Here is a 109,074-nt window from a genome sequence, read left to right as displayed (position 1 = left end):
GTAAACCATGAATATTATTTTATTTTCAATTTTAGAAAGCAAACAAATGATGGCAAGATTACTGTATCGAAGAAGGGAAGAAATCCTGCCATAATTTTTTTTGCGTTTTGATGTTTTGAATAAATAATATTCAAAAAATTATTTTTAAAAAAATCATGATTTGAAGCTTTATGGTATATTCTTAGTTTATTTGAACTCATTTTCTTTCTATGCCTTAAATTCTGAGAAACTTTTCTTCCACGAAGTACCGTCTTTTTAAGAGTCCTGTTCGGCAGAAAAGAGACGACATTTCCTCTACTTTCCTCTTCTAAACTTCGAAAATTATATCAATATTATTTCCTAATTTTTTATATTTTACATATGATTTTTAAAATATAATCCTTAAAATACGTTCTACGAAACTTAATTACAATTTTTTAACTTTTAATTTGTAAGCAGTTTTTTAATTTCTAAAGTATACACTTAAGGAATACAACATCTAAATTTTAAATTTGAGTCTAGGTTCAAATCAGAACATATAAATGAATAAATTAAACAAAAAAACTTTCAACGAATGAGTTGGTTACTTAATATGGAAATATTGTTATAAAATTCGTCGTAAGTTTAAACACTAAGAATAAATTATGGTGAATTCTACCAGAAAATGGTAAAATTTATCGGTTTTCTGGCTCTTTAAGAACACTAAAAACTTCAGTAATTTTTACCGACTTACTTTTACTAAAATTATCATAAAAATATGATATTATAATATGTCATAAAATTAGGTCAATGTGATAAAATTTCGTTATTTTTTATGACACATTAGAGATCATAAAAACCATTTATTTAGTAAAAAATTAAGTTTTAGCTTCGTATCTTTTACTATGTGTGTGGAAATAAAAGCTATAATTTTGAAAACAAAAATTTCCAAAAATTTTTACGATATGATCGGAAAAATTAACAAATAAATTGCCTAAATATCATATATTTTGACTTTATTACCTGAATTATGACCTGAATAATGCCAAAACTATACAGTACGGTAATTTCATCTCAATTTTTTTCCTCTCCTATTCGAATTTTATTTGTCTAATAAACAACCTGAATTTTTTTCTGCTATGTATCATGAGATTTAATTAAATTAAATATATGTATCTCATTAGTGCAGTATTGCAGGCCATTGAATTGGCTGCAAAATGCATCTAATATTTCAAATGTAATGAAGTTTTCTATTTCCTTTTTTTTTTTTTTTTTGGAATTTGCTCCCTAGTTATTCATTCTGTTCGATTTTAGTGTCCTTTGTAATAATAAGGATGACTGGGAGAACCACAATTAGCCCTGAAACGCTTGCAAAAGAAAAAGTTGGTATATTTTTTTTCAATCTATGTATATATTAATTTATAGAATTTATTTGAATTGAATGAAGATGAGAATCTTTGCTCTTTGCTTCTATCCTCTGTGCTGCAAGAGAGAGTTCGGTTTGTATATTTATTTATCGAGTCAAAATTACTGTGTAGTTTTCTCCTTTTACTAAGTTTATTGTAATAAGAATAAAATGTTTGGAAAAAAAAGGAAACTTTTCTTAAATGAGAGACATTTTAAAGGCGTGTGAATTTATTAATGAAATGAATGTTCAATCTAATTTTGGAATAATGTTCTTTTTGTTTAAAATTTTAAAATATTATTTTAAACAGTAGCTTCTATAATAGAGGAATGCAATTTTGGATTTATAATTTATTTTAGTTCAAGGCAAGCACAGAAGAGGAAGCACAGCAAGCACACAGCAAGCAAAATAGCACAAAGCAAGCACAGAAGTTTTTAAATTTATTCCGTAAAAAAAAATTTAAAAAAATAAAACTTAAAATTTTAAAATATTATTTTGAACAATAGCATCATTAATGGAAAATACAAATGTTTGATTTGTAATTAATTTAAGTAAAAGCAAATAATTAATACAATTTAAATTTATTCTGTGAATTTTTCTAAAAAACGCGAATTTTATCGAAATGATAGTGGTATTTCTTTCTTAAATAAAACACACATTAATAATTTACGCATATACAATTTGTTTTATAGGATCTTAAAGTCCTTCAGAGCCACGCAAGTGATGCATTTAACAATAATAGTTTTACTAGAAGTGCAAAAAAAGTTTTGGCAGAATCATCAATACCAAGCGTAGTTGCTATATCCAGAGCCAACACATGGAAAGAAAAGCTATGGAAAATATTGATTGTGGTTCTATGTTCACTAGGATTCATTTACCAGGCATTGGAATACTTCAGCTATTATTTTCGCTATCCAACCACTATAGAGTTAAATGAATATTACCCTACTCATATAGTCTTACCAGCTGTAACATTCTGTAGCAATAACAGGTAAGTTAAACTTTAGCAAGTATTACATTTCCTTTAAAATTTATTTAATGGCCGTTTAAATTTAGGTAATGTCACTATAAAGTGAAAAAGAATTTAAAAATAGTAATAGAAGTTCTAAACTATTACTATGGCTCTACAAGGCAAAAACTGACAAAACTTTTCAAAATATGCTTCGAGCAAAAATTTCGCAAAAGTGACGAAAAAACTTTCCCTGCTTTTTCGAGGAAACGAATTTCATCAAAATCAGATAGAACAGAGAAATAAATTACACTTGACCCCGAAGCAGGATGTGAACTCCGCATCTTCGTCTTACGAGATGATTTCTTAACCATCACACAAGCTAGGCGACTAAGCGCTTCATTTTATTTTAGATTGTACAGTCTTTATTCTAGTTTCATCCTTCTAGTTAATATTCTTTCACAATGCACTACGAGGAGGTAACAAGTTAAGAAAACATTTTCGTCAGATATTTGAGAGTTCGCGTTCATAAAATGATTCTCAAAATTAACAAAATACTGCCCAAGGGCTGCTGATTCATCAAAAGTGAGTTTTACTTCAGAGAGGGTGCAGTTTTTTTTCCTGATTGCTCTATTAGCGTACCAGTTATCAAAATATAGTAAGTAGTCTAATGTTTTTTAGCAATAAAAATAGCTGAAAATTCGTTTTTGAACTTAACCTAGCCACGAAATGCCTGGTGTTCTTTCATGCAATATTAATTCATTTTCTCTTATTTTCCTTAATATATTTTTCTGCATTAAAATAGTAGAAACTTAAAAATAAATTTAATTTATAATTTGTGCATTTTATTACATTTTCCTCGGCATTTACATTATTGTATTCTTTAGGTTAAAGTGACGATTATTAAGTTACCCTTTTTCAAGAATAAAATAAACAGTCCAAAAACAGTCCAACTACATTATATCCAAGAAATTGGAGGAAGAGAGTGATTTAAATTATTGTTTTTGTTGAAGGATATGTAGAAGATTAAAATGATGGAAAGAAGATATCAGGCAACTCTGATCAATTTTATTTTTAATAGTGGCATTTTCATTAAAATAGGTGAAGTAAATATCAAACACAAAAAGTATTTTGAGGATTCTATTAAGTTAAAACAATAGCTAAAATGCTATTAGAAATGTCATTAATTATGTATGTTGTCTAAAATTGTTAATATGTGGCCAATCAGTAGAATATTTTCAAATGCTCTGCAACAGGACTTATTAATTTATTCAAATGTTCTGCAAGCATTTCACAACGAAAAAAAGTCAGCTTTACACTAAAATACTATATTTTCATTTATAAAAATACAGGATCATACACAGATACACTACATTATTTTTTAAAAAAAAGGCAAGCAGTTGATTTGCTACTTTTTCAATCACTTTCAAAGAACAAAATTTTGTTAATGACGATGATGATGATGAATTATTAATAAAATGCCTGTGATATGAAGATCCGAACATTAAAATAAGGGCTGCCTTAATCTTTCGAAGGGGCAAGGGCCCAGATAGTGCATCATTTTCAAACACAAACATTCGCTGGTTTGCTGTTCCAACAACTTCGTCATCTCCATCGAAAGCATTTGGTCTTTTAGAAACAATTCTGTCAATCGTGGATCCCCACGATTCACAAATTGCTTCTAAAATGGGAACTGAAAATATAAAATTCAAAAACTTCATGAAATTGGAAATCTCTGAATTTAACGAGTAAACAAAACGAGTAGAGTGGTTTATCAAAGATTAAGTCAAAAATCGAAACAAAAGAAAATTTGTCTAAAAATAGGGGGGTGGTGAATGAGGTGAGAGGAAATGTTCTGCAAGATTATGAGGGGAAGCTATTAAACCTTCAGGTCATTAAGGCCTACAGAATATATGAGATTAGGCATGGGGATTGTTCTGCAAGACTACTAAAGACAGGGGAAATGGTAGAACAGGCCACAGTGGCCCCAAAAAATTTCGCTAGGCACCCCATAACACCAGATAGGTATAAGTATAAGATACGCGTTTGTTGGTATAAGGTATCCTAGTTTCATCAAAAACCAAGAATATTTCAAACTATTTTCACTTATTATTTACATAGAAAAAAGGAAACTCAATTGCCAAATTAGTATATAATAAAGTTATAGAAAACTATCTCAAATTAAATGAATATTTTAAAGATATCGTGTTGTAGGACGACCATTTTCCTGTTAATTATGAATAATTATAATTGAAAAGTCATTGTTTCATTTATTCAATTATTTCCGTTAATTGAATTGGATAAAGTGTCATAGAGTTTCTTTTGACCGAGTCTCTGATATATTTCACATCATATTAATTGTGTATTTTAAAATTATGGAAGTCAAATTACAAACAAGGGCCAGACTGATTCCTTCAATATTTCTAGATGCCCTTCAATGTTCAGTCTTTCTAGTGATAATTTACTGTTCGTTATTATTTATGACAATTGCTTTCTGCTTCGTATTATTCTTGTACTTGATTAAAAATTACCTAAGAATTTAAACTCATTGTGTTATAATGCATGATTCTAGAATAAGCATGCACAAACTGTGTAAAAAGTATCATTGGTACTGCAAGCCTTATGAAGGCGAGGACTATTGTGAGAAGTATCCCCGCTACTGCTTTCCACCACATAAAACACTTAATAAAGTAAGTAAACATTGAACTTTCATTAGAATTTGAAAAATATTGAAAATGTTCAAAAAATTACAAAACATTTATCTATGAAAAGAAATTTATTAAAGATTCAAGAATAACTTACAGTAAAATAACAGCTTTTATTTAATGTCAAATGCGTAACATTTAAACTTAACTAACAGTAAAGATTTTACAGTCAGTATCTTTTTAATACAGTAAAAATAAAAAGTTTTTCAACGAGTTCAAGTGTGTTTTCGTGTCACTTTATTTTATTTTACAACCGTCATTGAACATCAGATTCAATTTCTGGTTTAGATATGTTCAACCCCGTAGCCTTTTAAATTTGAACCCGATCCAGAAGGCGAAGAAACTCACGGATATATCTCAACTCATATTGAGAGAAACTTGGCTTCGTGAAAGTCTTTTTGATGGAACTATCCCGCATTTGCGTCACACGGAGAAGGAAACCTCGAAAAATTCCCACGGTCAGCCTGACATCAAGGGGACTCTTATCAATGATCCATCTACATATATAGATATTAAACGTCAGCACTGTGATTGGTGGGTGCCGGGTAGTAAATTCGTATCGATCAGCCATCGCTGAGGTTTGAACCCGGATCACCTCATTGGGCGGCTGATGCTCTATCCCCTGTGACACCACCGCTCCTTTTAATAGCATTTTATATTTTATATTCTTCGTTAAACAGTCTACCCAATTTTGGCTTTACGGCTACTAATGATCAACTTCGTAGCCTTGTAATTTTGAACCAATCCAAAAAACAAGAAAAACTCCTGGATCAGTACCCCCAGTGGCTCTGGGAACATAGAGGACTTTGAGACCTGACCAATTTAAAGTGCATCAGCCACCATTTACTACATGAAGAGTCTTCGTCTGGTAGGGATCGACCCACGAACTTTTGGACATGGGCCCCGGGCCCTGCCAACTAAGCTATTCCAGCCCCCTTTAATAGCATTAAAAAAAAATTCAGATAAAACTGCAAACTTCGGTTGCTAAAAAATACAGTAGAAAAACGCTGTGACTAAGTTCGGTTCTTTAACGACTGTTATAAATATAAATTTAAATGAAGAATAATCAAAAGTTCTAATTATACATCGACAAATGCACATCACCTCCTTAACATTTTGCATTTTTATTCCTAATATACCAGCAAATGGTGGCACATTTATAAACAAATATTGATAACATGAAGTCAATGGAAGACACACATATTTAATGTTTTTTTTTTAAATATTAATCTCATTAAAAATTTTTGATAAATCGGGAAAAGAAAAAAGAAAAACATTTTTGTTTGAAATGTTCACGAAATCCAATTTCCAGCATTTCAAATTCTCGTTAAAGAGTTTTGGAACCATATAATGATAAGTAAAAATTATAAATTGCTTAAGCATTTATCAAAGGCGATTTTGGTGAAACACTTCCTGAGTTCCAATTAAGCAAAACAGAGTTCTGTGTAAAGGATTGGTAATACAATAATGGATTTGTAAAATCTTGATAAGCATTTATCTAACAATATTGAGTAAATATTCGCTGAAACTTCTGTAAAAAATGAAACCCTTATCACTACTTTGCTTCAAAATTTTAACTTATTACGCAAGCCATTCAGAGAACACCGTTACCAACTGAAATGCATTAAAAAAACTAAACTGGCATGTACTTGGAGGTGATAGTAGTTTAGTGAGATTCCTCTGAAACTTTTATGTACATAATTCTAAAGACAACTTGCATTGTAGCCCTTGCCATACATTTTCCTGTCGTTTAAGAAACCTTTAAGAATAAAGATAATTTCAGGTTAAAAATGAAGATACCGAAGATCGTTTAAAAACAATGAAGTTGTCATGGAATGAAACTTTTGAATTCTCATCTTCTTCGGATATAATTGACAAGTGTTTTAAAATTGTCGACCAGGTAACATTTAATTGCAGGTGAGTATATTTCGAGTCTTTTGACTTTTATTAAACATTTTAGAAATATATATATGTATTATATATATATATATATATATATATATATATATACATATACAGTGGTGGCCAAAAGTGTGGACACTTTTTGAAAGTTTCATGTTTTTCAACTTTGTGTGCTTGTAGAATATATTAATTTTCACTTAAATACAAACGTTTATATATCAAATTGAAGGCAATTTAATGTAGAATTTAATAATAAATACAGTATTACAATATCTGTATTACAAAAAAAGTTATGAAATTAATAGTAAGATCTATCTTAGATTTTCATTTTTTTAAAGTGATACTTACACAATCAATACTTAGTAGGATAACCCTTAATTTTCAAGACAGCTTCACAGCGTCTTTTCATCGAGTGAACGAGTGTTTGGAGTTCATCTTTCGTAATCACATGGTGCCAAGAACCAATTATAGTTTCACTTAGTTGTCTTTTATTAAATGGACGTTTTTTTCGTGCAAGAATTTTCAATCGTCGCCACAAATTTTCCATTAGACTGAGATCAGGGCTGTTTCCTGGCCATGGTAATACATCTATGCCTTTATTTTGAAACCATGCTTTGCATACTTTTGCTGTATGGCATGGAGCTGAATCCTGCTGAAAAATAAATTGTTCGTTGTTGGGGAAGAGATCCCTGATGGAAGGTATCAATTTTGGTTTCAGGACATTTTCGATGTATTTTTTGGCATTCAGGATGCCAAATCAGGCCGAAAAAAATGCACAAGTGCTACTACCGATAGAAAAATTAAATGGGTATGCCTTCAAGATAGAAAAATGTCATCAGATGTCATTAGATGTGAAATGAATGCAGCTGGAATTGCAGTAAGTTCAAGAACAATAAGAAGAAGCTTATCAGGATTTGGACTACAAGCTAGAATTCCAAGGAAAAAACCATATTTAAATCAAAAGCAACGCGAAAAACGAGTTAATTCGGCAAAAGAACACATTAAATGGTCAGAAAATTAATGGAAGCAAGTAATCTGGAATGATGAGAGTAAAATATTGCTCTTTGGAAGTGATGGTAGAAAATACGTGAGACGTAGAGTAGGTGAAGCGCTTCATCCCGATTGCATTGAAGCAACTACTAAAAATCCAACAAATGTCATGATTTGGGCATGTATATCTGCAGATGGTGTGGGCCGAATCCTGAATGCCAAAAAATACATCGAAACTGCCCTGAAACCAAAATTGATACCTCCCATCAGGGATCTCTTCTCCAACAGCGCACCATTTATTTTTCAGCAAGAATCAGCTCCATGCCACACAATAAAAGTATGCAAAGCATGGTTTCAAAATAAAGGCATAGATATATTACTATGGCCAGGAAACAGCTCTGATCTCAATCCAATTGAAAATTTGTGGCGACGCTTGAAAATTCTTGTACGAAAAAAACGTCCATCCAATAAAAGACAACTAAGTGAAGCTATAATTGATTCTTGGCACCATGTGATTACGAAAGATGAACTCCAAACACTCGTTCACTCGATGAAAAGACGTTGTGAAGCTGTCTTAAAAATTAAGGGTTATCCTACTAAGTATTGATTGTGTAAGCATCACTTTAAAAAAATGAAAATCTAAGATAGATCTTACTATTAATTGCCTAACTTTTTTTGTAATACAGATATTGTAATACTGTATTTATTAGTAAATTCTACATTAAATTACCTTCAATTTGATATATAAACGTTTGTATTTAAGTGAAAATTAATATATTCTACAAGCACACAAAGTTGAAAAACATGAAACTTTCAAAAAGTGTCCACACTTTTGGCCACCACTGTATATATATATATATATATATATATATATATATGGCAGGTGGCAGCACATTACAGTGGAGTATGTATAAAGGATTTCAATCGTTGGCGTAATCCAGAGACGTAGCTATTTATCCAACATCCAAAAGGGCATGATTATTGCCTTTCGGGCCAAGGGTGGAAGCATTTCGGAAACGGCTAATTTTGTGAACTGTTCGCGCGCCTCCGTGGTTAAAATATACTGTGCATGGCAAAATGGCACTATCCAAAATCAGCGGCATGGCACATGTGGTGCACAACGGAATATAGATAACAGAGGCGAACGAAGACTACGGAGATGCGATATGATAAATAAAAAAAACGATTTCAGAAATATTGTCACGTTTGAGATAAAGGTTATTTAAATATGGCCATTTTAAAAAAAAAATTTGGCTTGGGTAGAACAGTTTTTTAAAAAAAAGTTTTTTTTTTCTATCATAGATATAAGAACTAAATTTATATTGTTTATGTTGCGTTCGTTAAAAATGTTGTGTTCATTTTAAATGACTTGTGTTCGTAATAAATGTTGTGTTTGCTTCTAAATGAAAGGAAAGTATAATTTAGATTATTCTTTTTGTTCTATTTGAAAGCAATGACATTAAAGGAGTTCCAGTTACAACTGAAGAAAATTTCCCAGCTTACTGTTTTTCCGTTGGATCACAAATCGGAAATCCTGATTCTAGAGCTGGGTTTAATCCGAATTATTTAAGTAATTTTATATTTTTCTTACATCTAATTTTTTTAGCTTATTGGGATTTGTATACTTTGGGGCAACTATATGCCAAATTTCATGTATCAAAATTTTTATTTATAATGCAAAGAATAGCGTAAATTCAATTTTTTTCTTAATTTTTTTCCCACTCACAGTGAAAAATTCCCGATCTTTCTCTGTATTTTTCGCAAAAAAGTTTTGTCATGCAGTTTTGCTTACCGTAAGACAACTTTAACTTTTTCCGAATCATTTCACGATTATTATTTATACTTTCTCTAACTTTTCAAATATGATTTTATGGTTTCGAACATAGTATAAATAATTATAAATAATTACACGTACAACTATATTTAATGCACATAATTGTATATGATATTTGACTTTATTTTATAACCACCTCTGAACAGGCGACCAAATTTTTGGGTGTACGACTACTAATATTCTAATACGTAGCCTTCAAATTTTGAACCCAACCAAGAAGACAAGAGAACTCCTGGATCAATTACTGGAAGAAATTTGAATTCGTGGATGACTTTTTGAAGGAACTGACCCACATTTGCGATACATGGAGAGGAAGTCCTCAGGAACCTCAGACAGTTAGCCTAAGGGCAAGGGGACTCTAACCCATGATCTGTCTACCACTAAGGAAATTTCACGTCAGCACTGCAGTGGTGCAAGCCGGATGCGGATTTCGTATCAACCAACCATCGCCGGAATTCAAACCTGGTGCACCTCATTGGAAGGCAAGCGCTCTATCCCTTGAGGCACCGCAGCTCTTCATAAGAGATAATTAACCTACGATTTTTCCTGTTACAATTGATAAGTGTGTGTTCATTTGCTGATACAAACAATGTTTGAGCCTATTGGCTTGAGCTTAAAAATATTAGAAGAAACTCATAATAAATTTTATATGGTGCAAATACATATAACTTTTAATTAGAATAATATGGCTCAACTTACCACTCCTTAAAGGTGCAGATAATGTACATAATTTTATAATTGTACGTAAAATGAGCAAAAAATGGACTAGTTTGAAAGACTGCTAGATAGAATCTTCACATTCCAGGACTCCATTTTCATGACTCGTTTTAATGACCTAACTATGATAATTAACTAATTAATCGCGAACTATAATAATTAATTAATGCAAAATATAAATTAAGTTTTTAAGCTTCAAAATCAGACACAAAAGCATATTTTATTTGAATAATCATCCCTTTTTTTGACGGATTGACCCCATATTTCTGATCTTCGAAACATAAGGGATAGCAAAAATCTGTTAAATATGATACCAGTAGTTTGATCAGGAGAGCGGTCCAAAGTTTGGACCCTTAATACTAAGTATACTTTTTACTTATTTCGCCTATCTCGTGAACTTTTTGAGCGATTTGAAGTCTTTTTTTTCCACACAATTATAAAATTCTCTTATCCAAAGATAATTTAATACAAAACATAACTTTTAGTAAATATTTATTGCTTTATTTAATAATAGTCAAAATGCAGCTATATGTTTCTGAGTTTGATTTCGTAACTTAAAATATCGTCTCATCGACTAATTAATTATCATATTTGAGGTCGCTTCCTCGAACCATTAAGATAATGGTTCGAGGGTGAAGATCTGAGCGTGAAGATCTAGCTGAAGGTGAAGATCTAGAACGAGAAGATCTGAGTGGTTGTTTCTGTTTTCTGTCGTAATGTACATATATTCTAAAAATGTTGACTGCCCATATTTAACGCTATCTGCTAATATTTAACGACACCTTTTAAGCTTAACTTTGTAATGTAATTTCTGGTGTTTGAACATTTAGAATACCAATTCGTTTTGAGCACTTACCAAGAGGAATATTTCGATCTGAATGAACCTGTTCTAATTTATGTTGGCGTTCATGACAGCAAACAATTTTCTAATCCGTTGAACGGTGGAGCTGCTCTTCACGCGGGATTTAAATATAAAGCTTTTGTGTCTATGGTAAGTATGCTCTAAAATATATTAAACACCTATTGTATTTCGATTTTTCTAAATTGATTTTTATTTCTTTAACACAAATACAATTTATATATTTTGTAAATAATAAAATAAATCTTTGGCTAATGCTAGCTCGTAAAGTACAAGAAACATTACTCATTAATTAGAAGGGGAGTTTCTTTTTATTTTATTTTTTACAAATAGTTTTTTTAGTTGCGGAGTTATATATAATATTCATTCTGTCTATAGTAAAGTACTCATTAAGTTATAAATGATCACAAACTTCAATCTATATCTCGAATTTGTCGGAGGCAGATTTTAAGTGCCCTTCATAAGATAAGAACTTTCCAAAAGTTACAAATTCTTCTAAAATTCAGAAAAAATATTTAAAAAATTATAAATCATACATAGATCCCTGAGATAGAAGTCACCTATATGCCGTACTCTGTGAGTGATTTATGGTTTAAAATCAGCTGAGCAGCGGATCTTTTGCTTGTTTATCTTTTATCTGAAAAAAAAGTATCTTGAAAACCATAAAATTTGGGGAAAGTATTAAATCCTTGCCAAGCATAGTTTGTCTGTTCAGACACATGCTTTCTTAATTGCACTTAAATTCTATAAAATATTTATGTATTTCTTACAATATTATAGCTGATAGTAAGACAGCTCATCACAATTTTTAATCTCTGCAGAGGGAATGACACCCCCTCTTCGGTAGCCCCACAACGTTCGCGCAAAGTCAAGCTCATTACGGTGGAATAATTTAATGAAGACCAATACCGCAAACCCTCTGACCCATTACAGACTGATCCAGGTGGTCATCCACCCTCATACTAACCACAGTCAGTGATGCTTATCTTCGTTGATATGATGGGAATCGTATCATTATGATCAGACACCAGTGGGAAAAAATTTTTTATAGAAGTTGTATTGTTGACTAGGTAGGATGTGAGGACAAGAGTTTATGCGATGTTGGATAATTTTTTTCAAGAATTTTGGAGATCATAGATAATAAGCTAATAGGCCTGAAATTTCTGACCCATCGCACACTGATCCAAGTGATCAATCACCCGCTCATTGACAGCAGTCAATGATGCATGTCTTCAATGATCTGTCGGAATCATGTCTTAACGGCCATTCCAGTGCCGGATGTTTCTAACAGTGAAAATTTTTCTAATGTACAATGTACATCCCTAGATGTTATGAATTAGAATAGCTGCTGTTAGCTTTTTCTGAGAAAAAAATTTTGCAAATTTAATTTTATGCTAACAGAAGTGTTAAATGAAACTGTTAAACATAGCAAAATGACACAGAGTTAGCAATTTCCTTATTTTTTTTAACAGATAAATGACCATCAACTAATATAATGCATTAAGTTAGTGATTTATTTGAGTTTCCAAATAACCACATGACAAAAAAAATTGGACTCTGAAAGACAGATATAAAAAAGGCAGAGATAACATGGTTGGTAGGGAGCTAGACTCTCGCTCCTGGGAACAGGAGTTCGAATCCAGCGGGGTTATGAATCCCCGTGTAGTAAGTGGTGATCGGTACATATCTGCCGGATCACAAAGTCCTCTATGTTCTCATAACAAATTTTACTTCTGGAGGTACTGAATTGGAGATAGATCGTTCTCTGGTTAAAGTCAGAATTACGATCTGTGGATGAATGGATGTACGAAGTGGTCAGCCCTATAAACGGGAGTGACGTATGGTGTGCCAGAAGTTGAATTCTAGGTCGCAGATGGCGCCACTGGAAAATAAGAACAATCAAACCCCTTGCCTTAATGTCCTACGACAACAACAGCATAAAAAATATATTACAATGGATATATTATGAAAAGCAGCACATAAAAATGTCTAAAGAAGAAACTGAGCTCAATTTCCATTAACCAGTGTAATTGAGTATTTTGATTTTTCAAATAATGTATTTCAATTTGATGGACATATGAATAAATAAAAGAAAGGATAAACTTAGTTTTCTGTTTATTTTTAGACTGAAATTATAAGGCTAGCCAGTCCATATAACAGTAACTGTAGAGATTATATAAGTTTATGGAGAGAAAATAGTGGTAATGGACCTCTAACTAGATATGTAAGTAGAAATATTTTGTAAGGATTTCTATAAATTTATAATTTTTTTCTCCGACAACAACAGTCTATTTTTATATCATAAAACGATTTGAAACAATAGAGAAAGTGAATAAAAATTTTATAATTTTTAATTCACAATTAAAGCAAAGCAGGGGAAGTAATTTTTTAATTTTCAACTCTCGGGAGAAACCAAATGAGGAAGGAAAAAAAAAATTTTCAATTCTCGCGTAAAGCAAGACAGAGAAAACAAATGTTATAATTTTCAATTCTCGAGTAACGGAAAACAGAGAAAACAATTTTACTCAAGTTTTGACAGACCTAAATAAAATAAATTGTAGATTTCATTTTTTTTTCAAATGTACTAAAATATTAAACTATTGCTTGTACTAACTTCTTAGAATATTTGGGTTAACCTCTTTTAATCATTAGTTTTTTTTTTCTCTTTGAACGGACATGAGGAGAATTTCTTCTGATGAAAAAGGTTTATTAAGATATATCTTTCGTTTTTCGCTTTTGTCTGTAGAATGTATGTTTCGTATTTTATTCCCTATCTTAAAATTTGTTTGTAATAATTTATCAACATAGTTAGGCTTTACCTCCTTTAATCATTAAGGTTGCTTTTCCGTAGACTATGTAGTTATATAAAGTAATGCTTTTTAGCGAATAATTTGCAATTTTTTTAAACTGCTGTAAGGTTTTAACAGTTTTTTTACTGACTGTTAGGTCACTTTCTGCTTATCTTTAACCATCACTAATCATGCTAACTGTGAAAGTGGTACATAAAAACTTCATAGTTTGAAAATGAAAAACATTTCTGATCTAATCGGATAACATTTAAAAAAATTACTCCAACATTGCATTTTCTGGGCTCATAAGAAATTTATAATTGGTTATCGATTTTAATGTTTTTCATTTAAGTGGAAAAATCTTGCCAAACTGGCGACTTTAAGGAAACTAAAATAACATTTGAAATATTTTAGCTATCAGCCCGTTCTAAAGACAAGATACTTCTTTACGGAAAAATTGTATTAACGTAGTTCAAAGTTACAGTTTTGTCTGAAGTGAAAGGCTTTTGAACTGCAGTTTTTCTTTTTGCTTGGTGAAAATGCTGCGAAAAGCACTGTTAAAATTGTTGCTTTGTTGGTTCAAATTCGATCATTAGAGCAGAATTAGTTCCAAGTTCAATTTTCGATTTCCTTTAGAATAAAAATTTTCTTCATCAAAATAAGCTATTTAAACATATTTATTACAATTCTATTATTTACCTCTTTCTTACTGTTTTGTAAGAAACGCTGTTTAGGCTTTTTTCCTCATTTTTTTCTGTTTGAATTTTATATCATTTTGTATGTTTACAGGAATGTTTTGAGCGATGTAAGTTGATCTTATCCAAAAATGATGAAAACTGCATAGACCAGCATATAAACTATCCTCATACCTTAAGGTTGTGTGAATATAGTAAGTTATTTTGGTAGTCCTTTAAAAATGTAGCTTTATGACTTTTAAAAATGTAAAAGTACACATCACTTTCAACAAAAATTATTCCTCCCCTCAAAATGACTTTTATTCCAAGTCAATTAAACAAACTGTCTTAGAATTAAAGAATCACCTAAAGAGTGCATCAATAACTATTTGTATTACTTAGTAATGCTAATGATATCTGGTTTTAAAAGTTATCGTTCTTATTACCACTAATTAAGTAAAAATTACAAAAATGAAAACTAAATTTTACCAAATACGCTATTTTTATGCCATGCTCTAAGGTATCATGTTAAAATTATCAACTTTTGGCATATTTACAAAATTTTATTACACACTATAAGACATTATTTTTTTTTAATATTTTCAAAATCATTACAGAAGCGTTTCGGTAAAAATTACCGAGTTTTAAGTGCTCTCGTATCGATGAAGTTTCACTATTGCAACTCATGTAAAAACTTAATAAAAAAAAACTTAATTTAACCACAATAGATAGCAAGATAAATTTTCATATCCCTTAAGGATTTATAAAAATAATAGAAACATACTTTATATATAATGAACAAATTATGCAAACCTAGTACGCAAGCTACAAAGTGTAGACTTAATGTTAATTAAAGTTGCATTTTCTCACATATTCTGATGTATACATTCATGCAACGGGGCTATAGTGAGAGCATGGAGCTATAGAATTCAAACAGATTTTTTCTGCTATTTATCTATCATAAATTTTCAGTAAATTTTGTCAGAATTGTTATATTTTTTTAAATAGTTTCTAAACACAATATACTAGACTATTAAGCGCCAAATGAGAAAAAAACAAGGTATTTCTAAGGTACACAAGGTAACTTTTTAATTTATACTTCAATTGCAGCTTTAGCCGATTTTAATTCATCCTTTTTAATAATAGGAGCTATTATACTATGAATGAACATGCTTATTACATATTTTATTGCCACATCACATTTTATTTCACATATTTTTACTAAGCTACAATGAGTTTAAAGGAACTAATAACTCTTGGGAGACACATTAGTTTGGATATACTGTGAGTATGTCAATATTAACAGAGACTTTTAATGGTAGCAATTTAGGTTAAAACTAGCATGGATTTTCCTTTTTATAATACCACAATAACACCTAGAGTTCTGATAGAACACAATTCTTGTGCATATATATTTTCCTTACAAAATCATATATAGTTGTGTATAGAAAGCTATTAAATGATCGAACCTTGTTCCATTTTGGTTGCAACTGTTAGAAATTCCTAACATTCGATGCTTTAAAAGGGTTTTTGGTTAACTCAGAACTCAGATTGCGATAGAACTCGGATGCAATCAGATGCAATGCTCAGAACTCAGATGTAAGAAACTCAGATGCAATATTTACTTATTTACCGATACAAAAGCTGTTGATTCCAGAAATATTTAAAGTGGTGTTCAACCCGTAAGGTTAGCAATATTTGTTTAATCTTGATCAACATCTATTATTAATCTTCACAGCTCTATTATTAGGTTTCAAGTACTTGTTTTAATTGCTTATACATCGTGGTTGTCAAATGGATGTAATCAATTTTTTACATCAAAAATGAAAGAAAATAGCAAATAGTAATTTTTGCTACCACTTTAGCTACCACTTTCAAGTATATTTTCTCGGAACATGAAATTTTTCACATTAAATAGGTTTAAACATTAACTATTATAAAGAGTTTTAAGATTATTTACTAAGAAATGCACATTAAAATTCAAATTAGATTGATTTTGGTTTTATTCGATTTTTATAAGAATGAAGAGATTAAGTAAGAATAGCAAATAAAATTTTTATTGTTAGATACTAAAACTAAACTCAGTGGCACGAAAGCCCATAGAGGGCCAGGGCCTACTGTGTCTATCTCAAATTTCCTCACCTTGGGCTCTGGAATCGAGTAACAAATATTCCAGTTGGGTGATCAGCCGAACGCTGAACCCCCAGAGTTTAGTCTCCAAACATGCTTGGTTCTCATTTTATCGACCCATTGAAGGGTTGATGAGTCGCCCTTGCTCGACGCCAGGAACTATGACACGAGAGCGTGAAGTGCTACCACTCAGCCATCGGGTTTATTAGAAACGATAGATCTAAATTATCTTTTATATTCTACATAAAAGCTCAAATTTTATTGAGAAAATATACAAGATATTTTCAAAACAATGATTATTAACCTTTTTTAATCAAATGTATAAAAATTGTCAACTCTAACCCATCTACCTTATCTTTATCGATATATAGGAACTATTCTTTAATAATTTTCTTACATAAGTCATGTAAATTTTTTTTTTATAATCAACATTATTTATGTTTAAAAGTATCACTTTTCAATTTTTTTAAACTTATCGAAATGTACTTTTTATAAATATTTAAATTATGATGTAATAATAAAATCATACAAATAGTAAATAAACAGAAAATGTTTAGTAACAGCTCATAATAGTGATCTCAATTTTCAACGTAAAATAGTTTTTCTGAAATTTCATAGAAAAATATGTTTCAGACTATAGAGGTGAAGAATCGGTGACACCTGACGTTATTAACACTTGCAATCAAGAGTGCCCTCCTGCATGCTAGTAAGTATATTAATGTGTTTGTTGACGTATGCCATTTAGGCGGAAGGGGCGCGATTGTTCTTGTTTTTCAGTGGCGCCATCTATGGCGAATAATTCATTTTAATTCATCATACTTGTGAATATAGTGTTCCATAATGATAATCTGATATCTTTATAAGTATTATAAAAACATTAAACAAAGCACTTTGCAAGTTAAGTTCCCAAACTAATATTTTAGCTACTTAAACAATAAGAACGCGAATGAAGTGTATCGAAATAATTATGTGTAAAAAAGATTAAAAAAATGTCAAAACCAATTTGATTTCCTGATGAGTTATAAAAGTGCTTCTAAATTTATTTTTTATTTTTCTCTTCTGTGCCAATCCAGCTTGTTGTGATGCTTTTAATTCCGTCATTCACTTTACTGTTCATTAGGATTTGATATTATTGCCATTTTAAATGGTAATTTTTTACACAGTACTTCTTCGACAGCAATTTTAGAAGTATTTAAAACATATAAGTTAGACATAGTCGTTTGCAGATCATGTGTTTTGTAGATTGAAAACGAGTTCGAATTTTCTACAACCTTTCCTTGCAAACTGTTGGCACAACTTTTTTTTCAGATTACTGCACCCCTCTTATTGTTTTAAACATAAAAAATCAAAATCAATACAGAAAAAATTAGAGAAAGTTCTTTTTATTGCGTCCTAGAAAGTGTAACTCCTATCATTTGATCAAAAGTTATTCACTGTGTTCATTTTTTTAAATATCCTGCCCTAAACATTATTCTTAACAGTCTAAATCCTTTGAAAAGTTATAGCTCTTTCTTACTTCCTAATGCGTATATATTATTTCTCACATTTAATGTCATAAAAATGACTGTTAAAGTTATGGCGTATAATTCAATCAGAATTTACCATTTAATTATAATCATAAATCTTAAATAATTATATCATAAATGATTATAAATCTTACTCATTTTTAGTGAATCTACATATGAAGTTAAATATGTAAAAGTGGGTAAGCAGAAACTCAATGTAAGTATTTTGCTTAATTCCTTGCATTTTATTGGTTTTCAGACTTTAAAAGAATTTTAATCGATGTCAAATGAATATTTATTTTATAATTAGATGGCTACTTTTATTAGATTATAGACGCAAAGTGACTAAAAAGTTACATTAAAGATATTTTTCTCATGAAAATTGCTTAACATATAATTGGTGAAAAAAATACATTACAAAACATTTGCAATTTAAGTTTTGTAGTTTGCTTAGAATCGTTAGGAGCTTATAATTCATGAAGCTTTGTATTGTGAGTTACGTATATGTTTTTGTTTTGCGTTTGATAATTATAGAAACTGCAATGAATTACAAAATTAAAAATTTAATAACATTCTCGTGTTTGTTGTTTATAAGCAACATGTTTTTTTTTTCGTATACATTTACGACCAAATACTGTTTATTTACTAACAATAAATAACATTAAAATTTTATTCTTTTGCATTAATTTTATATCGGTTTATTTGATATTTTTTATTTGTTTTAAATTATGAACGAATAATTGTATGTCAGTACATACTTGAAGTTTATTTCTACATCTCATAACTATTTGTAAAGTTACGAACCTTTTATGATTTTAAAGTGCATAATTTAAAATTATTGATTTAGTACATGTTATTAATATGCATGAGTTGTATAGTAGATGTTATTAATATAAAATAAAAGAATGATAAAGAGAAAATGTTACTATTTTCACTGACTTTAACAGTTTTCTCTAAAATTATTATTTTTCCTTTAATAAGTCTGAAGATATTAAGAGATTTCGAACAGACTAAACAAATTTCTCTCATCTATTTTTAAAATGTTAATTGGAATTAAGAAATTTTTGTTATATAAATGCATTTATTTTTTTAAATGTTAATCTTGCATACTAAAAATACACAATTGCGATTTTTTTAAATAATTTTATCACTAAAAATCACAGTATAATTCTCAGGTAAAATTGAATGTTATACTTATAGTAATTCTACTTTTCAGTGTTACTTAATAGGGAACCAGCCAGGTTGTATGTAAGTAGTTCACTAACCGAATTCAACTTAATATCATTGTTTTCTTTCCTTTAATTCCTCATTTATTTAATACATATTATTAAATATCTTTTTGCAACTTGTTAAATATATTTAGTTTAAAAAATTTACAGTTTTAAAATAATTGAGTTATAAAGTTTAATAATAATAAAAATATAAATATTATAAAACTATAACTAATATGTAATTTATATAATTAAATAAGTTAAATAAATTTTTTAAGTTATAAAATTTAACTACATATCTAGCATAATGATAGTGTGGTCAGAGCTCAGGTATGCGCACAAGCTGCCTGTACATCTAGACAAACTAGTACGTGCCAATCTGGATGGGATTCAAATCACTGCAGAGAATGTGAGAATTTCAAATTATACAAGTAGTGTTAAAATATGGAATTATTGGTTAAACTTACCAAAATTTGCCACATTTACTACCAAACAGTAAGGTAATAATATCATATTTTATCGCAAATTTTATCAAAATTTGGATAAAAATACCATGCTTTTTGGTGTTTCCAAAGAGCTAGAAGCTTGATTACTTTTGCCATATTCTGATAGCTTTGACCATCCTTTTTTTTCGTTGTATGCTTTTGCCAACAGGGAACCATAAAACTATATATTTCAATAAATAACGTGTCGAAGAATCAGTGCTCGAAAATGTGGAAGCATAACTCAGAGTTGAAGTTTAGAGTCTTAAAAATAAACAAAAAAAAATTTTTTTGAACTCTTTATGAAGTATTTTTACAGCTAAGTGCTTTTTACGCAAAAATAGAAAATAATCGAAAATTGTTAAAATATTGCAATGCTAATAGATTTTTTTTCTATCATAAACCAATTGTTTCAGATAATCTGTAATCTGATGTCCAAAAATTCAATGAAGGAAGTTATTATAGTATTTTGAGTCAATTTCTCTAAATAAATCGATATTTAGTATAAAACGTATACTTTGTGCATATAATATAAGTACCAGTCAAATTTATACAAGCTCAGTTTAAAGCTTTTTCTCCAACTTCTTAAAAAGATAGGTTTTATATATCAGATATTCGCATTGATTCTAAATGATAATTTTCACACAATTTACTTCTTTTCATAACTATTTTTACACTCAATTACTTAGGGACAGGATGCTTAGTTATTAGCCATATCATATAAAATTTGAATCAGTAATCATAGACTTATTACTTTATTCTGTATCTGCAGCATATATAAAGCTCTTTTTTCAGCCAATTTCATACTTATGTTTAAGTTTGGGAATTGCAATTAGTGATCTTGAAATCAGTGCAAATTTCAGTTTCTTGATCCTTCGACGCCCATTTTAGGGTCACGCCAAATGTACTCAACACATATCTTGCTTTTTGGGCACTTCTCCCATGTATGTACTCTTTGGAATATTTATCTTTATGGTTCACTGCTAGATCAAGTCTGTTTTAGAGCTCAAAGTCTAAGAAAATTGCGTTATTTCAATTTTTCGAGTAATCAGATATTTTTAAGTAATTATTATTGATAGGTAAATTTTTTATTCATTAGGCTTCACACTATTGATTTGTCTATCTCATTTGAAAGATTTCAAGTAAAAAGGCACACTTATCAACCTAAACTGCAGGTATGTCATGAAAAATATTCTCTTTTTTTATCATTCACTTTTAAAGGTTTTTCTGAAAAATCATGCTTAATAATAGTCAGAATGAAATTTAAAATGCACTTTATATGTGTTTTATGATATATCTAACTGTAAATATGATTTGCTGAATTAAAACTTTAATAAATGATCTCTTAAGCATGTTGTGAGCGTTGTTGTAGTCGTAGGCTATGAAGGAAACGGATGTGATTGTTCTTGTTTTCCAGAAGCACCGTCTATGGCCAAGAATTCCAATTCTGCCACACTCATACGTCACACCCGTCCATAGAGTGGACACATTCAAATATCCATTCATTCATCAACATATCGTTATTTTATCCTGAACCAGAGAGCGATCAATTTCAAATTCATTACCTCCAGAGGTATTAATTTGTTATGGGAACATGGAAGACTTTTCGACCCGACAAATTTGAACCAGAGAGCGATAAATTTCAAATTCATTACCCCCAGAGGTATTAATTTGTAATGGAAGAAGGAAGACTTTTCGACCCGACAAATTTGAACCAGAGAGCGATCAATTTCAAATTCATTACCCCCAGAGGTATTAATTTGTAATGGAAGAAGGAAGACTTTTCGGCCCGACAAATTTGAACCAGAGAGCGATCAATTTCAAATTCATAACCCCCAGAGGTATTAATTTGTTATGAGAACATGGAAGACTTTTCGACCCGACGAATTTGAACCAGAGAGCGATCAATTTCAAATGCATTACCCCCAGAGATTTTAATTTGTTATGGGAACATGGAAGACTTTTCGACCCGACAAATTTGAACCAGAGAGCGATCAATTTCAAATTCATTACCCTCAGAGGTATTAATTTGTTATGGGAACATGGAAGACTTTTCGACCCGACAAATTTGAAACAGAGAGCGATCAATTTCAAATTCATTACCCCCAGAGGTATTAATTTGTTATGGGAACATGGAAGACTTTTCGACCCGACAAATTTGAAACAGAGAGCGATCAATTTCAAATTCATAACCCCCAGAGGTATTAATTTGTTATGGGAACAAGAAAGACTTTTCGACCCGACAAATTTGAACCAGAGAGCGATCAATTTCAAATTCATTACCCTCAGACGTATTAATTTGTTATGGGAACATGGAAGACTTTTCAACCCGACAAATTTGAACCAGAGAGCGATCAATTTCAAATTCATTACCCCCAGAGGTATTAATTTGTTATGGGAACATGGAAGACTTTTCGACCCGACAAATTTGAACCAGAGAGCGATCAATTTCAAATTCATTACCCCCAGAGGTATTAATTTGTTATGGGAACATGGAAAACTTTTCGACGCGACAAATTTAACGGGCACCAATCACCATTCTCTACACAGAGAGTCTTTCGCCGGTTGAATTGAAACACCCGCTCTCACGAACCCTGCACCCTGCTCGGGACCCTGTCAACCAAGCTATCCCGACTTATGGTATTAGCGTGTAATATATTTTTAAAGTTTGTGATAAACGCCCCTTATTTGCGCATATAAAGAGGTATGATATTTTGTAACTACAAAGTGTACCGTAATCACAGAACATTTATACATATTTTTTCATTTCTAGTCAAAATTAAATTCGAAATAGGTCTTAAACAATTTCCAATAGAAAAAAAATATTGAAACATCATCATAATTCGTACAGTAACGGATGAAGAAAGAGAAATAAAAAAAATACCAATTCAAGTTGAGGAGGAAAATTGATTTTAAAATCTTCTCATTAATTTCTTTCTGCTTTCTCTGGTAAATAACCATATTTTGATATTTTTCTGTCTTGTAATCTTTAATAATGATTCTTTACATCACATATGTCTATTGTTTCATTTGCTTAAAATAATAATTTATAATTTTTTAGCCCCTAACAGGCATAATTTTTAATGCAAATTTAAAAAGACTTCTCAAAACGTGAGTTGGAAATGGTAATTATGGAACACTGTCTTTACAATTTTATTTTTTTTATTAAATCTTAACATTATATGACAAAATTTTTATTGTTATTCAGGATTGGTAGTACTTGGTAATGTAGTTAATGTTCTTAAATATTTGGGTTCTATAGATTCAGTAAATTTAAAAAAAATATTAATAATTACGCTGGAACGTAATTTATTGGAAAATAAGTGGTAAATCTAATTTCACCTACACTTTTCCGTCACAATTCTACACTAATGCAAAAAAATGGTTTTATATGCCATGATCTAAGGTATCATGATAAAATTACCATATCTACCAAATTTTTACACAGATTGTGAGACAATGTTTTGTAGTTAATTTTACCAAACTTCTTAACAAGTGCTTAGGTAAAAATTAAAGTGTTTTTGTTGTTTCTATGGAGCTAGAAACATGGCAAATTTCAGCAATTTCTGGTTATTTTGATCATACTTTATTTTTTCAGTGTAGGTAGTCATATAAATCTACATACCTTGGAAATGTATCTCATTTAAGTTGGGTGTGTAATTTAAAATTATTTCCATCTTGGCTTTGCACACATCTTAGCTTGCATCCATATGCACTATTTTCACACAAGTATTTTCCGATAATAGTCATCAGCTTTGTTTTCTTTCATAGATGTCGGAAATGTTCATTTCATTATCAATTTGCTTGGTGATGTGGCTAGGAATGAGTTTAGTAACTGTCTTGGATGTATTCGAAACGATCATAAAACTAATTTATCATTTCTTAAGGTATCTTGCAAATAAGTGTTGCTGAGCAATACTTTCATGAACCACAAAAATTTGATGCCTCAGTTATCCAAAGAAACTATAGATTATATCATGTCATATAACTGAATGTATTGTGATTGTAAAAATAAAGAATTGTGTCATGTATGGAAAATTAGTCTCAGTATATCTTTTTTTCTTTTATTTTATGTATGATAGAAATACTCAGTTCCTTCTTAAAGGTCTTGGTGATGCGTTTAGGAATAAATATATTCAAATTCTTGTATCACAAAACCAATTTATCTTTTTTTAATGTATCTCACAGGGGGATATTATTAAGTTTTTTTTATGTAGTAAAGCTGAAAATGTGATACTTTGTTTATTTAAAGGAAATATAGATGCTGTTGTTCTTGTAAGCCTTTAAGGCAATGGATGCGATTGTTATTGTTTTCCAGTGGCTCCCTCTATGGTCAAGAATTTGACTTCTGCCACACCCAATCGTCACAACCGTACTAAGGGAGGATCCATTCACACAACCATATATTTTTCACAGATCATTATTTTGTCATGAACCAGAGAATTCTCATTCTCCACTTCAGTACCCGCAACCATATAATTTTTTGGGGACCATGGATGAGTTTGCGACCCGATAGATTTTACGTGCCCCAGTCACCATTTACTACACGGAGAGTCTTCGGCCGGCTGGATTCGAACTCCCGTTCTCATGAACTTAAGTCCAGCGCTCTGCCAAATGGACTATCCCGGCATAAAGAAGTATTGATCAATTCATGAAAAACAAATTAATAGATTTTAATTTTGTAAATAAAGAGTATTGTTTGATAAAAGGAAAAAATAATCCGAAATGAATTCAGTTCATTGTGAAGAAAATTACACTGCTCAGTTTTTGTTCAGATTTTAAAATATTCACAATTCTTTTTATTCAAACAAAGTTGTCCGGGTAGAATTAAATATAAATTTAAAAATACACTGTAAAAAAATTTGGTGTGTATAACTGTCACCATTTATGGTGATGAAGTAAAATATATTTTTAAGTACTGAACTGTTGCTATCATAGATAAAATATTGTAAAATTGGCAAAATAATCAGTGTTTGAAAGAATTCATTCGAATATATTACTTAAAAAGTTCTTGTTTTTTAAATGGAATATTTTTACAATGAAGTCATAAATTAATTCCATTGCGTATGAGAGTATGTGTTGTCAGTAAATAAACAAAACAAACGAATAAGTAAGAAAATAACTGTGAAAAAATAAATAAAAAATGTGACTTCATGCACTGTATAGATTTGTACTTTACTTTAAACAAACAATAGTGGCATGTATGTAACAAACATTTTTAAAGTGTGAGACGCAAACTATTCTATCAATTTTAACCAAATTTTTGTAAAATTATTTGATGGTATAAAACTCATTGCAGCTTTCAATTAAAAAAAAAATTGTTTTTTGTCACCAAATTAATTATCATTAGCACCGAAAAAATAAACAACATTTTTGTAATCAAACTATCTATATGAAGACTAGCTTTTAAAATGTGAAAGCCCGTCAATTAGATCAAAATTGCGACGTGTTAATTTTATATACAACTTTTAACATTTTTTTTAAATATATAGTACTCATTTTTATAATTTTTAAAATTAAAAGAAAATATTATTTAAAAAAAAAAAAGAAATATCGTGATTTTGATAATGATTAAAATTCATTTATATATTGTCAATATATATATATATATATATATATATATATATATATATATATATATATATATATATATATATATATATATATATATATATATATATATATATATATATATATATATATATATATATATATATATATATATATATTGTCAATATATATATATATGTCAATTTATATATTGTTCATTTATATATTCATTTATATATTGTCAATATTCATTTTTATATTGTCAGAAATTAATGAATCTATAAAAATTTCAATGAAATAATATGGTTTAGAATAAATACGTAACCAAGTTTGAGACTTAATTTGAAAATTTTACTTCCTATTCATTTTTATAATAGTAATCAAAAGCATCAACTGCATATTTAAAAATGGATTCTCTGCATAAACATGTTTAAATGTTTTCTTTTATTCCATAGTATATTTTATTGTTATAAAGAGTTTTATGGAAATTTTGAATTCGTTACTCATAAAATTCCTACGTATTTATCTTCATATATAAACAAAATCTATTTTTCATTTCATTTACATTTTTAAATGAGGTATTCAATTAAATGTAAAAGAATTTGATACGTTTAAAAGTATTTTTAACTATTAAAAAATTTCTCGAACTAAAACAGAAATCCACTGAATATTCGCATTAGTTATGTTAAACCCTCAAAACGTTTTATTTCAATGTTGACAATTCCACACTGCTACAATTTTCATTCTAAAATTATTTTAAAATAACTGGCAGCTGTCTGCCTATCCGCATAGCCGTAAAGTATACGGAAAAGAACATTTTTTTCCTTCATGGTTTTGAAACTATTTGCAAAAAGTATGGTTATAAAACCATGAATACAAAACTGCACGGTTTTTTAACCATTTACAACTAGCATTTTTCAAAGTAGTAAAAAAAAAATTATTATTAAACTAGACATAGGAGCTCGGCTTTTTGTAAGGTAATGGACATTGAAAAGTGCCGGACACTGGAAATTCTTCATGTGTTGCAGGGAATGCAGGAAATATTGGGGTGTCAACACTAGGACTCGAACTCCAGTTCTGCTTGGTTTTCATATATACGCAGTTGCAACGAAATAAGTAGCTTCATTACGTGGTTCTAATTGGTGCGATAAAATTCTGGTTGTTTAACCGTATTAGGTGAAAGCAGTTAATAAGCAGTTTGTCTCAAACTTAACAGTTTGATTACCATTTCATTTATGGTTATTTGACTGTTTTGATTAAATACGGTAAAGTAGCCATTCTATAGATTGTTATTTACCCATTTTTTTCGAAAAATTTCTAACAGAGCAGATTTTCCAATTACATTTATTTATAAAATCAGAATACAAAGCTATTTGATGGTATACAAAGCAAAACATCATTTGGGATTAGCTATTACAGGTCGCACTTTCCTCACCATCATTTATAGAAGTATTTGAACATTTTTATTTGTGTTTTAATTTTTTTTAAATAAAAAAATCGCGTTAAATGACCATAATGAGCCTAAAATTTGAATAATAATATATATTATAATAAACCCATATTTTATCAGTTAATAGGATATTTTTACGTACTTTTAATAAATACGTTTATTTATGGCATATATTATCATAAAAAAGTTTCCTCGATTTGAAGTATTTAAGTTATATTTTTATGTAAAATAACGGATGCCTGCAATTAATATGAAAACAAAATTTTCTAAGCAATACCAATATATGAAAATAATTTCTTTGTATAAATTCATTTATTTATATAAAAAATATCCTTCATTTTTATCTGAAAATGTTATTTTTAGAAACAAAAATATTAATTTCTTATAAATAATTTTAGGCACTTTTTTAATTGTACTAATATTATATTTCAGAAGTGCAGTCACCAATTAAAAAAAGGCAGCCTGATACATTTTTATTTATAATGAGATAATAACTTAACAGTTACAATAAGGAAAATACTTAATAGTTATAACAACGAAATCCCTCAATCATAATAATTATGAATATAAATTGTATAAAAAGAGCACATTGTAGATAATCAATAGCATATATCATTGCGCAAGATGTCATTAAATCTGAATTTATTATCGAAAAATCAATGTACAATTTAACAAAAAGACTTAGTATCAGTTGGTGGAGACAGGCACTACACTAAGTTACAAATGCCATTTTTTCTAAAAAGGTAAAATTAGAATTATCACTATTGATCACGAAATATTAACTGTTCCAAACACAAAGCAAACAGGATTTTGTAAAGACATGACATGTTTAATAGGATTCACTGCAATAATTATTTGACTGATTTGAGACGTAAGAAAAGTAAAATAAGGTATGTGAAATAAGAAATATTATTTTTTTAATATGAGGTAGCTCTGTATGTATGAAAATATCAACAGCTAACACTACTTACAAATACTTTGGATCAAGACAAAGGAAAATCGACATTAGTTTATATTTGTATATTTTATTCTTTTCTGAAAGAAGAATTAATTTATTTTAAATTTCAATATTTCAGTATTAAACTAAACTTCGTATTTTATTCCTCTGAAGTATAGACATTTAGTGCTTAACTAATTAACTTCTCATTAGTATACCAATAAATTAACTTCTCATTAATATACCACAAGACATAAAACTAATTATCCATGACTTTTTTATTAATTAAATTAAATATAAATAATTCAATTTTATAGTTAAACAAGTTTTAGAGAATAAAATAAGAAATGTTGGTTAGCATTTCCATCGCTTCTAGCATAGAGTTCCTGCATCTAACGTTGCTGGAGAGTTACAATGAGTGACATTAAAATGGACTTAAAAGAAGTATAGCAAAGTCGGATACCGCACTAGGCATACGGTGAAAAGAATTCTAGTACAATTACCCTTCTTTTGGGCAATGGCATTTCTGGTTAAAAAAATATGACTCTGGTAATAAAATCCAAAATATATGGTATTTAAAATATTCAAGTGATAATTTTTTCTTTGACATAGTAACGGTTTACTAGAAACTCTAGTTTTAAAAATTATAGTTCCCATTGCTACACACATGGTAAAAAATACGATAGAAATCCGAAAAGTAAAATATACCAAAAAAAAAGGTATATGCCATACTCTTTACGATAAAATTAATATATTTATCAAACTTTATCGTTTATTAAACAATCATATAGTTTGGTTAATTCATAAATACAAAAGCTCTTCTGAATAAATTACTTATCTTTTTGGTGTTTACATAGAGTCTGAAAATTTTACAACATTCTGGTAATTTTGACCATAATTTTTTTCTCACTATAAGGTATAAATCAAAATTTGCTTTCAATTAAGCTAAGTCAAACTTTTTACCAACTAAAAAAAAAGCCTCCCAAACTGAACTAAAAAAGTGTACATTTTTGAAAAACTGATCAAAATATTTTAGTTTAATAATATAACTTAATTTTTAGTGTAATTGAAAATTTCTCTTTTAGAGATAAGAATAAATCAAGATAGTAATTGTTTATTTAGAATGTATTAAAATAAGCTTAGCGGAACTGCTAATCATAATGATGATAAATTTCAAAATATAAATTATTTTTCAAACTTTATAAATAATTAACAACTAACTTAACCCTTAAGACTTAATTTTCCACCTACGTCACATATAGGTAATATAGGTTAGCAAGAGTAGCAACAGCTGTCTCGTTCCTTTCAAAACTATAATTATAGAAAAAGAAATCCTTCAAAAAAATGTCCCTGCATTAATAATTGCATGTCAATTCTATCACATGGGGATTAAAAAAAATTCATAGGAAAGCATTTAAACAGTAGAAAAAAATAACGTAAAATAAATCGGTTCAGTCATTCAAAAGTTATTAAAAACGTTTATATTTTCGTTTATCATTCATTTTTTCTTTCGTTTCTTCGGTACTGCGATCAAATGAAAAAACGGAGAATATTTTAGTAATTCGTAACATATCCATAGGATACATATAGCCTTCACTAAAAAAAATTTTTGAAAATATGTCTGGTGAATAAGTACTTGGTATAGAGCGTAAGGTACACAGGGAAGAGTATTCTTTTAATATTGATTAGTAGTTTATTTAAATTCAAATCTGGTTAACAAACATGTTCAATTTTAGCGTCGATATTTATATTTGAAAATGGTTGGGAAAACTAGCATTACCCCAGAAGCATTCATGAATGAAAAAGTAAGTATAGTTTTGTACTTCTTTAATATAGATCTTTGAAATCAATACATACTGTTAGAAGTTCTTAAGTAGATATCATAAACATACTTTGTTAAAGTTTTTAACATAACATTATTAACTTGATATAATTCTATTTTAAAATTAACAAATTGAAACTCACAAATCCAAACAAAGTTCATATCTAATCTAAGCTGATAAAATTAAAAAAGATTAAAAATAAAGAAAATAGCTCACAATTTTGATGATAATGTCAGAAAATGATCAATGTCTAAATCAATACTATCAATCAATTTACTGATATCATTATTAATATCAATACCAATTACTTATATAACAATGTCATTAACATCAAATTATTTAATTTATTTTCAATATTGATTGACAAATATCTATAATAGCTATCATAATATAATTATCAAAATGATTAAAATATATAGGGGAGAGCCGGGTAGCCCCGCCCACTTAAAGAGTATTGCTTATATTTCTGTATAATATTGAATAATAATCAATATTTTTGTTTCTATTGTTTTATCATCTAATTAAATAATGCAAAAAGAATAAACCATAAAAAGAATAGTTTAACTTAAAAGAATAGAAATTAAAAAAAACATGTTTTTCAGCTCTTTTCAAAATGTGTCTGGTTGCCCGCCCAGTTACAAAATTTATACTTTTTGACTGTTTTTCAGGTGTAAATGAAAATGACCAATGTATTGACAATAGATAAACCTCATCTATCATTTTTATCACATAATTATTTTATTTATTACATATTTATATACTTTAAGTGAATTCTATCATTTAATAACAACAAATGTCATTTAATAACAAAAATTATTATTAATGTATATTAATATATTACAATATTAATACCTATAACAATTAAATTTGAAGCAATAAAATAATAATCTTAGAAGCCCGTACATTTATCGACGAAATAAAATTGGGCGGTGACACCCGACATTCATATGAGCGTGGCTACCCGAAATCCAATTTTTTTGTAAATTTGTAATTACTCGAATAATTTTTCACATATAAACTTCTTTCCTTGAGCAAATTAAACTTAAGACTACATACTTTGATGTTGTATATATAGAAAAAAATTATTTTTTAGTATTAAAATGAAGTTTAATCGAAACATTCAATTAATTTTTCTTAATTTCATGACTACTGTATTCTACATATTTTCAGAACTATAATAAAATATAAATATAAAATACAAAATGCAAAAAATAAAAATATAATACGAAACAAAAATTATAAATATTTGTTTAATAATAACCACTTTCAATTTTTAAAATTCTAGTCAACTGTAAAGTAAAAAAATAGGCATGCTAAGGAATTGAAGTTAAAGAGAAATCTGAATCCAACGAAAAAAAAAGACATATTTATTTAAAGGAAGTACATTTTTGTCTCTGGCTTCGTTACTTAAAATATCATTTGCACTTACTAATTTGCATATTTGTGGTCATCCTTCCAAACCATTAAGATTCAGAGATTGAGTCGATGAAAATCCAATCAATAATTCTAACGTTTTTTGAAACATTGCATATTGTAGAAACAAAATTGATATTTGAAGTGATTACAAAATTAACGCGATGTTCATTTTTTTGTACAGTGGAGTTCATACTTAATATATCAATGAAACATTTAATTTTATCATTTTATTTAAAAATTCAACCTGTTGTGAAGTTTTTGTTAGGTGGAAATTCTCCACTGAGTTAAAAATTATAATTAATTAATTGTTAAACGCTCATTTTTTTAATTTATAACTCTTTAAAACTATGTTGTCTCTCCTCACAAAAATAAAATTTTTTTAAAAAAAAGCTTCAATGTGCTGAGCATAAATTGATAAAGTAATTCAGTTAAAATATTAAGATTTATCAAGTTTCCCCATTCCATATATCTCTGTATTTGTTGTTGTTCTTGCTGCCTTGCCGGCCATTAAGGTAGACAGGGAGCGATTTTTCTTGATTTCCAATGGCTCAATTAATGGCCAAGAATTCGACTTCTACTTCGGTCATTTTATAGGACGGATCCATTCGCACATCCATGCTTTCATCTATAAATCGTAGTTTAACTTCTACTTCGGTCGTTTTATAGGACGGATCCATTCGCACATCCATGCTTTCATCTATAAATCGTAGTTTAACTTCTACTTCGGTCGTTTTATAGGACGGATCCATTCGCACATCCATGCTTTCATCTATAAATCGTAGTTTAACTTCTACTTCGGTCGTTTTATAGGACGGATCCATTCGCACATCCATGCTTTCATCTATAAATCGTAGTTTAACTTCTACTTCGGTCGTTTTATAGGACGGATCCATTCGCACATCCATGCTTTCATCTATAAATCGTAGTTTAACTTCTACTTCGGTCGTTTTATAGGACGGATCCATTCGCACATCCATGCTTTCATCTATAAATCGTAGTTTAACTTCTACTTCGGTCGTTTTATAGGACGGATCCATTCGCACATCCATGCTTTCATCTATAAATCGTAGTTTAACTTCTACTTCGGTCGTTTTATAGGACGGATCCATTCGCACATCCATGCTTTCATCTATAAATCGTAGTTTAACTTCTACTTCGGTCGTTTTATAGGACGGATCCATTCGCACATCCATGCTTTCATCTATAAATCGTAGTTTAACTTCTACTTCGGTCGTTTTATAGGACGGATCCATTCGCACATCCATGCTTTCATCTATAAATCGTAGTTTAACTTCTACTTCGGTCGTTTTATAGGACGGATCCATTCGCACATCCATGCTTTCATCTATAAATCGTAGTTTAACTTCTACTTCGGTCGTTTTATAGGACGGATCCATTCGCACATCCATGCTTTCATCTATAAATCGTAGTTTAACTTCTACTTCGGTCGTTTTATAGGACGGATCCATTCGCACATCCATGCTTTCATCTATAAATCGTAGTTTAACTTCTACTTCGGTCGTTTTATAGGACGGATCCATTCGCACATCCATGCTTTCATCTATAAATCGTAGTTTAACTTCTACTTCGGTCGTTTTATAGGACGGATCCATTCGCACATCCATGCTTTCATCTATAAATCGTAGTTTAACTTCTACTTCGGTCGTTTTATAGGACGGATCCATTCGCACATCCATGCTTTCATCTATAAATCGTAGTTTAACTTCTACTTCGGTCGTTTTATAGGACGGATCCATTCGCACATCCATGCTTTCATCTATAAATCGTAGTTTAACTTCTACTTCGGTCGTTTTATAGGACGGATCCATTCGCACATCCATGCTTTCATCTATAAATCGTAGTTTAACTTCTACTTCGGTCGTTTTATAGGACGGATCCATTCGCACATCCATGCTTTCATCTATAAATCGTAGTTTAACTTCTACTTCGGTCGTTTTATAGGACGGATCCATTCGCACATCCATGCTTTCATCTATAAATCGTAGTTTCGACCTGAAAAAGAGAACGATCAATCTCCAATTCAATACCCACAGAGGTATAATTTGTTATGAGAATGTGGAGGACTATGCAACCCAACAAATTTAACGTACATCAGTCATTGTTTACTACACAGGGATTCTTCGTTTGGCTGCATTCGAACTCCCATTCTTACAAGCTTGATTCAGCACCCTGCCAACCAGGCCATCCCGCGATCCTTCATATACCCTAAAGATTAGTCTTACATAATTAATAACGCATGCTGTAAAATAAAATCGCAGAAATTATGATTAGTAAAAAATGAAGAAAGATAAATATTCAAAAAGCTGAAGAATGTATAAATTATAAATATGAAAGAAAATAAAAAAAATTTTAATTTATTTTATTCACTAAGTGAGAATTAAATTTATTCTTAAAAAACGCTTTTTTAAGGATAAACAATAAATAATAATAACAGTATATTTGTTTTTAAAATGAAAAATAATGATATTTAACAATCTTTCTCATTTTTTTTTGTAGAATCGTATAGTTTATCAGAAACAAACAAGTGATGCCCATCAAAATATTAGTTTCTCAAGATGCGCAAAAAAAGTTTTTATTAACTCATTAATACCAAGCGTAGCTGCTATATCCAGAGCAAATACATGGAAAGAAAAAATATGGAAAATATTGATGGTAATTTTCTGCTTACTAGGATTCCTTTACCAAGCGATGGATTTTTTCAGCTTTTATTTTAGCTATCCAACCACTGTTAAGAGTGACGAATTTAGTCCTAGTCATATAATTTTACCAGCTATAACATTCTGTAGCAACAACAGGTAAGCTCAGATTTATCAAGCGCAAACATTTTAGAAAACTTTATTAACTGAATTTTAACTGAAACTTTATTAACTTTATTAACTCATTGCAGTTCGGAAATTAGTTCTCAAATTAATTTCTGTTTGAAAAATAATATTTCAATTGTTTTTAATGAGACATATTTCTACGCGCCAATCTGAAACATTAGTTTTATTTATTCTTTTTGTGTTGTTTGTATAAATATTCAGTATTAATCCATTTTAATTTTTTTACACAGAGAAAAAATTATGGTAAAATAATCAGACAGTAAGATATTGACTTTTCTGGTAGAAAAAAAAATTCTTTCTCATAAAACCAAAATGTGTGGTAATGATTCATTTGCTAATTTTTCCGTTCATATGGTAAATGTTTACTGAAAATTCTGGTTCTCTAACTAATTAACATTTAGAGAAACATAAGAAACTTACAAGCTAATTTACCAAATTTGATCACATGTTATAAAACCGTTTTTAGTGTTAATTTTAAAATAACCGTTACCAAAGTCTTCGGAAAAATGACCAAATTTTTTATAGTGTCATGGAGCAAAAAAAACGGTAAAGTGTATCATATTCTGGTAGTTTTTACTATACCTCTTAATGTAATTAAATGTAAATTTTGTTAATTTTAGAGCAGTTTTTGAACTTGCCGGAACATAGGGTATTTGTTCGCTTTTGATATAATCATGTAGATGTTTTTTAAGCAGACAGAGATAAAATACGTATTGTAAAGAAATATTAAAAAAGAGATGTTAGGATAATAAGAATATTTAAGAATTTATTATTAAAACTGAATCAAAAAATGAAAAGTAGGTCAGTAGTTTGAAAAGTTAACGCATGGTTGTACTTTTATTTAACAATGATCATGATAATGCATCTTAAAATATTTTATTACTCATCTTCTCATCCATTCCGCCCTAATCGAAATTAATAGTAACTTAAATCAATATTGACTGTAAGGCTTAGCCTTATAAAACTTTTATCTTGGTGCGAAAAATAAGAAACAATTCAAAAAATTGATTTTGATTTAGTTTAAAATGCGGGTTTAAAATAAATTACATTTTCTTTGACATGTATAATTTTAGATTCAGTTTACAAAAAACTTGTGAAAAATTTGCAACTCAGTGTATATCCTATGATGCTGACGATTTCTGTGAGAAATATCCTCGATACTGCTTTCCAGAAGATAAAATACATAAAAAAGTAAGTAAAAACTTGAACTTTTTATTTAAGTTTTTCAAGCATTCAGATGATTAATAAAACAATGAAAAACATTTTTTTAATGAATACACAAAAAGTTCATGTGGAAACTACGTAATGAAAATGCTAAATAATTCAATTTTATTTTAAATCACTTTAAAATAATGCCCTAAAAAGAATTAGGATATATATTTCATGGTATAACAATCAGTATTGCAAGTTAATTTGCATTATTCTTGTAGTTTTCTACTTGATAAGAGTAAAAGGATTTTATTTCACATCACTTTAAAATAATACCCTAAAAAAAGAATTAGGATATATATTTCGTGGTATAACAACTGGTACTGCAAGTTATTTTTGCATTATTTTTGTATTTTTCTACTTGATAAGAGTAAAAGGCTTTTATTTCACATCACTTTAAAATAATGCCCTAAAAAAAGAACTGGGATATATATTTCGTGATATAACAACTAGTACTGCAAGTTAGTTTACATTATTTTTGTAGTTTTCTACTTGATAAGAGTAAAAGGATTTTATTTCACATCACTTTAAAATAATGCCCCGAAAAAAGAACTGGGATATATATTTCGTGATATAGCAACTTGTACTGCAAGTTAATTTGCATTATTTTTGTATTTCTCTACTTGATAAGAGTAAAAGGATTATATTTCACATCACTTTAAAATAATGCCCTGAAAAAAGAACTGGGATATAGATTTCGTGATATAACAACTAGTACTGCAAGTTAATTTGCATTATTTTTGTATTTTTCTACTTGATAAGAGTAAAAGGATTTTATTTCACATCACTTTAAAATAATGCCCCGAAAAAAGAACTGGAATATATATTTCGTGATATAACAACTAGTACTGCAAGTTAATTTACATTATTTTTGTATTTTTCTACTTGATAAGAGTAAAAGGATTTTATTTCACATCACTTTAAAATAATGCCCCGAAAAAAGAACTGGGATATATATTTCGTGATATAGCAACTAGTACTGCAAGTTAATTTACATTATTTTTGTATTTTCCTACTTGATAAGAGTAAAAGGATTTTATTTCACATCACTTTAAAATAATGCCCCGAAAAAAGAACTGGGATATAGATTTCGTGATATAACAACTAGTACTGCAAGTTAATTTGCATTATTTTTGTATTTTCCTACTTGATAAGAGTAAAAGGATTATATTTCACATCACTTTAAAATAATGCCCTGAAAAAAGAACTGGGATATAGATTTCGTGATATAACAACTAGTACTGCAAGTTAATTTGCATTATTTTTGTATTTTTCTACTTGATAAGAGTAAAAGGATTTTATTTCACATCACTTTAAAATAATGCCCCGAAAAAAGAACTGGAATATATATTTCGTGATATAACAACTAGTACTGCAAGTTAATTTACATTATTTTTGTATTTTTCTACTTGATAAGAGTAAAAGGATTTTATTTCACATCACTTTAAAATAATGCCCCGAAAAAAGAACTGGGATATATATTTCGTGATATAGCAACTAGTACTGCAAGTTAATTTACATTATTTTTGTATTTTCCTACTTGATAAGAGTAAAAGGATTTTATTTCACATCACTTTAAAATAATGCCCCGAAAAAAGAACTGGGATATAGATTTCGTGATATAACAACTAGTACTGCAAGTTAATTTGCATTATTTTTGTATTTTTCTACTTGATAAGAGTAAAAGGATTATATTTCACATCACTTTAAAATAATGCCCTGAAAAAAGAACTGGGATATAGATTTCGTGATATAACAACTAGTACTGCAAGTTAATTTGCATTATTCTTGTAGTTTTCTACTTGATAAGAGTAAAAGGATTTTATTTCACATCACTTTAAAATAATGCCCCGAAAAAAGAACTGGGATATAGATTTCGTGATATAACAACTAGTACTGCAAGTTAATTTGCATTATTTTTGTATTTTCCTACTTGATAAGAGTAAAAGGATTATATTTCACATCACTTTAAAATAATGCCCTGAAAAAAGAACTGGGATATAGATTTCGTGATATAACAACTAGTACTGCAAGTTAATTTGCATTATTTTTGTATTTTTCTACTTGATAAGAGTAAAAGGATTTTATTTCACATCACTTTAAAATAATGCCCCGAAAAAAGAACTGGAATATATATTTCGTGATATAACAACTAGTACTGCAAGTTAATTTACATTATTTTTGTATTTTTCTACTTGATAAGAGTAAAAGGATTTTATTTCACATCACTTTAAAATAATGCCCCGAAAAAAGAACTGGGATATATATTTCGTGATATAGCAACTAGTACTGCAAGTTAATTTACATTATTTTTGTATTTTCCTACTTGATAAGAGTAAAAGGATTTTATTTCACATCACTTTAAAATAATGCCCCGAAAAAAGAACTGGGATATATATTTCGTGATATAGCAACTAGTACTGCAAGTTAATTTACATTATTCTTGTAGTTTTCTACTTGATAAGAGTAAAAGGATTTTATTTCACATCACTTTAAACTAATACCCCGAAAAAAGAATTAGGATATATATTTCGTGGTATAACAACTGGTATTGCAAGTTATTTTTGCATTATTTTTGTATTTTTCTACTTGATAAGAGTAAAAGGCTTTTATTTCACATCACTTTAAAATATTGCCCTGAAAAAAGAACTAAGATATATATTTCGTGGTATAACAACTAGTATTGCAAGTTAATTTGCATTATTTTTGTAGTTTTCTACTTGATAAGAGTAAAAGGATTTTTTTTCGCATCACTTGAAAATAATTCCCTGAAAAAAGAACTAGGATATATATTTCGTGGTATAACAACTAGTATTGCAAGTTAATTTGCATTATTTTTTTAGTTTTCTACTTGATAAGAGTAAAAGGATTTATAGTATTACAAAAACTGGAATTAATAAAAAAATTAATTTAAGTTTAGATAAATAATTTTAATTCTAGTAAAAGGTGTTAATAAAGAATCATAAAGGATATACCGATTAGTGTGCATAATTTCAACATTACTTGTGTACTTATTCGTGGCAGCCTTCAGATGTTTAAAAACGGTGAGGTTGACGTGGAAGACAACGAACGCAGTGGAAGGCTGAAATTATACGAAGACAAGGAATTGGAAGAAGTATTCGAATAGGAATCGTTCCAAACTCGAAGAGAAATTGCTCTTACATTACAAATGACTCAGCAAACAATTTCTAATCCTTTAAAATCGTTGGGAATGATCCAAAAACAAGGAAGTTTGGTTCCACCCGAACTGAAGCCAAGAGACATTGAACATCAATTTTTCATGAGAATTAATTTTGCTATTTGGAAATACTTCAATGGGAAGTCATACCCCACCAGCCGTATTCACCAGATCTTGCCCCTTCAGATTATCCCCTATTCCGGTCGATGGCACATGCTCTGTATGATCAGAAATTTATTTCATTAGAAGAAACCAAGGAATGGGTCAATTCGTGGATATCCTTGGTAGACGTGGTATCCAAATAATCCCAGAAAGATGGGGGAAAAGTAGTATCTAGTATTGAAGAATACTTTGATTAAAACATTTTTTCTTAATAAACTGCCTGCTTGGTTTTGATAGAAAACGGCGGAAATTTATTTGTACTCCCATTATACACAGGGTTATTCATAATTTCCTCCGGGGTTTCGAATTGTTATAGTAAAAAAAACGAAGATGAATATGGCAAAAAAGAACACATGAAATTATTTCGAAAGTATTCAAGTTTTAATTTTAGCAGTTGCCGGTAGATGACAGTAACATGTACCACTGAAGCCAGTTGTAGAAGAGAAAAATGGCGTTTACAGGCTGAAGGAATTATGAATAACCCTGTATATTTACAAAACATATTCAGACAATATTTTTTTTCATCCATCTCACGTGGGCAAAGAAGTGAATTACAGTAGAACCTCGATTAACCGAGCTTCGATTAACCGAGGTTTCTGTTAACCGAGGTTTCTGTTAACCGAGGCAATAACGAAGTCTAAATTTTTTTTTCTCCTCTCCAAAATGAGCTTGGAAGAAATTATACACATATTAGTTCGTTGTCCGTGTTACAGGCACTTATTCCCCACAAAAGCACTCAACTTCCATGAAATATTACACCCTGAGAAGAAAACATCCATGAATGCTTTGTTAACAGTGGTCATGTAACTAGTAAGTTTAATCATGTAAATTTTAAAAATACAATATTTTCTTGAGATTTGTGTTATTTTTGAAAATTCGTCTTTCGATATTTAACTAAGTATAGTTAAAAAAAATTCCATTTTACTTTTCAAAATTTACTACTAGAGTTGATTTCCTTTTTAAGTCTTTTTAACTGTGAAACATAAGTTCATATATGTTTATTTTTATCATTTAAAAAACTTTCTATTGTTTTTTACTTTAAAAGTAGTTAAATTCGCTAGCACGGAAGGTTTTTATTTCCGATATCCGAGGTACTAGCGGTCCCAATTAGCTCGGATAATCGAGGTCTTACTGTACTTATTTTGTGGCATATATATATATATATAAATATATATTACTAATGACATTTTTTATGACGTTATTACATTATTTAGTTGTAATTTATTTCTACTAACAAGATTAAAATACAAAACAGACGTAAATACAAGGAACAATACAGAGAACAAACATAGACAGAAAAAAGCATATGGAACAAAAAAATTAGCTGTAGTCTATGAATCCAAAATCATCCCAGTAGTGGTTCAAAAGAAAACGTTTGATTCAAGGTCGACAAATGATGAAATGGCTATCATCCATGATCTGTCTTCACATAGGACTTGATGCGGTATATCTATTAAAGCATGCAAAATTTCTACAGAAATACAAATTTTAACGTTCTTACGAGGGTTGTCCATAAAATAAGGTTCCCAACAAATTTTCACAATGAAAAACATGTTTATTGGCATTAAATAATACATGTTTGGAAAGCTTAGACGTCCCTCTTTTTTTCGGCATAATCGCCGTTTAGATCAATGCATTTTTACATGCGGTGTACCATCTTCTTTATGCCTGAGTCGTAGAACTCTGCCACCGCTCCGCGAAGATAGCTTAAAACAGACAGAATTTGCTTAAACTTCTTCGGGTTTGGCGAGCCTGGATGCTTCCACTAACGGGATTGTTCTTTTGTTTCCGGTGTCATGTAGTGGACCCAGGTCTCGTCCCCACTGACAACAGAGTCCAAAATTTCATTGCCATCGGTTTCGTAGGCATGAAGAAATTCGCAGGCGGCTTCCATACCTTGCCGTTTGTTGTCATAGTCATCCGTCCGCATTTTCGGCACCCACCTTGCCCAAACCTAAGCGGTCTCTCAAAATGTTGTGAATGCAGGACTTACTGACAACAGGGATCATCTTGCTGAGATCCCAAACCGTCACCCTTCGATCTTTCAGCATTGCTTCTTCCACTTTCGCAATCGCTTCGTCCGAAAACGATGGCCGGCCAGAACGTTGTTCGTCATGGACGTCTGTAAGTCCGTCTTTGAATTCTCTGCACCATTTGCGCACATGTTGCACTCTCATACACTCTTCCCCGTACGCCTCAAAGAGTTGGGAATGAATGTCCACCGGAGGAACGTTTTTTCCACTCAAAAACAAATCACAGAGCGTAAATCGCACCTGGCTTGAGAAACAAATGGAAGCTCTATCTTTCACGGCTACCAAGACAACAATTATCGTTGTAGATACCTCGCCGGGTCGGGAACAGGGGAAAAGGGAGCCAAGTTACACGCCAGTCTCAACAAATCCCGCTTAACAGCGTTCCTAGCGTCCGCAGCTCCTTGGGAACCTTATTTTATGGACAACCCTCGTATTTATAGTTATTATATCTTACAGAATACATGATTTCTGACAAAAAAAAGATTTGAGTAAAGATCTCTAAAAATTCGATTATTCTAATGTTTTCATAATTAAAACTCTTAATAAAGAACAATGAAATACTTTTGACGATAAAATGACAAGTGTAAGTAGAATGTCTAAGTCCTTATAATATTGATTCCTTTTTTAAAAAAATTGAAAAATACTAGCATGATGAGTTCATTTTACTTAAAGTCCCGCTTGAATCCCATTATTCTTCGGTGATGACAGACATCATTTGGTATAAAATTTCATACCTCCATTGCGATTAAAAATATACACTGAATAAAATTCCAGATCAAATTACGGCAGTAAGTAGAGCTACGCGGAGTGCAACAGGAGTAAAATCTATTTTTAACGCAAAATTTTTTATCGTTAGATCTTATACCGTAACTTTTGCAGAAATATTTGTATAAATAATTAGAGTGATTCAGTAAATATTGTTGTAAAAAGTATGATGTATCAGATTTTTTAGTTCCATGAAATTTTAATCTAAAAATACAATAAAATGTACAGGCACTTAATGTGCCAACACTTTTCACATAGTTTTTTCTGAAATAATTTATAGTGAGTGATATTTGAAACTGAAGCTGATGTATAACGTTACAACTCAATCGCTTCATTTTTTTAAATAAAGAATCCCCTCTTTTCATAGCCAAAAAAGAAGTTAACCGTTTCTAGTAAATAAAACGTTATGTATTTTTATTTAGTAAAAAAGTATATGTTTCTTCTATTGTGGGTGTGAAAGAAGTAATCTTTCGAACTTTAAGAAAGAATGAAGATAATATTTATGTTTTGCCTATTATAAGTCGGTAAAGAATTAGCTTTTTGCGTCACAAAATTAAAGAAAGTCAAGCGTTGTTTATTTCAGATACCGCTGGAAAAAACCAATATGAATATTAGGACTCTCTCATGGAATTTAACAAGTGCCATTTCACCTTCTTCAGCTATTATTGAAAAATGTATTAAAATTGTCAACCAGACAAAATCTGAATGCAAGTAAGGAAAATATTTTGTGTAGACTGTTTTATGTAAACAAAGAAATGAAAATGGGGGAAGCAGTTTCCACTTTTTTCTCATATTAATATGCAAGAAAGCTGTGTAATGACACAGAGTTTTTATTTTTCTAAAAACAATTAAAGAACAAAATAACGTAATAAACTTAACGTCAGAAATCCCATAGACAAAATATTGTTTTCGTTAAATAAGATTGCTTTTTAAAGTATTCCCTTTTAAACTAAAGGTATTCCCTTTTACATATAGAAGAGCTTTCGGTAAAATTAGGTAAAAAAAAGTGAGGATTGCCGATTGAGAGGCTTTTGAGCTAGATTTTATGAGCGAGATCTCCTTTCGTAACGTTGGATAAGATAAATGAATACAAATGAACGCTTAAAGATAAGTCAGCCAAAATACATTGAACACCGATTTCCATTCTTGTAGATTACGCAGCAGATTGTTTCGAGTGAATTTTATTCAGTATAAGTAATGCCGTACCTCTTTGTGAAGTGTTTTTATGAAAAGCGGTGACTTGTTGCTTTGCCAAGAACTATGAACAGTCGTGCTTTTAGTCAAGTAACTATAGTAAAAAAGAAAGTCTTTCTTTGAAAAAATTAACGTCTAAAACAGGGCTCGAAAAACCGCCCGTCCTCGGCGGTAAAAAATTCCCCGCGGACAACGAATTTCTCGAATCCGACGTCCGCGCGGACAGTCATTTTCCCGTTATTGTTCTCTGTCTGGGAGTACTGCAGTGGTTGAAAGGGGCTTTTCAGCAATGAACTTAGAAAACAAAAAAAAAACACATTAAGTACTGGTCTTAAACAAGAAACGTTAAACGCAATTATGAATATCTACCTAGATAGAAAACCCCTTTTAGATTTCTGTGCAGAAACCTCTGTAAATCATTGACTTCATTGTGGAACTGGCAAACGTCATATTTCATTCATTTAAAAAACGCGTTACCCTCGGATAAATTGACATTCCAGATAACTTGACCTTTGTCACTTAAATTATTCCATAAAAGAAATAAATTATTTCGTAAAAGAAATACTAGGTTACTATTAGTAACCTAGTATTTCTTTTTTTACTGTATATTGTACTCCTTATTTGTAATCCTAGTAACTACTAATTCATTGTGCAATTTATATAAATATTTGTAATAAATAAGAGAAAATTATATTTTTATTTATTTAGAAGCTACGGGTTAGTTTCAAAGGAGGACGGGTGCATTGTTGGACAAGCCGTCCTCGGGGACGGGTAAAATTTCTGAGTTTTTTCGAACCCTGGTCTAAAATAGAAACTACAGAAAGCTTTATTATATTATTATAAATGATCCCAGAAAACTCATCAACTCTCCTATCCTTTTTTCTTTCAGGGATTCTTTCTCTGGCTTTCATAGGGTTGATTTAAGAAATAAAAAAGAATATATTTAAGACGGAATATATTTCACGTTGTATTTTTCACGCTGAGTCGAATGAGACCAATCTCGAGACTACCATACCAATAGTTTAGAAGTTATTAGCATTTTATCTATGTAACAAAAAGTACAAATATGCACTTGTACATATTTATAAATCATATATTGCAAACTAACCAGAAAAAAAATTGCTTCTATTCATTGTTTGCATTGCATTGAATAAGTCTATGCACAAGTAAATCGAATAAATAGATCAAAATCTTCATAAGTTTTTATATATAACTACACGTACTAATTTATTTACTTAATATCACTATCCAGGAACTACCTGAATATGTAGGGCATATTTTCCGATGTAACTTATACTGAATTGATTTAGACTAATCTTAAGAAAAACAGAATAATAGTTTAGAAGTTATAAGGGTTTTCTTCATAATAAGCACAATTCACAAATAATATTTTTTATACGAAAAACAGCTTTTTATTTTAGGAAATACCTTACTTAGAATACTTATACCTTATGTATCTGTATATCAATGTAAGAAGCGTAAATAAATGCAGAAACAATATTGTACTTTTTATAAATAAAACGCCTAGAACTTCTGAACTATTAGTTCAGTCGTCAAGATCAGACTACATACGTTCAGACTATTACCGGATATCCTAGATAGTAAAGTGCGAGTCAAATGTAGTGAGTTTAATTAATTCAAGAAAAATTCTTGTAACTTTTGAGCTACTTTTTCGATTCACTTGCGCATTTCCTCATTCAATTCAAGGTGAAAAAGTGGATAGCAGCAGCGTCTTACTTGCTTATGTAGCAATGTCAGATGATGTGTAACTAGGCATAAGGACAAATTTGTACTTTTTGTATACAAAACGTATATAACTTCAAAACTAGGAGAGAGTGGGGTCAATTGCAACATTTTTTACTTAACTACTTTTATCTAACAAAAAATCCAATATATTATTAGTATTAATTGACAGACGAGTAAAGTGGACTATCCTCTACTGGAAAAAAAATAAATACCTTATTTTAAATGTTATTATATTAGTTATTAACAATTTTTGACAGTCGTGCACTTGTTACAATTGTCCGCACCTCGGCCTCTTTGTTCGCCAAGGTCCCCACTTACGGGGTCAATTGTAACAGTCCATAAATTCAACTAAAACACAGTTAATTATACATATTATCATAGTTGTGATATATTTTTTTATTGAACAAAATAGTAGTGATATTTTAGGAGTAAAAATAATAATGAGCAGAGACCTAAAGGGTTAAACTTTTAACTTTAAGGGGTTAAAAATTTTAAATTATGCTGTGAAAGGTGACAAATAAAATAATGCACATGCAACATAATATAAGTGATAATGGAAACTATTGGTGGTTCTTAAAGAGTTAAGAAATGGTTTCTAAACTTAAGATTATTTATTTCCAGCTGTTATAATCGTCCCTTTACGTATTGTTACAATCATCCCCAAGACGCCATTTCAGCTTCGTTTGTTAAAAACAATGCTAGTTAATTAACAAAACTAATATTTTTTTGAAATGTTAATTAAGGTGTCCACTTACATATTCGGTTAATAATTTTTATTTGTTTAAACAAAATTACTTTGTTACAATATAATATTCTAATACCAAAAAAAAAAAAAAAAATACTTACGTAGCGTGAAAATATCTTTTGTGATGTAACTCTTTCAAAAGTACATAAAAATGGTAGTCAGCAGGGGTGTACATGTAGATTTATTAAATACACCTTGTGCGCCACCTAGGAACCAAATCTAGAACCCGACACTTGAAATTTTTGATCTGTTACAATCGTACCCTGTTACAATTGACCCCACTCTCCCATACTGTCTATCGTCTCGAGAATGCCTAATTAACTGAGTGAGACGAAATATATTGATATATGTCTCTTTCGCCTTTCTAGAAGAAATTCGATTATACTTCTCAAATCACCCCCGTTTTGCTGAAAGAAGTAGGAAGCGCGCAGTGGACAGAGCGAGTTTTTGGGTACCATTTATAGTTATATAACAAAGCTTTTGTTGAAAAAATTATCCGAGGTAATATCTTTTCAAAAGGAAATTTAAATTTTTTCTGAACTAGCTGGAATATTATTTTCTTTTCAAAAAAGAGGTTTCGCTGAAGCAACGCGTTGTTAAGCAGCACTATGGTGGTAGATGAATACATCGCTTCAGAACTGGCTCAATTGCTTAAATAGAACCAGAAATCACTGCATTTTAGGCTGTAAAAGACTGAGAGAAATTAGAATGAAGTTTCTGCATTTGGTGACCAAAAGCAAAAAACAAAAACACTTAACTGTAAACAAATGTTACAACAGATATTCTAACTGCTACATCATCATGACTTTTGTCTTAAAATCTAGTAAAACGAAAATATTTTAGCTTTCGGTATCATTCAAAGCATTAACTCTAGCACCTAAAGACTGTTTTACAGAAAAAACAAAGAAATTTCTTTGAAACTTAACTTTTACATAAATTTTCTTACTGGAACCTTTAAAATTTGATGTGCGTGAATTCACGGTGAATAGCGGTTAATTCGTATTTTTGATATTCTCAAAATAGGATTATCCGTATAATCAGAGAAAATGACAGTCTAGATAAAAACCATTTATAAAATCAACTAAAACAACTTAATTAAATAAAAATTTCAACATTAATTTCGGAGAAATATTAATTTACACATTTCAATTTCCCAAAGTAAACTTTAAATATTTCTAATAAAAATGTTTTTTTTTAACTAAAAACAAATATAACTAATATATTTCATGTTATTTTCTATTTTATTTAGAAAAAGTGACATTGCAGCAGTTCCAGTGGTAACTGATGAAAATCAACCTGCTATTTGTTACACAGTTGGCACACAAATAGGAAAACCTGACACTAGGCCTGAATTTTATCCAACTTATTTCAGTAAATTTATTTCCTATCACAAATTACTTTTTTTTTAATTTTAACTTGTGCTGGTGTTAAAAGAATTGAAATAAGTATTTTATAATAAGTTAAGATGCATACATAACACATGTGGTAAACACATTATTCTTGTATTTAAACAATCTGCATTAAAATTAATTGTTCTCTCAAAATGGGCTTTGCTGTAAATTTTAAGACAATAATTATGAAAAAAATTACAAGTAATAAGAAAAATATAAATGAAAAATTTATGAATTACTGTTTGCATTTGCACTTGTTTGGTAAATTTTTTGGATTTACTTTTTAAATATAGAGTACTTTTTATTAATGTGATTTTAGTTGGTAAGGAGAAGTTAATAAGTCATCAACTACAAATATTGATTTTCTAAAGCAAAATTAGGCTAAAACAATATAAATTTTTGTTGAGTTCACTAACCCTACTTCAATAACTCTTTTTTTAGGCGTGAATCGAAAGTTCAAAATTATTAAAAAGAGAATACTCAGTTCTAAACTCATTAGGGCACACATAATTCAAAACATGTTTATTCGTTCTGTACAATCAAAATTTAAAACTTTTTAAATATGTATCTGGAACATTTAAGTACAAATCAAGTTTTGTTTCTAATTCTCTCTAACTATTTTATCTTAATCACTTGGATTTACTAATATATTTTTTTTCTTCTATTCATTGGTGAACAGTCTATTCTATTCTATTATTATTCTATTCTATTCTATTAATCACTTGTTGCTTCAGTAAATTTTTCAAATCTTTACTTATTAGGCAATGATCTGTGGACCTATATCAGATTATTAAAAATGTCTGTCATGAATATTAATACTTAAACATTAAAAAAAAGAAGAAGCGGTGAATCTTTTAACCACAGTTAAACCAATTTATTGACTTCAAAATTCTTTGATTAATTCTAAGGAGCATTGGATTTTGAAGCACTCCTGAAGCGACGTGACATCACACATCATATTCTCCATTAATTGTTTTTATAATTATTTATTAACTTTAAGTTCGTTTTAACTACAACTTTAATTCCTACTTTTTAGAATTGCTTTTTATTGTTGTTCTATTATTATATATTTTCTTATTCGCATCTTAAATATTTGATGCCGCATTTAAACTAAACGAATTATGTATAAATTGTAAATAAATGTAAATATTAATTATTTAAAGTGTTTATTCTTCAAACCATTCATTACGCTTCACTCCCACTAAATTACATTACTCACAAGGATTCCAATAATACAGATACATTTATACATTTTGATAATCAAATATAGTTATTAATACGCACTTAATTTAAACTTATATTTTCAAAGTGCATGCAGCTCCACAACCATTGCCAAAGATACAACAGCTCATTCGGATAATAATATTTTTTGTAAAATATTACCATTATTATCACTTATTAATAGAATTATCACAGTTTGTCACCATTTATCGTCGTATTTATTTTGACCCAAACTTTTTTTATAAAAAAATTGCTTCAAAATCTGTAAACTATGTCCCTAAAGGCCTGGTTTCTTAGGAAACGTCGGCGTCAGCTTGAAACGAACGTTTACCTCTGATTGGTCAATTTATGAGTTTGACAGCATACGTCATCGAACGCTCAGCTTGAACGACAATTGCCGTCCAAATCAACTGCAGTTGGATTACAACGTGACGTTAACAACAGAAACAATGGCGGACAACAACCAACTACAGAGCATTGAAATCAGCCAAGATTTTAATTTTAACATTAAACATAGCTTCTTTTTCCTCTTCTTCTTCATTTAGCTAAGCTATAATGTGTTTCTTCTTGGACAACCTCATTATTTGTTCTTTAAAGCACTGGTCAACAATCACAAAATCAATACAAATTCAAAATAAATATTTGTTTACGTTATTAACGCATGCGCAATGCGAGATAATGTCTTTGTTGAACCGGCTGCTTACGCTGAGCTAACAAAACGGTATTTTTATGACGTCAAAATTATATAAACTTAACGCTGACGCCCAGTTAAAGGCCTGTTTACACGATTCAAGTTTTACGTTCAAGAAGCGTTCAAGATTGATTGATATTGATGGAAATCTGTTTTCATCGATGTTGTACCGTGTAAACGATTCGTTCAAGATCTTGGATCCACTTCTTGAATGTAGTAGCGCATGTTCTACAAGACATTCAATTTTTTCTTCTCCCAGCCAATCATCTTTTAGAATTTTGTGATGTCATAGGAAAACGTCATGAATAGCGGGAGGTATTTAATTTTTACGCATTCGCCGTTTTTTTTACTTTCTACGGGTCCTGTTCAATCGTTTTAAAAAATTTTCATCTGGTGTGTGCTTTTTCGTAAGTATTTATTTGTATTTTAAATTCATATTTCCTCCCTTAATTCTTACTTTTTTAATAAAAATGCCATTATTTGTACCTAGATATTTATAGAATGGAGTGGACTCAGGATCAAGTTTTTAAATTAATAGAAGAATACCGGGAAAGACCCCAATTATGGAATAGCAAATTCCCGGAGTATTCTGATAAAAATCTGCGCCAAAGGCATCTAGAAGAGTTGTCTTTCCTATTCGAAACTGATATAGAGACCATAAGAAATAAAATTTATGGGTTGAGAACTCAGTATCTTAGTGAACAGAAAAAGGTGTTAGATTCTCTAACAAGTGGAAGTGGTAATAAGTTGAATACTTTAATAATAAGAACTTATAATTTTTGCATAAATTTTTAATTCCGTGGCCTTCTTTTCTTTTAGTCTCTTATACATTTCTATATTTTTTTTCTAAAACCTCCATAAAAAGAATTTAAGTATAAAATATCCATAGTAAAATAAAGAATTGAAAAGTTCATAAATATTGACTGAGATTAAATCTGTCAGAATATTACTGAAAAAATTCATATATAATTAAAATTAGGGAATGTATTAGTATAGTAAGGGATGATAGAAAATCTATTTCGAGTTTCGGTATATGCGTGTATCTCTACCATTTGATGCCCTGGTCAGTAAGAAAACAATTAATATGAGCTTCTATATTTATTAATAAACTTAACAATGAAACAAATAATAATTAGACTGAAACAAAACAAAAATATATAAGAAATAGGAGCTTTCAAGAAATGCTCCTTCAGGCATGAGTGCATCGAGAACAACTGACAAAAAAAAATATAATTTGATTGGCGACGAATTGACGCCGCCAAAAAGAATTAATTCGTAACAAGGGATGTATGATTCATTTTATTGATGATGTCAATATCTGTAAATCTAGATTCTTTCAAGGGAGAAGAGTGGGACAAAGTCCCCCTCAACTTTTGAGAGAGAAATTATCCCTTTTTTGGTATCTTAAAGAAATTTGCAGAGTTAGTGCTACTCCATAAAACCTATATCATATGAAGATTGTTTATTATTGTCACTTTTTGTTTAAAAATACTTCATTTTAAATCTTAAGTACACTTTTATTATAATTTCAATAACTCAATGAAATTAAGTAATTTCGAAAAATGGTTTTGGTATTATGGTATATATTTATAGGTCAAGTTAACCTAGGTTCTACAAGTTTTATTTAAAATGAAATAAGTGACTACGGGATCAGATACTTCCAATTCCTTCATCAAGGCATAGTATGCCCCACAGGCTTTCCTCCTTTCGGGAGTTTTCCAGTCTTTTATCCAAGTTGATCTCTTTTTGTTTTTTTGTTTCAAAAGAGAAACCGCCGATAAAGTTAAAATTGACGAAGACAAAACAATAACATCATCAACATCCATGGTTCAAAAGCTTCGCTTTGGCCAAAAACTCAAAACTGCAATCTCTGTGCTGTCACTGTCAACAAAACGAAACGAAAAATAAACAGTCACGCATGCGCAGGTTTATACCTCTGGACAATCAGCGAGATTGCAGATCTTTTATCGTGTCAACGATTCATACGAGTTCTTGAAGCAGAAATATCAACTCAAGATCTCGAACGGTCTTGAATGGATATTCTTGAATCGTGTAAACAGGCCTTAAGACGCTTCTCCTAAGATACCAGGCCTTGAGCTAACAAACCAATATTTTGTTGGCTTCAGGGTAACGTCAACTTAACGCTGACGCCCAGATAAGGCGCTTGTCCTAAGAAACCAGGCCTTAAGAAAAACTTTTATTATCAGTATTCAGTGCGATTTGCGATTAAAACTAGAAATGCATAAACTATATAAGAAAAAGTAGCCATAATTTTTTTTTTTTAATTTTTTTTTTTCACCTGAAGAAAAATATTGGAAGAAAACATTATTTTTTCCATTACTTTTTTTTTTACTTCATTACATACTTTTCAGGATAAAAGCATTTTTTTTTCTTATCTAAATACAGGGTTCAAAGCACATGCTTATTTCACGTTGATTTTTTTTTCAGTCACGCTTGGGCAAGTCAAGCTTGTCTGCCATTGGCCTTTTGTGAATTAAGTGGCGAATGTGCCTTTCGTTTGACAAGAGAGCATCTGAAGGGGGCGAATACGTCTTAGCTCAGAACCTCACATACAGGTGGCAGCACCAGTCATTTGTGAGGCCACTTCCTTAATTTAGACATACATCTGAAGGGAAAGGAAATTTTCTCCAGATTTTTGTACCCATAGTAGGGGATAGTGGGGTCAATTGTAACAGGGTACGATTGTAACAGAGCAAAAATTTCGAGTTTTGGGTTCTAGATTTGGTTCCTAGGTGGCGCACAAGGTGTATTTAATAAGCCTACATGTACACCCCTGCTGGCAACCATTTTTATGTACTTTCGAAAGAGTTACATCACAAAAGATATTTTCACGCTACGCAAGTACTTTTTTTGGTATTAGAATATTATATTGCAACAAAGTAATTTTGTTTAAACAAATAAAAATTATTAACCGAATATGTAAGTGGACACCTTAATTAACATTTCAATAAAAAAAATTAGCTTTGTTAATTAATTAGCATTTTTTTTAAACAAATGAAGCTGAAATGGCGTCTTGGGGACGATTGTAACAATAAGTAAAGGGACGATTGTTACAACTGAAAATAAAAAATCTTATGTTTACAAACCATTACTTATCTCTTTAAGAACCACCAATAGTTTCCAATATCATTTATATTATGTTGCATGTGCATTATTTTATTTGTCACCTTTCACAGCATAAATTTAAATTTTTAACCCCTTAAAGTTAAAAGTTTAACCCTTTAGGTCTCTGCTCAATATTATTCTTACTCCTAAAATATCACTACTATTTTGGTCAATAAAAAATATATCACAACTATAATAATATGTATAATTAACTATGTTTTAGTTGAATTTATGAACTGTTACAATTGACCCCGTAAGTGGGGACAATTGTAACAAGTGCACGACTGTCAAAAATTGTTAATAATTAATATAATAACATTTAAAATAAGGTATTTATTTTTTTTCTAGTAGAGGATAGTCTACTTTAGTCGTCTGTCAATTAATACTAATAATATATTGGATTTTTTGTAAGTTAAAATTAGTTAAGTAAAAAATTTTACAATTGACCCCACTCTCCCCACTGCTTAGCGACCGACCACAGTACCTTCATTTTCACAGTGCAATGCATGTACTCGGTACTTATCACATACTATAGCTTAATAAAATTTAAAATAAATCGATTTTAAACATTATACAGCTCAACTTGTCTCCTATTTTAATTTCTGTAAACTTGGCATGATTTTATGGTTCAACATGCTCCAAATTTTCTATGGTGGATATTCCTCCGTAATTTAGCAATGCTCAAATATAAGTTGTAATTTGATTGTTGCTTTATAGTGATGTAATTTCTGATGTATAAACATTTAGATTACCAGTTTGTTTTGAATACCTTACAAGAAGAATACTTCTATCTTGATGATTCCGTTTTAATATATGTCGAAGTTCATGATAGCAAACAGGTGGCAAATCCGTTAAGAGACGGAATCGCTCTTCGAGGAGGAACTAAATATAGAGCTTTGGTGTCAATGGTAAGTATATTGGACTAAACACCAGTAATATTTCAAATATAATCATTTTCAATTACAAAACATGCGCTAACATTTCTTGTAGCTGTAATAATGGAATAATATAATTACTATAATGATATAAAATAATAATGGAAAAAAGGGACATCTCATTTCATGGCTGCGTAATTAGGCAGAAATTTGGCTATTAGTTATGCTTTATAAGCTCACATTTAAATGCGTGTATATTATTAGGCAGACACGTAAGTTATTTAAACAAAATTAAATTATTGCAGATTACACTTTGTTTGAGGTGTATTAGCTAATGCGATTTGGGAGTCAATTAGCAGAATCATTTGAGATATAATTGAAAATGTGATTTACTGTTCTAAAAATACAATTCTAAAAATATACTAATTTAAAATCCGCTTTTAAAATGCACCCAAAATAAATTTTCATCCTTCAAAACGAAAAGCCAATCTCGGTCTGTTCTAAAATAGTATGAAAAGAAAATAAACATATTACGTGACGTTTTTGATATTAACGAAGGGATTGTATTGTTTTCTGCAATGTTTATCTTGCTTTAATCCACATCGCTACATCTTATTCTTAAGAGTCCTGACATGATGTGTTTCGTTAATCTCATTAAAATACAATATTATGTTTACAATTCCCCACCACTAGAAATTATAAATTATTGAACGAAAAATATGTACCTCACAAGTTAAACTATAGTTTAAAGTGCTCTGATTTTTGTATGTAAATTAAAAACTATGACATAAAGATTTTTTTTTGTGACATTTTCTAAAAGTGGTGATCAAAATATAAACCAGAATTACATGACCAGGATAAGATAGACCAAATAAGACAAAAATAACAAAGACCAAATGTTCAACTTTAAGACTAAAATAACTTTCAAACTCGAGGAAACAGGTAGTCTTAAACTGTAAAATACTACAAAAATGAATTTAAGTGGAAAAGTAAATATTCATAAGACCTTTAAATGACATAAAGGTTATAAAAATTAACAGTATACTTGTTTTAGGATATAGTAGCATACCTTCCAACTCTCCCGGATTTTGCGGGAGATTTTATTTTCATATTTAAAGTGGTAGTAAATATATACTATTTTTTCTTTTATAAATTTAATTTTTAAATGATTTTGATCACCACTATTCTTTCAAAAATTAAGCTTATATATTAATATGCGTTACTATCATGGTTGTCAACTTCATTTTTTTCAAATACAACGTATTTGTTTGCTTAAAATTGAACTTTTAATTCCATTTTAATACCACTGGGAAACATGATAATGGAAGGGATTAAAAGTTGGCAGGTCTGTAGTAGTTAAACAAAAATAAAAACATTCATGTTTGAACTACTTTTTTTCAAATCATAACAAGGTTTCAAGAAGAAAAAGAAACGAATAACTTTTCATATCAGTAATAAGAGAGAATATTGTTTTTAATAGTAAGTTGTCGAGAAAGGAGGTCAGGGGGAATGATAGATATGTGGTCAACATGATGTGCATTCTTTTGAAGTGCCTGATATGATTTTAGAAATAGCTGTTTAACTTTTCTTTTGTTTTGAGGGAGATAACTTAGCTGATGGTTGCCCATACATTGCTTTAAAAAACCAATACTTGAAATCGCAGTATAATATTTTCATTTAATCATCAGAAAAATGTGTTTACTTAAAAACAATTGCCGTAATAGTGGAAGGCCAGTATATTTTTTAAATTGTTATAAGCATTCATTTTTTGTATTTTATCGTAAGATTTTTACCGTGTCTTAGTAGTAATAACAAATTTTTTCAAACAATCTTTTGGTTCAATAAAATGTAACATTGAAAAACGAAAAAAATAAATAAATATATAAATGAATAAAAATACATTAAATTTATGTTATGCGAAGCAAAGTCAGAAATGTTCTTCTTCACTATGTCTAAATTTAAAATAAGGTTGAATTTAACTTAGATTATTACTCTCTTTCTATATCTTCCGTCAGAGCCGTGGTGGCTCAGGGGATAGAGCATTCGCTTTCCAATGACGTGATCCGGGTTCGAATCCCAGTGACAACTGGTCTATACGAATCCCCATCCGGCTTACACCGACCACAGAGCTGACGTGAAATATCCTCGGATCATGGTAGACGGATCATGGGTTAGAGTCACTTTGCTGTCATGCTAACCGTTGGATGTTCTGGTGGTTTTCCTCTCCATGTAACGCAAATGCGGGTTACTTTCATTGAAAAGTCCTTCACGAAGTCAAATTTATCCCAATACTTGATCCAGGGGTTCCCTTGTCTTCTGGATCGGGTTCAAAATTGCAAGGCTACGGCATTGACATTTATAGAGCATTTATAGAACCCAAAAAAATGGGTTGACGGTTTTAGAAATAATAAAATATAAAGTATAAAATAAAAATCAATTTGATATACATCAATTGGTAGACTCGTTAATTGATAATTTAGAAAATGAAGTAAATAAGCATTGATACGCTTATTTTTAGACTGAAGCTCTAAGACTTCCCAGACCTTATGACACTAACTGTCAAGATTATATAAGCTTATGGAGAAGAAATGGTGGTTATGGACCTCTAAATAGACATGTAAGTAGAGATAGAACTAGAATTCTTGTAAAAACATAATTTTCTATATTTTATGTTTTAATTAAATTTATTATGCATTGTTTTTTGATATAAAACATAGTATGCCCGAGAAAGTGTTTTTATAATTATAAGAGAAGGCTTTGAGTCCCTGTAATTGAAATATGTTTCGTTTATGCTCCGGTTTTGCCTGTAATTGAAGCAATATATCTTTAGTCCTAACAAATAGACAATTTCCAAACAATTCATTACTATTTGAAAGCATTGTTTTCAACTTTGGCACGCATTAGAATCATAAGACTTAATGGTGATGCTTTTGTATTCAGAGCAAAATAGTGCCACTTATGTAGATTCTAAAGCGATTGACTATGTGAAATGATTGAATGATATTGACCTCATAGTTTTGCATATTAATAAATTTAAGTCCTGTCATCTAGGTTTCCATTAATTTTATACTTCAAAAATTTATTTATTAGTTTATTTCTCTTTTTGTGATTAATGATTTAATGACACTTCGGGCATTTACAGGAATGCGTTGAACAATGTAAGTTACTCAAAGTCAGAGCTGAAAGAAGATGCGTAGACCAACATGTTAACTATCCTCATTACGAAAGGCTTTGTACTGCAGGTAAGTTATAAAATTCATTGTTCAAAATTCTAATTACAAAACATGCAAATTTAAAACACTGGAGGTACGTTTCTTTATTTCAGTGGCGCCATCTATCGACAAGAATACTGTTTTTTGCTAGACATACGTTACAGGCCATTTAAATTTTGTCCTAAACCTAACCAGAGAACAATGAGTCTCTATTCATTGCCCCCAGAGGTGTTGATTTGTTATGAAAACTAGGAGGACTTTGTGACCCTGACCTATTTAAATGTCTTGAGCAGATATCTACTTCTGAATTCTTACTGCTATGTTGAATGAGCCGTTCAGTCAACAATGTAGAATTCAAAAATTCTACATGTTTTATTTACCTTTAACTTTTTAAATTTCTTTTATTTTTGGTAAACTTTATTATTTTTACTTGTAAGAGTTCAGTTTTTTTAGGTATTTAATTTAATTTAAATTTTAGACTAATAACTTTTTCTTTTTAAAAATTTATTTAACTGTTTCTTTGAATAATAGTGAACAAGTTTGTTTTTTTTAAAACATTTGTTCAGGTGGCAGCATCAATAATGACTTACTTTCAGTTTATTCAGTTTAAGTTTTTTTTTCTGCTGATTTAATTTATTTCTATTAATTTTTTTTAAGCTTTGTTAAATTGTTAAATTAATGAGATTTTTCACCAATATGCAAGCTATTTTTATTTTTTGATTATGGTTAAAACAATGATATTATTTTTCGAAAATTATTTCTCTTTGAGAGTTACGAAGTGTTGGCATTGGTGTTTTTGTTGAAATATGTATAAAAAGGAGTGCATGCTGTGGGCTAGAGATTCCCCTTGCCTGATTGCTAAACAACTGTACGTCGGAGCTCTCTTCGTTGTCGGCGTCTTCACGTGTGGATAGAAAAGCGATGTGGAAGCCGATTGATAGCGTGCCATGTGGGCACAGTATGTGTAATTCGCCATGTGTGGGAATAACGATGCCCAAGACCGTGTAACCAACCTGAAATACCATCCTGTCCGTGCCAGGAGGCACGTGGTATGATTGATTTCGCTTTTAATATTCCATAGAAATTCAGTTAACATGAACTATGAACAATTAATTTCCATCTCATATTTAACTAAATTATAAAGTCACCTTATTGTGTAATTACCAATGGCCAACCATTTGCATTTAATCATCTCTAAAAGAAATTTATACTTATAATATGTCAGCCTAAATTTTATTTACCATGCAATTTCAATCAACAATAAATGTCTTTATTCTTTCTTAATGCTTTGAGTCACTTTTTGATAAAATATTGGTTTTCCTTTTTTCCATTGTATTTAAACATGTTTTAGGTAATGAGGAGGGGGGGTAGTATTTTCTTTTCAGCATGTGTATTTTAAAGCTTTAGGTAAGTGATTTTTTTTTATAAATAAATCTTTTTTTTTGGCTCGAACCTTTTGGCAAATTTAGGTTAATTTTTTTTTTTCTTTTCTTTTGTGTACTAATGTTAATTTTGTTAAAACTATACGATCTTTATGTTTTTTAGTTGTTTTCGGCCTAAACTCTAACTAATTGTACCAAAATTTTTACTCACGGTACAACAAGTATTGGATTGACAGATTTTTGTTTCCAATTTTCTTTTGTTATTTATTTATTTATTTACTTATCATTTTTTTTAATTTTTTTTCCTTTTTTTTTTACATTTACATAGAGTATCATCTCTGAGGTGAGGCATTTAAATTTTCCTTGTATATACATATTGTTTAGGCCAAAGATTATTTACATAAACACTGAGAAAAAAGTTCAAGCAAATGAATTTTCATGCTGATTAAAAAAATTTAAAAAAATAAAGTTAAAAAAAAACTAGAATTTAGGTAAATAAATCAAAACTTTTAGTATTTAAATCATTTACTTTTAATTTTTCTTTTCATTATATTAATGGTTTATCAGAAACTCTTGTCTGCAAAATTAAAATCGATATTACCACACCTTCATACCATGCCATATTACCATACCATGTACCATACCTACCATATTACCATACCTATAGATATATATACACCCTTGTGCAAATTAATTGAAACAAACTTTTTTTTTCGTGTTTTTTAAAGAAAATGTTTTGGGGTTGTTTTGGTTACAGTAGGGTTGGACCTTTGCAGCCTATTGACGGTATGATGCGTTCTGAGCAGTACATTACTATTCTGGGTAAAAAAGTTGTTCCAGAGTTGAAGAAACGATACCCTGATGGAACAGGGATTTTTCAACAGGATTTAGCTTCTTGCCATACGTCCAAAATTGTCAAGAAATTCATGTCTGAGAATCAAATTGAGACATTGGAATGGCTAGGGAACTCTCCGGATATCAACCCAATTGAGAATCTCTGGGCCATATGCAAGAATCGCCTATTAAATATGGACTGTACAACTATGGAGAAGCTGATCACGGCGTTAATTCATGTGTGGTACAAGGACACAAATATTATAAATGACTGTAAAAAATTAGTGGAATCCATGCCGAATCGTGTCCAAATGTTAATAAAGTGTCGTGGAGATCATATTATGTACTAAAAATTTTTGAGTTTGTATAAATTTAAATAAAATAGCATTTTATCTTACTTTTCTGAATTTATTGAGTTTGTTTCAATTAATTTGCACAAGGGTGTATATACATATAAATATAACGTGAAGAATAAATTTAAGAGTGAAGAAAGACTCCTATGCCAAACTCTGAAGCATCACGATAAAATAACCAACTTTTCTTTAGAATATACCAATATTTTAGAATTTATTTGGTAATTTTAAGTGCTTGATGTTAGTATGTTTTAGGAAAAAGAATGACAATAAAGCTTATAACACGTTGACCGTGCTATCGTATATTGAAAATGACGAGTTCCTTTTTTTAAAAAAAATGCTTGATATTAGTTCAATGATGGTTTATATTTTCCTTTCCACAATTCCTTTCTCATTTAAAATAGGGAAATAAGGGACATATATTATGTTTTCAAATATGTAGTTAAAGTATTATAAATATATACTGGTTGGTAGAACGTTGGACTCGTCTGTTTGTGAGAACGGATGTTTTAATCCCGCCAGCCGAAAAATCCCGTGTATTTAGTGTTGTCAGGTACATGTTAAATCTGTAGGGGTCACTAAGTACTCCAAGTTCCAATAACAAAACAATACATCTAGGGATACTGAATTGGAGATTGAGCTGTCTCGTGTTTCGATCAAAATTACGATCTGTGGATAAATGAATGAATGTATAAATGAGTCCGCCCTATAAAACGGTCTATGACGTGTATGTCCGGCTGAATTCGTACACATGGCAAAAGATTGCACCACTGAAAAACAAATAACGCTCCCACTGCCTTAAATTTGCTTTATTTCCCAAGCAGGATTGCTGAAATGTAGGCAATAAAAACAACAACAACAAATACATACACAATTGTCATAGATCAATATCTGTTGTATATTTTAGGCGATTTTCATGGAGATACCGTCATGTGGGGCTACTTTGTGCATGATTTCACAGTTTTTGAACTTTGACACGTAAAAAAACTGTGTTAATTCAAACTTTAATAAAATTTATCGATATTATATTTTTAACTGGACTCAGACGAGTGAATTTGATCAATATTGGCATTATTTGTATGTATATTTATAAATAATAAATAAAAACATACCTTGCACAAAGTAGCCCCCAAGTGGGGCTACTTTGTGCAGCAATAGGAATTCAGTTTAATAATCATGTTTTTAGTAAAATATTAATATAAAATTGTTAAAAAAGTTAATTGTTGACATTTTTAATAACAAAAACATCATGATGTGTAAAGATATTAGTTTGAAAATAATTTTCAGCGTTAAAAAAACATTTTTTATAAGGAATTTTTTCTTAAAAAGAATGTTTATTTCAAAGCATTTGAGTTTAAACAAAAGGAAACCATATACATTTTTGAACATTGAAATGGATGAAATTTCAAAAATAATAATTATTACATATTCATTAACATTTATAATATTGATAAATTTGAACATAACATGCTTGAATGAACATGACAGAACTTGCTCTTCAGTTTCTGTCAAAATCATCTGTCATCCTATAAAATAAATTTTTATGTGTTAAATCGTTTGATTAATTCATTAGAAAAATTTCGTAGAAGAGAAATAATAGTTTACCAGCACGTTTCACGTTTTTCTTGTGAATTTTATTAGAGAAAGTATTTCTGTGGATTTTGTACTTCCGAGAAGCTTTTGCAATCGACATACCACCAGCAACTGCTTACAAACATTGTTGCAGCTCTTCTAAAGTGTAATCACGGTAGTTTCTCGTTCCAGGTATTTTTTATAACGTCTGACAATTTTTCTGGCGAAAAAAAAAATGAATGAAACTTTGCACAAAGTAGCCCCACAGTGCACTTTTTTTCATTTTCCGTTTATTTGCTATTAATTTTCAAATTTTTTTTTAACTCTAACATGATATAATTGTTTATTATTATATAAATAAAAAATTTTGCACCTACGACAATTGTTTTATCAACGTCTTTGCATTTCACAGCTTAAGTTTCCACGCACACTTTTCGACGTCCGACGTTCTCGGAAAGCTTTTGAAATGGGATAAACAAAATACACTCTGAGATTGTTTTAAAATTCGAAAATTTTTTTGTAGTAATAGAGGAGACTTCTTTCTTCAAATTCCACACATTTTTAACGTGAAAAAAACATAATACTGAATAGCAACACTTGAAAAGTGCCAAATTCGAATTTGCACAAAGTAGCCTCACATGACGGTAGTGAGATTTATTTACTTATTCACATAACTGAATTTTTTTAACAAAATGCAAGGAAGGGTACGTCAGTTATCTTATTTTTAAATATAATTTTTTGGCTGAGCTTAAATGATAATAAATGTTATACTTCTTAGGTGGAATATCAATAAACGACAAAATTATCGACAGTTGTACGATGGAATGTTCGCCGGCTTGTTAGTAAGTATATTTATTAGTCTTACCTAATGTATCTGCATAAAAAAAATTTTTAGCATGTTTTGCTTGACGTATTTTTTGGACTTAAAATTTTTTATTTAGAGCCGAAAAATATTGCTTCGTGTACATCTATAGACTTGCAAATTAATTGGACTGAAGAGTGTTTGTTTTTAATAAAATAACCTTTTTCTTTAAAAAAAATTTGAACGAATTTTATGATTTATAACTTATTATTTCCTTTTCGAAACTATTTAAAGGATAGCTATTTTCCATGTCATGATGAAGAAATGAACTATTAAAATTGCTGTTTTTTCCTAAATAACGCTTTTTTAATAACTATTTTTTTCTTAAATAACGCTAAGCACAGTTGTTAGTTGTGTAAATAGCTTTCTTTAAATATAGCTTTCTTTCTTAAACTATTATTATTATTATAGCTATTTATGATTTAATAATTCTTCTCAAAAATAATTTGTCTTAATATTTTATGTCTATTTTATGATATCTATTAGTTGGACTGAAGAGTGTTTGCTTTTAATAAAATAACCTTATTTATTTATTTATTTATTTATTTTTTAAGAATTTTGAACGAATTTCATGATTCATAACTTATTATTTCCTTTTAGAAACTATTTAAAGGATAACTATTTTCCATGTCATGATGAAGAAATGAACTATTAAAATTGCTGTTTTTTGCTAAATAACGCTTTTTTCTCTAAGTACTGTTGTTAGTTGTGTAAATAGATATAGCTTTCTCTAAACATAGCTTTCTTTCTTAAACTATTATTATTATAATAATTATTTACGATTTAATAATTCTTTTCAAAAATATTTTGTCTTAATATTGTTCTGTCTATGTTATGATATCTATTGTACTCAGAACTAATGCTTTATTTTTGATCATTTACATGCCAATGTTTCGAAAATGGAGCATGGACTTCATTAATTAAATTCCGAATAATATTATTTTCCATCAGACGTGCAAATTTAAATTATGAAGTTTTTTTTTTAAATTTAGTTTGCTTCTACTACAATTACCTTTGTAGAGTTATTCACCTTCTCTTTTGTCTTCTTAACGTAATTTTTAAATTTTATTTTATTATTCATCAAATTTAATGAATCGGAAATAATTATTCAATAATTTAATATCTTAATCATGGTTATTTTTAGTGAATCTTCCTATGAAGTTAAATACGTAGAAGTGGGAAAGCAGAATCTCAAAGTAAGCATTCCTTGAATTTTATGGATTGTTATATTCAAAACGGAATTTCGTTTTATATTATAGGAGAATATTCACTCGAGAATACAAGCTACGTAAATTAGATTAAATATATATTTAAAGTTATTATAAATAATATATAAATAGTAAATATATAAAGATTTTATATAAAAAAAAACATGTGAAAAAAAATATGAAGAAAACAGCAGAAGTACAAAATATCACAAAATTTTGTACTTCTTTGAGCAATGCTCTTACTAATGTTTAATTTTTTTTATTATGCTTGGTAGATTTGAAAAGATTTTTTTCTTTTTTGTTTCGTTTTAACCTAATGAAATTGTCATGACAATACACATTTATTGTTATTATTTAATTCTGAAATGTTTTTATATCATGCATAGCCTTACTAACCTGAAATAATCATTATCATTAGTTAATTTGTAAAATACATTTTGTAAGCTTAATTAAATCAAGACGGAACAGTCTTAAAGACCTTTTTTAATAGTTTTAGCGATTTTCGGATATATATCATTTTTCTTCAAAATTGTGTCAGCAAAAAATTACATTATATTCTTAATTATTTAAAATAAGATTGTGTTTGCTCAAAGAATTTAACAAGCTATAGTAAGCTTAGCAAATTCCCGTTTGATATTGAATCTCTTAATAATACTTTTAGAATGACTTTTAAAATCAGTGGATTCGGTATAACTATTAAAATGTCCTATTTAAAATATATATATTTCTAAAACTATACATTATTAATTAAAACCTTAAACATGTACTTGAAACTTTATGTGAGACTTAAAGTATTGCATTCGCTTATAGTAAGTTTTCTTTTCAGTGTCCTTCAAAAAATGAAGGTTGTATGTAAGTATATCAATAACTCAATTTCTAAAATTTCATCAAATTGTCTTATTAATACGCTAATGATAACTATGCAGTCTGCAATGCCCAGCACAACTTGCTGAATTATCGACATCGGGAAAGAAGTTGCAAAAATTAAATGCAAATTAACCCTAACAACAATAATTCTTTTTCTTCTTCTAAATTCTCTTTTTATAACATGTTTTCAGACAGGAATAACACCGTAACTGAAACACGTAGACAAAAATAACACTATCAAAAGTCACAAATTTGCAGCTTATGGATGAATAGTAGATGCAGAGTAATGTAGAGTAAATGTAGAGCCTTATAAATTCTGTACCCATCCCGGAAGACAAGCGAAAAATCAGAACAAACTTGTCTTCATAGATGAATTTTGAGTGAAACTAATCCACATTTATAGTGAATGAGAAATAAATAAATACGAAAAATACCACTATCTTCTCCAAAAATTATTAATGCGAAGAATAATTATTCCACCTAATATGAGTTCTTTCTCATTTTATTCACACAGAAACTCCTGTTTCATTTTTAGTCAATTCTTGAATATATTTGAAGAATAAAACTTGCACATTTGTGTTTTCATAACTTGATGTTTCTGTTTTGAATAACTTTAAACTGAGTCATGAAATGGATCCTGTTTCGTTCAAAACTTTCTTAGTGTTTGCTAGTACAGTATTGTCTTAGCTCATGAGCAATAATCTTAGCATTATTAACGCTATAAATAACATGTTCTTCAACTAGCACTTAGTAAAAGTAAAAAATCTAGCTACAGCCCGTTGGAGGCTTGTTCTCGGAGTTTGAGGCTTCACTAACTTCAAGTAACTAAAAGGGTCAGCACTGTTTGCTAAATACACAATGCCAACCAATTACCTATCCAGGAGCTCCTTCCTAAACAAGCTAGTACAAATTGGTGCAAAACTGGATAAGATTCAGGCTATCTCTGTGGATTGAACTTCTTATTTTACAGAGTGCCTTAATACTGGGTTATCATGGATTATCTGTGCCATACCTCCTGCTAAAATATAGTTCAGTTGAGATTCGAAATAGAGTATTTAATATGCATACCCATATAATTTCATCTACTAAATTCAGTTTATTATTTTGCAAACTGGATAAACTTGACATAAATTATATAAAAATAAATATTCATATGCAAATTATAAAATATGCAGTGTATCTTAAGTTAGCCAGTGTATCTTAAGCTGCCTTTCATATACACGAAAAAGTTAAATTTCTTAATTGCATTTAAGTGATTTTTTGATTATTAATTATTTTAAAGTGTAAATATTTTTTTATGTACTAGGTTGCAAAATATTGATTTAACTTTCTCATTCCAAAAATTCAAAGTAAAAAGGACCATGTATCATCCTGAGATACAGGTAAGTTACTCAAAAATGCTAAAAGCGTTTCCTTATTTTCCACTTATGAATGTAAAAGAATAGAGGCTGATTATGAAATAACTTTGTCTATATATGAACCTTTAAGAAAAATACCGCTTGAGTGAACGGAATAAAATTTTGTACATACATGACCAAGAATGATATCAAAAATGACTGGGTAGCTCTTACGATTACAGTTACAGTGTCAACATTTTGATCGAAACGTAATCATTGCATTAAAAAACCTGAAAAGGGGTTGGAACGATATTCTTAGCACATGAAATTGTGACACCTAGCTTGTTTTAAGTATCACGAATTTCGAAAAAGGTTTTTATCGAACTCTGTTTTTCTTAGGTCACGAAAAATGGTGACGCTTAGCAAAAGTTTAGTGTCACAGTTTTGTGTAGGTTTTTTAATGCAAGCATTAAGTTTTTCAATTAGCCTAGGTCATGATCATACCACCAATATATATATATATATATATATATATATATATATATATATATATATATATATATATATATATATATATATATATATATATATATATATATATATATATATATATATATATATATATATATATATATATATATATATATATATATATTATATATATATATATATATATATATTGAGGGGAATTAATTATCCAGTATGTCAGCCTTACGTTTGGAGGGTTAATGATTGATTCAACAGAAAACAAAAGTTAGGGAACAGATCAGAAAAGCTGAAGTAGAATTATAAAAAGTTGTGATTATGTTGTTATATTTTTTTTTGATTAACGTATTGAAGGAAGTGATGAATAATGCGTAAAACAAATCACAGAATATACAAGAATGGACTATATTTATAAAACAAATATCCCTAACTTTCGAGTAAAAAAAAATTTACAATTAAAAAAAGATGTTACCATCTCATACCTGCACACCATGAGGTTGTCAACGATAAAAAAAAAGTTTATGTATTTTCAAATGAATCTTAATAAAAAATAAAAAAAAACTTTATTGTCTAAAATATCTTTCTCGTTTCAATAATACAATAAAATTTATGCAATAAAATTCTAAAATTTCTTTATTATACACACCATGTGTGAGAGATACACTTCAGATCAAATTACGGTAAAATGTAATGGCATTTTGAATAAAAACAAATAAAATTCCTTTTTATCGTAAAATTCTATACCATAATTTTATAGGAATATGTATTAAATTACAGTAATTCAATGATTTTACAATAAATATCAGTGTGGAAATGTCGATATATAAAATATTTTGCCCTGTAAAATTTTACGGCAAAAATGAATTTTGCGGAAAAAAAGTACAGGCATCTTGAGTTTTGGTAAATTTCACTTTAATTTGGTCCTGAACTGTACTTCATCAAGAATCGCATGAAAAATTTTCTACTTTAAGAAAATTTATTACGATTGTTTAGTATAGTCATAAGTATTTCCTTATTAGCCTTTTTTTAGAAATTTGTAAAAAAAATTTTTCGTTTTGCAGGGATCTGAAATGCTCTCTTCAATGCTGAATTGTTTGGTGATGTGGCTAGGAATGAGTTTAATAGCAGTTTTGGATATAGTCGAAATGATCATAAAACTTATTTATCATTTCTTCACGTGTCTTACAAGGAAGTGTTGTTAGGCTTCTTTTATGTGCGAAACGAAATATAATGTATTATTTTGTTTATACCATGGAAATGTAGATAATACCGTTTCATAACTCTGAATGTATCTTAATTATAAAAATAAGGATTTCTGCTTGATAAATGAAAATTACTCTTCTTAAATTAATTGTTTTACATCTTAGAGAAAACTGCAAAACATGTATTTTCATAAACCTTTAAATATACACTAAATTCAAAGGTGATAAATTAGTTTAATAGATCCGGAGAAACAAACATTTCAAAATCGAACTTTTTAAAACGAAAGAAAATTTCTTCTGTTCATCGGTATGTAAATGAAAAATTAATTTCCTTTTTTTGTTTTACCACAAAGGAAAGTTTTGGTTTATACAACCGAAACTACAGTTCGTCCATTACTGCATCTTTATTTGGTATTTATTCAAATATAACACAGAACAACATAATACAATGCGTGACAAAAATTTAAAAATACAACTTTTTAAGAATAAAGAATATTTATCAGTTTCTGAACGAAAAATTAAAAAAAAAATAATTTTTTGTTTAAACAATCTGGGAGGGTTTTTTTTTCCTTCATAGAATTGAAACTACAATATGCCCATTTCTATATCTTTATTTGAGATTTATTCAAACATAACACAAAAGTATGCCCTAGTCTCTTTCGAATAGTTTCTTTTAGTTCGTAATTATTTTACCGGTTTGATGTAACGTTAATAAATAGAGGGAATATGGTATACAGTTTTATTTTTAAAAAAAATAACATACTTAAAAATTTCAAAAGAGAAGAAATGATCATTTTCCTTTTAAGATAAAAAATTCATTTGTCTCAATTTTGAAGGTCGGAAGACAATAAAACTTGCTACGTTAATACTTACTACAATAAAACTTGCTACAGACCATAAGAAAAACAAATATTATAAGAAAAACAAATCTGCAGTAAAAATACGCTGTTAAAATAAATTATGAGAATTAGCATATTTCATCGAATTTCGTGAAAAGAACTGAACTGAATGCACAACCACTCCTTCTAAACAAAAATGCAAATCTTGTACATCAAATACGCAAACGTCATGTGTGTGTAGGCGGAGCCAGTAGAGAAACAGGATTTTTATAAGTGCGCTTATGTTTATAAGCATTTCGTTCGTTAGTACACTTCGGAGAACTTCTTGGTGTTATTTTGCAGCAATATGTCAAATTCAAATTGAGCAAAATATATCAATACAATAGTGTGAAGGGCACTCAAAAAAATTTAAACGAATATAGAACACATGAAGTAAAAAATATATATGAATAAAAACATATCAAACTAAAAAAACAGAAATTACAGAAAAAAACACGAAATGAAATTTTTAAAGCGAGTAGTGAATTCAAATGAACTTACACGTACCGCAATCTTTCTAGAAGGATTTAAAATATTATCGTAATAACATTGCCAGATTACAAATACATATATATATATATATATATATATATATATATATATATATATATATATATATATATATATATATATATATATATATATATATATATATATATATATATATATATATATATATATATATATATATATATATATATATATATATATATATATATATATATATATATATATATATATAAAATAAATAAATACAAGAAAACACTAAGAAAGTTAAGAAAAACAATAAGTAACATTTATTGCGCTTAAGCTGCAAGTAAACAGCACTCATTAGATAAGTTCAAAATGAAGAATAAAACAAAGAAAAATTATAGACATATGAAAAAGAGGGGGTGGGAAATAATAAGTAAAAAAAAAAAAGAAAAAAAAAAAAAAGAAAAAAAATGAAATATTAATTAAAAAACCGGAAAAAAAGCCGGAAAAAAAAAGATATAATCTTTTCTTCAGCCCACACGATTATATCCGCAAAACAGAGTGCTTTCTGATATTGTATCAATAAAGCCAAAGCAAAATATATTAATACAATAGTGTGAGGAGCACTCAAAAAAAAAAATTTTTTATAAAATAACTACATAAAAATAGATCATTAGATCATAAAAAGTAAATATAACATGTAAAAACAGATAATAAAATAAAAGAAAAAGAAAAAATAAAAGAAAAAACATTAAAAAGGGGGGACTATAAAGCGAGTAGCAAAATCATAACAACTTACATGGACAGTTATTTTTCAAGAATGATTTAAAAATGTTTTCGCAGAAAGATTGCCAGATTACAAAATATGAAAACAAAAGAGCAAATTGAGTGTAACAAAAGGGTTCTAAAGTGTCGTTCTTACTGCACCGCTGAAGTGATTTGTTATTCTGAGTTTTGATTTGTTAGTTACCAAGGATGGGCCCGAAATGGATGTGCACAAGGTAATATTATACTGGATAATTTTAAAAATTGATCATAAATAGTTTTAGAAGATAGATGTTTATTTAAGAAAAAATATAAAATAGAAAAGAGAAACATAAATTGCCTGCTTTGCAAATAATTTTAGCCGCGGATTTGCACGATATGGATTAGCACATAGAAAAATTATTTAAATTATCAAAGAAAAATTTTTAATAGATAATTTTTAACACGGATTTGCCCGAAATGGATTTGCACATGGAATTGTATAAATTAATAAAGAAATTTTTAGCAGACAATTTATCCACGGATTTGCCCGAAATGGATTTGCACATGGAAAAACTGTATAGATTAACAAGGGAAATTATTTAGCAAAGGAATTTTTAGTAAATAATTCTAACCACGGATTTGCCCGAAATGGATTTGCACATGGAAAGATTAACAAAGAAAAAATTTTAGTACATAATTATAGCCATATATATACATAATTATATTCCCCTTTCTAAACTAAAAGATGTCCTTTTGAATTATTACCATGATTTTAAAAATATCCTTTGTTGCGATTTTGATTATTGGGAAATTCTGATTAATTTTTGTCTTTTTAGTAATTATCTTTACAATGGAAGGGATATCTTTCTTCAAATTAATGGAATACCACAGGGATCTAATTATTTATCTCTCTTAGCTAACTTATTTTTGCATTATTATGAAAAAAATTTTACTCTGAGTATTAAATTTGTTTTTAGATATATTGATGACTTAATTATCTTTAATTTCCAAGATTTTACTGTTTTATTGAGTGATATATACCCTGAGGAATTAATCTTACTTCGTAATCATGATGATAATATTAATTTCAATTTTTTGGATTTGGGTATTATGAAAGTTGAAAATATCTGCTTTGTTGATTTATACGATAAAAGAAATGATTTTAATTTTAATATTAATAAACTAGTTACTTGGAATTCTAATGTTTCTAGGAGCATCTATTTAAATACCACTTTTAATGAAATGAACAGAATTAAAAGAATATGTAGTAATATTTATTTATCCAAAATACAAATCGATAAACTCTTTCAAAATCTGATAAAAAACAATGGATACCCAACTAATGTAATAAAATTTTATATAAAATCATTGAATTAATCGTATATTTTGGTGGATATATTTTCTAAACATTTTTTTTGTTAATTTTTATGATTTTCCCATGTGCAAATCCATTTCAGGCCAAAATTCATTGCCAAAATTATTTACTAAATAATTTCTTTGTTAATTTATGTAATTTTTCCATGTGCAAATCCATTTCGGGCAAATCCGTGGCTATAATTATGTACTAAAATTTTTTCTTTGTTAATCTTTCCATGTGCAAATCCATTTCGGGCAAATCCGTGGTTAGAATTATTTACTAAAAATTCCTTTGCTAAATAATTTCCCTTGTTAATCTATACAGTTTTTCCATGTGCAAATCCATTTCGGGCAAATCCGGGGATAAATTGTCTGCTAAAAATTTCTTTATTAATTTATACAATTCCAGGTGCAAATCCATTTCGGGCAATTCCGTGGTTAAAATTATCTGCTAAAATTTTTTCTTTGTTAATTTTTCCATGTGCAAATTCATTTCGGGCAAATCCGTGTTAAAAATTATCTATTAAAAATTTTTCTTTGATAATTTAAATAATTTTTCTATGTGCTAATCCATATCGTGCAAATCCGCGGCTAAAATTATTTGCAAAGCAGGCAATTTATGTTTCTCTTTTCTATTTTATATTTTTTCTTAAATAAACATCTATCTTCTAAAACTATTTATGATCAATTTTTAAAATTATCCAGTATAATATTACCTTGTGCACATCCATTTCGGGCCCATCCTTGGTAACTAACAAATCAAAACTCAGAATAACAAATCACTTCAGCGGTGCAGTAAGAACGACACTTTAGAACCCTTTTGTTACACTCAATTTGCGCTTTTGTTTTCATATTTTGTAATCTGGCAATCTTTCTGCGAAAACATTTTTAAATCATTCTTGAAAAATAATTGTCCATGTAAGTTGTTATGATTTTGCTACTCGCTTTATAGTCCCCCCTTTTTAATGTTTTTTCTTTTATTTTTTCTTTTTATTTTATTTTATTATCTGTTTTTACATGTTATATTTACTTTTTATGATCTATTTTTATGTAGTTATTTTATAAAAAAAAATTTTTTTTGAGTGCTCCTCACACTATTGTATTAATATATTTTGCTTTGGCTTTATTGATACAATATCAGAAAGCACTCTGTTTTGCGGATATAATCGTGTGGGCTGAAGAAAAGATTATATCTTTTTTTTTCCGGCTTTTTTCCGGTTTTTTAATTAACATTTCACTTTTTTTTTCTTTTTTTTTTTACTTATTATTTCCCACCCCCTCTTTTTCATATGTCTATAATTTTTCTTTGTTTTATTCTTCATTTTTTGAAAATAAATATTTAAGTAATAAATTTGTCCATTTCAGTATGGTTTTATGCATTTTTTCAGAGTTTGAGTACGAAGAGCAAAATAAATAAATAAATGCCTAATAATATTTGGCAACCTTAATTATCTATTTAAAATGAATTATTTTACAAAACAATAACCTTTTACAAGTTATATGATTTAGTTAAATAAAAACCAAAAATTCAAATACAAGAACTGAATGATCAACCATAGTCAACGAATAATTAATAACCCAGAAGCAGAAAAATAAAAATAGAAAAACCTATAACGAAAAATTACTAAGAAAATAAGAACCTTGCCTCAGATAATCATTATTTTAATTTCTAAAGAAGGAAACATTTACTTGGCACCAAATCTGAGGGGTTGGCTCCAGACTTCCCGATCGAGAATTTCCAGAAATGCTTGAATTTTGCGAGTATTTTGAAGCCTGGCATTATCATGTTAAAACCCTTACTCAGCTTACAAGTTTGAACACAATAAACGAATAATTGATTGTGCATCCAAGCGATGCCATTTTTCTAGACGTCTCTTCATTTCAGTAGTTCTGATGCGCCTTAAACACTCACTATTCACACAGCAGCAGTCAGACAACTAGAGCCACCTGCTGCTGCTCTGGACAAATAATTCATCCCACAATATGCAATAAAATCTATTGAATATGATTTTTCTTATGATTGTATGCGCACAAAAATATCCTAAGTCTTTGCCATCGCGTACAGAGAAAAAACAATTCTAGTAAAATTGACGTAATGCATGGTAATGACATTTCTGGTAGAATAAAACCGTAATTCTGGTTTTAAAAACTAAAATATGGTATTAAAGCTTTAAGTAATTTTTTATTCATATGGTGCCATTTTTTTAAAAATTCTGTTTTTCAAACTATAGTTCTGATTACCTTACATTTAGCAAAAAATCTAAAACTCAGAACTAAATTTAACCTAATAAATGGTTTTTATGCCATGCTCTAAATCATCATGATAAAATTATAAAATTTTACTAAATTCACCAAATTTGATTCCATATTATAAAAATTATATTTTTATTGTTTATTTTGCCAAAATTATTGCCAGAGATTTGGTAAAAAATACAACTTGGTGTTCCCATAGAACCAGAAACACTATAAATTTTACCGAAGTTTGGTAGATTTGACCATTTAAATTTTCTTAGTATATTGAACTGAAACTAAATAATTCACTTAAATTTAGTATAAAAAACCAGGTTGCTACTTACATCGTCATACACACTTATTGTTTTTTTTTAATAAGAATCCATTGTTTTGAATTATAAATTGTTGAAATAAAGTTAGAAACAGTTGGAATAATTGAAGATTGTATCACCGCCATTTGAATGACTGGCTCATCTTTGTTCTTAGACTTGCTATCCAAATAACAGCAGTTAAATATTTAGAACCATGTGTCGCCAGTCCAGAGAAATAATTTGTTTCACAATAATTATTGAATATGAGTCTATTTTTAAGGATACATCCTCACAAATATCTTAAATATTTGCAATTATATGTTAGACATGAACTAAATTTCATTACTTTTGAATTCAGTAAGAAAATGTGAGTTATTTAGACCTTTATACTTCCTCCTACTTTTCTTCAGGAAAAATTCACTGTTTTGAATTATAAATATTTTTAAAAAATGGCGTCAACTGCCATTTTTCAAACATTTATAAATTTTATACTATTGTAGAAGTTAAGTTTACTAGAAGAAATTAAAAAGTAACGCTTCTCGAAAATACCAAATATTAAGACAACGAATATAACATATTTTATACTTTAAAATTAAGATATTTTGATTGAAATAATTCAAGAAATAAAACTCAATTCTCGTTTAGTTTTATTTTACAATTAAAACACTAATTTTTCTATCAATAAAACAAACAAAATATTATTTAGGTAACAAAACATCTGTTTATAGTAATCAAGCCTTTAAATTAGAAATAATAATAACACGCAAAATCTAAAGTTTACTAAAGGAAATTAAAAATTAAAGCTTCTCAAAAATACTATATATTTAAACAATGAATATGATATATGTTGCTTTAAAATTAAGATATTTTAATTGAAATAATATAAAAAATAAAATTCAACTCTTGTTTAGTTTTATTTTACAATTAAAACACTGATTTTTCTATCAATAAAGCAAACAAAATATTATTTAAGTAACAAAACATCTGTTTATAGTAATCAAACCTTTAAATTAAAAATAATAATAATAACACAAAAAGATATGTTTAACCTGTCAATGATGCTTTAATTAGTTACTGTTCTCATCTGTTATCTTCTCGTTCATTCAGAATCTTCTAATTTAATAACTTCATATTGTAAAATATTTTCAATAAGTCAATAATCTATAATGAACAAAGGCTTTCTTTTTCTCGCGTCTTCTCAATTACTCAGAGTCGTGTAATTCAATACCATTATATGTCAAAAGAATTTCAATACGTCAATAAATCTATATCGAATAATGTCTTTATTTTATGATGAAACTAATTTTTAATGTACAAATAATATTTACTTTGCGATCTATTTTTATATTGATCATTATTACTGAAAATTCATGTTCTCTTTTGACAAAGCAATTACTTATTGAATAAAATTTATTTTACTTTGTGACATTTGTTAGCGAGACTTGTTTACTGACTTGTTTACTGATGAAAATTTACTTTTTATAAATTAATTATTAAAACTATTATAAAAATCAAATAAAAGAATGTCATTTTTTTAAATACCTATATTATCAATGAAAATATAAAGAGTTATGAAAAAGGGTTAAATAGTTATTCTCTATTAGATTATTTCGGCCTTATAGCTTAGATTTCTTTATAATAATAGACTTCGATGATAGAGAAATTATTACAGATTGGTTCATTAAGTTAATACAATTCCAAAATACATTAGAAGAATTTAGAATTATCTTGTATCTGTCATAATTAACTGATCATTATGGCAAAGGATGTTTGGCACACTCGTAAGCGAAATTTATCTCTTAATAATCACGAATATAAAAATCAAGGAACTCAATTGAATTCGGTAAGTAAAATATTTATAAATGTACGCATGATTTAGTTAATCGAATAATTAGTTGTGAATAATTACTAGAATAATGGTTTAGTTAGTCGAATAATAATTTTTCAAGTAATATATTTTTTTCCTATCAAATTAGTTTGGAAGTTTTCAATTTCATTATTCTTCTCAGTAACGATCGTTAAATTTTGATAATGTTTTTGCTATGCTTAAATACTAATGTGTAACTCTAAAATTGTAAATTGATGTGTGTGTATATATATATATATATATATATATATATATATATATATATATATATATATATATATATATATATATATATATATATATATATATATATATATATATATATATATATATATATATATATATATATATATATATATAAAATTTTCAATTAAACTTCATTCAATTCCAAACTTCATAATAGTCCTATAATTATCTATAGATCAATATCTCCATTAATTGTGTACATGCAACAAAAATATCACTTAAAAATATCCAGCATTTGAAAGATCATGTGTTACAAAACTTTCAAAACTTCACTTCGCTGCACTTTTTATTGTTTATTTTTATTGTTTTTTTTTTTCTTCTTTATTTTTGCAATGATTGACCAATTTTAAGTTTTTGGTGTTTAAACTTTGATTGATTTCAATAGCATGCTAATTTGTTAACCACCACGATAGGTAAACATATCGTATGGCACTGTCAACTGGAGTTACTTAGCACTTTTAGTTGAAGTTAGTTTGTGGTCTTTAAATGATATATGCGTATAAAAACATGCATAATATTAATATTGCAAGATTTTGGCAAAAGGGTTTCCGTTTACTGACGGTTAATCAGTGTGGAAATTATTTATAAATTAGAAGCAATTTGAACTTCTTAGCATCGTTGATCCGTGAAACTCATATTAATAGTTAGACGCAATAATTCGTTTTGTGTCACATATATTTCTAGTAAAATATGACTAAGGATTTTATACAATCTGATTTTTTTTCGACATTGTTATCCTGTGATTAATAGTACAATTGGAGTTACTTTTTCCACCAGTCACGTGTAGTCACAAAGTATCAAAATGTATGTTAGCTGGTGGAACATGCTAAAGTAATGAGAAAAACTATTATTAAGTTTTGATGAAAAGCGACTAAAATAAAAGGAAACAAGTTTATGAAGAGTTTTATGTGGGGTACTTTGCAGTTGCCAAAAACGGCGCCAAAAGTATTTGCAGCATTGCTTGGCAAAAAATTTTAATATTTTAAACAATGACAACTCGGTGATTTTCTAACTGGGAACCAAAGATAAAATTAATGTTTACAATAGACGTTGTTGATGAATGCAGTATTTGATCCACTCTATATTTATGGAAACGAAAAGGTTTTATTTTTTGCCGAATATTTCTCAATAATTTTTTAAACAGCATAATCACTTCACTTAACTAAATAAATGTTCTTTTTTTTCATAAGTTTTTGCTAACAATTATTTGCGAACAACAAATTTTTGCTGACATTGAAATTATATAGCGAGATTATAATAATTTAACTAATATCTAGCATAAATAGGGTTTTTTTTTAAAAGGATATTTAACTACTAATTAATAATTTTTTCATCTGCTTCCAATTTTTTTAGCCTATTTTACAATCACACACTGGATATAAGTAGATATAAGTTGATATAAGTCGTTAAATATTTAAAGGGAACAGTTACTCTGATTGTATGGGTAACTTTGCAGAGCAAGTTTATGATCTTTTAGTGTAAAAGAAAGCAATAAAATGAATTAAAACATTGTAAAGCAACTCCATAAGTCTTCTCCAAATTTCAAAAATAATTTCCTTGTTCCAACTTATTGAGAAGTACACGAATATATTTCTATAAGTCCAAATCTAGACGACAAAACCTCAATTCCCAGTACAAGCGCATTTCCTCCTCTTGAGTATTTACTCACTGACACTGTTGGAATCATTAGTTGTTTATTTTTTTAATGAATATACTAATTTAAATGATACACTTAAGCACCACTTATTGCTAATATCTACTGTTAACAATGCATTCCGACCAGGCTGCAAGCATTACTGAAAAAAATAATTATTAAATAAACTACCTAAAGCTATACCAACTAGATATCCTGATTTCCATACGAAACGTTTTATTTTTTATTCATTTTTCTATGGCACAGTAGTTAGAATGCTGAGAATAACTGGGGTTGAAATCTCCCGTACTTTTTTGAGCCCCTTCTATTTTATAGACCGTTAAATACCAGCTAATGTAACAAATTAGGGATAGTAATGCGAATTGTTGGCCATTTTTTCACTGTCATGCTGTTGGTTTAAAAATTGAGGATCCAAACCACCTTTAACAGCAATATTAACCTTTTAACTTGCTTTTTAATATCAAAAGTTAAGTCTCTAGTTTAACTTAAGCTTTTTGTTGAATGCTAATTTAAAAATATTGTTTATAGAAACAAAAAGTTGGTTCTTTTAAAGAATATTTGAGATCAATCTTCAAGCGAGCTGTTGACGCAAGTTTACCTGAAATTTCAAGATCCAAGTCTTGTACAAAAGTGCTTTGGAAACCAATGATATTTCTTTGTTGTTTAGTGGGGTTCTGTTATCAAACCGGACGCTTTCTGGAATACTATTGGTCATTTCCTACAATTACGTTTGTCGAAAACAGTAATCCTTTCGATATAATTTTTCCTGCAATTACATTCTGTAGTAACAATCAGTAAGTATGTTTTTTTCCTATCTTTCTATACCTATTATTGTAACTAATTTCTATGTACTAAGTACGATCAATTAATAACGATCCAGAAACTATTTCATATAATTTATTTATTGAAACTCAAAAGGACTACCTACATTTGTTGATGTATTCACTGTTCAGCCTTTTTAAGATTTGACTGCAATTTTGTCTAGTTGCGCACACATATACACTTCGGCATTGTCGGCATCTTCACATCTGTTTGAAACCAATATTTATTCAGCACTTTTTGAGTTTATTTAAATTGTAGTTACTGTGAGACAGATCAGAAAAATAAAGAGGATGTCTCTAAACTTCCTACTTGAAGATCCACAGAATTTCCTATGTGGCCTTAGCTGTGTATGGACTATCACTGTTCTATAAAACGGAATGACCCCAAGAGAAAGTTTACTGGAATATTCTAATATCCCTGTAATCTAAGCTTCGTTAATGTTTTCCAATTTGTTGACTCAAGCCCCACAGCTAAGTAAACTTTTGAGATTTGTCTTTCTATTATTTCTCAACTGAAAAATTAACTGAGTGGACGAAGAGTTTCTTCATTGTTACATACATGAAAAGATCTAGGATCTTCTACCTCAGAACAGCAACCTGATTTCGGAAGAATCTACAATATACTAAACAACATAATTTTGTTTTAATGGCATTCCTAGATTGCATCTATTTTAAGGAATGAAATTCGCTTAGCGTTAGAACCTAGATCCTCATCAAAATTTAAAGACAACTCAATCGAAATATGACGTGTTTCCTCCTCTAAAATAAGCAAAAAAGTAAGAGCATGAAGTTTCAAAAGAGAAAATATTTGTGTTCAGGTATAAAAAAATATGTTGTTGAGTTATACATTTATTGTTTTGGTATGTATCATAATTAAGGATCATAAAGGGTATATATAGAATTTGCTGAAAAGTGAAGTTATTTATGTCATACTACTTCATAAGAACTTCAATAAAAACTCATAATTGAACCGGCAACCTCAGAATGGTGCTAAGAGGAGCCAAGAAGATGGAAACTTAACGTAGAATAATGGGTCACAAACTACTTTTAGAGTATGAAAATTGCTATTGCAGGCTTCGATATCACAATGGAAGCAACTACATTATATGCTACTAAACTTCTACCAACACAGCAATTTTTTTTGAAATTAATTATCTCAAAAGTTGTTCTAAGTCGCGTCTGTTGGTGGGTGACATTCCACAGTTTACAACGACGTAAAAACGATTCCTGGACACACCCGAAGATTCAAGGTTAGGATATGTTGTCTGCCAAATTAACTAGAAGCTGTGCTATGTATACCAGCAACAATGTCCCGGTATTTTGTTGCATACACCCTGTGTGTTTATATGTTTATATACAAAGCTCATATATGCGTTTTCGAAACTCTCATCGTGGTTTTCAATCCCATGGCCTATGCTAAATTTTCGTTTTATTAATAATTCATATCAACACTTTGTCTTTTGAATTTTTGAACACTCTTTGCACTATGCGAAAATCTTATTTTATTTAAATATATTGCGGGATTGAATTAATTTTCAAAAATTTCTACAAGCATGAGATTAGTAATTGATGCTGAAAATAATAACAAAGTTCAATAATAAAAAAAAAGTGGTTCAATTCTTGCACTTAAAAATTTTTTATTTCAAATTTTCTATATTCTAGGATAAGTCGCCAAGTTTATTGCAAGAAAAATGGTAGTTCTTGCCAATTTGAAGAAAACAGAAAACTCTTTTGTAAAAAATATCCAAGATATTGCTATATTCCTAATAAAATCTACACCGGGGTGAGTATTTATATTTATTAAGTCTATGGCAGCCGATAAGATTATAAACATTGGGGTCAGTGTTTCTAGAAAAAATTAAGAGAATTTTTCGGTGGTGATTAAAGTTTAGTACTAATCAGATGCTTCTTGCGTTTTTCATTTAAAGCCTAATAAAAAATAAGTTAGATCCTTGTTTTTAATATACTTGAAAAATGTAGTTTTCAAAAATTCTATTTTATTTCAGTTTATTTTTTCAAAACTTTTTTTGTCGCGATGATTTAGGTAATTTTTTCAATCAACTTGAGACAGGCTAAACTTAGAGTTTTTCACAGAATTAATTAAATTAATTTTCTAAAATGTTTTTGCCTGAATCCTCTACAATTGTAGAATTTTTAATTTCAAAAAGTTAGAATTTTCAAATTTAAAATTTAAGAAATTAAATTTTGTCGTATAAAGGAAATTAAAAATAATCCTGTAGTAATAATCTTGTTGTGTGTAGAAATCTTGTTATTATGTACTACATTTGTATATACGCGTTAATGTGTATTACATATTTACGGGGGAAGGTGTGTATGAGGTCCACATAGACCACAAACAATTTGCAAAGGAAATTTCTTGTATGCTAACAATCTTGACCTGTCCTTCTTATTAATAGTCAAATTTTATACATTAATGATTGAAGTTTTCTATGCATCAAAAAAAGGAAAATGCATTGTTTGCCTCCCTCGATTTTCAATTACATTCTATTTGTGACGATTTGTAGAGAGATAAAAAGGGGAAAAATGTAACGTTCTTTACTATCTATATAACAATTTATAACTATTCCATTGTATGAGTTACTTCTTTATCCAACATAACTTATCCAACATATTATTCAGTACACAACTGAAATGAGAGTCGACAATTATTACTGAAGGATATGACAGGTTTTTCGAAGGCTTTAAAACAATACAAATTTTAGAATGAGACTTAAGACACCACGAGCGTTTTCGTACTCATTCAAAGACAGTTTGCGAGAAGTATATAAAATAAAATAAGAAATTAAGAAAAAACTATCAAAAATAATTTACAGCTATGTAAAATAAGGAGACAAAATATTTAAAAATCATTTTTATATGCTTTTTTTCAAACATATTTTATTTAACACTCACACCTGAATTTATTCAAAATTTAAAACAAAATCAATATGTGTTCATGATATTTATGGAATCCTTTATATTTTGCAGCATTAAATATGAATTCAACGAGAATAAAAATCGGCTCTTAGGGTCATAATAATTGACCCAATATATTGTGAGAAGGATATACATGTGCATATTGTAACAAATATTGATTTCTTCTTAGGTTCCGTCTGATGAAGACATACATGAAAGGATGATCACCATTTCTTGGGAAGATGCTGTTGAAGGAACCTCTAACGAAAATTTGATAGATGATTGTTATAAAGAGGATGACGAAAATAAAACGATTTGCTCGTAAAAGAAATATTTTTTGAAACATTCAATTTTTTGTTTCTATATAGTGCTTTTATCTGCAGATTATGGTGCTGCTGTTGAAGTGCACCAGAGTGCACTTCAACAGCATTCAAGGAAATTACCATCGGACCGAAAGCGATTTAATTTGGCGTACCAACTAGAAGATTGGCATTAGAATATTCCACAACGAAACGTTCAAGCTGGATGAGCAATAAGCGGAATGGAATTTTTCGGATTAGCTAAGAGTCAGCCATTATTCTTAATTTAATTATGGGCGATTCAATTTTTAAATATTTTAAAGATGACATCAACGGTATTTGTTAGCCTATAGCTCTATTTGATAAAAAAAACATATTGCTCGACGATAATATTTAATTACTTGTTTTTCGCCATCTTATATGTCAATGTACAGCATTTACTTGGTAGCATCATGGACTACGTCACCAAACTAATATTTTTAAAGATATCTTTTATCATATGTTTATTTTGTTTATAGTTATTCTATTAAAATGTGTAATAATTTAAAATCAACGGTAATTAAAATTAAAAAATAGTTATATAATTAAAATCAAAATTATTAAAGAAATATATATATGTAAAATATTCTGCTTTTAATTTTTTTTTTTTTTCAGGATCCGCCGGTTCCCTCTAGTCTTGAAAGCCAACAATCCAAGCTTTTGTTTCACTGTTGATTCCCAAATGAATGAACCATATGCAACAGACGATATCTATCCTAATACCTTCGGTATGAAATTTTTAAAAATTACTGTATCTGTCACTGATTAATAATTTAATAAAAGACATCTAGAGGCTGAAAACCTACCATTTACGTGAAATAGTAGAACGAGTTGAAACCGTTTACGACGTAACAACGGTTTAGAGAACCGTTTAATTTCCAGAAATAAAGCAATACTAACAATAAAAAAATTAAAGATATAAATGTATGTTAAAAATATTTTAACAATGCATGCTAAAAAAATAATTTCTGTTTGCCATGACATCTGTTTCAAGTAACCCAAAAGTATGAGTAACTTCTGTTACTCCCTAAGGTACCATATTGCTATGTTTTCGTACCTCTTTTCAACTTTTTTTAGAACCTTTTAACTGCAAAATTTTATTAGTTTAAATTTTACTGTATCTTGTTTTGGTTATTTTAGCTTATTATATCCTAATGCGTACATACCCAGAAGATTACTTCTTTTATGATGATGAAGTTCTGATCTACGCTGCAGTCCACAATCGCAAGCATCTGGTTAATCCTTATACAGAAGGAGTTACACTCAAAGGCGGATATCGATACTCATTTTTTGTTTCGATGGTAAGAAACATTTTTTTACCATTCATATAATATCTAAACATTTTTCCAATTCCGTATATATAGACAAAATTATAGTTTTCTCCAAGCAAACAAGAGTTTTAACCCATGCAATCACTCTAGAAAATTTAATGGATCGCAACTGCAAGCTCATTTTTATATTTTTATGATAGCGGCTTTCCAAAATTGTTCTATTTGTATACATACGAGATTTGCTCTGTGATTCATGAAAAAAAGGTTCAAACTTATATTCTTTTCTAAGCCGACCAGTCTGAAAGGTGGTCTTATGACCACCTTTCAGACTGGTCGGCTGACCTCATCTCAAAAAGGTCTAGGGATCGAATCTCGCCGTTTCGGGTACGGATGTCATTTTTGTCTGTGCGTTCTGTCTGTCTTTCTTCTTCTGTAGGGGGGGACATTGATCCATCTATATGGTGCCCTGGAGAAAGGGATTAACAATACCGTCTGTTAAGTACCTCGATGGCATATAGTTTCGAAATGTAGTGGGCATTGGAAGTAATAAAATATTATTTTCGAACAAAGAGTAATTATACGAAACCGAATAAAGACTTCTGAAATAATCTACTACATGACTGGTGCTTACGGTAGTTTTCTACATTTTGGGAGCTATGGAACCCAGCAATACGCTCGGTGGCTGAGTGGTAGCGCTTTGCGCTCCCGTGGCACACGTCCTGAGTTCGATCCTCGGGCCGGGCAAGGTTGACTCAACCTTTCATACCTTCAGTGGGTCGATAAATGAGTACCAAGCCTGCTCTGGAACTAAACACTGGAGGTGCTATGTTCGGCTGACCACCTGACCGGAACATCTGCACTCCAGAGCCGGAGGTCAAGAAAACTGAGATTGTCACAGTAGGCCTTGGCCCTCTTTGGACGGTCGAGCCACTGAGTTTAGAGTTTTAGAATCCAGAAATCTTGCATATAACGTTTTGCCAATTGACGAAGAGTCTTGTGAACAAGAAAAGCAAAATTATTTTAGTCTGCGTCAAGTACAGGGTCGCTTAGGCAACACGTGTTTGGATTTTAATCCTCAAACCCAGTGATTCTCAACCTTTTCTTTGCGGCGGCACACTTTTAACGATTTCAAAATTTGACGGCACACAATGAAAAAAATTAGTTTAAAAGTTGTTTACTTAACTATAATGCACTGTGTTAAATAGTTTGTGATAGTAATTTTGAATGTGAAATAAAATAATATGTACTACAAAAGCACGTTTATTAAGGGATTAATTATTTCTTTCGACTAATTTTATAATAGTTAATAAGTTATTTATTTTTTTGCTAATTATTAATTGTTAGCTTGTTCTCGATTGTTATTAACTGTTAGTTTCTAACATTAATTATTATTTTTTTGTGATTTCTTGTTAATTAGTTTTATTGCTAATTATTAATTGTTAGCTTATTTTTTGTTAGTTATTCCTTGTTAATTTTATTTTAGAATTATAAATTGCATAGCTTACTTTAATGATTAGCATTTAATTCCGTTTGAAAGCTAATATTTAGCTTTGTTTCTTTTGTTAATTAATAATTTTAATTGTCATTAAGTTTTCTACTCATTTCAACATTTTTTGTCAAAGACAATTTAATCTCTTCCTTCTTATTTTAAGATTTTCAGAGACAAGACAATCACCGACAAAGATGTTCACGCGGTTAAAGCGTGGAAAAATTATAAAAGTATATAAAGAAAAGTGTATTTATATAATATTATATATATATACACTTTTCTTTAATTTAAACTTCACTCGCAGTATAAAAGAAAACATTATAATTTTCATTGTATCATTTCTAATATTTGGCGGCACATTTTAAGAATTTGGTGGCACACAAAAGTGCCGCGGCACAGTGGTTGAGAATCATTGCTCTAACCGTTAGCACTGGCATCCTCCATTCTTTTCAGTGCTGCAGTACTGAGAAGCAGAGGAATTTCTGTACAATTTATTTGAAGGTCTTTACGTTTGCAGGGTTAAAATGTCTCTATTTCACCTTAGACAAGGCCTTATCAAAACCTTTTATTTTCTTCGACATATTGGAGAATTATGAAATTTAGATAACATTTAAATTACCAGAATTGGAGAAAATTAAACAGTTTCAAAAGTACTTGAATTCCGATAAAAAAAAATTTAAAAATGTCCTACATATGCAGTATATGCAATATCAGTAGGATTTCATATAGTGTCATTTTTACAAGGTTAAATTGCATAATTCTTTGTTGACAAGAAATATTTTACAGAATATTTACGCAGAGAGGTTTCGAATTTTTTTCGTTGCAAAACATCACAAATTTATTAAAGAAAGAAACATTTTCCCATTTTGTAATTCAAGAATAAAGAATTGTTTTCATAAGTATTTCAATTATCATTTAGTATCATTAGGTTTTGTGAAATTCTGGCAATCATGTTATGAAAACAGTTATATCTTCCTCTCTCTCTCTCTCTCTCTCTCTCTCTCCCTCTCTCTCTCTCTCTCTCTATCTCTATCTCTATCTTCATCTCTCTCTCTCTCTCTCTGATTAAAATCGAAGACAAAATCTCAAAAAACAATTTCTTTAGTACAAAAACATGAGATTGAGAAATATTTATTTTATCATTTCGCAATCAAATGATTTTGTAATGTTATATTGTGCTTTAAGTGACTTTTCCTTAAATTATTGAAAATAGAAAGAGTTTGATGAAAGGCATTACTTAAGAAAAAGGCAAAAGAAAAGAAAAGAAAAAGAAAATCAAGCACAATACACAATTTTCTCACATAAATAATGATTTCTATTCCCGGCGTTTAAATTGTTATAATGTCATTGATATTAAAATGAGATAATTTAAAACAGAAAGATAATTTCGAAGCTTTACATTTTAAAATTTAAACGTTACATTACTTACTAGTTCCGATAGAAGCCCCCGTATCTTTGTTTTTTACCTATATTTCCCGTGCAATTCATTTTGAATGGAAAAAAAAGTCGGATGTCTTTACTCTAAAATTGAATGCATTAATTATTTTTTTATGTAAAAAAAAATTGAAAGACATCGCTCTGGAATTTAAAGTATTAATTATTTTTATGTACAAAAGAAAATTGAAAGACTTCTCTCTGGAATTGAACATATTAATTATTTCATATGATATTGAAATCAGGAATCTTCTCCCTGGAATTGAATGCATTAATTATTTTTATACGAAAAAGTAAAATTGGAGTTTTCTCCCTAGAATTGAATGAATTATTTTCACTGTAATTGAATTAAGATTTATTGATATTTTAAATTATTAAGTGGCAAATTTTATTTATTATTGTTACTTTAAATAATTGGGGTTTCTTGTTGTTGTTACTTCAAGATTTGGGTTTCTTTTTTTAATGTATAAAAAATGTAATCTGTAATGGAACAAATGCCTTTCAATTATTCAAGGAAAAGTCGCTTGGAGCACAATATAACATTACAAAATTATCTGTTTGCGAAATGATGCAATAAATATTTTAGTACTAAAGAAATAGTTTCTCGATATTTCGTTTTCGATTTTCATCAGATATAGGAACATAGAAAGATAGAACCGTTTTATAAAAATTGCTTACGGGATGTTTACAGAATTTTATGAATTGAATGATAGTTGAGATAATTATAAAAACAAAGCTTTAATTTTGAAAGACAAAATGTGAAAATATTTCTTTCTGTAATAAATCTGTAATGTTCTCCTGGTTTAAAACAAAAGAATTTGATACCCCTTCTCCGTAAATACTCTGGAAAAGAATACTTTTCTTCTAAGAATTATAGACGAAAAACTCCTGATTTTCTTTTCTATATCAAAATAATTAATAAATTTAATGACAGAGAAAATACTCCCAATTTTATTTTTAAATTAAAGTAATTAATACATTTAATTCCAGTGAAAGGACTTACGAATTTCATTAACTTATAAAAATATTTAATGCATTCAATTTCAGAGGGAAGACATCCGACTTCCTATTCCATATAAAACGAATTGCACTGATTATATCGGTTTATAGAGAAAAAACTCCCAATTTTATTTTCAAATTAAAGTAATTAATACATTCAATTCCAGTGAAAAGACTTACAAATTTCTTTAACTTATAAAAATATTTAATGCATTCAATTTCAGAGGGAAGACATCCGACTTCCTATTCCATATAAAACGAATTGCACTGATTATATCGGTTTATAGAGAAAAAATTCCCAATTTTATTTTCAAATTAAAGTAATTAATACATTCAATTCCAGTGAAAAGACTTACGAATTTCTTTAACTTATAAAAATATTTAATGCATTCAATTTCAGAGGGAAGACATCCGACTTCCTATTCCATATAAAACGAATTGCACTGATTATATCGGTTTGTAGAGAAAAAATTCCCAATTTTATTTTCAAATTAAAGTAATTAATACATTCAATTCCAGTGAAAAGACTTACGAATTTCTTTAACTTATAAAAATATTTAATGCATTCAATTTCAGAGGGAAGACATCCGACTTCCTATTCCATATAAAACGAATTGCACTGATTATATCGGTTTGTAGAGAAAAAATTCCCAATTTTATTTTCAAATTAAAGTAATTAATACATTCAATTCCAGTGAAAAGACTTACGAATTTCTTTAACTTATAAAAATATTTAATACATTCAATTTCAGAGGGAAGACATCCGACTTCCTATTCCATATAAAACGAATTGCACTGATTATATCGGTTTATAGAGAAAAAATTCCCAATTTTATTTTCAAATTAAAGTAATTAATATATTCAATTCCAGTGAAAAGACTTACGAATTTCTTTAACTTATAAAAATATTTAATGCATTCAATTTCAGAGGGAAGACATCCGACTTCCTATTCCAAATAAAACGAATTGCACTGATTATATCGGTTTATAGAGAAAAAATTCCCAATTTTATTTTCAAATTAAAGTAATTAATACATTCAATTCCAGTGAAAAGACTTACGAATTTCTTTAACTTATAAAAATATTTAATGCATTCAATTTCAGAGGGAAGACATCCGACTTCCTATTCCATATAAAACGAATTGCACTGATTATATCGGTTTGTAGAGAAAAAATTCCCAATTTTATTTTCAAATTAAAGTAATTAATACATTCAATTCCAGTGAAAAGACTTACGAATTTCTTTAACTTATAAAAATATTTAATGCATTCAATTTCAGAGGGAAGACATCCGACTTCCTATTCCATATAAAACGAATTGCACTGATTATATCGGTTTATAGAGAAAAAACTCCCAATTTTATTTTCAAATTAAAGTAATTAATACATTCAATTCCAGTGAAAAGACTTACAAATTTCTTTAACTTATAAAAATATTTAATGCATTCAATTTCAGAGGGAAGACATCCGACTTCCTATTCCATATAAAACGAATTGCACTGATTATATCGGTTTATAGAGAAAAAATTCCCAATTTTATTTTCAAATTAAAGTAATTAATACATTCAATTCCAGTGAAAAGACTTACGAATTTCTTTAACTTATAAAAATATTTAATGCATTCAATTTCAGAGGGAAGACATCCGACTTCCTATTCCATATAAAACGAATTGCACTGATTATATCGGTTTGTAGAGAAAAAATTCCCAATTTTATTTTCAAATTAAAGTAATTAATACATTCAATTCCAGTGAAAAGACTTACGAATTTCTTTAACTTATAAAAATATTTAATGCATTCAATTTCAGAGGGAAGACATCCGACTTCCTATTCCATATAAAACGAATTGCACTGATTATATCGGTTTGTAGAGAAAAAATTCCCAATTTTATTTTCAAATTAAAGTAATTAATACATTCAATTCCAGTGAAAAGACTTACGAATTTCTTTAACTTATAAAAATATTTAATACATTCAATTTCAGAGGGAAGACATCCGACTTCCTATTCCATATAAAACGAATTGCACTGATTATATCGGTTTATAGAGAAAAAATTCCCAATTTTATTTTCAAATTAAAGTAATTAATATATTCAATTCCAGTGAAAAGACTTACGAATTTCTTTAACTTATAAAAATATTTAATGCATTCAATTTCAGAGGGAAGACATCCGACTTCCTATTCCAAATAAAACGAATTGCACTGATTATATCGGTTTATAGAGAAAAAATTCCCAATTTTATTTTCAAATTAAAGTAATTAATACATTCAATTCCAGTGAAAAGACTTACGAATTTCTTTAACTTATAAAAATATTTAATGCATTCAATTTCAGAGGGAAGACATCCGACTTCCTATTCCATATAAAACGAATTGCACTGATTATATCGGTTTGTAGAGAAAAAATTCCCAATTTTATTTTCAAATTAAAGTAATTAATACATTCAATTCCAGTGAAAAGACTTACGAATTTCTTTAACTTATAAAAATATTTAATGCATTCAATTTCAGAGGGAAGACATCCGACTTCCTATTCCATATAAAACGAATTGCACTGATTATATCGGTTTATAGAGAAAAAATTCCCAATTTTATTTTCAAATTAAAGTAATTAATACATTCAATTCCAGTGAAAAGACTTACGAATTTCTTTAACTTATAAAAATATTTAATGCATTCAATTTCAGAGGGAAGACATCCGACTTCCTATTCCATATAAAACGAATTGCACTGATTATATCGGTTTGTAGAGAAAAAACTCCCAATTTAATTTTCAAATTAAAGTAATTAATACATTCAATTCCAGTGAAAAGACTTACGAATTTCATTAACTTATAAAAATATTTAATGCATTCAATTTCAGAGAGAAGACATCCGACTTCCTTTTCCATATAAAACGAATTGCACTGATTATATTGGTTTGTGGAGAAAAAACAAAGGTACGGGACCTCTATCGGAACAAGTAAGTAATGTAACATTCATATTTTAAAATGTAGAGCTGAAAAGCTACCTTTCTGGTTTTAAATACTCTCATATTTCAATATTAATGATATTATAACCATGTGAATGTCAGTAGTAAAAATTATTATTTGCCTGAGAAAATTGTGTAATGATTTTCTTTTTTTTTTCTTATTATTATTGAAAAATTAAAATAGGCTACTGAAACAGAAAATATTGTTAATAATGAATTAAACGTCAATTAGATATTTTTTGGTTAGCTGACGCAAGCAAAAAGTTGCCAAAAAAATTCTGACCTGTATCAACTATTTTTCTTTTTTATTATGTTTATTTTTTAAACACATAAGAATTAAATGAAATAAAAAACATTAAATTAAATAAAATAGTTAAATAAAATTTTAAAAAAGTATTAAAAAATACCTAAAATAAGCCCGATTTAAAATAAAGTACCATCAATTGGTTTCAAAAGTTCAACTTTCATTATAAATTCTGAAATTGTGTAACAAAATATTTGCTTCATTAATCAATTTTCTATCATTCTATTCAACTTTCTTTCATCAAGTAAGTGCCTCATGTATATATATATATATATATATATATATATATATATATATATTATTAAGAGATTATCCAGATATATTATCAAGAGATTATTTTAAAAATTAAAATTTTAGCTAAATACATGCTTCTAATAATCAAAATTTTTGATGATAAGAGACAACGAAAAGAAAATATTGCTGCCAAAGAAAATATTGCTACAAAAAAAAAGAAAATATTGCTCAAATAAACTTTGTAAAAATAAATTTCCTGTGATTCATTATATCTATTATTTAAAACTTAATTAAATTTCCATGAATTTAAAAGTCCATAATCGGTATTTTTTCAGGCATGCATTGAGTATTGTAAATTAAGAAAACTTAAATCGAATGACATGTGCATTGATGAGTTTACCTGGTACGCTCCTCATCAAGAAATGCTATGTAGTTTTGGTAAGTCAAGTTAGTATTTACATTTCACACTTAGATTGTATAGAGATATTAATAAGTCTTTGTGATTTGCATTCTGAAGGAACACTGTAAAAATCCCAAATAAAATTACGGTAAAAAGAACCTGGCCTGAAGGTTATTTTTAATGGTAAAATTCCTTTTTATCAAAACATGTGTTGAGAAACAAAAAATGTGATAAACCATAATTCTTACAGTAATGAAAATTACTGTGAAAATTACAGCATAATTCATTTATTTGGAAACTATATGGATAAATACGGACAGCTACCAAAAACAACATGTACCGAAATTAATTATCTCTAAAAAATGTACTTTTTGCCAACTTTAAATGACTTTCAAGGTTAGAAGGCATGGAGAAAAAAACAATTACAATCCAAGGCGTAACATCTAATCGTCAAAAATAAAACACCACCCCTAGACATTTTTTTCTGTTGGAGTATATGAGAAAAAATGTTGCTGTATATGAGAGTAGACGCTAACAGAATATTTATTAATAGACGACATGTCTACGACATTAATTTCAACCTTCTGTAATGAAAAAAAGTAAAATTGTGCCAAAGAACAACATTCTTTATATGCTATTTCCGAAGGTTTTTTAGGATGTTCTTATTACTGCACTCTTATGTTGCTACCTTTTTGAAGTAAAATATTTTATTTTGTTGAATTTCATTTTTTCAAAACTTATTGAGTAAAGATTATTAAAATATATGCTCGTATGTTACAAGATTTAATGAAAAGCTATAAGAAATAATATCTAACTAGGAGGCTCCGCCCCCTGCTCGCTAACGCTCGCCAACCCCCGAGAATTGCTACGCAATCCTATGTGGTACATGCCGTGAACCATGGCTCGCTGCGCTCGCTCGCCAATGAACACAATGTTCTAGCACAAAGACATAATATATAATCATCAAAGACATAGTATTTTATCATCAAAGACATAGTATTGTACATATGTAGAAGAATTCTACCAATGTTCTTATCGGCTTTTAAAAAAGTATATTAGCTATTTAGATTGTACATGGTGAAAAAATCAAAACATTAGCTAAATAAGAAACATATTAGCAAAATAAATTATCAAATATTGCTTCACTAATATTCTGCATTTTAAAGCGTGAAAATTCAATGCATAAATAAACGCGAAATATAAAAAAATTCAATGCATTCAATACAAACACTTAAACGTTTTTTAGACGTTTAGGTAGCTCCCAGTAGAAAAATATCAATTCAACAGCGGCCTTTTGAAGCATTCTCACTTCAATTAATTAATTAATTCCTAATTGAGTTTAAATTAAATATTGTCATGTTTTTAGTGCATGAATCTGAATTGAACAACCTGATAATGCTCACTCTGGTTATTGTTATCCGGTTGCTCACTACGTGCTCTTGCGCGCAGAAACCTAACAATTAAAAATGAAAACTGTTGCCAGCGCGAGAAAAGAAATATCATCGGTTTTATTGATACATACATACATACGTACGTATTAGCGTTTTATATAATATAGATAGATAGATACTCTGCGCTTGTTTGTCATACATAAAATTATTTACAATTGAGATAAACATAAGTAGCTCAAAAAAAAGGAGAATTCTGACTTCAAATAACTTTTAATGTTTCTGAAAGTGCCTGGAGCAGCACTTTGCATACTGTTTAAAAATGTTTACCGTCAAATAATGTAAAAATAAACTTTTCTGTCTCTTTTTTTTAAAATAAAATAATAGGTGATACGTCAGCAACGAATAAAATGATCAAAGACTGTCACCGAGAATGCCAACCAGCGTGCCTGTAAGTTTCATATTTAATAATCAACCTATTTATTTGCCACTACTTATGTAGATATTATGTCTTTTCAAGTTATTTATCATGCATTTATACAAGACAGTTATATATGAAGTTTCCTTCAGATCAACGAAGAGTAACGATTTGATTGATGGAATTTGATATTCCAATTATATACATTATATGGGCCCTGAGGATTAAACTAGGCTAGAATATGCATATTTCTTATTTCGAACATCAGAGAGAAGGGCTCTGTAAAACAACAAAAATTCGGATAGTATCGATGAAACTTACTTTAATTATAGCATAAGTTAAATGCACATTCTATCTCCTTCCAATGAGATGAACCGGCTTGGAATCTCATCTACGACTTGTCGATTCAAAATTCACTCCCGACTCGCACTAACCAGAATGCTGACGAAAAATACCCTCAGAGATGGACGGATCAGGGATTAGAGTCTCCTTGTTGTCAGGCAAACCATGGGAGGGTTTCGTGGTTTTTCTTTTTAATATAACGCAAATGCGGGCTAGTTCCATTAAAAACTCTTCTTCGAAAGCAAATTTCTCCCGATACTTGATCTAGGAGTTCACTTGTCTTCTGAATCGAGTTCAAAATTACAAAGCTACGGAGTTCAACATTGGTGTCTTGAACTCATCATTGGGTCGGCTCAAAATTGGAACGGCTGTTACAAAAAACATTATTCCGAGCTTCATGATGGCTCAGGGGATAGAGTGTTCTCTTTCCAATGTGGTGAACCGGATTCGAATCCCAGTGATGGCTGATCAATATGAATTCCGCATCCGGCTTGCGCCGACCACAGTGCTGACGTAAAATATCCGTAAAAATAAATAAATAACAAGCGTTAACCTCGCAGACCTTAATACCGGCTTAAAATATCCTAAGTGTAGACAGAGTGAGAGTTAGAGCGACGGCATTGTACTAGCACGACAGCAGGAACGCACTAAGAAATAGTATGTGTGGTGAAAACTACCAAATAATGGAAAATTTAATTTGTTTCATGCACTATGAGAGCACCATAAGATACATAATTTTAGTGTCTTGTCTAAATAAAATGTTTCCAGGCCGTAAAAAATTTTAAAAAATCTATAGAAACTTAACTGATAAATATTAAGGGAATTGAGACAGACTACAAACATTAAACCCTGTTTGATTGCCGTCGGAAGCAAAAAGCCACTATAAAAAATAAACTCTAAATGCCATCAGGCATTCTAACTGGTTTTTACATACTATTTTCCATCTTCTTTATTTGTGTTTTAACATAATTTAGTAATTTTTTTTTTGTTCTTTTAATAAAAATCCTACTAAGTACACTTTCTCTTACCTCATTTTTTAAAAAAAAAGTTATGACTATTCATTGAAATCGGTTATTACAAATCATCCTGATTAAATTGATCAAATACTTAAGACCCTGATTAAAACAAATACATTTTAAAAATCAGTATAAAAAGTTTCAACTATCTCTAGTTAAAACCAGTCACCACAAATCCATACATTTACTGATCTGAATAATTAAGTCCAAAGCGTAAAACTGCTGTTATTGATGAAACTCTCCGTATTTGTGGATTTCCTAATGGAAAAGACAATATTTTAAATTTTTTATGTCATTGCTGTTTTTTTTTATCATTTTGTTTATTTTAATAAAACTGTATACATTTTTTAAAGGGAACAGAAATATGAAGCTCAATATGAGGAAGTTGAATTTGGAAGCCGTTTGGTAACTGAAATTTTAATCACATTTTGCTTAAACATAAATTCGAATTAGTATACTTATAGGATTATAGGGTTTTATTATAGGATTATAGGACTTATAGGATTTCAGTTTCTACTTACCCGTAGGAGCTTACTCCACGCATTTTGATGGAGAACTGAAAGCCATTCAGGTGGCCCTTCAACAACTATCTTTGATACAGAACTCTTTCAAGAAAGCAGTTATCCTTTCAGATTTAACTTCAGCAATGCAGGCCATCTCCTCTTATCAAGAGTGTAAGAGCATGTTAGTCAAGCAGTGCCAGGAAGTCATAAAAGAACTTTCCCACAAGATATTCTTTCAATGGGTACCCTCACACTGCGGTATTTATGGAAAAGAGATGGCAGATATGCTTGCCAAAAGAGGAGTTGCGGTTCTACACAAGCCCAAAACTGAAGCAAGCCTCCATTCCATTAAACTGCTGACATCACTCATTTATCAAAAGACTTTTAGTAATTTTGCCACTCGGGCTTGCGATGGCAAGCCTTGGAGTGTTCTTTTAACAAATTCAGCTTTTATTCCTGACCACCCGCGATCACTTGCAGTTGCAGCTTTTAGACTATTAACGGGGCATGACTGCTTGCAGAATCATTTATTTCGCATTGGACTAGCCGATTCACTTTGTGTGTTACATGTGATAGTGGACGGCCAATGACGGCAGAACATTTGGACGAGTGCGAAGCACTGACAGATTTTTCTTGTATAATTTTTTCAACGCTATTGGCAAGGAAGAAGTTTAGTGGCCTAACGGCTAATGTAACTAGCATTTGACAAATAAATAAAATTAAGAAAATATATACTTGTAGATATCCTTATAATAGCTCTTACTTTGGTATTCTTCTAATATACAGGGTAACAAAAAAATATAGGGATCATTTTTGAATGTTTATATTTCCAAAATTTATTACATAAACTCAGCGATGCTTCTCAATATGTCGACCTCCGGCATAATAGATTTGCCTACAACGCTTTGGCCAGGATTTTAAAGCCCGCAAAATGATTTCCTGGGGGATTTTCTTCACCTCTTCTCTAATAGCTCTTTGAAGGCCTCTCAATGTAGAAATTCTTCGCTTATTCATTTTGTTTTTCAGATGTCCCCATAGGAAATAGTCGCATGGTGCAGCATCAGGACTGTTTGGAATCCATTGTTCTGGTCTCAGGAATTGCACTTGCTGATCTGTTAGGAATTTCTGGGTGACTTTAGATGCATGCGATGGGGCAGAGTCCTGATGGAACACAGCATCACCATTAGGGTACAATCTGCAGTAATCATCCTTAAGAAAGGGCTTTAATATCTTCTGTATAAAATACTCAGAATTTATTTTGGCCCCAGGTTTCAAAAACCGAGGTTTGGTCACACCATGGGCAGATATGCCCATCCAAACCATTACGTCTTTGGGATGAGGCACCGTGGTTGATGGTGTCAAGTCTCGCCGGTTCTGCCCGCGACTAAGATATTGAACTTCAGATTTAGCATTGGTATCAGATAAATAGATCCAAGCTTCATCAGTTGTAATGAACTTTCACCATCTGTCCTTACGGTGAAGCTTGTAGAGGAGCCATGAACGTTGCCTCCTAATCTGCACCGATCTCTCACTTAAATGATGACATTTAGGTTTTTTATGGCATTTTTTCTTCAACTTTTGTTTTAGTTGATAGCTTACAACTTGCTGATTCACGTTAAGAGCTTTAGCCATGCTTGCCTGTGTTGGTGGATCCGGTTTTGATGTCATCTTATCAAGCTTCTGCAAATCTGATTTCTTCAATTTGCTTGGCCGTCCACTTCTTTTTGGTTTTGCATTATTTTGCATCGATCCGAGTTTTGAATTCTTGATGAGACTGATATGGCTGAGTGAAATCGCAATACCTTTCTTTTTAAAATGGGTTTGTATAATCTTGTGGCTCCAGCGAAGTTCTAAAAATGCTTGTACTTGACCAATTAGCTTTTTGTCAAATTTCTTCAAAGGCATTTTTGTGATTTTATGAAATAGTATTGCAATTGAAAGTCTAATAGCAGAGCTTTAGATCAGTAAGCTATATATGTAAAAAGGTTTTAAAACTTTAGTGGTAGATAGCCACAAAAGTGATCCCTATACTTTTTTGTTACCCTGTATTCTAATATTATAAGAATACCTTGTTATTAATACAAGTATACAATTTTAAATATAATAGTACTTATTTTAGTTTAATTCTAAAGCCGGCCAGGAACGGCGGTGGTTGTCTCTGACTGCGAAGCCAATGGCGGCGGATCTGAATCCCGCTCAGAGCATTCCATTTCTCTGTGTGATGTCCTTTGTTGGGTGGTGTGTGTATGTAGTCCAGCCTATGAATTGGGTATCTGTGGCAGAGTGGCCGGGTAATACTGCTCGCCTCCGTGACTTTGGTTCACAAGTGCCCACCGTTACCCGGTGGGCACTTGTGATAAATGAGATTCACTTCCGGTATCTTCTAAGTCGAAGAATGATAGTTCATTACCCACCGTTTTGAAGGGAAAAAAAAGTTTTATTCTTACGTCATATATCATTTCCGGAAGAGAAACTACTGTTTCGATATAATGTGCAAGAAATTTTTAAAAAATTGCTCGTGATATTAAGATTTCTTTCGAAAAGATATTTTAAGTGGTTTAGAAAAAATTTAGGTTGAAAAATATAAATAAAATAGTTTATTTTTATAATACACTCTATAACAAAAAAATCGACGCACCAAGAAGGAGTTGTCCGATTAAAACGAAAATTGGTGGATAGGAAGACAATGTTCAGAATAGTAAATGATTAAAATTTCCGAACAAATGAATAATTTATTGCAGAGTTACAGTAGCAAGTTCAATAAAGTGTTGACCCGCCTCTAGCCTGGATACAAGCTGCCACACGGAGTGGCATAGACTGATAAAGCTCCCGGATGGTCTCTTGCGATATTTCTTGCCAAATTCGATCCAATTGTCGAACGAGGCCATCAACATTCCGTGCCATATGTAATCGCTTTCCCATCATATCTCAGACATGCTCGATGAGAGAGAGATCTGGTGATCTGGCAGGCCAAGGAAGAGTTTGACAAGCTTGCAGACAGTTCATAGCAACACGAGCCGCATGTGGTCTGGCATTGAAAAACCAGCCCAGGGGGCTGCAAATGGAATGGTAGCAAAACAGGTCTTAGGATGTCGTCGACGTACCGCTGTGCAGTAAGTGTGCCTCTAATGACGACCAAAGGGATCCGGCTGTCAAAGGAAATGGCACCTCAGACCATAATGCTTTGTTGAGTTCCGGTGTGACGTGCAATAGTGAAGGCAGGATCCCCCCTCTGCCCTGTGCGTCTACAAACACGTCTTCGATGATCGTCAGGATACAGTTGGAAGCGGGATTCGTCGCTAAAGACTATGCATCCCCAGTCGACATCATTCCAGCCTGATCGAGCGTCGATTTTGCGCGTCTTAGTGCGTTCTTGGTAAGTCGATTTTTTTGTTATAGGATGTATCTATGTGTCATTATAAAAATTGGGAATCAAAAAATAGAAAAATAACTATTTTATAAAACTGAAATTTTAATACTAAAACTGTTGCATAAGAGACCTACGAGCTGGTAACTGAGAGAGAAACCGATAATTGACTGCTTTCACCTAATACGGCTAAACAACTATAATTTTATCTCCCCAACTAGGCCAACCTAATGAAGCCATTTAGTTCCTTGCAGCTGGATATATATTATAGCCAAGAGGGCTAATATGTCAATTTAGCGACCGTCGAAACGAGATTTCAAGTCCTAGCGTTGTCACCACAGTATTTTCTTCCATTTCTTACGGCAGATGAAGAGTTCACAGTGTTCAACATTCCCTAATTTGTGGCCCTGGATTATTGGAATCCGATACTTTAGACAAATCTATTAGAATCCTCGTTTGCGCAAAAATGGCAGCATCATACAGCTGCTGGACTTTCTCCAATTTCCAATTAAATTTCTATTTTATGGTTTTGAAACCATGACGGTTGTAAATTTTTAAAACACCATAGAGTTTTATGTTCATGTTTTTTTCATTCATGCTAGTTGTAAGCGGTTTTACAACCGTAAAGCTAAAAAAAAATACTTTTTACCGTAAAATTTACGCTTAATTGGATAGACAGACTGATGCTGGTTATTTTACCATAATTTCGGAATGAAAATTCTAACAGTGAAACAATAATTGAAAAATCCCAATATTTTAAAACTTGAAAATAAACATAACTGTAGATTTATTAATTATTTTAGAATTTATAACAAATATGGCTTGATAAATTTTTTAAAAAAGTGTGTGAAAATAATTAAATATGTGTATCATGATTGGCAGAAACGTTTCTCGCTTTCTATTTTATAACTTGTCACAGTTTCAGTCATAATGCATTTACCATCAGTTATTACAACCAATGTTTAACTTTATTTTCTTTGCTTATTTTGTTTCAGTGTCGTAAACATGATGAGCCTTGTAAGTAAGTAAAAAAGTTTACGTATTTATTTCTAACTTTCTGTTCTTATAAGATATCTTAAATAAACGCAATGTTATAAACACAAGAGATTATTAGATATAAAATTTTGGAGAATTTTCAGCATTGCGGGAATAATTCAAAACAGGTTTTTCTTTATATAAAATGGTAGGAGTCATATTATCAGAAAAAAACTCATCATGTCTAAATATACATGTTTAAATTCATTAATTATTTTCCGAGCTAAGTAAACAAAGTCGGTCAAGAAAAGTTAAATCGCCGTACATGAAATATGATATTTTGGTCAATTTGAAAATATGTTTAATGTCTTCTTTCAATGTATCTATCACAAATACTTTATTTTGCATTTTTTATTATTTTTCAAGTAATTTTAAAATAGAATGCAAAGTTTTAATATTCATTTAAAACCAGTTATTTTTAAAATAAATTTTAAATAAATGCGCACGTTTTTGAAAATACATGTATTTGTCTATTAATGTTTATTGAAAATTAAAAGGTAACGCAACTAATAAGAGTATTAATTTTAATAGACTTATAACAGCTTATAAGACTATCACAATTAATCGTATCTGATGTACTAATAAGACTATAAGTCTATAATTTAATGGTCGAAAGACTTATTTTTTGGAACAATAACAGTGGACACCATCTGTGTTGATGTGCAACACTTTTGAAAATGGTCTATTAAGTAAATCTTTAAAAAGAAAAAGAAAATACATTGGTGGACAAAACTAAGAGATGGAAAGCATTTTAGCACATGCAAGATACCCGCACACCGCTCCATGTGTTTGACAATAATGGTCTGTGAATGCCCAGAGATACAGGCAGAAGGTCCTAGAGCCCTATGTGCGTCTTTTCAGGGACTCTGTTGGGCATGAGTTCATTTTTATGGACGATAATGCATGACCACATAGGGCTCTCATGGTTGATGAGTATCTGGAAAGCGAGGATATTCAACGAATGGATTGGCCAGCCAAATCCCCTGGCCTGAATCCTATTGAACATGCTTGGGATGCTCTTGGAAGAGCTATTGCGATGCGCCAACCTCCCCCCAGAACCATTCTGGAGTTAAAAATTTCTCTGGTGGAAGAATGGGAGGGTTTTCCACAAGTCCTCATTAACTCCCTTATTAACAGCATGCATACTCGTTGTGCATGCTGTATGTCTGTCAGGGGTGACCATACACCATACTAGAGGCAACACACACTGTACAAGCCTCACTTTTATTGTCATCTCTTATCCTTAAATTCAGACTACATTGGATTTATTGGCAACAGGTCTTGCCAGTGAATGGCACTTTCATTTTTGTTTTGCATACCTTATTATCCTGGAATAAGCTATACCCACACTAAATTTCATTTATTTATATTCAGTATTTTTTTAGACATTTGGGAAAATGTCCTCCATCTCTTAATTTTGTCTACCAGTATATGTGTGCCTGTTCTGCATGCATCAAGTATCTGATCTACTCTGGCAGTTTTTGGGTTTCGACTAGCTAGACCGTAGTAATTATTGATTGAAAAAATACAATTAAGCAGAATTTGAATATCTGGGTGCAACTTTTTAAAATTCTGTGATCTGCTGCGCATGCAGCGGCTTATAGTGAATTGAACTTGAGACATATAGTCGATAAGTCATGGCGCAATGCAAGAGGTTCAATTTAAATTAAATCACGTCATGGTGAGATTTTACGAGATTTCGTATTTGATTAGATCATTGAAAACAGCGCCACCGAGTGGCCAATAATATTTGCTACTGAATGATCGATGTGGTTTACAATAATATATGTGTAAAGGAATAAAATTTAAATTGTTTTTGAAAAAATATATAAATACATGTACAAATAAATGCAATGTTAGATATTTTATCGTTTAATAATAAATGAACGATTGTTAAACAAGTAAATCAGTTTCTTTAGCATTTTTGTAAAATTCCAAATGCTAGAATGACATTAAACTAACCTCATAGAACAGTACCCAAGGAACATCCAGTAAAAAAGCATTATGGTGCTCTTTTTTTTAATTCACGGAAAAGAATTTTAAATTAAGTTTATTAGTTGGATATGTGCAGTTAAGATTTACACCGCCAGCGAGAAAATCTGATGTAGTTCAGAAGGTTTTTCAAAAGGAGACGAGTTGTCCATTAAAATTATATACCCATGGTAGTGGCTTTAAAATGTGAGTGTTCAAACATAAATTTAAATATACTTTACTTATTACCATATACTTTATGTACTTTACTTATCTTTAATGCATTGCTTAAAAGTATATCATGCAAGACTTAGAAATAATGAACTAAATTTGGGCAAATTGAATTGAAATTCAATTCCACATTTAAATTTAGCAAGCCATTCAATAATAAACTTCCCTGGTGCAGAGATATCACAATGCTTGTCAAGCCATTCTTGTCTTTCATAGTATTTTTCTCATAAAAAACAATGTTTAATCAACTCGCAAAATTCTTTTTTGCACATTGTTGGATTTTTTTAACCCACTTGAATCATTATTAACCATTATAATTCGTAAACTACTACCATGGATATCAAGAAATATTAGCACTTATCGTTTGAGGGCTGGTATTATCAATAAACCATATAGGTCTGTCATCAGTGTTGTCATATATACACTCTATAACAAAAAAATCAACGCACCAAGAAGCAATCATCCGATTGCTTTGAAATTTCGTATGCGTGAATGTTTCGAATAGATATAGCTGGAATGATGCCGACTGGGGATGCATAGTCTTTAGCGACGAATCCCGCTTCCAACTGTATCCTGACGATCATCGAAGACGTGTTTGGAGACGCACAGGGCAGAGTGGGGGATCCTGCCTTCACTATTGCACGCCACACCGGCCCTCAACAAGGCATTATGGTCTGGGGTGCCATTTCCTTTGACAGACGGACCCCTTTGGTCGTCATTAGAGGTACACTTACTGCACAGCGGTACGCCGACGGCATCCTAAGACCTGTTTTGCTACCGTTCCTTTTGCAGCGCCCTGGGCAGGTTTTTCAGCAAGTTTTTCAGCAGCTGGTTTTACTTGGCCTGCCAGATCACCAGATATCTCTCCAATCGAGCATGTCTGGGATATGATGGGAAGGTGATTGCATCTGGCACGGAATGTTGATGACCTCGTTCGACAATTAGATCGCATTTGGCAGGAAATACCGCAAGAGACCATCCGGGAGCTTTATCGGTCTATGCCACGCCGTGTGGCAGCTTGTATCCAGTCTAGAGGCGGGTCAACCCCTTATTGAACCTGTTATTGTAACTCTGCAATAAAATATTCAATTGTTCTGAAATTTTAATCATTTACTATTCTGTACATTGTCTTTCTACCGCCAATTTTCGTTTCAATCGGACAACTCCTTCTCGGTGCGTCGACTTTTTTGTTATAGAGTGTATATATATATATCACAATGGAGACGTATTGAGTGATATAAATAGGAAACTATGACTCATTGTTTTTTTGTGCGTTTTTTACAGAGTTAGTTTCATTCATGTAAGAGTCTCTTTTCGAAGATTCCGATTATCAAGGCACACAGTTCAGCCTAAATATAAAGCAAGTATATGTTTTTGTACTTACATTATTGTTACCAATATAAAGTATCAATTATTTGTCTACGTTATTATTTTTAATATTATAAAATATTGCCTTCTGTTACTGTTAACGAAAAAATTTTAAACTTTGGTTAAAACTACTATATTTTATCTCAAGTTAATACTAAAAAAAACACTTCACATAATATACAATCCAGTTAAACTTTCACCATAAATTACTACAATTGTTTTTAGTTTATAAACTGCAAGTCAAGTTATTTGAGAAGAGATTCCATTGAAATAAAGAAATGATTACATAAAACTGAAATCAATAAATTGCTTATATCCATAAAAAAACATTCAAGCAATAAATTTAAAACAATTATGCTACAAACAACGAGTAACGTAAATGTAATATCATTTCATTGTGAAATCTTTATTTTCCTAAAATACAACAGATATACGGATAGTTCTTAAAATTGCTTCCGTTCCCAAAAATAAAACATATAGGAAGCAATGGAACCTATATTTGCCAACTTAACTGAAATAATTTAAAACAGCAATTATGGTAACAGAATGCAAAAAAATATTAAAATAACAATAAATTATTCGATTTTTCTCAAAAGTAAATTTAAAATTATATATTAAATAAGCTGAGCTGCTTACTAAATATAACGCAATTTTGACAACTAGATAAATTAAAATTATTTTCAATTGACAATTACAGTTAATAAGAGGTAAAGAAGACCGGAGCATAGCAATTTTTTTACATTTGACATACTTAAAATATATTACATAGATATTATTTTTTAAATATAAATTTCTATGTAACTACATTTACTAAAAAATTATATAGTAAATTAATTTGAAAGGTTTAAATGTTAGATGGAATTTTATTTAAGTAAATAAAACTACTTAAAATCGTGAGACATCAAAATTACAAGTTTTTTTTAAATTGATCCATATAATTTGAGCTGCCATTTTGACGTTATCATTTATTTTAACAATACCCAGATTATAAAATGTTTCTTGACCTTAACATTATTCAATTAAGTTTTCGAAGTTAATTTGATGCTTAAATCTTAAATGATTATAATTTTCATGGAATTAAACATATGAAATTTTCTCCCATTTCACTTTTTTGTTATTTTTTTTTAAATATTGCATCAGATGTGTTTGTTTTTAAAACCATTCTAAAACTATATTTTTTAGAGCATTGAAGTGTTCAGTTATATAGGAGGCTATATGGGGATGTGGCTTGGAATCAGTCTTCTGTCTATCTTTGATCTTTTAGAATCATGTTTTAACCTGTTACGTTATCCTTTGGAAAAGAAATACAAACTCAAGAAAGGCAAATATGTTAAAAGTCTTATAATTGTTTGAAAGCTGTTTACTTGAATGATTTCCATTAATAAACATATGCAAAATTCAAGTGTGAGTGTTTCATTTTTATTAAGAAATTTGATAGAAAATTCAGAATGCTCCATAACCACCACTTTTTAGGTGTATTTTTTGAATATTTGGTGACAATGAAGTAAAATAAACTCAAATATCCAAGGACGAAATGTGAGCAGTTGTAAAGGGAAAAAAGGTACACAGTACAAATTAATGTTTAAGTAGGTAAAAAAAGAACTACAAGCTTTTAGAGAAAAACTACAGAGGAAAGCATGGCTAAAAATCAGAAAATGACTGTTTTTAACAAATGACTGTAGAAAATGTGTTTTCTAATGTTTCAGAAAATGACTGTTTTAATGACTGTTTTTGCTAAAAAGCATAAAACTGATTCGTCTTTTTGGTTAGCCAAATGTTATAAAGTTAAATATTGTGTTTTTTTTTTTTTTTTTGAACACGAAGCAAAAAGGTTGCCCCTAACATAAAAAATAGTGCGTGGAGTCCCTCCACGCGGAAGAAGTTAAACTTCGCAACCTGCGACGTTAATTGTAGAAGAATCAGCAGTCGTAGTAGGATCACTAGTTCTATTCAACGACTCTTTCTCCTGCTCCGCTCGCTTCCGTGCTCTGTAATCACGGTAATATTATGCATTTTTCCCTCGTGGACCTCTTGAACCAGTGGAAGTGCTTGTGGTTGCCTCATCATCGTCTCGCCCTGGAAAATGTATTTGTATTAATAATGTATGTAAATGCGTCATAATGTAATTTCAGAAGAGAAAATCTAACTATCGATTGATATTCACAAGAGACGTACCTTGACATAACCTTAAATCCGTCGCATTGTCCGTGGGATTGTTTTCACTCATTTTTTACAATTGTTATGCACTAAATTTGAAAATAAAAAATACTACCCTATTAAATTGTATGTGTATCAAAACAAACTAAAAAAATATTTATAGAAACAATACTTTTATTATTTTTATGCTAGTGAGAACCAAAACAATATGGAAATGAATGAGGGAAAACTGGATCCTACCACGTGATTTCCCGACCAATAAAAATGTAGCGTCAAACGCTTAACACAACCTTGTTGGAAGTCGCATAAGACTTATGCGACTTTGAGATTAGTAGTAAAATATAGTTGATTTATTTGTGCCCTGTTGACTAAAATGTACCGACAAATTTCTTATGTATGACGTGTTTTTAGCTTCATAGTAAGATACGGGGTATATTTGCTACAATCTCAACAAAATATTAATGGAACCGTATTTCTGGTCAAGCTTACCCATAGTATAATTAAATTTAAGTTTACAAAGTACGGGGATATGGTTCGACTTATAAGCAACATATTAGGAACATAGTGATGTTGAACGATATTTATATGGTTAAGAAAGCTTCAAAATGTCTAATATTGTAAAGAGCTAAATCTTTACTATATTAACGCATGATAAATTAAACTTACACATTACTTTCATATAATATGTTAAATATTGAATAAACATTTAAAATAAATATTGCATAATACAGGCATTTGTTAAATATTGCCTGTTACGGGGATTTATTAAAAATTATTTTTTATATAGATATGACACTTGTCTAAATACGAAGTTGCTTTTACCCAAAGAGTCAAATCTTTAAGCAAATCACCGTTGCATGTTACTTAACAAGCAAAACTTAAGAAATTTATGGTTCGGCAATTTTAGTTTCTAAAGGTTTGTTTGTTGGATTTTCTAAAACAATTTTAGGAAAATGATCCTAGTTTCCTTTTAAAACCGTTAAAAACGAGTAAAAATAAGTATAAAGCTTTTCTAAGTTTTGCAAATTTAAACTTTATCCTCTTTTTTGGAAATAAAACGACTTATTTAATTAGCAAATGAAATTTGCTTAAAAATAAGCTGTCGTGTTTTGCTTAGTAATAAGCTGTTTGCTTGATTAATGAGCTGTCATGCATTAATAAATTGTGTTTTCATAACTCTTTGGCGCTGAATTTCCATTGAACATATTTTTCATACTTTTTTCATTATTTTGTAATAATTTAGGTCAAAATAAATGAAAAAGATAATTTTTAGCATTTTAATATTTTTTTGTTAGCATCGGACACCGATATCTTTTTGTGTTGAAGATTGAAGTTTTAAAACATGGCTTACTTCCCATTGAATTTTTTTTTCAAATTTATCACTTATTTCCAGTTCAGATCTAAGAAAAACAGTAATTCATCTACAAAATATCATTTATTAACAAAACAAATTCATGATAAATTTTTGAATATGAATGGAAAAAAGTCAAACTACTTTTTTTGGATTTGGACGAGAATCTGACAGATATTTTTTTATAAACTGCTAGCTAAATGCCCATTTTTCGCTCGGGGAGATTAAAATACAAGTAAAGAATCAATAAATCAATACTGAGAAACATTACATTTTCATGATAAAAACTGAAGGCATATACCGATACAATTATGGAGCTTGATGGAAGATACAGGTAAGTGAAATTTATAGGGAAATTAATGCACCAGATAAAATAACAAAAAATGATTGTATCATTATGAGCATGTTTAATGCAACAGAGCTGTTTTTGCGTTCACTTTAACCTTAGCATAACTAATCACATCAGTTTTTAGAATGCTTGATTGATTTTTATTTCAAATAAGACAGTGGTGAATAAAATAAAGAAAAGAATTATTTGACCCCCTTTCGAATAAATTGGTAATAAAATAGTTCGGATACAACATTTTTTCGTTCTAAAAATAACATTTGTCTTGTTTTTCCTAAAAGTTTTTCAATTAATATAGCTAAATTAATTTCAATTTTTTTATTTAATATTATTTGTAGCCTTTTCCGATGGCTTTGCATTATTGAAATAATCAAAACTCGTTTTTTGTAGTTTATTCTATTAGAATAACAATGAAATGTATTTAGCATCACTTAGCATGATGCTATTGCTCGCACAGCATCTCATAATAGTCAAAATTTACTTTGATCAAATAATTTTTTTTGGTACATATCCCTTTCGAGGGAACGTAAACCATTTATTTCCTAAGTATCGGTATTAAAATTGCTTAGTATTGGTGCAGTTTTAATAATCACCAAATGTATCGATCTAATATTTCAACCCTATATTAATATATTTGGCACGTACTCTTTTAAAATTTGGGTTTGTTTAAAAATAAATATTTAAATAAATATTTTTTAGAAACACGTTTTAAAAGAAATAATAAAAAAACACGTGGTATGAGACAACTTTAAAAATAAAAATTTTATGACGTAGACCACATAATGTTGTTCACTGAATTTATCTGACATACGTTTGTAAAGAACATACTTAGAGTACCTTGCAGACATAATCTTTAAAAAAAAAGGTATAAAGTATTCCAAATCAAATTGCTTTCTACTTGAAAAATACTTTAATTCACTTATTTAAGTTTGACAAGCAATATTTTTGTCAAAAATATGTGCTTTTCGAAATAATTATTTATTTAATATTATTAAACAGTTTTTGCACAAAATTTAAATTTTTTGTCATTTTTTTATGTATATAAAAATTATGTTTTATTTAACTGAAATATAGTGAGCATTAAAAAAAATTATAGAGTTTTGTTTTGTTTTTTATTTAGTATAAAAATAATTCTTCTTCTTTTTCAAATTTCAATTAATAAACATTATCATATTAGTAAATTTAAAAATCAAACTTTTGAGCTTAATTTTTAATGAATATATTCAATACGGCTTATCAATTAATTTGAAAAAAATTGTCCTCATTTAAAATTTTGAAATAAGTTATAGAATAGTTTCAACTGTTATAAAAACCAAATATAATATTTCATTTAATTTTTCAAGGGTTTTCTTGTATGTGAATACAATTTTTTTATTTACTTATTTCTTTAAAAAAATGCTTATCAAATTAGTTCAAAAATTTTATTTATTATTACAGTTTCAGTTTCTGATAGAAAAAACAAAATTTTAGGCCAGTTGGTATTTTTAAAGTTAGCATAAATTAAAACTCCCTTTTATATGCAAGTCTTGAATTTTGATTTTTGAATATTCTCAACGTAAGCTATTTCAAAGATCTTTGTAAAATTTTATACATGTTAAAACTTTATAAATTTTAATTAAAATTCAAAGTATTTAAAATTAAAAATCATATATGTTTCTTTTTAAATTTTTTAACAAAATTTCATGTTAAGTTGAATTTTTGTTTTTTTCGAAATATAATTTAAAACTATTACATTTTTGTTTAGTACTTGTAATTTTATGTGTACTTTTTACTCGTGAAAATAAAAGCCTTTCAATTTTTACTAGTTACTTTTTCTTAAAGTACTTGTATTTTTACTCGTTACATTTTAAAAGTTACGTTAACTAGTACGGGCACCGTTCTCCTCTAATTTCTAGTTTGAAAGTGTATTGATTTATGACCACCACTAAAATTAAATAGACTCAGTTTAAAATGTTTCACCCGATTTATGAGCTTAATCTTAATGTTATATATAAATATTTTAATTAATGTTTAATTACTTACGATAAAATATAATAATGTCACTACAATTTATTTTATTTTAAACTGCCTTTTGCATCCTCGGTAATTAAAATGATTATATTTATAATGTATAAATCAAAAGGAAGAGAGACTATCATAGTTAATTAAAATTCGTTATGATAAACATTATCTTTTGAATTCTGTATGTAGAAATACAGCAATTTTTTTGTTGTTAGAGAACCAATGTTTTGATACATTACATTTTATTTTTATTTTCATAGTCAACAGACAGAAAATAAAATAAAAACAACAATATTTAGAATATATAAATTAAAATGAAAAAAAATCAATATTATTAGTTAAAATTCATGAACAAACAGTATCTTCTGAAGTTCTGTAGTCTGAAATGCAACGACTTCATTGTTGCTGGATTCAATATTATGCTACAGTACATTTCGTTTTTCTTTTTTCAGCAAAGAGACACAAAAACTACTTCAAAGTGCAGCAAATTATTGAAGCACAGATTCAGCTATTTAAATATTAAAATGTTATTTTCTTTTCAGTTTGTTTACAAGATTTTTCAATGAAAATAATTTCTTAACAAGAAAATGAACTTCTTAACGAAAAATTAACAATTCATTTGGCGTATAATAACATAAATACCTTGATAAAAGTGATGCCTATAATTTTCAAAAGTTTTAAAATCTAATTATTCACAATATAAAGATTTTTTTCTAAAAAATTATATGTATGTAGATTGCACTCAGAAAAAAAGTATCATCAAAACTACCAGAAAATGGTAAAATTTACCGTATTTATGGATCAATGGGAACTCCAAAAAGCTCGGTATATTTTATCGAAGTAATTTGGTATTAATTAAGAATAAAATAAATTCATGAATTAATTTTGCAATATACGATAATTATGATTTTTATGGTAGATTTTGGTGAATTTTATCATAATACCTTAAGGCATGGGATAATTACTATTTATTCATTTTAATTTGCTTTTCAGTTTTGCATTTCTTCCTCCAGTCAATGAGGAAAAAAAATCAATATTCTTAGTTAAAATTCATGAATAAACAGTATCTTCCGAAGTTCTGTAGTCTGAAATACAGCGACTTCATTGTTGCTGGATTTTCAATATTATGCTACAGTACATTTCGTTTTTCTTTTCTCAGCAAAGAGACTCAAAAACTACTTCAAAGTGCAACAAAATATTGCAGCACTGATTCAGCTCTTTAAATATAAAAATGTAACTTTATTTACAAGATTTTTCACTGAAAATAATTTCTTAACAGGAAAATAAACTTCTTAACAAAAATTAACAATTTATTTGGCTTATAATAACATAAATACCTTGATAAAGGAGACGAGTATAACCATGAAAATTTATAAAATATAATTATTCACAATATAAAGATTTTTTTATGTAGATTGAACTCAGAGAAAAGTATCGTAAATTTTACCGTGTTCCTAGCTCTATGGGAACTTCAAAAAGGTCGGTACTTTTTATTGAAGTACTTTGGTAATAATCTATATACATAATAATAAAAGCGGCTGTGTGTGTGTGTGTGTAATCACAATATATCGCCCCAGAAGCCTCGCCCAGGCACGAAACTCGGCACATAATTGTGTTTTGACATAATGAAGAAGTATTTTTTTTCTTTTTCAAAAATTTGGATTCGCGATCGCAACGAACTATAGGGGGCGTTGTTGTATGAGACGCTTACCTGCGATTTCTATATGAACCGTCATTCAGTTACTCTGGAGACGTCGTTAATGTAGCGTGTAGCATTGCAACGTTCCTTCTTTAATGTGGCTTATCAAATTTAAAAAAGAAAAATGCTTGATCTTCTTTCTTGTACAACCGAAAACAAAATGGTATCTCTTTTTATTAGAGAAGGAACATCCAAAACACATCGGAAAAATATTTGTACATTAACAGAAAAAAATATGTATATTCTTATAAGAGTTAAAACCTAATGCCCGAGAAATAGTATTACTAAATTTAATGATATAAGATGAAAGGCCCATTTAAACTTTACATTCTATAGTTTTAAGAATCATATTAGTTCAAAAATTAAAATGAACAAAAAGTATACATAAGCCTCATAATTTTATGAAATTTAATTTTGTAAACAACGTTTTTTGACAACAATTTTTATCAAAAAATTTCAAGTTTCAATAAAAATCATTATTTAGAAACTAAGAAACGTAAAATAAAGAATGCTGACGAAACAAAAGCAAAAAAACAAAAAAAAACAATTCTTTTTTGTCGCCATTTTTAGTGCTACAAATATTCGTCTTTGGGATTTGCCAAAAACAAAACAAGGTGCAATTTTATTTTTTCAGGAGGGAAATATTTTTCCGAAAAAACGAAAATGTACCAATTCCCACAACATAAAACTTTATCTTGGCAAACGTACGTTTTGGAAATGTTATTTCATTTGGAATCTTATTCATCAGAGTTCATATGGCGATATGATTGTTTTGAATCTATGCTAAACTCTATATCGGCTCATTTTCCACCGAAATCCAATTAACTATTTTGATTTTAAATAAAGTGTTTTATTTTATGAACTGTCGCAAAAATTTTAAGTGTAGATTGGCGGCACTGAAAAACCGCCAAATCTGTAGCGGCGGTGGCGTTAATACGTCGTAAGTACCGAATTTTTATTCCATACTTTTCTGAATCATATTATTTCAAACATTGGAATATACAAGAAGTATACATAAACACATAATGTTATACCATTTAATTTTTCAAAAGTATTTTGAGAACAATTTTTATCAAAAAATTATAAACTAAAAAACGGAAAATAAAGAATTCTTAGGATAAAAAAAACGATTTTAAGAATTCTTAACATTGAAATAAA

At 29.5% G+C, this 109,074-nt stretch overlaps 3 protein-coding genes and 1 long non-coding RNA gene across 4 annotated transcripts; all 4 read left to right on the top strand.

Moving 5' to 3' along the window:
• Window positions 1–27,894: 27,894 nt before the first annotated feature.
• LOC139426487 (uncharacterized) lies at window positions 27,895–65,899 on the top strand. The gene is made up of 14 exons (XM_087162764.1): window positions 27,895–28,000; window positions 29,784–29,852; window positions 33,804–34,102; window positions 35,203–35,320; window positions 42,060–42,187; window positions 46,411–46,532; window positions 52,338–52,498; window positions 54,984–55,082; window positions 55,608–55,707; window positions 60,597–60,660; window positions 61,825–61,876; window positions 62,715–62,740; window positions 64,062–64,137; window positions 65,640–65,899. The coding sequence occupies exons 2-14, from the start codon at window positions 29,805–29,807 to the stop codon at window positions 65,778–65,780; spliced, it is 1,434 nt and encodes a 477-aa protein (XP_087018890.1). The 5' UTR covers window positions 27,895–28,000; window positions 29,784–29,804; the 3' UTR covers window positions 65,781–65,899.
• LOC122270137 (uncharacterized) lies at window positions 48,794–49,265 on the top strand. The gene is made up of 2 exons (XR_006225621.3): window positions 48,794–48,871; window positions 48,955–49,265. It is a non-coding gene; the product is annotated as an uncharacterized LOC122270137 (long non-coding RNA).
• A 7,635-nt stretch (window positions 65,900–73,534) lies between the features above and the next one.
• LOC139426566 (uncharacterized) lies at window positions 73,535–93,167 on the top strand. The gene is made up of 8 exons (XM_087162889.1): window positions 73,535–73,621; window positions 79,473–79,603; window positions 80,236–80,348; window positions 80,761–80,921; window positions 87,678–87,776; window positions 88,659–88,761; window positions 90,499–90,562; window positions 92,241–93,167. The coding sequence occupies exons 1-8, from the start codon at window positions 73,535–73,537 to the stop codon at window positions 92,338–92,340; spliced, it is 858 nt and encodes a 285-aa protein (XP_087019015.1). The 3' UTR covers window positions 92,341–93,167.
• On the top strand, window positions 92,534–92,980 carry LOC147809619 (uncharacterized). The gene has a single exon (XM_087162888.1). It carries the CDS (start codon window positions 92,534–92,536, stop codon window positions 92,978–92,980), a length of 447 nt encoding a protein of 148 aa, XP_087019014.1.
• Window positions 93,168–109,074: the final 15,907 nt, after the last annotated feature.

This window comes from Parasteatoda tepidariorum, chromosome 5 (genome assembly GCF_982258835.1).
Source record: "Parasteatoda tepidariorum strain Cologne lab strain chromosome 5, Ptep-v5.0, whole genome shotgun sequence".
Taxonomy (NCBI): domain Eukaryota; kingdom Metazoa; phylum Arthropoda; class Arachnida; order Araneae; family Theridiidae; genus Parasteatoda; species Parasteatoda tepidariorum.
The sequence above is the reverse complement of the archived record's forward strand: the minus strand, read 5'-3'. Positions and strand labels throughout refer to the sequence as shown.

What these genes read in the sequence shown, in the direction of transcription:
- LOC147809619 (XM_087162888.1), top strand. Translation starts at nt 92,534, where the DNA reads ATGCAGGCCATCTCCTCTTATCAAGAGTGTAAGAGCATGTTAGTCAAG.
- LOC139426566 (XM_087162889.1), top strand. Translation starts at nt 73,535, where the DNA reads ATGGCAAAGGATGTTTGGCACACTCGTAAGCGAAATTTATCTCTTAAT. An exon ending in GAAAATAAAACGATTTGCTC is followed by an intron (nt 79,604 to 80,235) that starts GTAAAAGAAATA and finishes TTTTTTTTTCAG; the next exon opens with GATCCGCCGGTTCCCTCTAG. An exon ending in AGAAATGCTATGTAGTTTTG is followed by an intron (nt 88,762 to 90,498) that starts GTAAGTCAAGTT and finishes ATAAAATAATAG; the next exon opens with GTGATACGTCAGCAACGAAT.
- LOC139426487 (XM_087162764.1), top strand. Translation starts at nt 29,805, where the DNA reads ATGGTTGGGAAAACTAGCATTACCCCAGAAGCATTCATGAATGAAAAA. An exon ending in AAGATAAAATACATAAAAAA is followed by an intron (nt 35,321 to 42,059) that starts GTAAGTAAAAAC and finishes TGTTTATTTCAG; the next exon opens with ATACCGCTGGAAAAAACCAA. An exon ending in CGAAAGGCTTTGTACTGCAG is followed by an intron (nt 55,708 to 60,596) that starts GTAAGTTATAAA and finishes TATACTTCTTAG; the next exon opens with GTGGAATATCAATAAACGAC.